We start from the raw sequence: 117,548 nt of genomic DNA, 5'->3' as shown, positions 1-117,548 counted from the left end.
CTCTAAGTACAGCTGTAATGCTATCCTTTATCAAAAAATTACTCCTCTCCCCTCTTGCCACCACACCCCCCCCCCCCCCCACCCTCACCCACCATCACCCTCCCCCCACCCCCCCCCACCCACTTTCTATCCTTCTATCGCACTTTTGTCCTGGAACATTAAGCCATCAGTCCTGTGCATCCCTGAGCCACGTTTCTGTAATTGCTATGATATCCCAGTCCCATGTTCCTAACCATGCCCTGAGTGGGTTTTGTCCAGGCGCTCCAGTTTCCTCCCACAATCCAAAAGGTGTGCAGGTTAGGTGAATTGGCCATGCTAAATTGTCCATAGTGTTCAGGGATGTATAGGTTAGGTGCATTGGTCAGGGGTAAATGTAGATTAATAGGGAAGGGGAATGGGTCTGGGAGGGTTACTCTTCAGAGGGTCAGTGTGGGCTTGTTGGGCCAAAGGGCCTGTTTCCACACTGTAGGGATTCTATGATTCATCTGCCTTCCTTGTTAGGATTCTTGCATTGAAGTAAATGCAGTTTAATCTGTTAGTCCTACCTTGTTCTCTGCTTTGTTTCTGCCTGCCCTGACTATTTGACTCCCTCCTTTTCTGAACTATACCAGTCTCAGATTGATTTTTTTTTTAGATTAGATTACTTACAGTGTGGAAACAGGCCCTTCAGCCCAACAAGTCCACACCGCCCCGCCGAAGCGCAACCCACCCATACCCCTACATCTACCCCTTACCTAACACTACGGGCAATTTAGCATGGCCAATTCACCTGACCTGCACATCTTTGGATTTCTTTCCTCACTATTTCCCTGGGTCCCATCCTCCCACCTTACCAGTTTAAACCCTCCCAAGCAGCTCTAGCAGATCTCTCTGCCAGTATATTAGTCCCCTTCCAATTCAGGTGCAATCATCCTTTTTGTACACGTCACTCCTACCCCAGAAGAGATTCCAATGATCCAAAAATGTGAACCGTTCCCCCCTGCACCAGCTCCTCAGCCACGCATTCATCTGCTCTATCCTCCTATTCCTACCCTCGGTAGCACATACTACTGGGAGTAATCCAGACACTACTACCCTCGAGGACCTCCTTTTTAAATTCCTGCCTAGCTTTCTGTATTCTCTCTTCAGAATTTCTTCCTTTTCCCTTCTTATATCATTGGTTCCAATGTGTACAATGACCTCCTGCTAGTCCTTCTCTCCTTTGAGATCATTCTGAATTCTCTATGAGATATCCTTGATGTTGACACCAGGGAGGCAACACACCATTCTGATTTCTCACTGACAGTCACCTAACACAATCAATCACTTGGAACCTGAGCCTGACTCAATACCAGAAACTTGGCTGTTCATGCTGCATTCCCCTGAGAGTCCATCACCTCCTACATTTTCCAAAACAGCATACTTGTTTGAAATGTGGATAGCCACAGAAAACTCCTAAACTACCTACCTACCTCTCCTTCTTATCCTGGAGTTAGAAGGCTATTGTCAAGCAGAATCCTCAACTTGAAAGACTCTTAGTGTGGCTCAGTCTTAAATGTTCCCTCTTAGCACAGCTCTACAACATATAACATTTCTTTTTCAAAGTGCAGAAGTGTCCAGACTTTTCAGTTGTCAGTGCAACATGCAGTTCAGTTTTATACTTGGAAAAAAGAAAATATGTGGTTTCCCATGATACACTTATTTCAATGCTAGTTGTAAAGAATTAACCAGATAGATTTCCTTGATTCTTGAACAAAATCAGATTGTCTTAAACTCATTAAATGATTGATATAGTTCCTGAAAGTCAACATTCAGAATGCATATGCATACAATTACAGATTAAAAATAGACATAAATGATTTTGGCCAAATACTGTGATACAAATACAAGACTTGGTTCACAGTTTTGTGGTTGGTAGTCTTATATGGCTATGAACTTACAGTCGTAGAGTCTTGCAGCACAGAAACAGACCCTTCAGCCGAACTCATCCATGCTGACCAGCTATCCTAACCTAATCTAGTCCCATTTGACAGCACTTGGCCCATATTCCTCTAAACCCTTCCTATTCATATATTCATCCAAATGCCTTTTAAATGCTGCAATTGCACCAGCCTCCACCACTTCCTCTGGCAGCTCATTCCATACATGTACCACTCTCTGTGTGAAAAAGTTGCCCGTTAGGTCCTTTTTATATCTTTCCCTTCTCACCTTAAACCTATGCCCTCTAGTTCTGCATTCCCCTACCCCAGGAAAATACTTTATGTATTTATCCTATCCATGCCCCTCATGATTTTATAAATCTCTATAAGGTCACCCCTCAGCCTCCAATGCTCAAGGGGTAATAGTCCCAGCCTATTTCACCTCTTCCTATAGCTCAAACCCTCCAATCCTGGCAACATCCATGTATATCTTTTCCGAACCATTCAAGTTTCACAACATCTTTCTGATAGCAAGGAGACCAGAATTGCACACAATATTCCAGAAATGATCTAACCAATGTCTTGTACAGCTGCAACATGACCTCCCAACTCCTGTACTCAATACTCTGACCAATAAAGGAAAGCATACCAAACACCTTCTTCATTATCCTATCTACTCCATGTTCGAGGAACTATGAACCTGCACTCCAAGGTCTCTTTGTTCAGCAATACTCCCCAGGGCCTTACCATTAAGTGTGTAAGTCCTGTTAAGATTTGCTTTTGCAAAATGCAGCATCTTGCTTTTATTTAAAGTAAACTCTATCTGCCACTCCTCAGCCCATTGGCCCATCTGATCAAGATCTGTTGTAATCTGAGGTACCCTTCTTTGCTGTCCATTACACCTCCAATTTTGGTATCATCTGCAAACTTACTAATTGTGCCTCTTATGTTCACACCCAAATAATGTATATACTTCACAAAAAGGAGTGGACCCAGTACAGATCTTTGTGGCACTCCACTGGTCACAGGCCTTCAGTCTGGAAAACAACCCTCCACCACCACCCTCTGTCTTCTACCTTCAAGCCAATTCTTTATCCAAATGGCTAGCTCTCCCTGTATTCCATGAGATCTAACTTTGCTAACCAGTCTCCCAGGGGGAGCCTTGTAAAATGCCTTATTGAAGTCCACATAGATCACGTCCACTGCTTTGCCCTTATCAATCCTCTTTGTCACTTCTTTAAAAAACTGAATCAAGTTTGTGAGGTATAATTTCCCATGCACAACACCATGCTGACTATCCCTAATCAGTCTTTGCCTCTCCAAATAAATGTAAATCCTGTCCCTCAGAATTCCCTGCAACACATGCCCACCACCAACATCAAGCTCACAGTCTATAGTTCCCTGGTTTTTCCGTCCCCCTTTCTTCAATTGTGGTACCATGTTTGCCAACCTCCAGTCTCCCAGCACCTCACCTGTGACTGTCGATGATACAAATAATTCAGCAAGGTGCCCAGCAATCATTTCCCTAGTTTCCCACAGAGATCTAGGGTACAACTGATCAGGTCCTGTGGATTTATCCATTTTTATTCATTTCAAGATATCCAGCACCTTCTCCTCTGTAATAGGGACATTTTTCAAGATGTCACCATACATTTTCCCACATTCTATATCTTCAATGTCCTTCAGTAAACACTGATGCAAAATACTCATTTGATATAATCCCCATCTCCTGCAGCTCCACACATAGGTACAAATCCCTCGTCACCTCTGTCCAAGGCCCCAGAGGATTATTCCAAATCTGGCCGAGACTTACTTGCATATCCTCAAATCGTATTTACTACTCTGTTGCTCTCAATGTGGTCTTCTGTACATCAAAGAGATCCAAGTGCAAACTCATGGAAAACTTCAGGGAACATTTCTGATCCGTATGCACCAATCAACCCATGGCCATCCATTCCAACTCCCCCTCCCAATCTCCCAATGATATGTCCATCCTGGACTTCCTCGACTGCCTTAAGGAGGCCACCTGCAAACTGGAAGAAGAACACCTTATCTCCTGTCTTGGGAGCCTACAACCACATGTCCTCAACGTTGAATTGACCAGTTTCCAATCACCCCACCCCCCCATCCCATTCCACATCCAACCCTCTGACTCAGCTCCACCCTCTTGACATGACTGAGCTATCCATCTTCCTTCCCACTTATCCGTTCCACTCTTCCCACCAATCTATCACAACCATCTCCTACTTGTAACCACTTATCGACATTCTGCCTACCTCTCCCCCAGCCTCAGCTCCCCCCTATTTATTTCTCAGCCCCTTTACCCCTTGCCAGTCCTTAAAAAGGGTCCTGCCCAAAATGTTGACTTTCCTGTTCCTTAAATGCTGCCTGACCTGTTGTGCTTTTTCCAGCACCACACTTTATTGATTCTGACTGTTCAGCATCTGCAGTCCCCCCAATCTTCACGGAATTGTTGAAAACCTAACACTAAAAACATCATGATGGACAGGAGCTGATTTCTTTCACTACATGGAAGGTTGAGTAACAAATCCCCATTGCCTGCTTGGCTTGGAGCAATTACTACCATTGAAATTAATTGATGAGCTTTTGTAAACAGTCACCATTAGCGCTGCTTCTGAAAGCCTTGTCAACATCATCAATGGAAAGGTAGCATAATTGTGGTCATGTCTTTTGACTAGTAATCCAAAAGCCCAAGCTAACATTCTGTGGACATGGGTTTCAATCTTACCACAGCAGACGGTGAAATTTGAATTCAATAAGGAGCTAACCTAGTGAAACCCATATGACCACTGTCAATTGTTTTAAAATGCAACTGGTTCACGAATGTCCTTTAGGAAGGAAACCTGAGAGGACTTGATAAGGTGGTTGTTGAAAGTGCATTTCCCATCGTGGATAATCTAGAACAAGGTATCATGGTTTAAAAATAAGGAGGCATCCATTTAAGACAGAAGTGTTGATACATTTTTTTCTCAGAGGAATGAGAGCATTTGGAATTCCCTGCCTCAAAGGGCAGTTGATGCAGTATCTTTAAATATTTTAAAAACAGTGATAGTAGATTATTGATTACCAAGGGGGTGCAGAATTAACAGAGGTATGCAGGAATGTAGAGTTGAGATTAAAATCAGATCAGCCATGATCTTATTGAATGGTGTAGCAGGCTTAAAGGGCTGAGTGGCCTTCTCTCGTTCATTGCACATATATGTTTACATGTCTTGAGCACATTACCTTCATCTCTGGATTAATAGTCTAGCAATAATACTATTAGGCCATCGGAGCCCCTCCCTTTTCACTTTTATCCCTCTTTCAATCATACCATCACACTTGTTGCTTTCCAATCCACCAGGACCATTCTAGAATCTTTAGAATATTGGAGGATTATAATCAATGCATTGATTGTGGGACATCTTTACAGTCCTCTTACCCGGAGCTCTATGATGTTGGCCATCCGCACCAGTGGAATTTGTCAGTTTTCAGTTTTATCTATTTCTCTAGTATTTTTTGTTTATAAATAATATTAAATATTAGAGGTTCCACACACTCTTTAGATCCTTGGTTCCCCATTAACTGTTGTATTTTTAAATGTTAACACCTCTCCCATTTTCTTTTTTCATCTTAATTTCTTCTGTCGTAGGTTTTTAAAGGACTCCTTCTCTCTGTTTCATTTTACACAATTGTAGAAGATCATACAAGTTTCCCAGATTTAATTTCCTGCAAATTCAAATGTCAATATTAGCTATTTAACTACTATAGCTGAGTTGCTGTGTTGCATAGTAACAAGATTCAGGTATGTGATGCAAATTTGTTATGTTCTACTGGACGTTAATGAATAATATAGCTGGAAACTGGAGAGCTATAAAATCCTCAGGTTAATTAGACAGGAACAGCTAGGCATGTTTGTCAGGATCATTAAACTATAACCCACAGATAGCACTTAAACTTGACTGATGTTTTATTGTAGCAGCTCAAGGCTCAACAGAGCACATTATGTATTTTCTGAACCACACTGAAGAGATGGAAAGCATTCTGCACAGCGATGACCGCAGACCAGGCTATTCACACTTCTGCTTTTACGGGGGAGTTTAAAATTAGATTGTAAGCTTTAGACCAGAAACCTCACTAATCATCCCATTATTGTTCTGGGACTAAGTGGGAGATGATGCCAGGCTGCAAAGAAACAGTTTTCAGATGGCCAACTTAGCAGCCAGCCTCTGCTTGGACCAACCTGCCAAGAGACAAGGGTCACCCCATTTCCCATGGATATTTTCTAAGACTTGAACAGACCGATACCCTCGCCAGAATCATGGTTTTACACTATATTGGGAGCAAAATGAGGGTGGGAGGGAAAAAAATGAGTTCAGGAAATGCATATGTTAGGAGAGTGGAATGGACTTTATGACATTAAGACACAATTTTTCCACTGTTAAGAATTAAGTCACTCAGGTAATATTCGCTCGTGTTCATGTAATGTCAAAATAGTTAATGGGTTGACAAACTGTGGTGTGAGTATTGGATCGAAGGAATGTCCTTCTGTTGGAAAGTTGGGAGAAGGAGGTGAATTTGTGATATCAATGGTAGAATGTATTCTACAGAGGAGAAAACTTCAAAACTGACTGTAATTATTTGGGTCTCAAATACAGAAGCAACATGCAATGGTCAGAGCTAAGCAATTATACAATCAAAGTACTAGATTTAAACTCTAGAGTTCTATCATATCCAGTTGTGAATGGTGATGGATAATTGAACAACTCATTAGAGGAGGAGACACCCCAAATATATCCTCCTCAATGATAAGACAGCCAAAACATAATTTCAACAGATAAGGCTGAAGTATTTAAATCTACCTTCAGTTGAAGAGGCAAGTGGATGATCCATTTCAGCTTCCACCTGAGTTTCACAGCAAAGTGATGATAGATTTAAAAATCTGAAGCACAAAGGGACTTGGGAATCCTAAATCATGATTTTCTTAAGGTTAACATGCCAGATCAGTTAGCAGTTAGGAAAGCAAATGCAACGTTAGCATTCATTTCAAGAGGGCTAGAACACATGAGCAGAGTTATACTGCTGAGACCACATGAAGTTCCAATCAGATTGCATTTGGAATATTGTGAGCAGTTTTGTGCCCCTGTCTAAAGAAGGATCTAGTGACATTGTTGGGGGGAGGGGATATCTGGAGGACGTCTATAAGAATGATCCAGGGAATGTGAGGCTTGTCATATGAGGAGCGTCTAAGGACTCTGGGCCTGTATGTGATAGAGTTTAGAAGGATGAGGTGGAATTTCATAAAGTATATACAAAACTGAGACCTGGAAAGAGTAAAGGTGGTAGTAGGAGACATTAGGACACAAGGGCACAGCCGTAGGGTGCAGGGATGATCCTTTAGAATTGAAATGAGGAGGAATTTCTTCAGCCAGCAGGTGGTAAATCTGTCAAACTCATTGTTACAGAAGGCTGTGGAGGCCAAGTCATTGAGTGTATTTAAGATTGCGATAGTTAGGTTCTTGATTAGTAAAAGGATTAAGGATTTTGGGGAGAAGGCAGGAAAAGGATTCAGAAATGGTCAAATGGTGGAGCAGAGTCCTTGGGCCAAATGTTTAATTCTGCTCCTATATTTTATGGTCTTATGGTCTTATAAAAGACAAAAAGAAATGTGAACAAAAGTTGTAACAGTAAATATGTAAGTTCAAAGGAGGAGTGAAGTACATGGTGGATCAGCGTCAAGAACTCTCCCCATGTAAATAAAGAGGGACTCGGTGATGCTGTTCTGGCCTTTGTGGAGTTATTTCAGTGGCAATGACAGAAAAGCATAGTCCGAAAGAAATTCACTTGCAACAGTAGTCTTTGAGTTGGGGGTAAGCTTTTCTTGCGCCATATTATTATCTGGGAAGCTTGACTGATTTGATGCTGTCAAACACTGGTCCCAGTACATGAAAGAGTGCATTTTTATTTCTGTGAGGGTGGTAAGGACAAGCCAGGGAACTATAGACCAGTGAGCCTGACGTCGGTGGTGGGCAAGTTGTTGGAGGGTATCCTGAGGGACAGGATGTACATGTATTTGGAAAGGCAAGGACTGATTAAGGATAGTCAACATGGCTTTGTGCATGGGAAATCATGTCTCACAAACTTGATTGAGTTTTTTGAGGAAGTAACAAAGAGGATTGGTGAGGGCAGAGTGGTAGATGTGATCTATGTGGATTTCAGTAAGGCATTCGACAAGATTCCCCATGGGAGATTGATTAGCAAGGTTAGGTCTCATGGAATACAGGGAGAACTAGTCATTTGGATACAGAACTGGCTCAAAGGTAGAAGACAGAGGGTATTATAGAGTCATAGAGATGTACAGGGTGGTGGTGGAGGGAGTGCCACAAGGATCGGTGCTGGGTCCACTATTTTTTGTCATTTACATAAATGATTTGGATGTGAGCATAAGAGATACAGTTACTAAGTTTGCAGATGACACCAAAATTGGAGGTGAAGTGGACAGCGAAGAACGTTACCTCAGATTACAATAGGATCTTGACCAGATGGGCCAATGGGCTGAGAAGTGGCAGATGGAGTTTAATTTAGATAAATGTGAGGTGTTGCATTTTAGGAAAGCAAATCTTAGCAGGACTTATACACTTAATGGTAAGGTCCTTGGGAGTGTTGTTGAACAAAGAGATCTTGGAGTGCAGGTTCACAGCTCCTTGAAAGTGGAGTCACAGGTAGATAGGATAGTGAAGAAGGCATTTGGTATGCTTTCCTTTATTGGTCAAAGTAAAGAGTACAGGAGTTGGGAGGTCATGTTGCGGCTGTACAGGACATTGGTTAGGCCACTGTTGGAATATTGTGTGCAATTCTGGTCTCCTTACTATCAGAGAGATGTTGTGAAACTTGATAAGATTCAGAAAAGATTTACAAGGATGTTGATACGGTTGGAGGATTTGAGCTATAGGGAGAAGCCGAACAGGCTGGGGCTGTTTTCCCTGGAATGTCGGAAGCTGAGGGGTGACCTTATAGATGTTTACAAAATTATGAGAGGCATGGAAGGGGAAATAGACAAAGTCTTTTCCCTGGGGTTGGGGAGTCCAGAACTCGAGGGCATAGGTTTAGGGTGAGAGGGGAAAGATATAAAAGAGACCTAAGGGCAACTTTTTTCACACAGAGGGTGGTACGTGTATGGAATGAGCTGCCAGAGGACATGGTGGAGGTTGGTACAATTGCAACATTTAATAGGCATTTGGATGGGTATATGAAAAGGAGGGGTTTGGAGGGATATGGGCCGAATGCTGGCAGGTAGGACTAGATTGGGTTGGGATATCTGGTCGGCATGGACGGGTTGGACCGAAGGGTCTGTTTCCATGCTGTACATCTCTATGACTCTAATTACACTGGGGCTGATGAAAAGCAGCAAGTAATTCTGACAGCTTTTTTGGTTGTTAGGAGGCTAACTTTGCCTGAGACAAGAGATAGCAAAACCTTTCAAGAGTTGAATGATTTAGTTAAAGAAAATTATGACCCCTAAGCCTCCTCTACTTCTGAGATATTATCAGGTTTACTTGGCAATCCAAGAACCAGGGGAATCCGTGTTGCAATTTTGACTAAGTTAAGATGACTGCAGAGGTGTGTTACTTTATTTTAACCCTTAATGAGATGCTGAGAGATCATTTGGTATGTGGGATATTTGATGTAATCATGCAATAGCACCTAATAGGTCAAGACCAACTGAACTTCAAACAGGCACTGCAATTGGCTTTATCATTGGAAAATGCAACAAGTGGAGCATATGATGGAAGTGGATACTCTCCTCAGTCCGACTGAGCTTGGGGAACGCCAGTTGAGTGGAGGCATTTGCATAGCCTCATTCAGGACATATCCTGAATGGAAGGACTCTAGATTGGCCCACAGCCAAGCTCCAAAATAAAGCCAAGCCTCAGACAAATTGTTAAAATTTTCTTGAGGATCTGAGCCAGCAGCATTGTAATTGTTGTTATTTAATGATCTTGAGACAGCAAACGAGTCCAACAAGACTTAAATTGAGTAACGGAACTCATAGGCATAACCAAGCGAGTGCACATCTGCGAACGTTCACCTACATCTGGTTTAGAACAGTTAAATTGCTTAGCAACATTCAAATCAGAATCAAATCAAAATAAATGTCTAGTTAAATGGTCACCACATCCTAATGGAGGTTAGTACCAGTGTGGCCTTTTCAGTGACAACAGAAGCGGTATTTAATAATCTTTAAGATTTCAGCTAGACTGAAAACTTATAGCAGGGAACCTTTACGAATTAAGGGTAAAACTTCGGTTCTGGTCTCTTATGAGAAGCAGCTGGTTCAATTACCACTGATTGTAGTAAGAAGCTTGGGCCCAAGCTTGATGTGGTAAAATTGGTTGAGAAAGATTCACCTTATATTGACTCAAAAGTGTTTGATTCAAAAATATCTGCCTGAGTGAAGTCCTAATTAAATACCTGAATGTTTTCCAGGAAGGTCTAGGGACTATCAAAGGAGCTAAGGCCACTTTGTATGTTGATCAGGAAGCAATTTCACGGTTCTGCAAGGCCCACCCAGAGTCATTTGCCTTACGAGCAAAAGTAGAGGCAGCAATCTGGAGGCTGGAATGCAGAGGAATCATCAAATCAGTCCCTTTCATGGAATGGACAATAGACAATAGACAATAGATGCAGGAGTAGGCCATTCTGCCCTTCGAGCCTGCACCGCCATTCAATATGATCATGGCTGATCATTCCTAATTAGTATCCTGTTCCAGCCTTATCTCCGTACCCCTTGACTCCACTATCTTTAAGAGCTCTATCCAATTCTTTCTTAAAAGAATCCAGAGACTGGGCCTCCACTGCCCTCTGGGGCAGAGCATTCCACACAGCCACCACTCTCTGTGTGAAGTAGTTTCTCCTCATCTCTGTCCTAAATGGTCTACCCCGTATTTTTAAGTTGTGTCCTCTGGTTCGGCACTCCCCCATCAACGGAAATATGTTCCCTCCTGCCAGAGTGTCCAATCCTTTCATAAGCCTATACGTTTCAATCAGATCCCCTCTCAGTCTTCTAAACTCAAGGGTATACAAGCCCAGTCGCTTCAGTCTTTCCGTGTAAGGCAATCCTGCCATTCCAGGAATTGACCTCGTGAACCTACGCTGCACTCCCTCAATAGCCAGAATGTCTTTCCTCAAATTTGGAGACCAGAACTGTACACAGTACTCCAGGTGTGGTCTCACCAGGGCCCTGTACAGCTGCAGAAGCACCTCTTTGCTTCTATACTCAATCCCTCTTGTTATGAAGGCCAGCATGCTATTAGCCTTCTTCACGACCTGCTGTACCTGCATGCTTGCCTTCATTGACTGGTGGACAAGAACACCCAGATCTCTCTGAACAGCCCCTTTACCTAATTTGATACCATTGAGGTAGTAATCTGCCTTCCTGTTCTTGCCACCAAAGTGGATAACCAGACATTTATCCACATTAAACTGCATCTGCCATGCATCTGCCCACTCACCTAACTTGTCCAGGTCACCCTGTAATCCCCTAACATCCTCATCACATTTTACCCTACCACCTAGCTTTGTGTCATCAGCAAATTTGCTAATGTTATTGCTGATACCATCTTCTATATCATTTACATATATTGTAAAAAGCTGCGGTCCCAGCACGGATCCCTGCGGTACCCCACTGGTCACTGCCTGCCATTTCGAAATGGAGCCGTTAATCACTACCCTTTGTTTCCTATTAGCCAACCAATTCTCTATCCAATCTAGTACTTTGCCCCCAATCCCGTGCGCCCTAATTTTACTCACTAACCTCTTGTGTGGGACTTTATCAAAAGCTTTCTGAAAGTCCAGGTACACTACATCCACTGGATCTCCCTCGTCCATCTTCCGAGTTACATCCTCAAAAAATTCAAGAAGATTAGTCAAGCATGATTTCCCCTTCATAAATCCATGCTGACTCTGTCCTATCCTGTTACTATTATCCAGATGTGCCGTAATTTCATCCTTTATAATAGACTCCAGCATCTTTCCCACCACTGAGGTCAGACTAACTGGTCTATAATTTCCTGCTTTCTCCCGCCCACCCTTCTTAAAAAGTGGCACAACATTAGCCGCCCTCCAATCCTCAGGAACCAACCCCGATTCTATTGAACTCTGGAAAATAATCACCAGCGCATCCACGATTTCCCGAGCCACCTCCTTCAGTACCCTGGGATGCAGGCCATCAGGTCCCGGAGACTTATCAACCTTCAGACCTAACAGTCTCTCCAACACCAAATCCTGGCAAATAGAAATTCCCTTAAGTTCAGGTCCTTCAGCCACTGTTACCTCAGGGAGATTGCTTGTGTCTTCCCCAGTGAACACAGATCTGAAGTACCCATTTAATTCCTCTGCCATTTCTTCGTTCCCAGTAATATATTCCCCTGCTTCTGTCTTCAAGGGCCCAATTTTTGTCCTAACCATTTTTTTGCCTTGGACATACCTAAAAAAGCTTTTACTATCCTCCTTTATATTCTTGGCCAGTTTACCTTCGTACCTCATTTTTTCTCTGCGTATTTCCTTCTTACTAATCCTCTGTTGTTCTTTAAAAGCTTCCCAGTCCTCCGTTTTCCCGCTTATCTTCGCTAAGTTATACTTTTTCTCTTTTAACCTTATATGCTTCTTTACTTCCCTTGTCAGCCACGGCCGCCCATGTCTCCTCCTGGGATCTTTCTTCCTTTTAGGAATGAACTGATCCTGCATCTTCTGCATTATACACAGAAATATCTGCCATTGTTCCTCCACGGTCTTCCCTGTTAAGGTATTATACCATTGAACTTTGGCCAGTTGCTCCCTCATAGCTCCATATTTCCCTTTATTCAACTGAAATATTGTCACTTCAGATTGTACCCACTCCCTCTCAAATTGCAGATTGAAGCTTATTGTATTATGGTCACTACTTCCCAACGGCTCCTTCACTTCGAGGTCACTGACCAATTCTGGTTCGTTACACAATACCAGATCCAGAATCGCCTTATCCCTGGTCGGCTCCAGCACCAGCTGCACTAAAAATCCATCTCTGAGGCACTCCACAAAGTCTCTTTCTTGAGGCCCGATACCATCCTGATTCTCCCAGTCTACCTGCATGTTAAAATCCCCCATAACAACTGTAGTAACATCTTTGCGACAAGCCAATTTCAGCTCCTGATTCAACTTACCTCCAACATCCAGACTACTGTTTGGGGGCCTGTAGATGACTCCCATGAGGGTCTTTTTACCCTTAGTGTTTCGAAGCTCTATCCACACTGACTCTACATCCCCTGACTCTAGGTCCGCCCGCGCAAGGGACTGAATATCCTCCCTTACCAACAAGGCCACCCCACCCCCTCTGCCCGTCAGTCTATCCTTACGATAACACATGTAGCCTTGAATATTCATTTCCCAGGCCCTGTCCCCATGAAGCCACGTCTCAGTTATCCCCACAATATCGTATCTGCCAATTTCCAAAAGAGCCTCAAGCTCATCCACCTTGTGTCTAATGCTTCGTGCATTCATATATAGAATTTTTAATTTGTTACTGCTCTCACCCTTCCCCTCAACCCTTATTTCACTCAACTTTACAGCATGATGCCTTTTCCAGTTTTCTGCCTCCTTGATACAGTTGTCTTTCTTGACTTCTCTTGTTCTAACTACCCCTTCAATTTCCTTTTTAAACATCCAGCTTGTCCCCTCCCCCCCGCTACTTAGTTTAAATGTAGCGGTGTTGCAGCAGAAAACCTGCCTGCCAGAGTGCCGATCCCTGTTCTATTAAGGTGCAAGCCATCTCTCTTGTAGAATTTATGGTTACCATAAAATATACCCCAGTGATCCAAGAACTTGAAACCTTGCTTCCTGCACCAGTTCCCCAACCACACGTTCAAGTCCATTATCTCCTGGTTTCTGGCCACACTAGCCCGAGGAACTGGAAGCAAACTGGAGATAACCACCTTGGACGTCCTGCTTTTTAGCCTTCTTCCTAGTTCTGCGAAGTCTCGCTGTAGTATGTTCCTCCTCTTCTTCCCGACATCATTTGTGCCGACGTGTACCACCACCTCGGGCTCTTCACCCTCGTCCTTGAGGATGTCCTGCACTCTGTCCGCGATGTCTTTCACTCTAGCACCAGGAAAGCAACACACCATCCTTAAATCCCGTCTGCTGCCACAAAAACCCCGGTCAGTTCCTCTCACGATGGAGTCCCCTATTACCACGGCTCTATGTGATGTCCGACTCTTCCGCTCTGCTTCTGCGGCAACTTTTGATGGACAAACATGGCCGCCTTGCGAACTGGTAGTGTCATCAGACTCTACTGTTTCCAAAAGCTTCAACTTGTTCCTGACAGGTACTTCTCCCGGCGTCTCTTGCACCTGTCTCCTCTCTGCCTTCCTCATCGTCTGCACTCTTCTGCTCTCTTCTGGCATGATTGGTGTAATAACATCACTGAAGGTCTTGTCCAGAAAGATCTCGTTCTCTCGGATGAGCCTAAGGTCTTCGAGTTCTTTCGTCAGTGCTGCAATATGCTCGGTCAATTGCTGAATGTGCGCACACTTTCCACACATATACGAGCCAGACACACCAGAGTCATTGACTTGCCACATCAAACACGTAGCGCACTGAACCAGCTGAGCAGTCATGTCTTCACCCTCTTCAACTGTGGTGTAATCTCTTTACTCAACCTCTTTATCAAGATTCCTGAGCTGAAGCCTCACTCTTCGATCTAAACTTCCTTAGACCGTCTTCCTATGGCAACTCTGTGGACTCTTAATTAAGGTTAGAGGAGGAGGGAGGGAGGGAGACCCTACTTTGTAGGGTCTGGGGTTTAGAACACACCCACTCTAATAACAATCACTTACCTACCCGACCGGCTTTGCGCTCCGTCTGAACTTCCGCCCAGCTCCCGCCGCTCTCTGCTGCGCAATTGGTACAACTGGACAGCACCAGTTGTACCAATTGCGACACCTAACAGGTTGGTATGTCTTTGTGGGGATTTTAAACAAATGGCAAACAGCTTTTCACAAATGGAAAATACTTAATTCTTTACATCAAGGACTTATATGCAAAACTGGCAGGAGGGCTAATCTTCATGAAGCTAGATATGACCCTGCCAATTGCAGTTAGATGAATTGATCCCCATAAGGGTTCATGCCAATATGCGAGATTACCATTTGGGATATCATCAGCCTGTCCAATTTTTCAGCAGATGATGGAGAACAATTTACAAGGTCTACTCCATGTCGACATTTATCTGGATGATGTGCTAATAACAAGGAAGTCCAATAAAGAGCACTAAGAGAATTTAGGCATAGTCCTTAGACAATTCTCCCAGGCAGGTGTAGGAAGGGAATGATGTGTGTTCCAGAAACCCCAAATGACTTATTGGGCTACAGAGTTGAGAAGACCGGGTTACAGGAGGATAAAGCATGGGCAGTCAAAGGTGCCCAGGCTCCCACGTCTCCACTGGAGCTTAGGTCTTTCCTTGGGATGATGAATTATTACAGAAGGTTCATACATAACCTGGCCTCAACTCTGGCACCTGTGCACCAACTCTTAAAAAAGGGTCAGCCTTGGAAATAGTCGCATAGCCAAACCAAAGTTTTCAAGAAAGTAAAGAATCCTCTAAGGTTGCCACCAGATATTGGCACACTGTGATCCTGAGTGAGATCTGGTATTGGCATGAGATGTTGCCCCATATGGCATCGGGGTAATATTAATTCATAGGTGGCCGAATGGAGAGGAACATCCAACAGTGCATGCAACCAGAGCTTTTGCTAATGCAGAGCGTAAATACTCCAAAATAGAAAAGGAAGATTTGGTAGTCATATTTGGAGTCAGGCAGTTCCATCAATAACTGTATGGACAAAAATTTATAATAATAACAGGCCATAAACCCTTGCTAAGTCTCCATAAACAGGACAAGGCAATGCTACCCATAGGATTAGAGTGGTGCTGGAAAAGCACAGCAGTTCAGGCAGCATCCAAGGAGGAGGAAAATCGACGTTTCGGGCAAAAGCCCTTCATCAGGAATAGAGCATAGCTTCAGGCCGAATTCAGTATTGGGCTTTCATACTAAATGCATGTAATTACAAGTTGAAACACCATCCAGAAGCCCAAGTAGCAAATACAGATACATTGAACCACCTCCCATTGGCAGATGTACCATTGATGATACTGCTACTGGGATATTTTAAATTTTCTGGACACTTCCCATTACAGCTCAATTTGGCTGTGGAAAGATCTGGTCCTAGCAAAACTGAAACAACTGATGGTGATGGGAGTAACTGAAAGGCCATCACAAATATAATTGAACCCTTTTGGATCTGGAGAGTGCAGATCACAGAAGAGAATGGCATATTATTATGGGAAGCAAGAGTAATTGTTCCAAGTAAAGATCACCACCGTATACTGGCTGAACTCCACAACATCATCTCGGGGTTTCTGAAATGAAGTTGATGGTTAAAAATTATGTGTGGTGGTCAGGATTGAAGGTAGACAATGCTGCATTGATGGGACAGTGCCCAGAGTGCAACATGGACAAAATTACATCCAGCACTGCCCCGATATTTGTGGGAATGGCTGAGTAAACACTGGACTTGGTTATGCATTGACTATGCAAGTCCTTTCATGAGCTCAAGTTTCTTAGTTATTGAAGATGCCCAATCAAAGTGACTGGACATGCATAGAGGTTATTCATTAAACAGAGGGACAATGCATGGAAAAACTGTGTGCATCTTTTGCAGTACATAGACTCTCAGAGGTGTTGGTCACAGATAACTGGCCATTGTATACCAGCAGGGAATTTGAGTATTTTCTGAAGTCAAATGGTATTTGTCATATAAGGACAGCTTCGTACATTCTATCGTTTAATTGTCTGGCAGAAAGAGCAGTTCAAACTTTGAAGGCAGGCTTGAAGAAACAGCCTACAATTTTACTGGATACCAAACTCTCCCAGTTCCTATTTAATGATAGGACTACCCCTTATGAAATTACAGGAACAGAGTTGTTAACGAGGAGGAGACTCTGCAAAGGTTAAATCTTATTTTTCTAGAGCTGAGGATAGTGATGAAACAGCATCAGAAACACTAATGCCAGACACAAGACTCAGTTAGCAAGAGAAACAGTTTACATCAGGGGACAAAGTTTGGTGTAGAAACCATTGGAAAGGCACTGCATGTGTGAGATGAATCGCTGATGTGATGTCAGGTCCAGTGATGTATAAAGTTCAGATAGGTAAGACGGTCCTGAACAAGTTCATGGACCACATAAAAACTGTAAACTTGCAAAGTGTGGGGGCAAAGTGTACCCGGCTCCTTGACTGACTTTCTGACTATTCCGTGATCTGTGAGTTCTTTCTTTCTATCAAGCGTTGAAGATACTTGGGAATCTGAGATGGACATAGCAGAATTGCTGCTTTGATACCTTTGCCATCTGAAGAGGAAAATGAAAGTGTTCTGAAATGCACTGCTTGCAAGAGGCAAGCTACTATGTGCTACGCACCGTCCATATCAGAGGCAGAGTTTGAGGATCGTGATGTGGTGCTAAAGTGCCCAGGAGGAGCTACAAAAAAAGAGCCAGCCTATGTCATCTGACTCAGTGTGGGGGGGGGGGGGGGGGGGAAGTAGTGATTGCAACTAGGTCAGCCAGGTGGACCTCATTGGATATGAGTTCCCTGATTCAGGCTGTGAATTTAGTCCAATAAAGGATCCCAGGCTGACAGATGTAAACAGAAGTGTTGGATGATCTGTTCACCATATGATCTGGCTCTAAGGAAGCTGGATCAGTGACAAGGAGTCTCTTCACATGTAAATAAAGGTTGACTTAGTGATTGGGATACCAGTCTCTGCGGAGTTATTTCAGAAAGTGTCTGAGGACAATCACTGAAAATGGAATGAACGCAGTCAAAGACCCCATCAGCTATGGTGGGAGATGGAGGGCAGTTGTGGATACCAAACTTTCCCAGTTCCTATTTAATGATAGGACCACCCCTTATGAAACTAGAGGAACAGAGTTGTTAATGGGAAGAAGACTCTGCAAAGGTTAAACCTTATTTTTCTGGAGTTGGGGATAGTGATGAAACAGTATCAGAAACACTAATGCCAGACACAAGACTCCGTTAGCAAGAGAAACAGTTTACATCAGGGGACAAAGTTTGGTGTAGAAACCATTGGAAAGGCACTGCATGTGTGAGATGAATCGCTGATGTGATGTCAGGTCCAGTGATCGAGGAAGAAGGAAGACATGGTGGCAGATAAAAGAAAAACACTGCAGATGCTGGAAACCTGAAATAAAATCAGTAATGTGTTGAAAATACTCAGCATCCATGGAGAGAAAAAAACAGTTAACATTTCAAGTCAAACACAAGACAAATTGGAAAAAGTTTAGAAGGTTTTATTGTCAGAGTAGATTGGAGGAGGAAGATAGTATATAGGATTTAGGTTGGGTTGGAAGACATGGATGGACATGAGATAATTAGGGTGGGTGAGGGATTGCAAGGTGTTGGAGCACTGGTTTATGTTTCCTTTGAAACCTGAACACAGTGTTGATGTACCCTCAACTCATCCCACTTGGTAACTTCCACTCTTGGTCCAGGAATGCCTGTCCTGACTTCTAATGTAGCATCTCACCCACACAGCTCAGTCCAACGATCCAAAATCCAGGAAACTAGAGATGAGTTATCAGAGGCACAAAGTTTGAAAAGTGGTTTTGGGTACAGATCAACTTCCTTGCAGTAAGAACACGTGAGTTTGCCATGCCATTCTATCCAAGCATCAAACACCTCCTAACTTCTACATTCCTTTTCCTCTGTGAACTTAACCCTGCTGCCTTCCTCTTGAGTAACTATGTAGTCCATAGACTGCCATTGTAAATTACATTGAATGCTTGTTTTAAAGTTATTAATTATCTGGTAATGGCTTTCTCTTACCTGTCGGAATGCCAGCCAGATCTGTCATAGATGTCTTTGAATTTTGTAAACCATTTAAATATGATGAAATATGGCTTGCTTATAAATTTCTGTTCTATATTTTCTTGTTATGTTATAACAAACTCACACAACTACATGTTTTTCTGTGTTCTCTACGTATAAAGAACAGCCTATGCCTTCGGCCAGTCAAATACATTCAAGTCTCAAATCTAACAATGATCTCATTCTCTGTCGAAGCTTAACATACTAGCATGTCAAAAACTAATATTGCACTGTGATTTAAGAAACAAGCAATATTTTGTGCTAATCCTGAGAGTAATTTCACTGCAAGCATGCAGCTTACAAAAAAATGATCTCTTTTAAACTTAATATCACTAAACACAGTCCTGAGAAAATCCCATAGAACTCAGCATCAAGCAACCCCCCCCACCTCACCACTCTCTCCAGATAAGCACTATTTATACCGACATCCTTTACTGAATTAAGTATGTGATACAAATACACAGACAGGATTTAATGTAATGATTGGGCCAGTGTAAGGTCTTCTCTTGGATTTTGGACCCTGGCGAGCAGCGAACCCTGGCCTGCAGCATGACCAGAATGGGTGGTGGCTGCCAGTGCTGCACCATACGCAAGGGATAATTGCTGTGCTGAGAACAGATGAGTGAGGGCAAGATGGAAGTTGCTGAAAGGGATTTGCGGGAGGGGTGAGGTCTAACAGCAATACTTTGGCTCATTTTGTGTCGTGGATTAATTTAAACATACATTCTGCATTGCAGCAAAGGGACCTGAAGTGGAAGCTTTTCATCTTGAACTCAGCAAGTCTGGCAAATACGCTACAAAAAATGCATTTGATGGCCCTGACTTTGAAAGACTCTACTGGCCTCAACTGAGTTGAAAATGCATTGAGAGATTAAACATTCAGACCTATCTCACAGGGTAGTGCATAAAAAAATGAACAAAATTAGTTGTAGAAGGATATACTCCTGGACAAAAAAAGACAATGTAGAATTGATTCAAATCAGATCCAAAATCATATTTAATTTTCTTCAGATGGGCTACATCTCCAATGTTTGCCTTACTTGCATAACATGGTTGTGTGACTCATCCACTAGCCTACTCTGCCGGAATTAAATTATTGAAGCAAGCTACTTGTTAAAATGGTCAATTCAGGTACTGTGGGAGCTTTTCAAGATTGCAGCAGTCCTTTTTGTGAGATGGTGTCTCACCAGATAATCGGCCTCACGGCCAATTATTTGCAGGCCTGACTATTGGTGCCATACGAACACAAATATACGAACAGGAACTTTGTAGGCCATAAAGCCCCCTGAGTCTGTTCTGGTATTCAAAAAGACCATGGCTGATCAATTGGTGACCTCAAAGCTACATTCCCACCTACCACTGATAACCTTTCATCGCCTTGCTTATTATAAATCTATCCCCATCTGCCTTAAAAATATTCAAGAACTCTGTTTTCACCACATTTTCAAGAAACAAATACCAAAATCTCAATTTCTGACAGAAAAAAAGTACTTGTCTAATCTCTGTTTTAAATAGGTGATGTCTCATTTTTAAACAGCGACCACTCATTCTGGATTTTCTCATAACAGGAAACATAACAGGGGCTTTAACCTCTGCTCAGTCTGTGCCTGGAACTCAGATGTGTGAATGAGTCAATGTTGGAAGAAGCTGAAATGATCTCTTGCAGTCTGTCAGGGTAAGTGCTGCTTTCTATTTAATGCCTCATGTATGACTATGAGTTGGTATTGTAAGCTTGCTGCTACACTTGCAAAATTGGCTGTCAGGCAGATACCTTATGCATAATCAATGCCTGGCACTTCATTGCACCCACTGTTTTACCCCACAGTGGTTCTATCTCTCTCTCATCTGTCAGGGGTCACACTTAAAACAGAAAAGGAGTTACAATAGTCAGCAGCTCATGCATCACTGATATTTTATCACAACACAAACGGCCTATACATTTCATAGCTTCTCACTCACATTTGCATGACTCAAGGATGCCATCATAAAAATTGACTTTGGAAGGAGTAAATCACACTAACATCAGATACATACATAATATAAAATGTTATGCCCCTCGATCATCTCCAGCTCATTCACCACATTCAGCCATCTTTCATTCAAAACTCTCTCCCTCGTACCACACTTCTCTCACAATTACCACACACAAACAATCACAAGTTCAACTTCAACATCCCAAGCACAACCTCAAACTAGTTTATCAAAAGTTGAGGCAATTCACCATGTGCCGGTGAATGTTCAACTGGCAGAATTTTCTAAGTCCATCCAGAACTGTTTCCAGGGCAGGCAAGGGACCTTAATTGAGTGGGTTGAAAAATGTCAGTTTTTCAACGACAGGTGCAAGTTTTGATACTGAGTTCTCAGGTGACTTTGTTTACCTCTTTTGGATTCATTAGCATGTCATGAATACTCACAAAAACCCTCAATGTGCTGGAATTACTCTTAAAGGAACAATTTTCTTGGCCAAAGACAGAAAACAGCTGTTGTTGCAAACCCCACTGTATCTACCAGACACACAGCTAATAGCATAAGTTGCTTTCTTCAAGCTTCAGTGAGTGTAGTTCAACATATGGCTCCTTCGGAAACCAGAGGATAATTGGTGGAAATATTCCTCAATCCCTTCCTCCAGTTACTCAGAAGCCAATCCTCTTCCAGTGAGCCCTCTTCCCAACCCACACTGCTCCACAGCGTTGCTGTTGGACCTCAGGTTTGCCAGATACTTCTATAGGCCAAAAACATGCTGAAGGCATTGACCTGCCATCCCTGCCATCGCTAAAAACAATGACTGCAGATGCTGGAAACCAGATTCTGGATTAGTGGTGCTGGAAGAGCACAGCAGTTCAGGCAGCTTTTTATTCCTGATGAAGGGCTTTTGCCCGAAAGCTCCAATCCCTGCCATCGCTCCAACCTTTTTCAGCCCTACTGGATCCAGCTAGACCCTACCAGAGACTCTGCTTCTACCACCATCACCACAACACTGCTTTCCCTTATTTACAACCATCCAGCAGGCAGAGAAGACATTGCGGTAATGATGCTAGACTAGTAATTCAGATTCCCAGATTCTGGGCACAGGGGTTCACCCACATGGCAGATAATGGAATTTAACTTCAGTTAGTAACTTTGGAACATAAAGCTGCTCTTATTGATGGTGACCAATAATCAATTATAAAAATTAATTTGGCTTATTAATGTCTTTTAGGAAGGGCAATCTGCTGTACGTACCTCTGGCCTCTGACTTCTTAACTCTTAAACACATATTCTTTAACTCTTAACTCTGAAATAGACTAGCAAGACTCTCAGTTCAAGGACAATTAGTGAGGGACAACAAATCCCAGCCATTCTAGTGATTCTCAAATCTCATGAAAGAATAAAGAAAAGAAAAGCTACCAAACCAAATAGAACATCAACGTTTACTGCACAATATCAAAAAGTAATTATGGTAAAGTATACAAGATCGATTGGCATAGGCAATAAACAAAAGAATTAACTTTGATTTATTAGTTGCAGAAACAGCTGGTCAGTTGTACTCTGCCAAGCTCTTCATGGCTGACTGGGCAGCACAGTCACAAAAAACAGTCAGGCAACAGCAAGAGGAGACTCCAGCATTCTGCCAGTCACTGGCTGAAGAAATACAGGACAAGTAGCTTCCAGGGAAGCCAATATTCAACTTGCAGGTTAAAACAGAAAAATGGCAGGACAATCTGTTAAAATAGAGTATGAATGATCAACTTTCATATTAATGCATTGTGTAATAATCCTACAGGACAAATCAAATCGCAGAATGATACTTGGCTTGCTGGACCATAAGTTTTACTTTTCCTTTGCAGTTACCATGCAATCAACAAGAGGCTGCCAATGTACTTTTAACAACAGAACATCAAAGTTTACTGCATAAAATCAAAAAGTAACTATGGTAAACTATACAAGATCTATTGGAATAGTCTTACTGCAAATATTAGAAGGAAAGATTTATCCCTTTTATTTCAACAATAAACTTACAGACATTCAAATCTCAAGAAGAAGCATCTCTATCTCCAGCTAAAACTTCTTGTTCAGTTGAAATGAATGCACCCAGTTTCCTTTCAGAGAGAGTTTCTGCATTGACAATTCTATTTTGTTCACTTAATGTCTCTCCCAAAGGCTCATAAAAATACTAACTCAGCTCACTTTTTAATCCAACGTGATTGCCTACATGGATGTCTGAAGCATCCTTGTAGGATGTCTTCCTCTCTGATGCCTCCACAGCCCTCTGTTTCTGGAGATTACTTCAACAGGCTTCTAGACCTCGGGGTTTCTCCCAAGCCCTGATTACTCCTATTAAAAACAGCACCTTTGCTGTTATTGTCCTTTTCCCTCTGAATTACTCAGCTTCTGTCTCCCACCTAATTCTCTAGAGGTCATAAGTCAAGAAGTCAGCAAACACCTTAGTAATTTCTCCTCCAGTGGCTTGCTGGCCAGTTAATTGAAATTTCATGTTCATGGTTCAAGCGGTCTTCAAGAGAAAGGTCATATTTTCACAGAAATGAAAAATTAAACATCAATTTTCCTCCTGTTGAGAACCTAAATCCTCAAGCAAGAATAACATACAATATGAACGTTCATGACAATATTATACAAATTCATTTTCCCAAAACAAAAACTGATTCATTATCTTTTGCAGCTTGTATGTCTAACAAACACTGATATGAGAAACTGGATAACCAAATGGTTAAGCACCCGCACATCGCCTTTTTGCAAAATATTGCTTATTCCTTTCAAAACAATTGTCCTTTCTTTTGTGATCATAAGAAGTGGATCACATAGGACAGAGACTTCCATTCTGTCAATGCATTATGGAAAATGAACAATCCAAGTGACTAAAATATAATTTTGTCCTTTTTAGCGCATTGCTATGAATGGAAAAAGAATGTTAATCTCTGATGTTACTCTCAGAAACGTCAAGTTCTCACAGCAAAGAGAGGAGAGAAAAAAAACAGTTTATTTCTGCAACAGAGTGTAGGATGTGTTAGCTGATTCATTAACTGTAAGATTATTATGAGTCACATTCCTTCAGCATGTTAGCTTGTTCAAACAGATGACAGTGTTGTTTTTGAAAAGCAAGCCTTTTCCAGAAAAAAGCATTTATATTTTGAAATGTACTGAGTCTGCTAACTCAATAATGAATACAGCCTGAGTTCTTCCCAGAACAGTGTTTGCCTCAATGCAATTTATACAAACTATAATGAAAATATGCCAGCCTTAGAAAGAGACTCCAGTTTCTGTTCAGTGTTCAATCCAATACAACATAGCCTGCACAATGTCTCCATTGAAATTGGTTGCAAGATGGATGTCCCCAGTCAGTGCCTCACAGTTGAGGTCAGTTGACTGCAACAAGTCAGGCAGTACATTGGCACAGTATTGCATATCTATTCCTAATAGTTCCAAGAATCAATACTAGTGATGGATGATAAAGATATTTCTTCCATCCTCTGGAAGTTCATTGGAAATACCAAGATAAATTTTATTTCTGAGTGACTAATGGGTCATCTGCCCATTCAAGCAGGACATGTGCCAGTGAACTGGAAGAAGGAATTGAGGCCTCAAGATAGTGTCAGACCAGTGATAAACAAAGGTCAACTTTGGCAAAAAGGGTGGAGGAGCAAACACAGAACATGCTGTCAGTAAACTCAGCAGTATCTGGGAGTATGTGAGAGAGAAGGGGGTTAGCATTTCAAGTACAGTTTTGTTCTGAAGAAGTCTTGAAACGTTAACTCTTTCTCTCTCCACAGATGCTACCAGACCATTCTGTGTATCTCCAGCATTCTCGGTGTTTGTTTTAGATTTCTAGAATCCATTGCATTTTGCTTTTATTAAAGGTGGGAGAAAGATTGATGGGAGGGAAAATTGTTACAATTGTGAAGGGTAGAAGCATACAGGGCAATAACAATCTAAATTACTTTTGTGAATCTGCAAAAGAAATTCCCACACTTACCTTGTCTTCATTCATTGCCATCAACTGTAGATTTGGTCCTACACAGACTCTGACTACTCCTGACAATCAGGCTCCATTTACATCAGAAATCTTGTTTCCATATTTGAAAAGAGCCTACTACCTGAAAAAGGCAATTGCCTTCAACTAAAGCTCATCAGTAAAGCCACAAAAAATTTAAACTCATGTGAGGCTATTACCATTGTGTTAGCACCAAGAGACAAAACCACTGAAAATTAATTCCTTTTTTTGCAAAGTTGAATCTTGCTGCATTGTGCTATTTCAATTGTAATGTTGAGGGTTGACACATTACTGCCTGGAGAAAGTGAGGACTGCAGATGCTGGATATCAGAGTCAAGACAGTGGTGCTGAGAAAGTAGTGCTGATGAAGGGCTTTTGCCCGAAATGTCGATTCTCCTACTCCTTGGATGCTGCCTGACCTGGTGTGCTTTTCTAGCATCACACTCTCGACCATTACTGCCTGGGATGATTAACATGAGATTTTCCTCATTTTGAAAAAAAATACAAATGCTCCCCAGGGGCGGCATGGTGGCTCAGTGGTTAGCACTGCAGCCTCACAGCCCCAGGGACCTGGGTTCGATCCCAGCCTTGGGTGACTGTGTAGAGTTTGCACATTTTCCCCGTGTCTGTGCAGGTTTACTCTGGGTGCTCCGGTTTCCTCCAACAGTCCAAAGATGTGCAGGTCAGGAGGATTGGTCATGCTGAATTGCCCGTAGTGTTAGGTGCATTAGTCAGAGGGAAATAGTTCTGGGTGGGTTACTCTTCGGAGGGTTGGTGTGGACTGGTTGGGCCGAAAGGCCAGTTTCCACACTGTAGGGGATTTAATCTTATTCATTGGAATGAATGTCTGTGTAATCTTGCTGTCAATAGCCTCCTGAACAATCGATTCTTGAAACAGAGAATGAGCTGTCCTGTGACACTGGTCACAATGGTCTTTTCACATTTTTCTCTTGTTATGTAGCATGCTGAATTAACACAAATTTCTCAAAAATATTTGGGAAATGTATAACACCTGCTGTATGTGATCCGGAAAAGTTCCTACTTTATCCAAAAAATCCGAAAGGACTGTGGATGCTGGAAATCGGAAGCAGTAAACAGAAAGTGCTGGAAAAATTCAGTAGGTCTGGTAACATCTATGGTGAGAAAGCAGAATTAATGTTTTGATTCCAGTCACCTTTCTCTCGAACTGATGTTAGCTATGGTCAGTATATAAGCTGAATATCAGGTGGGAGAAGAGTAAGCAATAGGTGGAGCTGGAGTCCAGAGGGAGAGAAATACCAATTTATCAACTAAGAGCGAAGAAATAGGAGTATTTATGCCCACAGAAGGCAAAAGGCTGATGAAAGGCAGTCAAACATAAAGGCCAACTTCAATTCCACCATCTAGGTCTCCAACCCAGAAAGGGACCAAGTGAACTGTAGAGTGTCATCCCGAAATAGCAGGCCATTTCTGATAAGTGCATCACTCCAATGTATTCTCAGCCAAATTATTCGGTTTAACACCTGAATTGTAAAATTTAATTTTGGGAGGTGATGTAAAATAAGCAATATTAAAGTGCCCCCCCCCCTCCACCCAATTATCTTCAATAGAAAGGAGAGCCAGTCATATGCAAATGGCTGGTTACTCAGTCTTTACCTGTTCATATTATTGTCATTGGCTGTCCTGTGGTTTGAGGACATCCCCTGACATACTGGGGAAAAAGAGAGCAAGATTTGCAGTTGTATGATTCCCAGCGTCTGCCAAAGTTAAAGTTCAGATCTTTAATTAAGTTACAAATCTTCTTACGTAGATTCTGGATGTTCAGCTGTAACTGTGACTACTCAACAAAAAGTTTCTCTGACACTCCTCATAATAATACAGGTACCCAACAGTGGAAAGCTCATGGAGATTCAGGAAATGCTAAACTGTTAACCACATGTACCCCCAAAATTATCAAAGCCATAACAGTAACATTCAAACACCGTGGGCAGCATGGTGGCACAGTGGTTAGCATTGCTGCCTCATAGCGCCAGAGCTAGAGACCCGGGTTCAATTCCCGCCTCAGGTGACTGACTGTGTAGAGTTTGCACATTCTCCCTGTGTCTGCGTGGGTTTCCTCCGGGTGCTCCGGTTTCCTCCCACAGTCCAAAAATGTGCAGGTTAGGTGAATTGGCCATGCTAAATTGCCCATAGTGTTAGGTGCAGGGGTAACTGTAGGGGAATGGGTCTGAGTGGGTTACGCTTCGGCGGGTTGGTGTGGACTTGTTGGGCCGAAGGACCTGTTTCCACGCTGTAAGTAATCTAAAGCCACACAAGTGCCAGGGAGTACTCATATACAACAAGAGGATCTAATCCAAGCCACTCATCACCTAGATTGAAAATTTATCACCATTCCTTCAATGTGTCAGCATCATTTTTATGTGTGTCTGATTTACTTGCTTACTTCATGACTCATTTTATGATAATAATGAGATATGGTTTACTGTGAGACATGGTTTATAATTGTTGAAACAAGTGGAATTCAATGAAACGCATGTTTCCCTCTCACTCTCCAAGTAACCTCACAGTTTTAAATTACTATGTTCTCATGCTGGTTTAAAATCTGCTTTGGAAGCGGAAGATGCTAAAGAAGTTTATACTACCCTGATTACAGCTAGCCAAAAGGAAGTTCAATTGATAAATCTGGAATCTGGCACACACTACAGGTATGTATCTCTTTATCTGAGCATCCAAAAACCGAAAAGCTCCAAAATCGGAAGGTTTTCATGGAGCATGCAATGTCAATCTTGTCTGCGTAACATCACGAGGTTTTCTTGACGGGCGAGGGCCACCCCCACTCGACCCACATGGTGGCATGGCCCAGCACTCGGAGGCGTCAGTTGTGTATTTTATTTACTGTGCTAAATTGTTTAATTTTAGAGTGAAAATGTCAAAACGAGGTGCAGGTACATCTATGGCTAACAATAATATAAAGAAAAGGAAACATCTGTCATTATCAATAATGCAGAAAGTAGAGTTATTGCAGAAGCTTAATCGTGGTGTAGCTGTGCAGCATTGGAACTACCACTGTCTATGATTTGAAGAAACAGAAAGACAAGTTCCTGAAGTTTTATGGTGACAGTGATGACCATCAACTAATGAAAAATAGGAAAATACTGCATAGGGCAAAAAATGAAGATCTTAACTTTGTGTTGATGGAGTGGATTAGACAACAAAGAAATGAACGTATGCCACTGACTGGATGGTTGGTCATGAAACAAGCTAGAAAATATCATGAAGAACATTAAAAGCGAATGTCAATATTCAGAAGGTTGGCTGCAGAAATTCAAGAAGTGTAATGGTGTGAAGTACCTGAAAATTTGTGGCGAAAAAGCTTCTGCTGACCATGAAGCAGCTGAAGATTATGTTGGTGAATTTGCCAAGCTGATATCTGATGAAAGCCTTAGTCCTGAACAAATTTACAATGCTGATGAAACAGCTCTCTACTGGCGCTATGTCCTGAGAAAAACATTAGCAACGGCTGATGAGAGAGCACCAACAGGTTTTAAGGAAACTAAGGACAGATTAACTATTCTTGGGTGTGCCAGTGCTGCAAGGTGAAATGGGCAGTGATTGGGAAAAGCAAACATCCAAGATGTTTTAAAGGTGTACGCAGTTCACCTGTGCATTATTATTCAAACACAAAAACATGGGTAACCAGAGAATTTTTTTCCAACTGGTTCAGTAAACACTTCATACCAGCAGCATGAGCTCATTGCAGACAAGCTGGACTGGAAGAAAAGTGTAAAATTTTATTGTTCCTGGACAACTGCTCTGCAAATTACCCTGCCGAACAGCTTGTGAAAGGTAATATTTTTGATATTTACTTGCCCCTGAATGTGACATCAGTGTTACAGCAAGTATAAAGACTATTTTTTAAACAGTATGTTTGCTGCAGTCAACAGAAAGGTTGACTTCCTGAAAGAGTTTAGTCTTAAGGATGCCATTTACATAGTTTCTAATGCTTGGAATGATGTTGATAAAGCAACATTAACAAATGCTTGGCCTACAACAATGTTTCTTGTAAATGAACCTGCAGATGAAGAGTTTGAAGGATTTCATGTCACTGAAGAGAAAAAGATGCTAGCAAGCCTTGTTACTTACACACAAAATTTATTGGATGCAAGTGTAAATAAATTACATGAAGCTGACATCAAAGAAGTACTGAACATTGACAATGATATGCCTAATGTGCATTCCTTAAGCGATGGGAACATTGCTGAAATGGTTTTAAATGCAGGTTCCTGTACAGATAAGTGTGAGGATAGTAGTGGTGATGATGATGATGATGATGATGATGATGATGATGAGTTGAAAAAGTCCCCATTGACGATATGGTGAAAATGTGTGATCAGTTAATTGCTGGCCTTGAATTCATTTATCAGTGAGCAAGAGATAATGGCAATTTACTCAGTTAAAGAGAGATTGCTTAGACAGAAATCTATGTCAATGAGACAGATGACACTTGAAGAAGTCTTTAAAACTGCCACCTGCCATAGTGCTGAAGCTGTTTGTGTTTGTTTTACCGAATGTTTTTATTGTAATTTTCTTTATGGAAATAAAATGTTGTTGAATATTTATAGTCAATGTATTTCATGAATTTGTATGTATTACTCTATAAATAAGCTTTGTACATTTAGTTAAAAATCACACAACACCAGGTTATAGTCCAACAGGTTTAATTGGAAGCACACTAGCTTTCGGAGCAACGCTCCTTCATCAGGTGATAATCACCTGTCTATCACCTGATGAAGGAGCGTCGCTCCGAAAGCTAGTGTGCTTCCAATTAAACCTGTTGGACTATAACCTGGTGTTGTGTGATTTTTAACTTTGTACACCCCAGTCCAACACCGGCATCTCCAAATCATTTGAACATTTAAGCTTTCCAGAATGTTTTTCTTGTAATGTTTTTGATGGAAATAAAATGTTGTTAAATATTTAAGATCGATATATTTCATTTATCAGTACACTACTCTATAAATAAAGTGTGGTAGTACTTCTAGTCTTCATTTATCCCACTTAGTGTCAGTATTCATACGTTTTTGCTGCAGTACAGTATTTATGTTTGATTGTGAGTTGCTGCCCTGCACCCTACAGGGGACACTACACTTGTTCCGAAAACTGCAAAATTCCAATTTCCGCAAAGCAGCTGGTCCTGAGCATTTTGGATAAAGGGATACATACCTGTATTATCAGTTGTTATCAATATCTAATTGGTTTCATTTTAGAGAAGGAAATCTGTTATCCTTACCCAGTGTGGCCTACATTTGACTCCAGATCTACAGTAACGTGGTTTACTTTTAACTGCCCTCTGAAATGGCCAAGCAGGTTCAGTTCAGGGAAAGTAGGGATGGGCAAAAAATTTTGGAATTGATTACGATGTTAGTATTATAGGAGTATATAAGGAAAGTTCAATAGCTTGTGTTTCTATTTAATTTTTCACCTTCTTACTTCAACTTAATCTTTTTAACCTCACCTGAAGGTCTGACCATACAGTGCTTTTGTTAAATCAGAGAAACGATTATGATTAGAGACGTCCATGTGAAAGAGTGTGAAGTCTTGTTCTGTATTAATTGCAGTGCATTTCAAACAATGTAAGGATTTATTGAATATCCAAAGGCTACTCCCCTCTATATTCTGCTCATGAGCATGTTTTGGTTTACAGAAAGGAAGTTCAACTGAAAACTTACAGGGCAGGGTAAATGAATGCAGATATTGCAAAGTATAATTTAATTCCAGCCCAACCAAGGTTGCTTCAGATGTAAACATACACAAATTTCCAGCTGCCTGTTTGTTTGAACCACAGCCACATGTAGTCAGTATTAAACACAAGGCTCCTCTTGGCAGGGAGACTGGGTTTTTGCAAGTTTCTACAAAATGTCAGCCTGTACCATCAAGGTAATTTAAAAGGTAAGAGCTGGAACGGTTTGAGGAAAAGGGTATGAGCATGAAGAAAGGTGACAAGGCAAGGAGTGGGGAACAATCTTTTCACATGTTGCTGTGGACACCTTAGTGGAAGATATAGTCAGGAAGAGAGATGTCTAATCTGCAGGAGCCAGGAAAGCATCAAGGCAAACTGTGAAAAGAGGGGAACAAAAGGCCATGCAGGAATTTGGCCCTGAGGGTGGTTCTCAAGAAATTCAATTAATAATTAAGGCTTATCATCAAGGCATCTTCAAATGCCATAATCTATAATCACATCAGCAGACTTGCACACTCTGCTCAATGTACTAAAGTTGCATTACCAACAATTGACAACCTCTACAAATTGCACCGAACATTCACCGCTTCACCTTATTTGCATACCCTGTAAGCCTTGCGCCGATATCTCACAAATGGCAAACACATTGCAGCTATTTAACCATCACTCAAACTCATTGCACCACATTCACTGGCGCAATTACCTTTATTTGAGGAAAAGGTGAAACAGGACTTGAGGCAGTAGAATAAACCAGTATGGGGCATGCATGGATGGAATGCATGCTCTGACCCTTATGGAAGATACAGTGCTTGTTATTGAGCAGTCATGACTAAGTGTGTGATCAACAGGGGTGCAAAAACATTGAAAGTGACAGTATGTTCATACCTAGTCCTACCCCATGTATTCCATTTCCTTCTCATCCAGTCATCCTGTCTGATTTCCATGCTTCAGATGATATTAGTGTGAACCTTTTCCTTTCACCTCCCTACCTGACCACAATCATACCATTGTGCCTTTCTCCCTTCAGCTGCTTAAGAACAGAAAACTGTTCAGATACCAGTGGAGGAAGAAGAACTGGAAGTGAAGAAGATACTAATAAGGTGCAAATCTTGACCTGCTCTTGGGAAATAAGGCACAGCAGGTGACTGAGGTGTCAGTGGGAGAGCACTTTTGGGCCAGTGACCATAATTCTATTAGATTTAAAATAATGATGGAAAAGGATAGACCAGATCTAAAAGTTGAAGTTCTAAATGAGAGAAAAGCCAATTTTGACAGTATTAGGCAATAACTTTTGAAAGCCGTTTGGGGGCAGATGCTCACAGGTAAAGGGACGGCTGGAAAATGGGAAGTCTTCAGAAATGAAATAACGAGAATCCAGAGAAAGTATATTCCTGTCAGGGTGAAAGGAAAGGCTGGTAGGTATAGGGAATGCTGGATGACAAAAGAAATCGAGGGTTTGGTTAAGAAAAAGAAGGAAGCATATGTAAGGTATAGACAGGATAGATCGAGTGAATCTTTCGAAGAGTATAAAGGAAGTACGAGTATGGTTAAGAGGGAAATCAGGAGAGCAAAAAGGGAACATGAGATAGCTTTGGCAAATAGAGTTAAGGAGAATCCAATGAGGTTTTACAAATACATTAAGGACAAAAGGGTAACGAGGGAGAGAATAGGGCCCCTAAAAGATCAGCAAGGCAGCCTTTGTGTGGAGCCGCAGAAAATGGGAAAGATACCAAATGAGTATTTTACATCAGTATTTACTGTGGAAAGGGATATGGAAGATAGAGACCGGAGGGAAATAGATGGTGATATCTTGCAAAATGTCCATACTACAGAGGAGGAAGTGCTGAATGTCTTGAAATGGGTAAAGGTGAATAGATCCCCAAGACCTGACCAGGTTTACCCGAGAACTCTGTGGAAAGCTAGAGAAGTGATTGCTGGGACTCTTGCTGAGATATTTGTATCATCGATAGTCACAGATGAAGTGCCGGAAGACTGCAGGTTGGCTAACATGGTGCCACTGTTTAAGAACGGTGGTAAGGACAAGCCAGGGAACTATAGACCAGTGAACCAGTGGTGAGCAAGTTGTTGGAGGGAATCCTGAAGGACAGGATGTACATGTATTTGGAAAGGCAAGGACAGATTAGGGATAGTCAACATGGCTTTGTGCATGGGAAATCATGTCTCACAAACTTGGTTGAGTTTTTTGAAGAAGTAGCAAAGACGATTGATGAGGGCAGAGTGGTAGATGTGATCTATATGAACTTCAGTAAGGCGTTCGACAAGGTTCCCCATGGGAGACTGATTAGCAAGGTTAGATCTCATGGAATACAGGGAGAACTAGCCATTTGGATACAGAACTGGCTCAAAGGTAAAAGACAGAGGGTGGTGGTGGACAGGTTATTTTTCAGACTGGAGGCTTGTGACCAGTGGAGTGCCACAAGGATCAGTGCTGGGTCCTCTACTTTTTGTCATTGACATAAGTGATTTGGATGCAAGCATAAGAGGTACAGTTAGTAAGTTTGCAGATGACACCAAAATTGGAGGTGTGGTAGACAGTGAAGAGGGTTACCTCAAATTACAACAGGATCTTGACCAGATGGGTGAATGGGCTGAGAGTGGCAGATGGGGTTTAATTCAGATAAATGCGAGGTACTGCATTTTGGGAAAGCAAATCTTAGCAGGACTTACACACTTAATGGTAAGGTCCTCGGGGGTGTTGCTGAACAGAGACCTTGGAGTGCAGGTTCATAGCTCCTTGAAAGTGGAGTCGCAGGTAGATAGGATAGTGAAGAAAGTGTTTGGTATGCTTTCCTTTATTGGTCAGAGTATTGAGTACAGGAGTTGGGAGGTCATGTTATGGCTATACAGGTCATTGGTTAGGCCACAGTTGGAATATTGCATGCAATTCTGGTCTCCTTCCTATGGGAAAGATGTTGTGAAACTTGAAAAGGTTCAGAAAAGATTTACAAGGATGTTGCCAGGGTTGGAGGATTTGAGCTATGGGGAGAGGCTGAACAGGCTGGGCCTGTTTTCCCTGGAGCGTTGGAGGCTGAGGGGTGACCTTATAGAGGTTTACAAAATTATGAGGGGCATGGATAGGATAAATAGGCAAAGTCTTTTCCCTGAGGTTGGGGAGTCCAGAACTAGAGGGCATAGGTTTAGGGTGAGAGGGGAAAGATATAAAAGAGACCTATGGGGCAACTTTTTCACACAGAGGGTGGTACGTGTATTGAATGAGCTGCCAGATGATGTGGTGGAGGTTGGTACAATTGCAACATTTAAAGGGCATTTGGATGGGTATGTGAGTAGGAAGGGTTTGGAGGGATATGGGCCGGGTGCTGGCAGGTGGGACTAGATTGGGTTGGGGTACCTGGTCGGCATGGACGGGTTGGACTGAAGGGTCTGTTTCCATGCTGTACATCTCTATGACTCTATGACTCTAATGAGGAAGAAATATAATTATCTCAGTCTCCTATTCACCAACTCAGATATTCATATTGCAGCTACTTCAGAAGTTTAAAGGTGGTATCTGCAAGTGACAAAATGCTGGGCATAAATTGTCTGTTGGTAGGAAAGCGGCAGCTGCCACATTGCTTGAGGATAAGGTTGTTCATGAGCTTGTTGTTGAAAACTTGGTTAAGGCTAGATGGAGCATCCTAGAGATAAAGAATAATCAGTTTACTCAATTAATTACTTGGTGCATTGGCAGCCTTGCCAAGAAGTCTATAATCAATGCCATAGAAACATAGAGGAGGTCCAGCAGCAAACTGGCACATATCCAGAAATCAGAACACATCTTTTCCCTTTTTTTAGTGTGGAAATGGTAAGCAACTGAGATGAAAATGTCTGACATCCTGTTGCTCACAGATTCAGATCAAGAATTCCTCTCTGAACACCTCAGATGGATAAGACCACCTGCTAAGTGTGCTTCTCTTCCTTCCTCTTTCGTTATCACCTGCTCACTATCATCTCTGCATCACTCATCCAAGGAAGCATGTAAACTATAGCACTCATATTTTACAGCAAGTGGATTGTGCAGAATTCTTAAATTCAGGACAAAGTCCTTCAGCATCTCTTGCACAGCTTCCAGAAGATCCAACCAATTTTAATCACCTCTAGAAATGCACAAATACTTCCACAATTGTAACAAGTTGGTCAAAACCAGTCACCTATTAACCTGAAATTATAGAATATAGAACATAGAACATTACAGTGCAGTACAGGTCCTTTGGTCACCTTGTGAAACCAATCTGAAGTCCATCTAACCCATACTATTCCATTCTCATCCATATGCCTATCCAATGACCATTTAAATGCCCATAAGGTTGGTGAGTCTACAATTGTTGCAGGTAGTTTGTTCCACGCCCCTCCTACTCTCTGAGTAAAGAAATTACTTCTGGCATCCATCCTATATCTACCAATTCTCAATTTGAAGCTATGCCCCTTGTGCTAGTCACCACCATCTGAGGAAAAAGGTTCTCTCTGTCCACCCTATCTAATCCTAATTAAGTCACCTCTCAACCTTCTTCTCTCTAATGAAAACAGCCTCAAGTCCTTAAAATTTTCCTCATAAGACCTTCCCTCCATACCAGGCAACATCCTAATAAGTCTCCTCTGAACCCTTTCCAAAACTTCTACACCCTTCCAAGAATGCGGTGACTAAAACTTTGTGCAGTACTCCAAGTGCGGTCACACCAGAGTTTTGTATAGCTGCAACAAGACCTTGTGGGTCTGAAACTCAATCCCCCTACTAATAAAAGCTAACATTTGTATGCCTTCTTAACAGCCCAATTAACCTGGGCAGCAACTTTCAGGGATCTATGTACATGGACACCGAGGTCTCTCTGCTCATCTAAGCTACCAAGAATCTTACCATTAGCCCAGTACTCTTTATTCCTGTTGCTCCTTCAAAAATGAATCACCTCACACTTTTCTGCATTAAACTCCATTTGCCACCTCTCAGCCCAGCTCTGCAGCTTATCTATGTCCCATTGGAACCTGCAACATCCTTCATCACTATCCACAACTCAACCGACCTTAGTGTTCTCTGCAAATTTACTAACCCTCCTTCTACGCTCTCATCCAGGTCATTTATAAAAATTATAAACAGCAATGGACCTAAAACAGATCCTTACAGTACACCACTATTAACTGAACTCCAGGATGAACATTTCCCATTAACCACCAAACTCTGTCTTCTTCCAGCTAGCCAATTTCTGATCCAAACCATTACATCGCCCTCAATCCCATACCTCCATATTTTGTGCAGTAGCCTACTACGGGGAACCTTATCAAATGCCTTACTGAAATCCATATACACCATATGAATGGCTTTACCCTCATCCACCTGTTTGGTCACCTTCTTGAAGAGCTCAGTAAGGTTTGTGAGACACGACCTACCCTTCACAAAACTGTGTTAACTATCCTGAATCAACTTATTCCTATTGAGATGATTATAAATCCTATCTCATAGCGTTTCCCAACACTTTACCCACAACAGAAGTAAGGCTCACTGGTCTATAATTATTCGGTTGTCTCTACTCCCCATCTTGAATAAGGGAACAACATTTGCTATCTTCCAGTCTTCTAGTACAATTCCTATATACAATGACTGCATAAAGATCAAAGCCAAAGTCTCAGCAATCTCCTCCCTGGCTTTCAAAAGAATTCTAGGATAAATCCCATTTGGCTCAGGGAATTTATCTATTTTCACACTTTCCAGAATTTCTAACACCTCCTCTTTGTGAACCTCAATCCCATCTAGTTTAGTAGCCTGTTTCTCAGTGTTCTCCTCAACAACATTTTCTTTTTGCAGTGTGAATACTGATGAAAAATGTACATTTAGCACTTCCCCTATCTCCTCTGACACCACGCACAACTTCCCACTACCATCCTTGATTGGCCCTAATCTTAATCTCATCATTCTTTTGTCTCTTATATACCTAGATAATGTATTAGGGTTTTCCCTGATCCTATCTGTCAACAACTTCTTATGTCCTCTCCTCACTTATCTGAGCTCTCTCTTTAGGTCTTTCCTGGCTATCTTGTAACTCTCAATCACCCTAACTGAGCCTTCTAATCTCATCCTAACATAAGCCTTCTTCCTCTTGACAAGAGATTCAACTTCCTTAGTAAATCATGGCTCCTGTACTTGATAACTTTCTCCCTGTCTAACAGGTACATACTTATCAAGGACACACAGTAGCTGTTCCTTGAATAAACTCCACATTTCTATTGTGCCCATCCCCTGCAGTTTCCTTCCCATCCTATACATCCTAAATCTGTCTAACCATATTGTAATTGCTTTTCCCCAGCTGTAGCTCTTGCCCTCTGGTGTATATCTATCCCTTTCCATTGCTGAAGTAAACATAACTGAATTGTGGTCACTATCACCAAAGTGCTCTCCTATCTCCTAATCTAACAACTGGCCGGGTTCATTACCCAGCACCAAATCTAATGTGGCCTCACCCCTTGTTGGCCTGTCTACATACTGTGTCAGAAAACCCTCCTGCACACAATGGACAAAAACTGACCCATCTAAAGTATTTGAACTATAGTATTCCTAGTCAACATTTGGGAAGTTGATGTCCCCCATAACAACTACCCTGACACTTTCGCTGCTATCGAGTATTGTCTTTGCTAACCTTTCCTCTAAATCTCTTTAACTATTCAGAGACCTATAGAAAACTCCCAACAGGGACCTCCTCTTTCCTGCTTCTAATTTCAGCCCGTGCTAACTCAGTTGATGAGACCTCAAACATCTTTTTTGCAGCTATAATACTGTCCTTGACTAACAAAGCCACACCCCTACTTCTTTTACCATTTTCTTGTTCTTACTGAAACATCTAAATCCTGGAACCTGCAAAAACCATTTCTGTCCCTGCTTTACCCATATCTCTGAAATGGCCACAGGTATCAACCAATGCTGCAAATTCACCCACCTTATTTCGAATGCTCCTAGCATTGCAATAGACATACTTCAAACCAACTTCTTGCATACCGGTGCCCCCTTGCAACACTGAAACCTTATTTTGGACCTCCCTACTCTCAATCTCCTCTGTACTCAAACTACAATTTAGGTTCCTATCCCCCTGCTGAATTAGTTTAAACCAACCCGAAGAGCATTAGCAAATTTCCTCCCCAGGATATTGGTACCTCTCTGGTTCAGGTGAAGAGCATCCTGTTTGTATAGGTCCCACCTACCCCAGAAAGAGTCCCAATTATCCAGAAATCCAAAACCCTCCCTCCTGCACCATCCCAGTAGTCATGTGTTCAACTCCTCTCTCTCCCTATTCCTCACTTCGCTCGCATGTGGCACTGGCAACAAATCAGAGGTAACAACTCTGTTTGTCCTAGCTATAAGCTTCCACCCTAGCTCCCTGAATTTCTGCCTAAAATCCCCATCTCTCTTCCTTCTTGTGTCATTGGTGTCTATGTGGACCATGACTTGGGGCTGCTCTCCCTCCCCACAAGGATCCTGAAAACACAATCAGAGACATCACAAACCCTGGTGCCTGGGAAGCAACATACCAACTGTGAGTTTCTTTTGCTCCCACAGTTGATGATTCTTTTAAATAACACAGGCAATGGAAGGGAGGGAACCATATGGTTGTTCATTCTCTCAGGCAGGAGAATACTGCAGACAACGAAGTGAAAGGCAGAGGCCCAACAGATGGGTGCCATTATCACCTTGGCAATTACTCGCTAAATGCATGATGCCAGGTATTTGACAGAGAGCCCCTTCTCTTTTCTCCTTGAGTACTATTTCACAGTGTGATAAGATATTAGGCAAAATTTTTCCATCCTTAGAGATAGTGGGGCAGGTAGCAGGAATGGCAAGTAACAGTGCAGGCTGGCACCACAAAGAAGTACACCCCCATCTCGCCACTTGAACATTGAAGTTCTCAGAGATGAGATTCCTGATCCACCACCAAATTAATGGCCTCTTAACCGCTTCCCATCAACCAATTATCTGCGATCTGGCTACCAAGATAAGTGGCTACTTTCCTGACAAAAAGACCAGTGCGGTCTACCTGATGGGCTCAGGGAATTGGAGGCAAGGTTGAGGTGCATGGATTGGCCACTGAAAATCAACCGCCTGCCTTGCTACCGACCATTCCAATCCCATTATTACCCCATGATCACCAATCTATGATCCTTCAAAAAATGCATCTTTCTCTCTGGTCTTTGTGATTGAGCAGCCTAGGCCCCTATTGACATTTCCCTCAGTCTAATGGCTACAATTCTGATTAGTCAGCAGTTTGGGAGGGGTGTGACATCAGTAACAAGGGACCTAATAAGGAAAGAAGCCTACTGGACAGCATTTAAGTGCCTGATTAGTGCTTGATTTGGTGGCATTTCTGGCAGGGGCAAGAAATTTTGTCACGTCTGAAGACCTCCTCCTCCACATTTAATGCAGAGACTCTGTGCTTTGGGGTGGAGTGACCATAATATAGTAAAATTCTTCCCTAAGATGGAGAGTGACCTCATTGATTTGAAAACTAAGATCATGGATCTCACTAAAAGAATTTATGATAGCATGAGGCATGAGCTAGCTCTGATAAATTGGAGAATGTTGCTAACAGGGAAGATGGTGGATAGATGATGGTAAGCATTTAAATAGAGCATGGAGAAATCGTAACAATTTTTCCATTCAAGTTTTGTACAAAAATTAAATGGAAAAGGAGACTCAAACGTGACTATCAAAGTAAATTAAGAATAGCATTAGATCCAAGGAAGGTGCATACAAATTGCCCAAAAAGGTAGCCAATTTGAGGACTGGGTACAGTTTAGACTTCAGCAAAGAACAATGAGATTAGTTAAGAGGAGAAAAATAGAGTATGAGAGTAAATTTGCCAAGTGCACACAAACTGGTTGTAAAAGTTTCTATAGGCATGTGAAATAAAAATAGGTTAGTGAAGGCAAATGTAGGTCCCTTATAATTAAAAACAGTGGAAGCAATAATTGGGAATAAATAAATGGCAGACTAGTTAAATATATATTAAAGGCTAACAAATTGTCAGGATCTAATAATCTACATCCCAGAGTCATTAAGGAAGTGACCCAAGAAATAATGGATACACTTGTGGTCATCTTTCAAAATTCAATATACTTTGAAACAGTTCCTATGGATTGAAGGATAATTAATGTAACTCCACTATTTAAAAAAAGAGATAGAGAGAAAGCAGGGAATTATAAACTGGTTAGCCTGACATTAGTAGAGACAAAAATGTTAAAGTCCATTACAAAAGATTTAATAGCAGAGCATTTGGAAGACAGGAACAGGATCAGATAGGGTCAGCATGGATTTATGAAAAATAAATCATGCTAGACAAATCTACTTGAATTTTCCTGGCATGCAAGTAGTACAGTTAATGAGGGGAAGCCAATGGATATGGTTTACTTGTACTTTCACAAGACTTTCAATAACATCCCACATAAGAGATTAGAGAATAAAAATCAAGAAGAAAGGACTGGGGTAGTGTACTAATATGGATGGTAAACTGCTGGCAGGCAGGAAGTAAAATGTTGGAAGAACGAGTCATTTTCTGAGTGGAAGGCAATGACTGGTGAAATATCACAGAGATCAGCATCATAGAGTCATAGAGTCATACAACAGCGTAACAAATACTTCAGTCCATCAAATCCATGCTAATCATAATCCCAAACTAAACTGGTCTCACCTGCCTGACCTTGGCCCATTTCCTTCCCATATCCATCACTTCCTCTGGAAAATCATTCCAAACATGAACTATTCAATGTAAAAACATTGCAACTTGTCCTTTTTAAATCTTTCTCCTCTCACCTTTAAAATATGCCCCCAGTATTGAAATCCCCCACCCTATGGAAAAGCCTTCTGCCATTAACCTTATCTATACCCCTCATGATTTTATAAATCTCTGTAAGGTCACCTCTTAATCTCCTAGGCTTCAGTGAAAGAAGTCTCAGCTCCTCCTTATAACTCAACACTCCATTCCTGGCAATATCCTAGTAAATCTCTTCTGAATCCTCTCTAGCTTCTTCCTATAAAAGCATGACCAGAACTGGACACAGTATTCAAAAAGAGGCCTTACCAACATAACATTCCAATGTAACAACCTCAACATAACATTCCAATTCATTTGCTCAAAGATCTATGCAATGAAGACAAGCATGCTAAACGTCTTCTTAGCCTCCCTGTCTACCTGTGTCACAAATTTCAAAGGAATAAGTACCTGAACCTCTAGGTGTCTCTGTTCTACAACACTACCCAAGGCTTGAACCCCAGCTAATTACAGTATATAGTGTCACAGTATCATAGAGTCTGACAACACAGAGACGGGCCCTTCGGCCCAGTTTGGTCTGTGCTGACCAAAATGTCCATCCACGCTAACTCCATTTCCCTGCACTTGATTCATATCCTTCTAAACCTTTCCTGCCCATTATGCCCGAAACTTCGATTCTCCTGTTCCTTGGATGCTGCCTGGCCCGCTGTGTTTTTCCAGCACCACATTTTTCAACTCTGGTCTCCAGCATCTGCAGTCCTCACTTTTCTCCTTTTACCCATGTATTTGCCCAAGTATCTTTTAATGTTGTTAATGCCACTGGAGCTCATTCCATAAGGGTACACTCTCTGTGTAAAAATGTTGCCCCTCAGGTTCCCTTTTATTCTTTCCCCTCTTAACTTAAACTGATGCCTTCTAGTCTTTGATTCCCCAACCCTGTGAAAAAGACTGAGTGCATTCACCCTATCCATGTATCTTATGATCTTATACACTTCTATAAGATACCCCTCAGTCTTCTATGCACGAAAGAAAAAAGTCCTAGCTTGTCCAATGTCTTCCTACAACTCAGACCATTGAATCCTGGCAATCTTCTTGTAAATTCCTTCTTCACTCTTTCCAGTTTAATAACATTCTTCATATAGCATGGTGACCAAAATTAAACACAATTTTCTAAGTGCAGCCTCACCAACATTCTGTACAACTTCAACATAACTTACCAATTTCTATACTCAATGCCCTGACTGATGAAGACCAGTCTGCTCTGTATATCTGTGACTCCATTTTAAGAAAACTGTGCACCTGAACTCAAAGGTCCCTCTGTTCCATTACAGTCCTTAAGGTCCTTTGAAATTCACTATGAAATCCCACCTTGTTTTGACTTTCCAAAATACAATACCTCACACTTATCTATATTAACTTCTATTTGTCATTTCTCAGCCCACTTCCCCAGCTGATCAAGGTCCTGCTGCAATTTCTGATATCTTTCCTCACTGTCAATGATACTGCTTATTTCAATGTCATCTGAAAAATTACTAATCGTGCCTTGTACATTCTCATCATTGACGCAGATAACAAACAGCAATCGGCCCATCACCAACCTCTGAGGCACACCACTAGTCACAGGCCTCCAGCCCAACAAGCATCCTTCCACTATTACCCTCTGCTTTTTAATATCAAGCCAATTTTGTATTCAATTTGTCAGTTCATCCTGGATTCCATGCAATCTAACCTTCCAGAACAGCCTACCATGTGGAACCTTATCAAAGGCCTTACTGAAATCTATATAGACTCCATTTATTGCCCTGCCCTCATCATCTTTCCTGTCCACTTCATGAAAGAGCTCTAACAAACTTGTGAGGCATGATCTCCTAAGCGCAAAGCCATGCTGACTACTCCTAATCAAATCCTGTCTTTCCAAATGCATGTATATCTTATCCCTCAGAATCTTCTCAAGTAACTTGCCCAGCACAGACATTAAGCTTACTGGTCTTTTGTTCCCAGGTTTTTCTTTGCAGTCCTTATTAAATAAGGACACAACATGCACTACCCTGCAGTCTTCTGGGACCTCACCAATGGCTAACAATGATGCAAATATATCAGCCAGAGCCCCTACAATTTCTTCCCTAGCTTCTGGTCATGGTCAGGAGATTCATCCACCGTCATACATTCTTATACATCCAATACCTCCTCTACTGTGATGCCTTGGACTAACCCCAAGACATCACCGCTAACTGCCCCAAGCTCCTCAGTCTTCCTGTCTTTCTCCATGGTAAACACAGAGGAGATATATTCATTGAGGATCTTACCTATCTCCTGCGTCCACACATACATGTCCACTTTGGTCCTTGAGGGGTCCTATACTCTCTCTATTTATTCTTTTTCCTTTAATATACTTAAAATATCTGTTTGGATTCACTCTAATCTTCTCAGTCAAAGCTATCTCGTGCCCCCTTTTGCCCTCCTCACTTCCTTTTCTGTTAACTCTGTATCCCCTATATACTTGCACTGTATCCCTTGATCCCAGCTGCCAGTACCTCTTTCATATTTCTGGTCAAAGCCTCAGTACCTCTTGTCATCCAGGGTTTCTTACTCCTGCAAACCTTGCCCTTCACCATCACTGGAACATATAGACCTTGAACGCTACCTATCACATTTTTAAAGGCCCCCACTTGCTGGAGGTCCTGTTGCCTGCAAACAAACTACTCCAATCAACCCTTGTAAGCTCCTGTCTAATACCATCAAAATTTATCTTGCCCATCCCACCCACCCCCCCCCCCCCCCCCCACCCCCAATTTAGAACCTATCAACTAGTTTTGTCTCTCTCCATGACTATTTTAACATTCATAGAACTATGTTCACTGGTCCCAAAGTATTCCCCCACTGAAACGGCAGTCATCATTAGTATATATTAATGGTTTGGATGAGGAAACTAAATGTTATATGACATCACCAACCCAAAGAAACCTAAACATATAAATAGAAAGCAGGACTTATCAGCAGTGCTTCGCCTGAGGCCCACTTTAGATGTTACCTGGTAGGGTGACAAAATGTCTGGAAATGAACCTTCCAGCTCAGTGAGCAAACGTACATCCGGAACCTCAACCTGAGCTAAAAATCTTCTCAAAACTCGCTAAATATAATATCTCCAGTTTGGCAAAAGACTCAAAACTGAGTGGGAGCGTGAACAATGAGGAAGATGCAAAGACGTTTTAGCATAATTTGGACAAGATGAGTGAGTGGGCAAAAAAATGGCAAAATGAAGTGTAATGTGAATAAATGTGAGGTTATCTGCTGTGCAAACAAGTACAGGAAGGCATATTACTGTCTAACTGGCAATAGTTTGGAAAAAAAGGGGTGCAACAAGACCTGCCTGCCTTCTACATCAGTTGCTGAAAGTAAGCAGGAAGGGAAATGATACATTGACCTTCAAACCAAGAGTATTTGATTACAGGAGCAGTGTTTTCCTTCTTCAATTGTACAGGAACAGGGAGATCTTGGTGACACCACACCAAGTATGCAGTTTTGATCTCTTTGTCAAAGGAAGGTGGTTCTGGCTGTGAAGGGACTGCAATGAAGGTTTATCAGACTGATTTCTGGGATAGCAGGACTAATGTGTGATGAGTGACTGAATTGATTAAGACTACATTTATTGGAGTTTCGCAGAATGAGGGGGGGATCTGATAGAAACTTCTAAAACTCTAACAAGCTTAGATAGGGTAAATGCAGGAAAGATGTTCTTGATGTCCAGGAGTCCAGATTCAGGGGTCCAGCATACAGAGTATGCCATTTAGGACTGAGGTGAGGAGAATTTCTTTCATCCAGAGTGTGGTGAGCCTGTAAAATTCTTTGTCACAGGAGATGATTTTGAGGCTAAAATATTTAATTTTTTCAATAAAGAGTTAGATATCATTCTTAAGGCTAAAGGGTATGGGTCAAAAGCAGAAGTAAGGTACAGAGTTGAATTGTCAACCATGATCATACTGAATGGTGGAGCAGGGTCTGAATGGCCTACTCCTGCTCCTATTTTCTACATTTCAATGTAGAGAGCACTAAATCCGGCCTGATGTTTTATTGAGCCAGCAATTTTGTCTCATGCAATATTTTAAATGTGGTCAACAAGTTTTGTTCTGTTGTTGCTCACAGGAGATTATGTTTTGTTTTCTTACCTTGTTAATAAAATACTTTCCTCTCACCATAGCTGTGGTGACACATTTTTTTAGTGTCATGCATTTATTTTAGTATTAAATGAATTTTATACACTGCAGGCACACATGCTTCATATGCATATTTGTTCAACAAACATTTATCAATATTCAGTGCAAAATTTTGCTTTTTTTTCCTGTCGACTGATAACAACTTCCAATGTTTCCATGGTGCTGATGTGTGGCATTTCACTAGTGCAATGCACCAGTCAAACAGACACACAGAAAAGGAAGGAAGTAAAGGACACAAGAAGACTCACACTTTCTGACTACTTTATGAACAAATACACTGTTCATGACTTGACAACTAAGAGTAGTGAGAATGAGAAACATGGCCACCTGGTTAGGCAATGACACACTGATTGGAGGTTTGATGTCTGGATGAGGGAGAAACAGATAGTTATCCATAGGGCCAATTAAGGAGAGATTACTGGAGTGGAAAGAGATTGTGGGGTTGGTAAGCATTGGTCAGTTGGGCTGAATCACCCTGTTTTCCTCCCCACTCACTGATGCTCAGTGATTTATCCAGTTGCTGCTCCAGTCATGTTAAAGTACAGAACTCTCTGATTGTGCCAGGGCTCTCTTCCAATCTGTGGAGGTGGTGGGGTTGGACTGGGTGGACAAAATCAGAAATCACGCAACACCAGGTTATAGTCCAACAGGTTTATTTGAAATCACAAGCTTCGGAATGTAGCCTGTTCATCAGGTGTTGTGAGAGGAAACCACACAAAACACAGCATTTACTGGCAGAGAGATCAAAAGATCATACAAATAGTGTAAGTGGAGCGTCAAATAATAAGTCTCTGCAGATGACTAAGAGTATTAGACAATGTGAGTAAAGTGTCAATAGCTGAATAACAACCAAACAGATGATCTATAATCCAATTAACTGAAGCAGAGAGATAATCACAAAAAATTAAAAATGAGGTGGTGCTGGAGACAAACTAAATGACTGGAATAACATGGAACTAAAACAAAAGCTGCTGGAAAAGCCCAACAGGTCTGGCAGCATCTGTGAAGAAAATCCAGACAATGCGTCACAGGACCCGAATCTTTCTTTTTGATTTTTCTTCACAGATGACGCCAGACCTGCTGAGTGACCCCACCCCAACAACCCCTACTCATGCCTCTGCTCCTGATTTACAGCATCCGTAGTTTTTTCGGTTTTTATTTGACTGGAATAACATGAGAGTTATAAGCATACTGAAGGACTAACCAAAGTAATAAGTAATCCAAAACTGTACAAGCTAATGAAGGTAGAGAGATCATAACAATTTATCAAGGTGATGGTGTCAAAATAGAACAGTAAAGAAGATTTTACAGATACAGAACAGGGTAGTGGGGTCACATGTAGTGAGACCTGAACCCAAGATCATAATTGAGGTTGCCTTCATGGGTATGGAATGTGGCTATCAGTTTCTGCTCGGTGAGTCTACATTGTTGTGTATCTCGAAGGCTACCTTGGAGGACACTTGGCTGCTGAAGTGTTTCCTGACTGGGAGGGAATGTTCCTGTTTGGCGATTGTTGCACCATATCCATTCATCCATTATTGTAGTATCTGTATGTCTCACCAATATGCCATGCCTTGGGGCATCATTGCCTGCAATGTTTAAGATATGATGTGGAGGAGCCAGTGTTGGACTGGGGTCAACAAAGTTAATAATCACACAACACCAGGTTATAGTCCAACAGGTTTATTTGGAAGCACAAGCTTTTGGAGCGCTGCTCCTTCATCAGGTAGCTGACAGTGGTCCGATAGCTAGTGCTTCCAAGTAAACCTGTTGGACTATAACCTGGTGTTGTGCGATTTTTAACTGTGTTTAAGATTGACAACATTGGTCAAGTTGTATGGGTGTGTGCCATGTATCTGGTGGGTGGTGTTCTCATGTGTGATGGTGGTATCCATGTCGATGATCTGACATGTCTCGCAGAGGTTGGCATGGCAGGGTTGTGTGGTGTTGTCATTAATATTGTCTGAAGGCTGGGTAGTTTGCTGTGAACAGTGGCATGTTTAAGGTTTGATGGTTGTTTAAAGATGAGAAGTGGAGGTTGAGGGATGATCTTGTTGAGATGACATTGTTCACTTGCTCCTACTCATTCAATGCCCCCAAACTAATTACCCTGTGTGGAAAAATAAAAACTGTAAGAATTGTGAATACTGGAAATCAGAAACTGAAACAGAAATTGCTGGAAAAGCTCAGCAGATCTAGCAGCTGTGAAGAAAATCCAAACAAAACGTCAACATTTCAGTTAACATTTCAGGTCCAGTGACCCTTCCTCAGAACTAGGTAATCCTTCCTCAGAACCCTGCATGGCCTCTGCACCTCTTCTTCACCCAGTTGGAGCAATTAACCACCTTTACCACAACTGTACGAGCATTAATAACTGTGCCAGACACTTTCATCTCACTTAATCCCTCCCTTTCTCACATTTCAGGAGAAAATAGTCCACAGTAGAGCAACAAGAGTAACGATGGGTGGTCGTCTGCCTTACATTGAGCTCCTCATACCCTACAAGGAGAAAAAGCTGACCAATCATCTGGTTGACAGTTCCAAGGGCTTTGGACTGATCTCAGAGGTTACCTTTGACTTAGTGTGCCTGGACCCTCTGAGTGAAGGGTGTCTCCCATGACTTGAGTAAGGACTATTTCCCTTCGACTTTGAGATATGGCTATTTGGTTGTTATGTCGTGATTGTAACAAGGTCAGCCAGGTGAACCTCATAGAATATGACTTCCCCGATTGGGGTTGTTAATCTGGCTTACAAATAAGAATAAGAGTGTCAGACACCCTATCATTCAGCGAGCTGGTGCTGATGAAACTGGATCAGTGTCAAGGACTATCCATGTGTAAATAAAGGGTGACTTGGTGATTGGATGCCAGCCTCTATAGAATTACTTTGATGGCAACAAGAGTAGGATTAATAAGGTAACCATGCAAAAGCACCTACTAGCTGAAGCTCAAATGGACTTCAAACATGCACTACAACTGGCTTTACCATTGATAAATGCAGCAAGCGAGCATATGATTTGCTGGGTAGTTGATGGAAGTGAACACCTTTGACAGTCTGACTAACCTTGGGAACCACTACCTGAATGAAAGCGATTGCATAGCAACACTCAGGATGTATCCTGAACAGAGCTACTCTAGGCTAGCCCAAAATAAAGCCAAACCCTGGCCAAATGGTTAAAATTTTCCTCAGGATACAGGTGGTTGAGCCATGTAGTTGGCTGCCAGTATGTGGACTCAGGACAGTAAAAGAGGCCAACTACACATAAATTGAGTAAGCGAACTCATAGGCCGGTATCCAGTAGTGTGTACACCCTGGACAGTCCACCAACATCTGGTTTGGAACAGTTAAATTGCTTAGCAACAATCAAATCAAAACCAAAATAAATGCCTGCTTAAGTGGTCACCTGCTTCTAATGGACGTTGATATAACTTCAGTTCCGCTCTCATATGATGTTCAGTTAGCACTGATTGTAGTAAAAGACTCAGGCCCAAGCTCAATAGAGAAAATTGGTTGAGAAAGATTCACCTAGATTGGCTCAACACTTTTTGATTAGAAAATGGCTGACTGAGTGAAGTCCTAATTACATTCCCAGATGTTTTTCAGAAATGTCTAAGAACTATCAAAGGAGCTAAGGCCATCTTGTACGTTGACCAGGTTAAATCAGATCTTCCCAGACCTGGGAGGAGGGAGGAGTAAAATGCCAATGCCAAACACAAGATTCTGCTAAGATAGAGAGAGAGAGAGAGATACTTGACTTCAGGTGTCGAAATTTAGTGTAGGAACCATGGGAATGGCCCTGTGTGGTTAGGACTCATGGTTGATGCGAGGTCAGGTGTAGTGACATATGAAGTTTGGGTCGGTGCAACAGTCCTGAACAAGCACGTGAACCATATGAAAGCTGCTAACTCACTAACTCACTAATCCTCAACAGCCTTTGCGACTTTTCTGGAACTTTTCTGGTTCTCCTACAATGTCAAGTGTTGAAGATACTTGGAATTTGAGATGGATACGGTGGATGCTACCACGTCAACCCCTTTGCCACCTTTTCAGCATTCATGCTCGTGTCCTGAGCTCGGGGCTGGTCTGCTTCTATCTGTCTTTATTGTTTCTCTCTTCTCTCCTTTTACTTCTTTCTTTTCTCTCTCTTACTATTGTTCTTTTTGTTGCCTTCTCGGTGCCATCAGTCCCTTTCCCAGGGGGACAGCAGCAATGGGAGCAGTTCCTTCCTCAGCAGCAGGCTCCTTTGCTGAAATGAAGTTTAAAAGTTTACAAATCAAGTTTACAATTTCAACAACTTTCATGACTTGGAAAAATGTTTATAAGTTTACTTTCTAATGCTTGCTGGCAGGTTATACAGTTGACAAACAGAGGAATCGGGATCATTTCTGCAAAATGTAACATTTGCACCAAATCTGGCTGGTGCACCATCAGTTGGCATGGAAGCCAATTTCTTGATTGGAATGTTTTTCTCAAGTAGAATTTCTTATAAGTATCCTGCCTCTTGTTCTCTCTTCGAGGGGCAACAGGAATGAGAAGATTGTCTTTAGTTGTTATGCTCTCAAAAACTATGTGCTCAAAAACAATCAGCTGGGCTGTGTCAATCATTTCGATGGATTCATTAATCTAGTCAGTTGGACCAGACCAAACCCTCTCAAAATATGTTAAGAAGATAGTCTAGACCCGAACTTTTTCTTATTTTAAAGCTAAGCATAAGATGCTGCAGTCTAGCTGCAATTCAGCTGGTCAAACTGCAGGTCATTCTCCTATACCACATTTTTCGTTAACGTGAATTCGCTCTAACATGATTAACAAATTGGGGACACTGTTTCTAAAGTGCGAACTTTTAAAGCATTTATTGGTTAAAATGCGATTCCGGCCCCATTAGTTTAAATAGTGCTGTTATTACATGATTTTCTTATAACATGGGAGGGCACAAGAATGGAACTATTGTGTTATAGCAGAACTGACTAACAGATTTGAAGCAAAACACACATTATTCATACAATACAGTTAAAATAACAAAAGAAAGAAGAAATTGTATTAACTTAACACTGCTGGAAAACTGAATAGAATAATGCATTATTTTTACTACTAAATATCAACTGTTCCCATATGGTAATATCCCATGGTCACGCTGCAGATCAGCATCTGGATAGACACCTTTGGAACAACCAAAATGTTACTGCTGCTTTCAAATGTGAAGGCATAGGAAGTCACTCTGTGGTCATGATTTGTTTTAATGCTTCTAGTCATCTTGCCATGCAAGATATTGGATGTGTAATTTAGCAACATTCCCCATAATTTTTCTTAATCCTATTAGGTAAGCAGCTGAAGGAGAAAAATTGCAAGTCCACAGAGAACAGGCAGAGAAGCAGGATGGGCTGAGCTGCCCTTGCAGAGAGTATGCATTGATAAGAGGGGCTGAATAGACTCCTACATTTCTAGTTTTGAACGATATTGGCTTCACACATCCTTTCCCAGTGTAGGTACAAACAAAGTACTGCAGATGCTGGAAATCTGTAACAAAAACAGAAGTGGCTGGAGAAACTCAGCAAGTCTGGCAGCATCTATGCAGAGAAAGCAGAGTCAATGTTTTGGGTGAGTGTTTTCAATGTCTGTATCATCCCTGCTGATGTCAAGATACTTGTCTATAAGGTAGTCAACCTTCTGAATCTTCTATATGGCCTCCAAAGCTTTGACTACATGTAAATGCCACCTCAAGGAGCTTGAGAAATATCATCAAAGCAGTTTGAAAAGGATTCTTCACATCAGCTGGGAAGGTATGTGTACTAATACCAGCATCCTTGAAGCAACCATTAGTACCTGTGTCAAGGCCATAATCATCTGAAACCAGATCCTCTGGGCTGGTCATATGTTTAAGATGCCTGAGTTCCAACTACAAAACCAAATCTTCTTCGCCTATTAAAGAAGGCACTCTGATGAGAGGAGGACAAAGGAAGTATTTCAAAGACTCCGTGAAGGCCGCCCTCAAGAATTGCAACAAAGGTATCAATGCATGGAAGACCCTCATTCAGAAGAAATTGGCTTGGAGGCAGCTGCTGCATGAAGGGGCAGCATTCTTTGAGAACACCTGTCAGCAAGAGGATGTACAGAAAAGGAACTGGAGAAAGAAATGTCAGCAATCTCAAGTCCAAGGCCCAGTGCCACCTCCAGGAAACATCTGACAAATGTGTGGTTAGAGATGCAGCTCTAGGATCAGGCTCATCAGCCCTACAAGGACCCACAGAACAGATGACAAGTGATACTGAACTTCCTAGGTGGACAATCAAAGTTGTTAGCGAATGATTGTCGATGACTATGAGATAAGGCACCCTACGTATCCAACCCTATTTGTTATCTTTCTGTTCATTTTTCCTTCTTCTTAAATGCATCTCCACTATCCGCCTAGTCTAGTCTTTATGGTAGTGATTTGCAAGTAATAATTCTTCTCCTGGGCAGATAACATTCTCCTGAATTCTCTGTTGATTTACGAACGACTGTCTTATAATTATGACTTATAGTTTTGGACTGCCCCATAAGTGGTACAAATTTTCTGAGTCTACCATATGGTACACCTTCATCATTTAATAATTTTAATTCGGTCACCCATATTTCAAGAAAGAAACCTTAGACAATTCCATTTGTCTCATTAGTTTGAACCATCCTGTTCTTTATTACTAACAAATTAATAAAAATTCTTCATTAAGTACAATATCTTCCCAAAAATAATAAGGAATAGGAGACCGGAAGAATGGTTACACCCAAAACATCAACTTCTCCACCTCCTGATGCTGCCTGGCTTGCTGTGTTCTTCCAGTCTCCTGCCTGTCTAGTTTGGTTTCCAGCATCTGCAGCTTTTTTGTCTGTAATTTAGACTACGCCTCCTTTCTATAAGATCATGGCTAATTTGTTTATGTTTCAAACTTCACATTCCCATTAATTCCTGATAATCTTTGATTCCCCTGCATCGCAATAATCAATCCACCTCTGTCTTAGAAAGATATAATGACCCCACCTTCACGAACCTCCTCCACATTATGTGGCACAGAGTTCAAAAGACACACAATTTTCTGAGAAAAACAATTGTCATCTCCAAACAGACAATTATTCATTTTAAAACAGTACTCCTTAGTTCTGGACTCACCCACTAAAGGAAATATCCTTTCCATATCCACTTTGTCAAGAATACTCAGCTCTTATACACTTCAATCAAATCATCTGTCACAAGATGAAGTTCCAGTGAAAACAAGTCCAATATTTCTTCATAAGGTAGCTTGCTCAATCCAATTAGCCTAGTAAAGCTCCTCTGAATCACCTCCAGGAATTTACATCCTTTCTTAAATTAGCAAGCAAAGAAAGTACAAACTTTTTGAAGTATAGTTTCACAAATGCCCATATCACAAAAGCATAACATTTATGTTTCAGCCCCCTTGTAATAAGGATAGCATCCCATTAATCTTCTTGAATACTTGCTGTACCTGCATACCAACATTTCAGATAACACTGATAACACTCAGTTGAGTCAGCAAATGAATAAAAGTTGACACAATGTGCAACATTAACACCACTACAAGATTCAACAACAAATTCACCATAGTAAAATGTTTCCAGGCATATCACAAGAGGCACAATTAAACACAATTTGACTTCAGGCCACACAAGGAGATGTTAGGAGAGTGACCGAAAGCCTTGTCATAAGGTTTTAAGGAATAGATTAAGGGTAGACAGCTTATGAAACTGAAAGGCTAATTCTGAATGTTCTCACCAATGTCAGGTACAACAATCCACTCACTGGAAGTTGTTTAATGGTGAACAGATTCCCTCCAAGGGACTGAGGAGATGCAGGTTCTCCTATTCCCTGCCAGTTCTCTTCTGCCACTGCATTTATGTTCAACTTTCTTTTGTAAGAAAGCAGGAAGAATACCGAGTTTGTTTTCTATAATTGTATAGCTTGAGGTATTTGGAAACCATGAGGGATTAGTGTCAGGCTTGCAAGATTGTGTAAAATCTAGTAAATGTGAGGCAAAACACCTGCAGGTTAGTCTTGAGTGTGGTTGTCGAGCAATGGAAGTGTGTTACATTGAGTAGCTTGACAGGCTGATGGTGTGATTAGACTTTGCTCCATGTTCCCGAAAACATAGTCCTTAGTATATTGTGTAAGACATTTAAAGATGCATTGACTACCCTGAACACTCACTACAATCACGTCTAGGAACTCACCTCCATCCATTCTCTTTACAACTGTTAAAATATGGTTAGAAATCACATAATGCTGAAAATGTGTTGCTGGAAAAGCGCAGCAGGTCAGGCGGCATCCAAGGAGCACGATAATTGACATTTCGGGCATGAGCCCTTCTTCAGGAATGAGGAATGGAATGTCTTTCCTCATTCCTGAAGAAGGGGTCATGCCTGAAACGTCGATTCTTCTGCTCCTTGGATGCTGCCTGACCTGCTGCGCTTTTCCAGCAACACATTTTCAGCTCTGATCTCCAGCATCTGCAGTCCTCACTTTCTCCTAAAAATCACACAATACCAGGTTATAGTCCAACAGATATTGTGTGATTTTTAACTTTGTACACACCAGTCCAAATCCTGCTTTTCCAAATCATGTAGAAACATGATATCTTTGTTCCTTTGGAGAAAGAACCTCCAGCTCCACATTAGTAATTCTGAGATCCCTTTTCTAACGAAATGCTCTTTTTGCAAATTTCCTCTTTCCCTCAAAGAATCTGTGAGACCATTCCAACAGTTAGTGAGCACAGTTCCCATAAGAAGGGTAAATTGCCTTTATACAATACATCATTCAATCTATGCATTCACTTGGGCCCTGGCTGAGCAGCTGTCAGCTATTCATCCATTACAAACTTATTTAACCTCACCTTGCCCTGGCATGAGTTAATCAGGCATCAACAGCCCTCTGCACACTGACGGGCTCAAATAAATATTTTTGGTGCGTGTGTTTCAGAAAATGATTTTTATTTTGAGTGAGAGACAGAGAAAGGCACTGCAAAAGAGAATCATGAAGCAGCTAAGAAAAATAGAACAATGCATCTATCTCTTTTTCTCACCGTCTCCATTGCCTATATTTGAAATGATATAACAGATTAGTTTGGAAGTTGAGAATAGGAACCTCGGAAAGTAATCATTTGCTGTTGAAAGCAACATTTTAGAAGCTTTTAGTATTTATCAACCTCATAATAATGTCAAATATTTGGTAATGAATATTTTGAATCAAAACATCTTCAGGATTCTGATCCCAAATAATGTTTTCTCAAAAAGATTCTGTAAAGGTTAAAGATTCTCAGAAAGCCTGCTCTTTCATAGACAATATTTGCTAGACATCTAATTGCTCACATTGATTTTCTAAAAGAAAGTGAAATGGAGAAGAGCATTTTGAGACTATAAATCATTATATTTTGAATCAACATATTGGGGAATGCTAATGAAGGCGGCAACTAATTGGATTCAGTGTTCAGTATTGAGATGGAGTTGGTATAATTTTGAAATTGCATGCAGATCTGAATCAGTTGTCATTGTGATATAGATATCAGTATCTGATTTAATGTAGTGAAATTTAGAGACACAAAGAATGTCTTGGAGATGGTGGATTGGGTGATGGTCACTGGCATGAGCAAAGTAATTGTTGAGGAACAAAGGAACTCTAGCAACCACAAAAGAAAGGAAAGGTTAAAAACTAAAACTGAATAAGAGAGCTTTAGAAAAGAATCACACAATGCACAAAAGCTAAGTTGAAAACAACATCAAGAAAGTGTCAAAGGCAATTAAAACAACAAAGAGAATGAAGGAAAGCAAAGGGGTGAAAACGACATGAGAGTTAAGGTATTGAAGTGCCATGGTATATAATTCATGCTGAAATGAGAGGCATTTTGCTGAAGTTTGGCATCTTACTCTCCTCAGAACAAATGCAAATTTACCAAATTTCAATGATAACAACAATTTGTATAACAGGAGAAAAGGAGTGCTGATTAGTAGCTGGAACTGACAAATATTCATAGGTAGAATCTCAGTTTTTGCAAGCAAAAAGGCTGTGCTTAGGCTTTGCACATTTTAGGAATTACCCAGGAGCTTAACAAGCCTATAGTTCCCAGCCAATCAGCACACATTCCCATATGTGGATAGGGTAGTGTTAATGCTGATCCTTAATTCACTATGAACTGAGTGCTTTGTTAGATCATTTCGAAGGGCAGCAAAGAGTTAACCAAGTTGCTGTGAGTCTGGAGTCACATATGGGCTAGATCAGATAAGGTAGACAGATACATTTTTACAACAACCATGGTCACCTTGACTAAATCTAATTCTCAATTTCAAATCTATGAATTGGATATTAAATTCCACCAGCTCCCATGGTGAGATATGAACCCACACCCTGAGCATGGCTTGGGCTTCTTGGTTATCATCCCAGTGATATTACCATTACAGCATGGTACTGAGTTTCAGGAAAAGTGAACCCAAGATTTGACTTTTTCATGTAATGTGTTTCAATGTGTGTCAAAAACTAACAGCAATGGTAGACATCACACACTCATGGTTAGTTAGCATAATCTCATTAATAATGTTTAGCCAGGAGAATACTTCTTCTGCCTTCCCCAAACTGGATTAAATTCCTTGCAACTGATTGTCCCTGCTCTAAATTGCTCTAAGTTCAGTCTTGCTAGCATCACATTACAAACTGACATTATCATTGACATTGTAGTAGCTAGTTGTTAGATTCCAGTGAAAGTTGTTTCTTGTTTTATGCCCAATACCAGTGCAAGTGAGACAAATGGAAACAAATTAGAGAAGAATTTTGCTAAATACTCACAAATCCAACAAATCATCGCACTATTTTCACATTTGATGGTCCCTGTATCCCTTGCTACAGATCTCATCTTCTCAGGATTTGGGGAAAGTCCTTTATCATTGTCAGCATCTGACCTATGCACGCAACTTCAGGCATCTTTAATAACATCTTTTTCTGGTCCATCTCCAATTCGGCAAGCTCTCTCTATAAGTTGCATTGGATTCTAATTGTGGTCTGCTCCTGTACTCCCGCAGCAGACTAGCATATCATCTATCCTGGGAAGATCACTGACTATTTTGTGCTGTCTGTGTTTACACTCTTTCAGAGTATTCTAAATGCCAAACAATATCTGTAACCATCTGTGTCTCCAAAATAACATTCAGAATGTCATTATAAAACTGCTGCTTTCATCTGGCTTCATCTTTTGCATCAATGTTATTGAAGATCTTTACCTTGATGAAACACAGAAAGGTTTCTTATGTAATTCTTGAAAACTTTCTTGAATATTGTTTTATTGAGATCCTCTGGATCTTTGCACACTCTCAGTTTTCCCATTATTTTCACCATTACCATGCTAATCCATTCTATGGGACTTTTCACTTTCATGATTACACTTTCTTTTCCACTCCTGTATCTTGTCTTTCAGATTGGATTTGAGGGCATCTGGAATTCTCCACAGTAGATAGTTAATTGATTTCACACTCTCAGTTACTTTGGAATGATACTCACCAAGAAGGCATTCAACACCGTAAGAAGTCAAATATCTTTGTAATCTTCTGTGTCCTGTTTGGCAATCAATGGCTTAGTGGACTGAAAAATACTCCAAATCTCTTATGACATAGATGGTGTTATTAGTCCAAACTTTAAACTAGCTTCAATTGAGATGAGTGGATCTTGTTAATATATGAAAAAACAATTTTTTAAAAAACCTTAAAGTTGGATTTGAACTCATCTCCAGTTCAGTCTGAACTGGATTTTCATTTTCGGGTATACAAAGAGGAGTTCAAATCAGTTCCGTCGATATTTAATTTTTTCTTCTTTCAAGAAATTTCGATTTCATGGCTGATGGCAAATAATGCCAATGAAATCAGTGTTGGAGTAGGAATGGAGGCTTTACGCAGTGCTGGCTTGACATGAAATTACTTGAATCTACTCTCATCAAATGTTGAAATAGTTTGACGACAGAGACATCCCCCCAATATTTTCATCAGTAGCGATTGTAATGAGGTCAGGTGGGTCATATAGAATATGAATTACCTGATTGGTGCTGTTAATCTGGTCCAATCAGCGAGCCCTGGCTGACAGATAAGAACAGTGGCCAAATTGAATAAAGATTCATACACCTTGTCTCTTTCACTGTGTCTCACACTTGCACACACACTATGGGTGCTGGGGAAAAAATAAGCACTACCACAGTTAGGCAGTAGTAAAAAAAATAACCAGGAGAAAAAAGTAAGCACTACCGCAGTTAGGTGGTAGTGTGGGGGTTAATATAAAAAAAAGAGCGGTGGCCACTCGGGTGTTTTCCTGTCTTCCTGGTGGTGGAAATTGAATAAAAATTCATGCACTTTGTGTCTCTCACTGTCTCTCACACCTGCACACACACACCATGGGTGCTGGGGAAAAAATAAGCACTACCGCAGTTAGGCAGTAGTGTGGTGGGGTGGGGGGGTTAAAAAAGGGGAACAAAAAAAAAGAACAGGTGTGTCAGAGGTTCTATTCACTCTGAGATCTGGCTCTGAGGGAGCTGGATCAGTGTCAAGAACTCTCTATGTGTAAATAAAATGTGACTTGGTCACTGGCTTCTGTCAAGTTATAATAGTGACAAGAGAAAAGCATGCCCCTGAAGAAATCTGCTTGAAACAATCATTGTTCGGTTGGGGTAAGCATTTCTGGTATCATGCCATTATTTAGGAAGCTTGACTCATCCATTCTTGCCATCAATGGCTTGGCTCAGTATATGGAAAGAATATGTTGTCTTTTCAGGACAAATGGCCAAGAAAAGCAATGACTAATTCTCCTGACAGCTTGTGAATCAACAGCTTTATCTGTTGTTGGGAGCCCAACTTTCTCTGAGGCATCAGATAATAAAAACTTTCAAGAGTTGACAGATTGGTTTTACTCGCAATTCGAGAATCAGGGGAATCTGCATTATTAGCTAGGTTAAGATAACTGGAAGAGGCATGAGACTTTGATTTAACCCTTAATGAGATGCTGAGAGACCATTTGGTAAGACAGAGTATTGATGTAGGAGAAAGTGAGGACTGCAGATGCTGGGGATCAGAGCTTAAAAATGCGTTGCTTGAAAAGTACAGCAGGTCAGGCAGCATCAAAGGAGCAGGAGAATCGATGTTTCGGGCATAAGTCCTTCTTCAGGAATGAGGAGGGTGTGCCAAGCAGGCTAAGATAAAAGGTAGGGAGGAGGGACTTGGGGGAGAGACGTTGGGAATGCGATAGGTGGAAGGAGGTTAAGGTGAGGGTGATAGGCCGGAGAGGGGATGGGGCAGAGAGGTGAGGAAGAAGATTGCAGGTCAAGAAGGCGGTGCTGAGTCTGAGGGTTGGGACTTAGAAAAGGTGGGGGGAGGGGAAATGAGGAAGCTGGCGAAATCTGTATTCATCCCTTGTGGTTGGAGGGATCCTAGGCGGAAAATGAGTCGCTCTTCCTCCAGGTGTCATGTTGCCATGGTCTGGCGATGGAGGAGGCCAAGGACCTGCATGTCCTTGGCGGAGTGGGAGGGGAAATTAAAGTATTCAGCCACAGGGCGGTTGGGTTGGTTGGTGCGGGTCTCCCAGAGGTGTTCTCTGAAACGTTCCGCAAGTAGGCGGCCTGTCTCCCCATGTATAGAAGGCCACATCGGGTGCAGCAGATGCAGTAAATGATGTGTGTGAATTTCTGATGGATATTGAAGTATTCCTTGGGCCCTTGGTGGGAAGTGAGGGGGGAGGTGTGGACGTAAGTTTTGCATTTTTTGCGGTTGCAGGGGAAGGTGCCGAGAGTGGAGGTTGGGTTGGTGGGGGGTGTGGATCTGACAAGGGAGTCGCAGAGGGAGTGGTCTTTCCAGAACGCTGATAGGGGTGGGGAGGGAAATATATCCTTGGTGGTGGGGTCCGTTTGGAGGTGGTGGAAATGACAAAGGATGATCCGATGTATCTGGAGGCTAGTGGGGTGGTAGGTGAGGATTAGTGGGATTCTGTCCTGGTGGCGATTGGAGGGGCAGGGATCAAGGGCGGAGGAACGAGAAGTGGAGGAGATGCGGTGGAGAGCATCGTCAACCACGTCTGAGAGGAAATTGCGGTCTTTGAAGAAGGAGGCCATCTGGGTTGTTCGGCATTGGAATTGGTCCTCCTGGGAGCAGATGTGGCGGAGGCGAAGGAATTTGGAATATGGGATGGCGTTTTTACAGGGGGCAGGGTGGGAGGAGGTGTAATCTAGGTAGCTGTGGGAGTCGGTCGGTTTATAGTAAATGGTCGCCCGAGATAGAAGTGGAGAGGTCTCGGAAGGGGAGGGAGCAGTCTGAGACGGTCCAGGTAAATTTGAGGTCGGGGTGGAAGGTGTTGAACTGTTCAACCTCCTCGTGGGAGCACGAGGTAGCGCCGATACAGTCATCCATGTAGCGGAGGAAAAGGTGGGGGGTGGTGCCAGTGTAGCTGCGGAAGATGGACTGTTCCACATATCCAACGAAGAGGCAGGCATAGCAAGGGCCCATGCGCGTGCCCATGGCTACTCCTTTGGTTTGGAGGAAGTGGGAGGATTGGAAGGAGAAGTTGTTAAGAGTGAGGACCAGTTCAGTCAGTTGAAGGAGAGTGTCAGTGGAAGGGGACTGGTTGGTTCAGCGAGAAAGGAAGAAGTGGAGGGCTTTGAGACCTTCGTGATGGGGGATGGAGGTGTATAGGGACTGGATGTCCATGGTGAAGATAAGGCGTTGGGGGCCAGGGAAGCGAAAATCATGGAGGAGGTGGAGGGCGTGGGTGGTGTCCCAAACATAGGTGGGGAGTTCTTGGACTAAGGGGGACAGGACCGTGTCGAGGTATGCAGAGATGAGTTTGGTGGGGCAGGAGCAGGCTGAAACAATGGGTCGGCCGGGGCAGTCAGGTTTGTGGATTTTGGGCGGGAGGTAGAAACGGGTGGTGCGGGGTTGTGGGACTTTGAGTTGGAGGTGGTGGATGGGAGATCCCCTGAAGTGATGAGGTTATGAATGGTCTGGGAGATGATGGTTTGGTGGTGGGAGGTGGGGTCATGGTCAAGGGGGCAGTAGGAGGAGGTGTCTGTGAGCTGACGTTTAGCCTCAGCGGTGTAAAGGTCGGTGCGCCAAACTACTACCGCGCCTCCCTTGTCTGCCGGTTTGATAGTGAGGATTGATGAAACCAACCAAAAGTGCCTAGAAGCTGAAAGCTTCTGGACTTTGAATGGGAACTACAATTGGCTTTATCATTGGGAAATGTGGCAAGTGGAGTATATGAGTTGAAGGGTATTCCAATTGAAGTGATACCCTTGCCACTCTAATTGAGCTTGGAGAACTCCACTTGAGTGAAGGCAATTGCATAGCCTTACTATGGACATATTCTGAACAGAGGGACTCTAGGTCAGCCCACAAGAAGACTCAAAAAAAAGCCAAGTCTCATCCAAAGGTTAACATTTTCCACAGGATCCAGGACTGTGAGCCATTGTAGTTGCTGCTGGTATGCGTTATGGGCAAAAGTAGAGGCAGAATGAGAAGGCTGGAAAGGAAAGAAGTCATAAAACCAGTACAGTTTGTGGAATGAGCAGCACCCAGTCATACTGATTGTGAAGCCCAACAGGTAGGCTTGTCTTTGTGGGCATTTTAAACAAATGGTAAACCACGTTTTGGAGCTGGATAAATACCCACTCCCTCAGATAGAGGACTTATATAAAAAGTTGGCAGGTGGGCTCTGTTTCACAAAGCTAAACATGAGCCATGCATACTTGCAATTGTGGTTAGGTGAGGATTCCCGGAAATATACCATAATTAATATACATAAGGATTTGTACTGAAGATACCTCAGAATTTGAGATGGACACATCAAATGCTGCTGCCGCAACACCTTTGCCATCTGAAGAAGAAAATGAATTTCTTCCAAGGTGTTCTGAGTGCAAGAGGCTAGTGTGGTAGTGAGTGTAGGAATAGGCAGATAGAACAGATCAATTCAAGACTGAAGAGTTGGAGCAGGAGGGAGGGCTATCAATTCCTAAATCACTGGTTCTATTTGTGGAGAAAGTGGGATCTGTTCAAATTTAGTTCTAGTGAGGTTGGTGAATTAATCTCCACTTAGAGAAGAAAGAATTGATCAAGAATGGTCAGCATAGCTTTGTAAAGGAGACGGTGAGGTCTGCAGATGCTGGAGATCAGAGTTGAGTGTGTTGCTGGAAAAGCACAGCAGGTCAGGCAGTATCCAAGGAGCAGGAAAATTGACGTCTCGGACTGGAGCCCTTCATTAGGAATCATTCCTGATGAAGGGCTCCGGTCCGAAACATCGATTTTCCTGCTCCTCAGATGCTGTCTGACTTGCTCTGCTTTTCCAGCAACACACTCTCAACAATAGCTTTGTAAAGGGCAGATGTTGTCTAACAAGTTTGATTAAATATGTTGAGGAGGTGAATAGGTCTGTAGGTGAAGGTAGAACAGTTGATGTAGTTTAGGGCGGCATGGTTGCTCAGCAGTTAGTACTGCTGCCTCACAGTGTCAGGGACCCAGGTGCGATTCTAGCCTCAGGCAACTGTCTGTTTGCACATCTGTGTCTGTGTGGGTTTTTTCTGGGTGCTCCGGTGCTCCACAGTCCAAAATTGTGCAGGCCAGGTGAATTGGCCATGCTAAATTGCCCATAGTGCTAGGTGCATTAGTCAAAGGGAAGTGGGTCTGGGTAGGTTACTCTTCAGAGGACTTGTTGGGCCGTAGGGCCTGTTCCCGCACTGTAGGACATCTAATCTACATGGGTTCCAGTAAGGCTTTTGACAGTGCTTTGCAAGAGCTCATGAGATCTAGGGCAATTTGGAAAATTGAATTGAAATTGGCTTTGCGGTGGGAAGCAGAGAGTGTTGATTGAAAGGTGTCTGTGTGACTGGAAATCTGTGTCCAGTGGCGTATCACATCATTCTGTGCTGGGTCCTTTGCTGCTTGTCTAGACATGAGATATAATCAGTAAGTTCACAGATGACACAGAAATCCATGATATATCAAATACTGAGGAGGCAAGGCTTTAAGCAGAAGGCGGTATGGATGGTATGGGCCAAGCACTGGCAAATGTAATTTAATCTTGAAAACTGTGAGGCAATGCATTTTAAAAGGACGAACAAGGCAAGGGAGTGCACCTTGAATGGTAGGATCTTCGGAAGATCTGGGAGACATTGGCACATCCCTAGCACATAGAAGGCAGCAGGAAAGACATAAACTGGTTGAGAAGATATATTACATACTTGCTTTTATTAAATCAAGGCATTGAAAACAACAGCAAGGAGATTATAATGGAACTGTACATAACATTAGTTAGGCCACAATTGGATTACCGCATGTTGTTTCAGGTCACCACACGGAGAAGGAAGTGATTGCACGAGATGGAGTACAGAAGGGATTCACTAGGATGTTGCCTGGGCTGGAATTGCTCAGCCATAAAGCCAGACTAAGTTGTTTACCTGAGGGCGGAGGGGGAATCATATTGAAGTGTACAAAACTCCGGGGTGCATAGACAGAGTAGTTTGTGAGAAATATTTCCCCCAGTAAAAGTTAATAATTAGGGGCGCAGTTTTAAGGTAAAGAGCAATAGTTTTAGAGATGATTTAAGTTTTTTTCACCCAGAGCGTTGTCAATATCTGGAAGTTATCATCCAACAGGTGGGGCTCTCAAAACATTTAAGAAGTGTCTAAATGAGCACTTGAAATGCGATAGGAGATAAGGATCAAGTGCTGGAAAACAGGACTAGAGTAAATGGATGTTTGATGACTGGCGAAGACACAATGAGCTGTAAAAATCTCAGAGGGTGATGGGGGCGGGGCCAGGCGGGTCGCGTTGTTCCCATTCACACAAACCCTCGGCGGCGGGAGCAGGAGGAGGAGCAACAGGTGTGTTGGCGACAACAACAACTGATCCGCGAGGGGGGGGGGGGTAACAACAACAACTGATCCGCGAGGGGGGGGGGGTAACAACAACAACTGATCCGCGGGGGGAGGGGGAGGGGGGTAACAACAACAACTGATCCGCGAGGGGGGGAGGGGGAGGGGGAGGGGGGGTAACAACAACAACTGATCCGCGGGGGGAGGGGGAGGGGGGTAACAACAACAACTGATCCGCGGGGGGAGGGGGAGGGGGGTAACAACAACAACTGATCCGCGGGGGGAGGGGGGGTAACAACAACAACTGATCCGCGGGGGGAGGGGGAGGGGGAGGGGGGTAACAACAACTGATCCGCGGGGGGAGGGGGAGGGGGTAACAACAACAACTGATCCGCGGGGGGAGGGGGGGTAACAACAACAACTGATCCGCGAGGGGGGGAGGGGGAGGGGGAGGGGGGTAACAACAACTGATCCGCGAGGGGAGGGGGTAACAACAACAACTGATCCGCGAGGGGGGGGTAACAACAACAACTGATCCGCGAGGGGAGGGGGTAACAACAACAACTGATCCGCGAGGGGAGGGGGTAACAACAACAACTGATCCGCGAGGGGAGGGGGTAACAACAACAACTGATCCGCGAGGGGGGGGTAACAACAACAACTGATCCGCGAGGGGAGGGGGTAACAACAACAACTGATCCGCGAGGGGGGGGTAACAACAACAACTGATCCGCGAGGGGGGGGTAACAACAACAACTGATCCGCGAGGGGAGGGGGAGGGGGTAACAACAACTGATCCGCGAGGGGAGGGGGTAACAACAACAACTGATCCGCGAGGGGAGGGGGTAACAACAACAACTGATCCGCGAGGGGAGGGGGTAACAACAACAACTGATCCGCGAGGGGAGGGGGTAACAACAACAACTGATCCGCGGGGGGAGGGGGAGGGGGTAACAACAACAACTGATCCGCGGGGGGAGGGGGAGGGGGTAACAACAACAACTGATCCGCGAGGGGGGGAGGGGGAGGGGGGTAACAACAACAACTGATCCGCGAGGGGAGGGGGAGGGGGTAACAACAACTGATCCGCGAGGGGAGGGGGTAACAACAACAACTGATCCGCGAGGGGAGGGGGTAACAACAACAACTGGTGAGTGGTTAGGAGGCGCCTCCTCCTAATTTTGAGGACTCTTTGGGAGGATGACGGTTCTGTGCGCAGTTTCTCCCCGGGCCTGGTCGGAGTCGCGGCTTCCTTCCCCTCCCTCCCCAAACCCGTCCTGATCCCTCTCTCCCGAGGCGGTAAGGTTTGAGCGGTACTGAGGGGTTGGTGAGGGTTGCCTGTCCAGGTTAATAATGGGGGCGGGAGCAAAGGGAGCAGCCTCCACCCCTACGCTTTCTGCCAGAGTAGTGTGAGGGGTTGGCATTGTGAATGAAGACTGAGGCATCCAGCGGAATCGTGGTGCTCTCGGGAGAGGTATTTACACGAGGAGTCTAGTGCTGTCGGGAGTGGGGAGATCGAGGTGTATTAGGTATTTACTGGAAAGGGAAATCTGGTGCTCTCGCCCTGTAATCGTTCTTATGGGGGTTGGTAAGACTCCCCTTTCCCTCTGTTTATGTAGCCATGAAAGGTTTAGGAATTGCGAAATACTTAAGCAATTCCTACTCCTGTTTGATAGATTGTTTTCTTCTCCTTTTATTAATAATTAGAATTTTTTTCATGTATGCTGGGAGAAGTTGTGAGTGAGCTTTGAAGTGTGGAGAAAAGCTGGTGGTATACACCCTTTTGCAAAGTTAACATCAAATGCATTCCTTAAGTGCAAAGGTCAGAGCACTTGCTTTAAAAGAATGCATGTGAAAAATTAAAACTGTGCGGGGGTACATTATGGAGTTCATTGAAGCTCGTCCTATTGTTAACCATCCACATGTTATCCAGCTGAATTTTTAGTGGCACTATTTTGCTTTCCCAATTTATGTACTTATTTATCTGCTAGTCAATTCTATGCATTTTGCCTTCTTTGAGCAAAGGAATTATTGGCAGTGTTTTAAATGTATCTTTTATTAATTTAAAGATTCACATTGTAGAGTTACATTCGTGGCTTGCCTTGAAATTCCATTTTGCATTCATTCCATATAGCTGCAGCTCTGCCAAAACATTTCCTTCTTCAAAGTGACTTCATGTGAACACTTGCATTTGGAAATGACATCTGCATTAACAAATAAGTGATGGTAAATTGTGCTATAGAATTAAAATTATGTACTTTCCTAACTCCATGCTTTTCTTTCAGGACTCAATATTGAATATAATTACTTGAAAAGTACTGTGTTGATGATAAACAGTTTGCACTGATCGGTACTCTTAAAACAATTTACCAGCTGAATAACAATGCGATATACAGTGAAGAGTGAATAAAGACTACTGCTGTTCTTCATACTTGGAACTGGGGATCAGAGTGTCATTACTTCTGTGATCCCCATTCTTTAATTGTGTTCCCACCATGAAAGATTCAACACAAGTCTTTGTTTGTTGGTTTGTCCTGCCACTGCTCCGTTTGGCCCAGAGTCACAGTCATTTCACCTGTGAACCTATAACAATCCACCGATGTGAAGGTCTGCCATACAACATGACTTTTTTTCCCAATAAATTGGATCACTTTGATCAGGACATGGCTGCAGTTGCAATGGAGGTATGTCTTATTTATGTTGTTTATATGTATTTCCATATCTACATATCAAAACTGAAGATAAAATAGTATGCAAAAAGAAATGACCAGTTTTTTATTCATCTGCTTTAATACTTCCTTAAGCGGAGCCGGGTATACTTTGTTTTATAATGCTCACGTGAAAGCATCCTCGGGTGTGTTTTTTGCATTAAATGTGCTATGAGTGTTAGTTGTTTTGTTTTTTGCTGCCTAAACTGTAGGTGTCCCTCAGTAGTTCTAGGGCTACCAAGTATAACCAATTATAATGTGCTGTCTTAAAGTTATCAGTTGCAGATTACAAAGTCAACTTTAATTGCAGACAGGTCAGTTCAGGAGGTGCAAATATTATGTCTTAGTGTCAAATGTGGGATGGAAATTTTCATTAGAAATCATGTGGTACAATATGTTTTGAATTTCTGTTCAACCAATGAGTACCATTATGAAAGTGTTTCCTCTGGGTATGAAAGTGTTTCCTCCTTAACAGTTTGGTGTTCTTCTGTTCCACCCAAACTAACTGCAGCTGAAAAGTATTACTTTGCTATTGGTTCTCCTCCCTGTATTCCAGATACAAAAGTCTTTGGGTGACTGTTAAAATATTCTTTCCTCCTCTTTTGTGATTCAGTTAGTAACTCCCTTCATGAGAGGCACTGTAAGATAGGATACTCAGTGTGTCAGGGCATCATGCTTGTAAACCATTAACTTTGCCCTGAGTATTAGCTATGTCATCACACAGGTCTGTCCATCTCAATACTTTGAATTCATCATCCTTTCCTTTTGTGAATTTAGGCAGGGGGTTAAAAGCTTTTAAATTTCAATGGTTTGTGAAGGTATCTAATTTTCAAACACCTATGGTGTTCTTGTTTCAGATGAGCTGTTTGCTTGATTCTATGTTGAATAAATCTGTTATGAATATTAAAACAGTGCAAGCAATTGATTAAATTCTGTGATGTTCATAACAGTGTGTATGCATGTCAGCTGTGCTAAACCTAACCAAGTGAGCTGTGTAGGAGGACTGTAAGTGATAAGCATATGTAAAATTTGCCTATTCATGTGTTAGAATTTAACTTTGAAATTTATTAAAAAATTGCCAAGTGTATCTTTTTTAAAATTAGCATGACACTGTTGGATGAAGTGTTAGAAAATGTCATTTGATTTCAGCACTTAGTATGAATTTTTAATAAATAATGCTAGTTATCACAAGCATTCAGGGCAGCACAGTGCCTTAGTGGTTAGCACTGCAGCCTCACAACAGCAGGGACTTGGGTTCAATTCCAGCCTTGGGTAACTATGTCTATGCAGAGTTTGCTCATTATTTGCATCGGTTTCTGCTGGTGCTTCGGTTTCTGTTCTCAGCGTGCAGTTTAGTTTGGCCATCCTGAATTGCCATGTATTGTCCAGGGATGTGCAGACTAGGTGGATTAGATGGGGGAGGGGTTATGGAGATAGCACAGGGATGCTGGGTCTGGGTGGGATAATCTTTGGAGGGTTGGTGCAGATTTGATGGGCCAAATGGACTGTCTCTGCACTAGAGGAATTCTGAGTCTATGACAAAAGAACATTTGATGAAAGGTCTCATAATAGACCTGTTACCTAAACTTGAGATTAAGGAGCAGTAGCAGCATGGATATGAAATTGGCTAAAAGACAGAAAGCAATTTTGAAGGGTTGTTTGACACATTGGAGGAAATCCTTCGGGAAATGGTATTCAGACATTTATAGTCTTTACACATTAATGAGCTGGACTTGATTTACAGGGCACAACAGATGCTTGGATTTGTACAGTTTCAACAACACTCTAAGTTCAGTACCATCTAGAATAAAGCAGCTCACTTGACTGGCACCACAACTACCACCTACAACATTCTCTCCCTCCACCATTGATGCAGCAGTGTCTCCAAGATACTCTGCAAGAACTCACCAAGGCTTTTTTGGCATGACCTTCTAAATCCATGACCACCTACATCCTCAAAGAGCAAGAGCAGAAAGTGCATAGGAACACTACCACCAGTAAGCTCTCCTTCAAGCCATGCACCATCCTGACTTGAAGCTATATTATTGTTAATTACTGTCATTGGGTTAAAATTCCTTGAAATACCTGCCCAATTATATTGAGGTAGCTCAACATCATCATCTCCAGGGCAAATGGGGACGGGCAGTAATTTTAAAAAAGACATTCTTTAGAAGTTAAAGCTTGCTGATAAATGAAACTCAGAAAACCGTAATAATCAGTGAGGAACGCAGTCTTCACGGTGATATATACTGATAAATTGGGCAGAAGCACAAGAGGTATGTGTGCAGCTATTCACTTTGGTAGAAAGAATGTGGAGAGGCCATTGAGAGTGAATTGTACCATTTACTGTAAATTGCTGCAGGAACAGATACCCGGTAGTGTATATACATAAATCTTTGTAAGTAGTCTAGCAAATTGATATGACTTTGAAAAAAGCATATAGAATCTTTGGCTTTGCAAACTGGCAAGGAAGATGTACTTTAATCAAAGACTGGTTAGGCCTCAGTTGGAATGTTTGATCTAAATCTGGTCATCACACTTTGGGGAGTATGTTATGGCCTGAGACTGATTAAAAGAGGTGCTGTTTTGGAATAGTATCAGGAATATCAGACTGCACTGTGAGTTCTAGAAAGCTGAGGTTGTTCTCCAGCGGGACAGACAAGGTTAAATCAGAATTTTATAGAGGTGTACAATATCGTGACATGTCTTGACAGTATAAATTGTCTCCATTAAGAACAAGAGTACATATTTGAAGTAATTGGCTGGATAAGCAGATAGGAGGTGAAGGGGATTTTTTAGCTGTGAGTCAAGATACACAATGGACTTGCTGAAAGTGTGTTGGAAGGAAATATGATAATTTTCAAAATAAATAATTGCTAAGAAATATTTGCATGAGAAATTGTATCCATCCAGTTTGTGACTGCAGTTTAAGATTCACTTCCTTGGAAAGCTGACAGAAGCACAGTGAGCTGAATGGAATCCTTTCTCTGCTATGTCATTCTCTATGTGACACCTGATTGGAACTCCGATGTATCAAAGATGAAAAAGCAGCTGAACATGTCAGGAACCCACTAACAAACAAAACCAGGTAGAATGTAAATTCTCAATTAAGAAGCAGAGAAGAAAAAGGGAACACAACAAATTCATTTGCAAAGACTTTTTAAATAAGTTTTCTCAATTCCCTCAGTTTCAAGTGTTTAACATAGAAACATAGAAAATAAGGGCAGGATTAGGCCATTTGGCCCTCCAAGCCTGCTCCATTTTTCAACATGATCATGACTGATCATCAAACTCAATCCCTGTTCTTACTTTCACCCCAACACATTTGATCCTTTTGGCCTTCAGAATAAACTCCTTCTGGAGAAGATTCATTGTTTTGACCTCAACGGCTTTCTGTGACAGAATTCTAGAAGCTCACCACTGTTTAGGTGAAGACGTGTCTCCTCATCTCAGTCCTGAAAGGCCTCCCCCATCTACTTAGTTTGTGACGCCTGGCTGTGGACTCTCCAGACATCGGCAAAATCCTTTCTGTATTTAAACCTGTCTGGTTCTGTTAGAACTTTGTTAGGGTCCTTTTGAGATCCTGCCTCAGTCTTCTGAACTCCCATGAATATAATCCAGTTTCTCTCCATATGTCAGTCGTACTGGCAATAAGTATGATGAAAGGCTGTGCTGAGCTCCCTCCATAGTCATAACATCCTTCCTCTGACATTCCCTGTACCCAATTACTGTTCCTATGAAGGCCAACATACCATTTGCTGCTTTCACCATCTGCTGCACCTGTATGCTTGCTTTCACCAACTGGACACACAGGTCTTATTGAATTCTTCCTTTTCCAATCAATCGGCATTCAGATAATAAGCAGTTCAGAAACTATTCTGTAAATGCACAAAAAACTTGAGTAATTCATAAAATAATCTTTCTGAAAATCAATCTAGTCAGTTTTGTTACTGTAGGGCCTACTATCTCTTTCTCTCTCAGCCTAGAAATTGAATTCTGTTCCTTTTATGGTGTTTGCTTTGTTCAGTCTACCTTCCTGCCATACCTCTGAACATGTGGCACATGAATATATATCCATAACCTACTATAAACTTTTAGAATGGCTGCATTTGTTTCATATTTGGCAGACAGCACAAACAATAGAAATGTAAAATTAAAGTGGAAAATTCTGAAAGGATTGTACCATTATTCCATTATTTAAAATTCTTAAGTAAAACCATTAGCTAAGCCTGAATCGTGCAGAGGTATTTGGTTGTGAATTATGCAGTTTAAGTATTTTCTTCAATTTTCTAATTATTGTGCTTCCAATTTGTGAACTTTTTTTATGACACTCTGCTTAATTTAGAGGTGCCAGTGTTGGACTCGGGTGTACAAAGTTTAAAAATCACACCACACCAGGTTATAGTCCAAGAGGTTTATTTGGAAGCACTAGCTTTTGGAGCACTGCTCCTTCATCAGGCGGTTTGGAAACTTAGTGCTTCCAAATAAACCTGTTGGACTATAAACTAGCGTTGTGTGATTTTTAACTGTGCTTAAAATGTGAGTAAGGAGCTCCAAAGACTAATCTCCCTTTGTGAAATTCAGAATAGAAAAGCATTGTAATATTGAAAAGTTTTATTTTATCTGCTAACCAAGAAATCTTTGAAAAGAAAGCTATAATTTTACTTATCCAGCTGACTCATTTGTTATGGTGACATACCAAGGCAATGCACTTGTGGAAGGTTAGGCCAGGCTGTTGTCAGAGGAAATCAAAGATGTCTTATCTTCCTTTTAGCAAATAAACTTTGTTTTAAGTTTGCTGTGTGATCTCAGTGACCAGTAAGTGCTAGATTTCCAGCTGCTTGTTTCACTCCATGTGACTTTTCTTGAGGATAGAGCACAAATCCTCACTATATAGGAATCTCTTGTGTCTATATATTTAAATATATTAGAAAGCATGTATATGAATATTGGAGTGGATCATTTACTGCCTTCTAGTACACTTGCAATTTCTATTTTGTGCCATACACCCCCAAACGTACATGTGGAATCTGGGAATGATAGAATCTCCTTTGGGCAAAATGATTCTTGTCATGGTTTCTAATTTGAATGTGGAAAAATAAATGAAAGACATGTTTAAACAATGAAAACTTGGACCATTCTCAACATTAATCACAACCTTTTCATTTGTATCCAACTTTCAAATCACACAAAAATTGAGGAAACTGCATCTCCATTTAATGAATAAGAGTCTGGTTTGTGAAGATGAAGCACAAGCATCACCACAGCAACCATAGTATAGTTGCCAAGCCACTGTGACAAATTTCAGCTAGATTGTGAAGTTGAGCCTGTATAATGTGTGCTATTCTATACATTTGTGGTGATTTTTAATATCCACCAAGGTAAGGGCAAGGACCCAAATAATACAGAGGAACCTTGATTTTCTGGCATTCGATTATCCGAAATTTTGGAATATCTGGCAAGATCACAAGGTTTTGATGCTTGGCTAAACAGTGTTATCTGGCATTCGATTATCCGAACATTCGATTATCTGACAAAATACTCCGCGCTTGTGTCATTTGGATAATCAAGATTTCTCTGAAAAGTAAGAATGTTATAACTGTTATAACAATTGACACCTCTCTTTTGAACAATTTGCTACTGCAATCAGATTTGTTCAAGCCTGTGAGCATTTCAACACAAGAGTTCTTGTACTGTCAGAATATTTGACCATCTATCTTAAGGATTTCCAGAATTATGATCCAGATAGCTGTTTGGCATTCCTGAAACCTTCAAGAATGTAGTTTTTATCAGGTAAATATCCTGTGTTCCTAAAACATTTTGAAGGCATTGGGCAAATGATGATCATGAAACTTTGTTGGCAAAGATCAACCAGTTTGCTACCAGTCCTTTTTTAAGGAGGAAAATTGTTGACCTTGCCTGGTCTGGCCTAGCCTAGATCTAACGTGGTTGATACTTAACTGCCCTCTGGGCAATTAGGGATGGGTGATAATTGTTGGCCTAGCTTGCAATACATATATCCTGTGAAAAAATATTAAAGGAGTTACACTCACTGGAACAGGAGGCTCTATAGATACGCTCATTCTCAATAAAGGGGGGAATATTGAGGACTGAGGATGCTGGAGAGTCTGTCGATAAAGTGTGGCACTGGAAAAAGCACAACAGGTCAGGCAGCATCCAAGAAACAGGAGAGTCGAAGTTTCGGGTAGGATCTTTATCAGGACTGGTGAGGGGGAAGGGGGCTGAGAAATAAATAAGGAGAAAGGGGATGGGGCTGAGGGAAAGCTAGATCGGATAGCGATTGTTGGATGCAAGTAGGAGGCGATTGTGATAGGTCGGTGGGAAGGAAGATGGACAGGTTGGTCAGGTCAAGAGGGTGGTGTTGAGTCAGCAGCCCACTTCCCCCCGCCCCCCCTCCCCCCCCCCCCCCCCCCCCAGTCCTGATGAAAGGCCTGCCAGAAATGTGAACTCTCCTGCTCTTCCTCTCTTCCACCCGCCACCTCACCTCCGTCCAACGCCCCAAATGATCCTTCCACATCTGGCAGAGATTTGTCTGCACCTCCAAATGTCTCATCTACTGTGTCTGTTGTTCTTGATGTGGTGTCCTCTACATTGGGAAGACAGGATGACAATTAGTGGAATGTTTCATAGGATATCTTTGGGACACCTGCACCAACCAAGCTCACTGCCCCATGGCTGAACACATCAACTCCCCCTCCCACTTTGCCAAGGACATGCAAGTACTGGGCCACTTCCACCACTAAATCCTAGCCACCTGATAACTAGAGGAAGAACACATTCATCTTCTGCCTTGGGACCCTCCAACCACACAGGATCAATGTCGATTTCATCAGTATCTTCATCTCCCCTCCCACCACCTTCTCCTAGATCCAGCCTCCAACTCAGCACCGCACTCTTGAACTGTCCTACCTGTCCAACTTCCTTCCCACCTATCCGCTCCACCCTTCACTCCAGCCTAATACCATCACCCCCCCCCACCCAGCTTCATCCACATTGCATTCCCAGAAACCTTGCCCTGCCCCTCCCCAGCCCCACCTCCCTCCCAATTATCTCTCAGCCCCCTTAGTCCCCCCACACCCCTACATTCCTGATGAAGAGCTTGTGCTCGCAACATCGATTCTCCTTGGTTGCTGCTGACCAGCTGTGCTTTTTCCAGCGCCACACTTTATCAATGCAATGAAGGGGGAGCCCAGCCCTTCAGTGCAAAATATAAGGCTGAAACAATTGCGCATTTTTAGCCAGAAGTGACAAGTGGATGATATAACTCCTTCAAAGTTCTGTAGCATCATAAATGCCAGTCATCTGCCAAATTTGATTGAATCGATGTGATATCAAGAAATGGTTGGAGGCACTGGATGCTACAACAGTTATAGGTCTTGACAACATTACAACAATAATACTGAAGATTAGTGCTGCAGAAATTACAGAAATAAACAAGCTGTTCCAGCTGGCGTTTGTCTAATAGAATGGAAAATTGCCCAAATGTTTCCTGTACACAAAAAGCAGGACAAATCCAATCTGGCCAATGTTTGCTCTGTCAGTTTACTCAGTAAAATGATGGAAGGTGTCTTCAACAGTATACTGAACAGCACTTGCTTAGCAATAGCCTACTCACTGGTACCCAGGACCGCTCATCTCTTGACCTCTTTATAGTCTTAGGTGAAACATGAGCAAATGAGCTGAATTCAAGAAATAAAGTGAGAGTGATAGCCATTAACATCAAGGTTGCATTTGACTGAGTTTATCATCAAGGATTCCTAATAAAATTGAAGTTAATGGAAGCAATGAAAACTAATTTGGTTTGGTTTGAGTCATACCTGGCACATAAGAAATGATGTGGCTATTAAGAGGTCACTAATCTTGGCTCCAGGACAACAGGACCCCACACCATCAACATCCTGGGTGATGCCTCAATGATGGTGAGGAGGTGCTCTTGGATTAAGATTTAAAAGTTGCATAGTTATTAAAAAAAACTCTTGAAGGTAAACTTGCAAGTAATATCAAGATGGATAGCAAGAGCTTCCTTAAATGTATAAAACATATTGAATGTATGATTCTTGAATGAAGAGTTATGGGAGAAACACAGGAAAGTAGAAATGAGGAATTAGATCAGCCACAATCCTTTTGAATAGTGGAGTAAGCTTGAGGAGCCGAACAGCCTACTCCAATTCCTATTCCTATTGGAAGAGAGAGGTCAAAGTGAGCATAGTTCCCTTGAACAATGAGGCTAGGAAAATAATAATGGGGAATGAGGAAATAGCAGAGAAGATCAATAAATGCTTTTTAGCAGTCTTCACAAATATACTTAAAAATACAAAAGCTATTCAAAAATACTTAAAATACAAAAAATGAGGAGGGAAATAAATACAAAAGCTATTTCCTAACAAAAAGTACTAGGGGGACTAAACGTCCCCAAGACCTGATGGAATGCATCCTGTATTTGAAAAGGGAAGAGATGAAAATAGTTAACTTTAGGTCAATTAACTTATCTGTTATTGTGAAAATGTTAGACTTTATTATAGGTGTTATAATAGCACAACATTTAGAAATCTGATATAAATCAAGGAAAGTCAATATGGCTTCATAAAAGGGAAATTTATTAAAATTCCTTGAGATAACAAAGAGGATAGATAAAGGGGAAGCAGTGGATGTAATGAATTTGGGTTTCCTGAAGCCATTTGATAAGGTACCATGTGTTATAAATTAAGAGCTCATGACGTTGGAGGTAGGATATTAGCATGGATAGAGATTGGCTAACTAATAGAAGATAAAGTTGGATAAAGGGGTATTTTCAGATTTAACTTGAGCAGTATGAGTTGTTTGAGGAAACTGAATGCACTACAGCCATATTTGCAGATGACACAAATAGAGGAAGGAAGGCAAGTGGTGAGGACGACAGAATCTGCAGAAAGCTATAGGCAGGTTAGGAGAGTGGGCAAATAGGTGGAAAATGAAATATAATGTAGGAAATGTGAAGTTATGCACTTTGGGGAAGAACAAAAGAATTTTATTTAAATGAGAAAAAAACTACAGAAAGCTACATGTCAGAGGGACTTGGGAGTCCTCGTGCATAAATTGCAAACAAAAATTTAGAATTCCTGCAGTGTGGAAGCAAATCATCAGGCCCATTAAGTCCACACTGACCCTCTGAAGAGCATCCCACCCAGACCCACCTCCAAACTATATCCCTATAACCCTGCATTTCCCATGAATAATCCAATTAGCCTGCACATCCCTGGAAGCTATTGGCAATTTAGCATTGCCCATCCACCTAACCTGCACATCTTTGGACTGTGGGAGGAAATCTGAGCACCCGGAAGAAACCGACACAGGTGATTGCCCAAGGGCGAATTGAACCTAGGTATCTATTTCTGTGAGGCAGCAGTGCTAATCACTGAGCCACTGTGCTGCCCTACACTTACCTCTGCTCCTTGACTCTCTTGAAGTTCTGGTAAACTGCTGGTGTCACCCACTGTGAAGACTAATGCAAACTACCTATTTAATTTTGCTGCTATTTCTTTGTTCCCCATTTCTTCATGGCCAGCCTCATTTTCCACCAATCCAATGTCTCCTCTTGCCTCTCTTTTACCTTTTTCTTTATCTAAAAAGCCCCTTGCAATCTTCTTTTATATTACCAGCTAGTTCACACACGTTATTTCATCTTCTCCCTACTTATTGCTTTTTTTAGTTGTCCTCTGCTGGTTTTTAAAAGGCTTTCCAATCCTCTGGCTTCCCACAAATCTTCATCACATTATCTGCTTTTTTTTTGCTTTTATTCTATCCCTTTGTCTTCCTCCCTTTAGTATGATTCTTCTTCCTCAGGATGAATTTCTTCTGTGCCTCCCAAATTGCCCATAGAAACCCCTGCCATTGCTGCTCCGCTTTCTTTCTTGCTAAGCTCAATTTTCAACCAACTCTCGCTAGCTCCTGCCTCGTGACTTTAGTCATCAATTAGTCAATTATAATACCGTTACATCTGATTCCAGCTCCTCCCTCTTAAACTGCAGTGTGAAGTTTATCATATCACTTCCCTCTATGGGCTCCTTCACCTTAAGGTCTGTAACCAAGTCTGCACATCACCAAATCCAGAATTGCATGTTCCCTAGTATGCTGTACCACAAGCTGCTCCAAAATAACCATCTCATAGATGTTCCACAGATTCCTTTTTCTGGGATCCAGTATCAATCTGATTTTCCCAGACCACCTGAATCCCATGTGATTATTGTAATAATAGCTTTTCTTACATGCTTTTTCTATTTCCTGATTTATTTACTGCCCCACTGCTGCTAGGAAGCCTGGCCATAATTCCCATCAGGGTCTTTTTTCCCTTTGCAGTTCCTCAACTCTACCTACATAAATTTTATACCTTCTGACTACTTCTTGCTATCAATTTAATTTTTTTTTACTAACAAGGAAACCCCATCCCATCTGCCCTATTGCCTATCCTTTAGATAGGATGTGTATACTTGGATATTTAGTTCCGAGCCCTAATCTCCTTTCAGCTGCTGCCCTCTGAGATACCCACAACATTGTACCCACTAATTTAAACCTGCATTTGAAGCTCATTTACCTTGTTGCGTATACTGCATGTGTTTAAGTATAGCACCCTCAAGTCCTGTGTTGACCACCCCCTTCTCATGGTTTTCCTCTTATCTGCTGTACTTAAAGATTCCTGATCCTGTCAGTACACCTGTTCTGTTACTTGTTGTAGAAACTTTAATCGCCTCTCCTGACCTCTCCCCACTTTAAACTGGTTAAAGTCCTTATGTTCACCCTATTTAGAATTTTCACTAGAATCCTGGTCCCAGATTGATTCGGGTAGAATGTGTCGTAATGGTCCAGCTCCTTCCTGTCTCAATATTGATGCAAAAACCCCACAAAATGCAACCCTGCTTTCCCACACCACTCCTTTAGCCATGTGTTTACTTTCCTTCTTATTTGTTTGTCAATTTGCACATGGTTCAGGTAATAATCCAGAGATTGCAGTCTTTAACATCCACTTTAACAAACTTTGTTCCTATTTCAGGATGGTCGAGTGGTATTATCACTGGATAGTTAATCCTCACGCCCAGGTAATGTTCTGGGAACCCTGGTTCAAATCCTTCGATGGCAGATTGTGGAATTTGAATTCTATATTAAAAAATTTGGAATAAAGAGTAGAATGATGACCAAGAATCCATTATTGATTGTTGGAAAAACCCATTTAGTTCACTAATATCCTTTAAGGAAGGAAATTGCCGTCCTTATGTGGTCTAGCCTAAATATGACTTCAGACCGACACTTATCTGCCAGCTGGGAACTAAGGATGGGTAATAAATGCTGGCCTAGCCAGCAACACCCACATCCCATGAATGAATATATTTAAAAAATTCTCCAAAGGGGACCTTTTGCCTATATTGTTGGTGCCAATATGGACTACAAAAATTGGATCCTGCTCCTCACTCTCCAGTATCCTTTCAAGCCAACTTGAAATATCCTTTACCTTGGTACCAGGTAGGCAACACACCATGTGGGACTCTCAATCCTGCGCTTGAAAGGATGCTACCTGTCCCTGTAATTACAAAATCCCCTACTACTTCCACTTTTCTTTGTGCTCCTCCCCAGCTTGAATGGCTTTCTGGACCATGGCGAAGTGATCAGTTTGACCATCCTCCAGGCAGATTCTTTCCTCATCCACATAGGGAACAAGCTCAGGATCTAAGGCTCCTGCAATGCTATGTTCAGTATCTTTATACCTCATTTGTTGTTATACCATCCTGTTCCTGACCAGTGTCCAAATTTGAAATATTTAAGCTATGAGGTGTGACTGTCAGTAACACAGTATCAAGATAATTCTCTCCCTCCCAGATGTGCCAGTATCTAAAGCTCAGATTCCAGCTCATCAGCTCAGAGCTGAAGTTCCTCAAGCTGCAGACACTGCTGATGTCATGATGGCTTGCAATGGAATCCACCAGCTCCCATGTCATGCAAGAGCAGCATTTCGCCAGTACTGCCATTTCTAATGTAGTTAATTAAGGTTTATTCTATTTGTTTAAAAAATTCTCAGTCCTTAAATTAATGTATTCCTTTCTGAATCTACTAATATTCACTACTATGAAGAGGCCTAAAGAAGGGTCACTGGTTTGGTCTCTACAGATGCTGCCAGACTTGAGTTTTTCCAACAAATTCTGTTTTTGTTTCTGATTTCTAGCATACGCAGTTGTTTTGTATTTTTTTCTCTATCTACTGTTTAAGGTGAGTCTCTACTGTAACTCCTGTATCAGCTACAGCTTCTGTGATGTCTGCCCTTCCCCTACTCATGCAAGTCTGGACATATTCAATGCTCCTTCTCAAAATGCATCATGGTGACAACAACTATGAGGACCTCTGCAAGTAATGGGGAATGGAAATTGAATGTTGGCAATTATTGCAAATGCGATGGAGTATAAAACAGGAATCTCTTACTGAGGCACTAGATCACAAGTGGAATACTATGGGTCCCCTTATCTGTTGTTATTTGAAGGGGATTAAGTAATGAAATCAGACATCATTTAGATCTGAGTAAACTTGTATCATTAAAAATATTCCCTTTATTCCAATTTGGCAGGAGAATTGATACTCTAGATCAAGATTGACCCCTTTCAATCATGATTTGTTCCTGGCTGAGAAAATCAGTTGAAATAGACAGCCATACTGTAGCACAGAGCGTCTTCCAGCATATGATCAAGTTTCGGAAACTATGCTGCCCAGGTTTTCTTCAGTTAATTCCTGCCCTAACTTGGTACGGGTTAAAATCTGAGCAGTAGTATTAAAATGTACCAACATTGTCACTATATTGTGGGCAGAAATGTAATCTACACATAATTACTCCTTGGACATTCCCCTACTTCTGTTGCTTCGGTTAATGTGATGCATATAACTCCTCAGATTCTGTGCCCTGGGAATACACAGAGGGGATATTTGAGAGATTTAGAGAGAATGAGAGACCTTGGAGTAGTTCTTGAAGATAGCAGGACAAATTGATAAGATGCTTAAGAAAGATTCGGAATGCTTTCCTTTCTTGAATGAAGTCATAGAGTCATAGAGATGTACAGCATGGAAACAGACCCTTCGGTCCAACCTGTCCACGCCGACCAAATATCCCAGCCCAACCGAGTCCCACCTGCCAGCACCCGGCCCATATCCCTCCAAGCCCTTCCTATTCATTTACCCATCCAAATGCCTCTTAAATGTTGCAGTTGTACCAGCCTCCACCACTTCATCTGGCAACTCATTCCATACATGTACCACCCTGTGCATGAAAAAGTTGCCCCTTGGGTCTCTTTTATATCTTTCCCCTCTCACGCTAAACCTATGCCCTCTAGTTCTGGACTCCCCAATCCCAGGGAAAAGACTTTGTCTATTTATCCTATCCATGCCCCTCATAATTTTGTAAACCTCTATAAGGTCACCCGTCAGCCTCCGCTCCAGGGAAAACAGCCCCAGCCTGTTCAGCCTCTCCCGACAGCTCAAATCCTCCAACCCTGGCAACATCCTTGTAAATCTTTTCTGAACCCTTTCAAGTTTCACAACATCTTTCCCATAGGAAGGAGACCAGAATTGCATGCAATATTCCAACAGTGGCCTAACCAATGTCCTGTACAGCCGCAACATGACCTCCCAACACCTGTACTCAGTACTCTGACCAGTAAAGGAAAGCATACCAAATGCCTTCTTCACTATCCTATCTACCTGCAACTCCACCTTCAAGGAGCTATGAACCTGTACTCCAAGGTCTCTTTGTTCAGCAACACTCCCGAGGACCTTACCATTAAGTGTATAAGTCCTGCTAAGATTTGCTTTCCCAAAATGCAGCACCTCGCATTTATCTGAATTAAACTCCATCTGCCACTTCTCAGCCCATTGGCCCATCTCGTCCAGATTCTGTTGTAATCTGAGGTAACCCTCTTCGCTGTCCACTACACCTCCAATTTTGGTGTCATTTGCAAACTTACTAACTGTACCTCTTAAGCTCACATCCAAATCATTTATGTAAATGACAAAAAGTAGAGGACCCAGCACCGATCCTTGTGGCACTCCACTGGTCACAGGCCTCCAGTCTGAAAAACAACCCTCCACCACCACCCTCTGTCTTCTACCTTTGAGCCAGTTCTGTATCCAAATGGCTAGTTCTCCCTTTTTTCCACAAGATCTAACCGTGCTAATCAATCTCCCATGGGGAACCTTGTCAAATGCCTTACTGAAGTCCATATAGATTACATCTACTGCTCTGCCCTCATCAATCTTCTTTGTTACTTCTTCAAAAAACTCAATCAAGTTTATGAGACATGATTTCCCACGCACAAAGCCATGTTGACTATCCCTAATCAGTCCTTGCCTTTCCAAATACATGTACATCCTGTCCCTTAGGATTCCCTCCAACAACTTGCCCACCACTGAAGTCAGGCTCACCGGTCTATTGTTCCCTGGCTTGTCCTTACCACCCTTCTTAAACAGTGGCACAACGTTTGCCAACCTCCAGTCTTCCGGCACCTCACCTGTGACTATCGATGATACACATATCTCAGCAAGAGGCCCAGCAATCACTTCTCTAGCTTCCCACAGAGTTCTCCGGTACACCTGATCAGGTCCTGGGGATTTATCCACCTTTACCTGTTTCGAGACATCCTGCACTTTCCCCTCTGAAATCTGAAAATTTTGCAAGATGTCACCATCTATTTCCCTACAGTCTATATCTTCCATATCCTTTTCCACAATAAATACTGATGCAAAATATTCATTTAGTATCTCCCCTATTTTCTGTGGCTCGACACAAAGGCCGCCTTGCTGATCTTTGAGGGACCCTATTCTCTCCCTAGTTACCCTTTTGTCCTTAATAAGTATAAAATACAAAAGTGGGGATGTAATTCTGGAATTGTATAAAACGCTGGCAAGGCTCAGCTGGCATTTTGCAAATTGTTCTGGTCACCATGTTACTGAAGGACACAGTTGCTCTGGAGAGAGTGCAGAGGAGATTTATAGTATGTGGTCAAAGACTGAAAATTGTATCTTGAAGAAAAGTTGGATAATCTAGGGTTTCTTTAGAGCAGAAGAGACTGAGAAATGACTTAATTGAGATATACAAAATAATAAAGACCCTAAATAATAAGTAAAGACCTGTTTTTTTTTCCCCTAGCAGAGAGGTCATTTACCAGGGCCATAGATATAAAATGATTGCCAGTTAGATTAGAGTGGATATGAGCACGCTTTTTTGCGCCTTGAAATGTCTAAAATTCACTACCTAGTTTCATAGTGAAGATAGAAACCCTCTCTTATTTCAGAGGAACCTGGAATGCTGTAATCTGCAAGGCTTTCATCCAGGTGCTGATATGTGTGATTAAAGCTGGTGGCCGGTTTATTTATCCTGCACAAACACGATAGGCTAAATGGGCTCTTTCTGTGCTGTGACTCTTCTGTAGTTCCAAGGAATCCTTAAGTTTTGGTAGTAAACAAATGTATGGAAATCAATCAAACACAATTATCACCTCACTATTTGAACAGTCCAACTCTGAAGATATTCTATACCCATCTGCCAGCACAAAATCAAAGGTCAGAGTCAGGATCTCTGACTTCCCATGCTCAAAATTCCATCAGCTGGTAAATATTCCCAGTACCAAACAAGAAGAACATATTGACCTTGGCACCAGATATGTTGCCTAGGATTTGATGCACTATTGTTTTCTTTCTTCTGTCTGTAGCTTTTTCATTTTGCCAGAATTTTTAAAATTACATTCCCTTCAGTATGGAAACAGGCCCTTCAGCCCAACAAGTCCACCCCAACCCTCTGAAGAGCAACTCACCCACAGACCCCTTCCCCATATTTACCCCCTGACTAATGCACCTAATACTACGGGCAGTTTATCATGGCCAGTTCACCTGACCTGCACATCTTTGATTGTGGGAGGAAACCCACACAGACACAGGGAGAGCTTGCAAACTCCACACAGTCACCTGAGGCAGGAACCGGACCAAGGTCGCTGGTGCTGTAAGACAGCAGTGCTAACCACTGAAGCACTGTGTCACCCGATTTCTTTGTTGGTTTTTGCTACTGCAACTGAGGTAGAACAGGTTGGGGTGCAGTGGGAAGGATCTCTTATTTTTCACTCAGGAGCCTTCATGTGTTCATACTTGGCTGAATTAATGCAGTAGTTTACTTTTCCTTTAAATCTTTTTGTTCCTTTCAAAATCTTGGGGAATTCAAAGCATTTGGTCAGTGAAGGCCCATCCAGTTACATATATTTGAATTTTCAGAAGACATTTGGTAAGTTAATGCACATTTAGGTTATTTAATAATGAGTCCATGGTGTTGAAGGTGGTACGTTAGCATAGTTAGAGGATTGGATAACTAAGAGAAGAAACAAAGTCAGATAAATGCGGCCATTTTCAGGATTGCATCCTGTAACTGCATCCAAGTTCTGCCTCAGATTAGTGATGGGAGTTAGGGGGAAGGGAAAGTGAAAGCGACAGGGAGTATGGCGTTAAATGGAAAGATAAGCAACAGGATAGCATGTGTCCAGGCGGATTTCAAATTGAGGCAGACTGGGAATGCAGAAAAAAGCAAGGATAACTTAGGACATCATATAACTTCCAATATCTCTAATGATAAGAAAGTTAGCATTAAGGCACTTTACCTGAATGTTCGTAGCATTCATAACAAAGCAGATGAACACAGATCATACACAGATCATAGTGAATGATTATGATGTGGTAGGCATCACAGAGACTTGGTTACAGGGGGGTCAGGACTGGCAGTTAAACCTCCAAGGATTTTCAACTTATCGAAAAGACAGGGAGGTCAGCAGAGGGGGTGGGGTTGCCTTGTTAGTTAAGAACAAAATTAAATCTATGGCACTGAATGACATAGTGTTCAGATGATGTGGAGTCTGTGTGGGTGGAATTGAGGAACCACAAAGGCAAAAAAAACATAATTGGAGTTGTGTGCAGACCTCCTAACAGTGGTCAGGACCAGGGACGCAACATGTACCAGGAAATAGAGAAGGCATGTCAGAAAGGCAAGGTCACAGTGATCGTGGGAGACTTCAATATGCAGGTGGACTGGGTAAATAATGTTGTCAGTGGATCCAAAGAAAGGGAATTCATGGAATGCTTACAGGATGGCTTTTTGGAACAGCTTGTCATGGAGCCCACAAGGGAGCAGGCTATTCTGGACCTAGTGCTTTGCAATGAACCAGACTTTATAAAAGATCTTAAAGTAAGGGAACCCTTAGGAAGCAGCGATCATAATGTGGTAGAGTTCAGTCTGCAGTTTGAAAGAGAGAAGACAAAATCGGATGTAATGGTGTTACAGTTAAATAAAGGTAATTATGAGGGCATGAGAGAGGAACTGACAAAAGTAGACTGGAAGCAGAGGCTCACGGGGAAGACAGTAGAGCAAAAATGGCAGGAGTTTGTGGGTATGATTAAGGACACTGTACAGAGGTTCATCCCCAAGAAAAGAAAGATTATCCAGGGAGGGATTAGACAGCCATGGCTGACAAAGGAAGTCAGGAAATGTATTAAAGAAAAAGAGAGATCCTATAAAGTGGCCAAGAGCAGTGGGAAATCAGAAGATTGGGAAGGCTACAAAAACAAACAGAGGATAACAAAGAGAGTAATAAGAAAGGAGAGGATCAAATATGAAGGTAGTCTAGCCAGTAATATTAGAAATGATAGTAAAAGTTTCTTTCAATACATAAGAAACAAACGACAGGCAAAAGTAGACATTGGGTCACTTCAAACTGATGCTGGAAGCCTAGTGATGGGAGATAAGGAAATAGCAGAACTTAACAAGTACTTTGTGTCACAGTGGAAATCATGAGTAATATCCCAACAATTAAAGGGATTCAGGGGACTGAGTTGAGTATGGTTGCCATTACAAAAGAGATAGTGCTAGAAAAGCTAAAAAGTCTTAAAATTGATAAATCTCCTGGCCCCGATGGGATACATCCTAGAGTTCTGAGGGAGGTGGCTGAGGAAATAGCGGAGTCATTGGTTGAGATCTTTCAAGGGTCACTGGAGTCAGGGAAAGTCCCAGATGATTGGAAAATCGCTGTTGTAACCCCATTGTTCAAGAAAGGATCAAGACAAAAGATGGAAAATTATAGGCCAATTAGCCTAACCTCGGTTGTTGGTAATATTCTAGAATCCATCATTAAGGATGAGGTTTCTAAATTCTTAGAAGAGCAGAGTCTGATTAGAACAAGTCAACATGGATTTAGTAAGGGGAGGTCATGCCTGACAAACCTGTTGGTATTCTTTGAAAAGGTGACACGTAGGTTAGACCAGGGAAACCCAGTGGATGTGGTCTATCTAGACTTCCAAAAGGCCTTTGATAAGGTGCCACATGGGAGGCTGCTGAACAAGGTGAGGGCCCATGTGTTTGAGGTGAGCTACTGGGATGGATTGAGGATTGGCTGTCTGACAGAAGGCAGAGAGTTGGGATAAAAGGTTCTTTTTCAGAATGGCAGCCGATGACGAGCGGTGTCCCGCAGGGTTCAATGTTGGAGCCACAGCTGTTCGCATTATATATTAATGATCTGGATGAAGGGACTGGGGGCATTCTAGCGAAGTTTGCAGATGATACAAAGTTAGGTGGACAGGCAGGTAGTACTGAGGAAGTGGGGAGGCTGCAGAAGGATCTAGACAGTTTGGGAGAGTGGTCCAGGAAATGGCTGATGGAATTCAACGTGAACAAATGCGAGGTCTTGCACTTTGGCAAAAAGAATAAAAGCACAGACTACTTTCTAAACGGTGAGAAAATTCATAAAGCCAAAGTACAAAGGGATCTGGGAGTGCTAGTCGAGGATTCTCTAAAGGTCAACATGCGTGATTAAGAAAGCGAATGCAATGTTGTCACTTATCTCAAGAGGGTTGGAATATAAAAGCACCGTTGTGCTACTGAGACTTTATAAAGCTCTGGTTAGGCCCCATTTGGAGTACTGTGTCCAGTTTTGGTCCCCACACCTCAGGACATACTGGCACTGGAACGTGTCCAGCGGAGATTCACATGGATGATCCTGGAATGGTAGGTCTAACATATGAGAAACGGCTGAGGATCCTGGGATTGTATTCATTGGAGTTTAGAAGATTAAGGGGAGATTTAATAGAAACGTACAAGATAATACATTATAAAAATACAAGATAATACATAACGGAAATTGTTTCCGTTCGGCGAGGAGACTAGGACCCGTGGACACAGCCTTAGAATTAGAGGGGGTTAATTCAGAACAGAAATGCGGAGACATTTCTTCAGCCAGAGAGTGGTGGGCCTGTGGAATTCATTACCGCAGAGTGCAGTGGAGGCCGGGGCGCTAAATGTCTTCAAGGCAGAGATTGATAGATTCTTGTTGTCTCGAGGAATTAAGGGCTATGGGGAGAATGCGGTAAGTGGAGTTGAAATGCCCATCAGCCATGATTGAATGGCGGAGTGGACACGATGGGCCAAATAGCCTTACTTCCACTCCTATGTCTTATGGTCTTGTGGCCACAATTATTTACAATATATATTAATAATTTGGCTGAAGAAAGTGAATACTAAAGCCATGTTTATAGATGACACAAAAATAAGTGGGAAGGCAAATGATGAGAATAACAGTCTGCAGAGGGATATAGTTAGGTTAAATGAGTGGGCAATATCTTGGCAGATGGGGTATAATGTGGTGAAATGTGAGGTTATGTATTTTGGCAAGAAGGATACAGAAACTGAATATTGTTGAAATGGAGAAAGACTGCACAAAGCTACAGAACATGGGGAATCACTAACGGATCAGTGCAGGATCAGTGGGGCTTAATCTCAGAATAAAAGGTGTGCAGATGAGAGGAATTTCTTCACTTGAACAGTTTGAAATCTGGAATTCTATACCACAGAGGGCTGTTGAGGCTAGATTGTTAAATATGCTCAAAGCTGTAATCAATAAGAGGATCGAGGTTTTTTGGGAAAAGGTAAGAAAGTGTAGGGTTATCAAATCAATGAATGGCGAAGTATACTCCGTGGCTGAATGACCTCCTTGCATTCCTATGTCTTATGGCCAAACCATAATTCCCCATGAAATGCCGTTCTTTTGGTATTTCTGACTGTTCAGCAGCATTTGCTTTATAATCTTAAAAGTTAGAAAGTAGTCATGCTAAGTTGTGTTGGTAAAGAATGGTGGAGTCAAAGGCATTCAGCTGCTTTTACATTCGCAGATTGTAGATGCTGGCAGTCTGAAGTAAAAACAGAAAATGCTAACAAACACAGCTGTGGCAATATTCTGGAGAATCATATTAGGCTCAAAACATTAACTGTTTCTTTCCCCATAAATGCTGTAAGATCTGCTGAGTTTATCCAGCCTTTTCTGTCTGTTATTTCTCTGCTGCAGAAAGTGGTGTAATTAGCAGGATCAGGTTACCTCACCATCCTCATGGCTGAGGAATAACACCTCTGAGGAAGTGCAGGAGAAAGAGAGAAGAGCAATCTAGAAATTATACAAAATGTTATCTGCACTCCCTGCTCTTCTTTTGAGTATTCATGATGGTTGTGATCTTCCTTGAGTCATCCCAACAATTGTATTTAATGTTTAAAGAAGAGAGTCTCATCTTTTAAAAAAGGGTAAAGCTGATCAATGCAATGATGCTGTTCATTTTGAAGTATATTATTCTGTCACAAAATCATTGCAGAGAATGATGCGTGGGCGTTCAAACAGTTTTTTCTCTGGGGTGATGACAGCAAAAGCAAAGAATACCAATCACTGCACTCTTTTCAGAAAAGAAATTGGTACAGAGTTACAGTCAACCTTTTTAGTTATGTATGTTACCTTGAATTTTGAATAAAGTTTTACTTTAAAAGAATATTCTGCAATAGTATTTGTTATTAGCGTTATTATAATGTCTTCCATAGAAGAACATGGCTTTATAAATTTTGTCTTAAACAAATATGTCTGTTTTAGTATACCTCTTCAAATTTCAACCCTCTCTGTGAAGATATTTCTGCTCATGTCAATCTGAGGTGGATTGGAATACCCTTTATCCCCAGACTATGACCTTAGTTAAGACTTATAACCAGGCAAGAAGTCCTCACTGCGCCCATCCTGCCAAGCCCTCTTCAGAATATTATACTTTACAAACAGATCACATCACATTCTCCTAAACCTTGGATGTTATTGCCCCTTTGTTTTGGTGGTGGAAGGAGTGGATGTGGCACCAACAAAATTGACTGTTCTACCGTAGGTGGGATTAGATGTTTTGACTGTTGTAGGGTTGCTCTCAAGGCAGTGGAGTGTTTCCTCATGCTCTCAGGATATGAGTTCCTCATTTTAAATTTCCTAGGCTGTGACTGGCCTTGTGGCCACTGTATTTTTATGGTTGGTCCAGTTCAGTTTCAGTTAAATGGCTAAATTGCTACCCCGCCTCCCAAAACTTCCAAGATGTTGATAGTGGGGGATTTAGTGGTGGCAGTGCCTTTGAATGCCACAGAAGATGTGTAGATTGTCTCTTGCTAAAGAATGTTATTCTCTGTTACTTGGGTAGCACAGCTATTACTTGCAACTTAGCACCCAAGCCTAATTTGTTAAAATCTTGCTTCATATGGACATGAGTACTTCATATCTGAGTAATGTCAAATGGTTCTGTTCATCATGCAATCATCAGCAAATATCTTCACTTTTGATCTTTTTGTGGTGGAAGGCTTGAATGGAAGAATGGGTTGAAGTAGCTGAAGATTGTTGAGCCTAGGACACTGTTCTGAGAAGCTCCTGCAGTGATGTCCTGGGACTGAGATCATGGTCCTCCAATAACCACAACCATTTCTCTTTTGTGCTAGGTATGGCTCCAAGCAGTGGAGGGTATTCCCCACTAACCTGAATTTCCAAGTGCCCATGCTCATAATAATCATTGATTTTTCCCATTGCTTCAACTGATGAATGTTCAGCAAGCAGATAATTGTTGCAATATCTGCATTAGTGTTGTCCCTTGTGGAATGTTAAACCAAATCTTGATTTGCAGATCCAGTTGCATATTACATCACTGTTGGAGGATGGGTGAAGGCACAGCTTTGCAGCATGTTTGCTTGTCTTGTCATGACTCGGGTTTTCTCCTTCAAATGTTGAGATGGCTTGATGACTGAGACTTAAATACTGAGATATGTCCTGAGCAATTCTTACTGTGTAGTGTAGTTGGACTTGCAGGCTGTGAAATTAGCGTGCCAAATATCTTTGTATCTGAGTTTGAAGCATCTTATATTGCAGGCTACCATGTGCAATGGCTGCAGAATACGGCTTTTGCAATGCAAGGATCCTCATGAACTCCCATTAGCTAGCCAACTCAGTAAATCTGAGCTCTCATGAGCTTTCAATACCAGGTATGCTACACTTTGTAGGAAGTTGGTGTTAAAGACTTTTGAAAATTAGTTGTCCTTTGAGTTTGAGATGACTTAATGTTCCATTTGCAGAGATTTATAACCAGCTAGCACTGATAGTCTGACAGATGCTGGAAGAGTTGTGTTAAGTGTCCTTTTTTCTCTGTCCCTGGATTATAGAGACTAGCAGTATACCTAAAGTGTCTTTCACCTTTTAAGAGGCTATGAATTCCATATTTACCTCTTTCTGCGGAGATCAACATTAATCATAAGACTGCTTGTGTGCACAATTGTGAAGAAGACTGCTGGCAGCATCATTTACTGGCCCCTGTTGTCATTTCCATTTTGCCATGAGGTTTGGACATCAGTTAGTGTCCTAAATACCCTGCGCATTGAGTGTATTTAAGTGGGTGAGGATTGTCTCCCTTTTACACCCCCAATTTCCCTTTCTCCTCATGCGCTTTTTTTGCCCCCCTCTTCCACTCACCCTCTCTTCTTCCCCCCGTGCTTTATTCCACCCACACTCTCTCTCCCTCTCTCTCCCTCTCTCTTCCCCCCCCACGCTGTCCCCCTGCTCTCTCTATCACTCTCTCTCCCCTCCCCACTCTCTCTCCCCACTCCCCCTCTCCCCATGCACTTTGTACCCCCTGTTTTCTCTCCCCCCGCTCTCTGTCTTCCCCACCCTGCTCGTTCTCTTCCCTCCCACTCACTCTTGCCTGCTCTCTCCCTGCAGCTGTCTCTCACCCTCTCCCCTGCTGTCTCTCTGTCTTTCCCCCCCCCCCCCCGCTATCCCCCTACTCTCTCTTTCCCTCCCGCTCGTTGTCTTCCCTGTCCGCACTCTCTCCCTCCTGCCGTCTCTCAAACCCCCGCTCTCTCTCTCTTCCCCCCTCCACCGCGCTCTCTCCCCCACCACCACAATCTCTCTCTCTCTCCCCCCCCGACCGCACTTTCCCCTCCCCCCCACCGCTCTCTCTTCCCCCCCCCCCGCATCGTTCTGTCTCTCTCCCTCCCACTCTCTCTGTCCTCTGCTCTTCCCCCTCTGCTCTCTTTCCCCTTGCTCTCTCTCTCCCCTCCGCTCCTACTCCCTTGCTCTTTGCCAACCCCCCCACACCCCGCTCTCCCCCTTCCCCTCCTTCCCCCACTCTCTCTCTCTCTCTCTCTCCTCCTCACCCCCACTCCCCCGACCATGCACTCTGTCTCTCCTTCCATCCCCACCACATGCTTTGTCTCCTCTTCCCTTTCCCGCGAGTGCTCTTTCCCACCCAATCACCCTACACTATTTGTCTGACATATGGGATGCTTTAATTAAGAGCCTCTCTGCTTTTTTCACATCCCAACCCTTCCTAACTCTTCAATCATCATTGGTATGTGTTATGTGGGGACAGTGTCCCTTCAAGAGCTGAGTCGTGATACTGGTGAATGTTCAGCCAGTGTTCACTTATTTGTTTGAGCTTTTACAGAGTGTACAGCTTCAGAATAAAAACTGCCCTGTTGGATTGCAGCAAACACTGATTTTGCATGTTCTTAGTTCTGACTAGAACCAGTGATTACCAATCCAGATTACTCTTTTAATAATAGATTTTACCATTTTCTCTACTACTGATGTCAACTGATCTATAGTTCTATTTTCTCTCTTCCTTCCTTGAACACGAAGGTCGCATTTTCTAACTTCTCATCAACAGAATTTAGGGAATTGTGAATGATCACACACAATGCATTCGCAATAACTGTAGCCATTTCTTTGAAAAGCTAAAGGTGTACACTTTCAGATCAAGATGATTTGTCAGCCCTTTGTAGAACTATAGGATCCCCACAGTGTGGAAGCAAGCAATTTGGACTATTGAGTCCACACTGACGCTCTGAAGAGCATCTTACCTGGACCCACCCTATCCCTATAATCTTGCATTTCCAATGGCTAATCCATCTATCCTGCATACTGTGGGCAATTTAGCATGACCAGTCCACCTAACCTGCATATCGTTAGACCGAGAGAAAAACCTGGAGCACTCAGAGGTAATCCATGCAGACACAGAGAGAACGTGCAAACTCCTTACGGAGATTCACTCGAGGGTGGAATCGAACCGAGGTCCCTGGTACTGTGATACAGCAGTGCTAATCATTGAGCCACCATGCTGTCCCAAACATTTGTGCAGTGCTGTTTCTTTACTAATAATAATTCAAGTTAATCACACTCAATTCTCCTGAATTTCTAGTAGGTATACTTTCTATTGTAATGAACATACAAGCAATGCTGCAACTTAAAATGTAATTGAAAAATGATCACTTACTGCAATTTTATAGTTGGTGTATAACATATTCAAGATTCAATCTGTGAATCAATGGGAATTTTAACATCTGTAAGAAATGTCAACAACAAGAGTGGTTATCTTGGGCCTTATATAGAACATAACCTCTGCAGCAAATGATTTCCTCAGAACCTGTGGGCGGCACGGTGGCACAGTGGTTAGCACTGCTGCCTCACAGCACCAGAGACCCGGGTTCAATTCCCGCCTCAGGCGACTGACTGTGTGGAGTTTGCACGTTCTCCCCGTGTCTGCGTGGGTTTCCTCCGGGTGCTCCGGTTTCCTCCCACAGTCACAAAGATGTGCAGGTCAGGTGAATTAGCGATGCTAAATTACCCGTAGTTTTAGGTAGGGGTATGGGTGGGTTGCGCTTCGGCGGGGCGGTGTGGACTTGTTGGGCCGAAGGGCCTGTTTCCACACTGTAAGTAATCTAATCTAATCTAATCACCATCTTTGAGACTGGTTGTTGCTTACTGATCGCTTAAGAATCATATAGAGTGCCTTTTTTCAGTAGTTCAAGGTGATGTGTACACTTTCTTATATTTCCACCATATGCAGCCTTTTATGTTTCTTGCGAGGTCACTGTTATTTTTATTCTCCCTATTAATTGCTTCTTTATTGCTGAGTTTTTTTTCAAAACATCTCCAATCCTCAGGTTTAGTACCCTTTTTGACATTGTTATAAGATCCTTATTTCATTTTAAATTATCCTTCACTTATCTGAGTAGCCTAGATTTTTTTTTTCAGTGGAGTTTTTATTCTTTAAAGGAATTGGTAAAGAATTATGAATTATTTCTTCAAGTATGTACTATTTGTTGACTACAGTCATTTCTTTGGATCAAATTCCCAATCTAAGACAGCCACCCTGACTTAGTAAACGATCACTGATCCTTGATCATAGCTAATAGTAACAATGCAAATGCTGCTGTGGCTCAAGAAGGATGCGCAATAAATATTGGCCTTTCCATGCATTCACATCGCATGAGCAAGATTTTTTTTTAAAATGTACCACTTCCCTTTTGCCTCATTGATTGACTTTGTTTATTTTAAGATCCTAATTCCATTTTTAGCCACATTACTTTCAAACTTATTATGGAAATCATATTATGATCATTCTTCACAAGAATGCTTAGTTGTAATATAAATTCTGCCTACTTAATTGCACAATATTAGATATAAAGTCGGCTGTTCCCAGGTTGGTCCTCAGCTTATTAGATTTCATTAGAAATAGAATTCCAGAAAGCCCTTTTTAAAATAGTTGTTACTTTACAACAGTTTCCCTGTTCCAGGTTTGAATAAATTTGAGTATTCCTGGCTAAATTGGACTAATTCAGGCATGAATCTGCTTCTTTTCAAGTTGAGGCTAATCCTTTATATCATCTATGAAATTAAGAAAAAAAAATGCTCTGAGGGCTGTGTCAGTGTAGCAATAATAACATTTCTTGGGAGAAGCAGTTTGTTATAACATGTAGACATACAAATGTTTCTTACAACCCCAATCCTCTTCAAAAGTACCTGAGCTGCACTCTGCACCAATGTTCAACATATAGGACAATCAATTATTTTGCTGCTGATGTACAATTTTTAGTTCTATCCTGGTTTTTAACATTCTCTTGTTAAGGCTTTTATCACATCACATCTCTCAAATGCTCATTTATTTTCAATCAGCATTTATAGATGAGTGAATTATAGATTCATTCGAAGAAGTTTTTGAATTGTTCACATTGTTTACAATTTTGAATAATGCTAGTAACAATTAAGTTTAATCATAGGCTTTTGAATTATGAATATCCCTTTTTTAAGCTATATTTGTGGCCTTCTGGAAATTATCATTGGAAACCATCATCCTAAAGCACAAACAAAATTCCATCGGTTTTATTAATGCACAAGTATGAATCCATTTAATTTCCAGAAATTTTTCTTGTCTTGTTTTTTCCAAAGATAAGTTGACTTTTGAGACTGTTACCAGTGTTTACATATTCAGTGTTCTCCCTGAGTAAGATGAAAGTATGACTTCAGACATATTCACAAGTCACAGCAGGCACACTGAGTTTTGCAAGGGCGTGTATCTGTAATAAGACACCTTGTCACAACTTTTAATGTGTTAGTTGAAATGTATATGATTAAGAAATATGTTCTTTGGTACATTTACTGTATTTAAATAGGACATGCAGAGGTTTCACTGAAGTTAACTGTAAAATATTTGAAATTAAAAATCAAATGTGTTTATTTTTAAAACAGTGCTATTCTTTGAATCGTAATCTGGGAGTGTCAAGCTGCTGCTTGTGAACAATACATGTTTTCCTCTTAGCCATGCAGGAAGGATGTACGGAATGCCTGTTCTGCCCCTGGTGGCAAAGTGATGGTTATCAAATCTCTCAATGTTTCATGCATTAGTTAATGTTTCACTTCTGATAAGAGTAGAAGAACATTGGGCCCACATTTCACAGAATAGTGGTTTAAGTGTTTGGGTAAATAATAGCAGTAATAATTTGAACTTTTGGAGCTTCTACTTTGTATCTTGCATGACAATTTCAGCTGTAATTGATATCTATTAGCATTCTTTAAAGTAACATTTCTATTAACAATCTCATGTAATTATGCATCTCATGTGGACTGCTGAGATTAAATTGAAACTGGAATTTAATTTTTACCAGGACCTATACAGTTTCAGGACATGATAGTGGTGTGTGTTGGTTTTCATTTCATGCAGCTGAACTGCATATTTACAGTTTTCAGACAGAAATGGCTAAAATATAATGTCCAAACACTGGTAAAATTCTGCTGATCACTTGTTGCCCCACATTTTATCGACTAAAACCAGAATTTGCCTTGAAATGGTCTTTAAGACCGATGGCTCTCAATGCAGTAATATCAACTTCTCAAGCACCCTGGGACATCTTGCTATGAGAATTCAAGCTGTGTCTGCAAAACTAAACTCTTAGCCTGTTACGCTTTTGTTACAATTTTATGGTAACTTTTCTATTAGAAATTCCTATATTTGCCTTATGATGGAGCATGTAATAACAAACTTGTCATTGTGTAATTGTACCTTCCTGTTTGTGGCTGTGTCTTCTCACCCTTCTGCTTATCTTACAGAGGAATTCCTGTGCCTGAGCCAACTTTAGCTCTGACCTGATTTTTAACTCTATAAGTGAATGGGTTTTGGTCAAGTTAAAATTGAGCCTATTATGTCATTGCTTTCCAAATTGCTTTAAGACTGCCTATTATAAATAATACCAAAATGCATAAAAGCAAAGGGAAAATGAGTGCAGAAAAAAGGCTCTTCGGCTTATCACATCTGCACTGATTTAACAAAAAACACCTAATTATTTGAATTCAATTTTATGGCACTTGGCCTATAGCCTAGTATGCCTTGGCATCACAAGTGCACAATTTATAGGCAATGATTTCCAGATTCCTTGTAAGGGTTCAGAAAAGATTTACAAGGATGTTGCCAGGGTTGGAGGATTTGGACTATAGTGAGAGGTTAAATAGGCTGGGGCTGTTCACCAATCTTTGGGTGAAAAAGGTTTTGCTCATATCTCAGTCAGAGAGAAGTACAGCATGGAAACACCCTTCGGTCCAACTCATCCATATCCCTCGAAAGCCTTCCTATTCATATACCCATTCAGATGCCTTTTAAATGTTGCCTCTACCAGTTCCTCTGGCAGCTCATTCCATACACCTACCACCCTCTGTGTGAAAAAGTTGCCCCTTAGGTCTCGTATCTTTCCCCTCTCACCCTAAACCTATGCCCTCTAGTTCTGGACTCCCCCCACCCCAGGGAAAAGATCTTGCCTATTCATCCTATCCATGCCCCTCATGATTTTATAAACCTCTATATGGTCACCCCTCAGCCTCCACACTCCAGGGAAACAGCCCTAGCCTATTCAACCTCTCCCTATAGTTCAAGTCCTCCAACTCTGGCAACATCCTTGTAAATCTTTTCTGAACCCTTTCAAGTTTCACAACATCCTTCTGATTAGATGGAGACCAGAATTGCATGCAATATTCCAAAAGGGGTCTAACCAATATCCTGCACAGCTGCAACATGACCTCCTAACTCCTGTATTCAATACTCTGACCAATAAAGGAAAGCATACCAAACGCCTCCTTCACTATCCTACCCAACTGTGACTCTACTTTCAAGTAGCTATGAACCTGCACTCCAAGGTCTCATTGTTCAGCAACACTCCTGAGGAACTTACCATTAAGTGTATAAGTCCTGCTAAGGTTTGCTTTCCCAAAATGTAGAACCTTAACATTTATCTAAATTAAACTCCATTTGCCACTTCTCAGCCCATTGGTCCATCTGATCAAGATCACATTGTAATCTGTGGTAATCTTCTTTGCTGTCCGCTGCACCTCCAATTTTAGTGTCAATTGTAAACTTACTAACTATACTTCTCAAGCTCACATCCAAATCATTTCCATAAATGACGAAAAGTAGTGGACCCAGCACTGATCCTTGTGGCACTCCACTGGTCACAGGCCTCCAGTCTGAAAAACAACCCTCCACCACCACCCTCTGTCTTCTACCTTTGAACCAGTTCTGTATCCAAATGGCTAGTTATCCCTGTATTCCATGCGATCTAACCTTGGTAACCAGTCTCCCAAATCCATGACCCCTGATTATTGTTCCCTCCATCAAGGAGAAAAGCTTCTTCCTATCTGTCCAATCTATGCCCTTCATAATTTTATACATCTTAATTGTGTCTCTGCCTGCGTTCACCCCCCCCCCCCCCCCCCCCCCCCCCCCCCACCCCAATCTCCTCTCGGTAAGGCAAACAACCCTGATTTGTCCAATATCTCTTCAGTAAAAGCCAGTGGAGTGATGTTATTTATAAAGTGACAACAGACATTTGGAGTAAAACTGTTCAACAAATAGTATTTAGTGACTGCCATCAATCTCCATCTCAAAGTTCCTTATTACATCAATATTGTACACCCTGCATAATTGATCATTTTGCACTTCTACTGCTGTTTTAAATTTATTCAGAGAAGAGTAGACTGTTTCCTATGATTCCTGGATTAGAAGTTGGATCTGGAGATTTTTTTTGATATTAAGTATTAACATGCATAGCTATGAATTTGGCAAGGTACAAATTCAGGAAAAGTGAACTAGTAGGATTGAGAAGTGTGTGACATAATTCAAATTGCTTAGTTGCCACCAACTTGCAGAGCAGGAGTTTTATGTAGTTTTTCAGAGTTTACTTTTTATTTCACAGTCATTAACATGAAAACCTGCCCTTCAGCCCAACTTGTCCATGTCGACCAGATTTCCTCAAACTGAACTAGTCCCATTTGCCTGCATTTAGTTCATATTCCTCTAAACCTTTTCTATCCATGTACCTATCCAAATGGCTTTTAAATGTTCTAATTGTTGTAATTGTACCTGCATCTACAACTTTCCCAGTAGCTTGTTCCATAGGTGCACCACCCTCTGAGTGAAAAAGGTGTCCCTCGGGTCACTTTTAAATCTTTCCCCTCTCATTTTAAATTTATGGCCTCTAGTTTTGGACACCCCTACCCTGGGGGAAAAGACCTTGGCAAGTCACTTTATCTACGCCTGTCATGATTTTGTAAACCTCTATAAAGTCACACTCTGCTGCCTCCATGGAAAAATCTCCCAGCCTCCCCTTAAAAATCAAGCTTTCCAGTCTCTGTAACATGCTTGTTAATCATTTTTGCACTCCTTCCAGTTTTAATAACATCCTTCCTATTGCAGGGCGACCAGAATTATATGCAGTCCTCCAAATGTGGTCTTATCTATGTCTTGTACAGCTGTAATATGACGTCCCAACTCTTGTACTGAATGCTCTGACTGATGAAGGTTAAGCTCCTTGGATGCTGCCTGATCTGCTGTGCTTTCTCCAGTGCCATACTTTATTGACTCTGAGGACGGCAAGCTTACTATGTAAGCCCTGTCCTAGTTTGTCATGCCAAAATGAAACACCTCGCATTCATTTGACTTAAGCTTCGTCTGCCACTCCTTGGCCCATTAGCACATTTGATCAAGATCCCATTGTACTCTTAGATAACCTTCTTCACTGTCTACTATGCCACCAATTTTGGTGTCACCTGCATACCTATTAACCATGCCTCCTAAGTTCTCATGCAGATTGTTTATATAAATGATGAACAACAGTGGACCCAGAAACAATCTTTGCAGCACACCGCTGGTTACAGGTCTCCTGTCTGAACAGTAAGCCTCTATCACAACTCTATGTCGCCCACTGTCAAGCCAATTTTGTATCCAATTGGCTCACTGTCCCTGGATCCCATGTGATCTAACCTTCTTAACCAGGCTACCATGTTAAACTTAGCTAAAGTCCATGTAGACAATGTCTTTCACTCTACCTTCATCTGTCTTCTTGGTCACCTCTTCAAATAACTTAACCAAATTTTGAGAGACACAATTTGCCATGTACAAAACCATGCTGACTATCCCTAATCAGCTCTTACCTTACCAAATGCATATAGATCCTACCTCTCAGAATCCCTTCCAACCTGTCACTGACATTAGGCTCACCAGTCTATAATTCCTTGACTTTTCCTTGCAGCCTTTCATAAATAATGGCATATCATTAGACACCCTCCAGTCTTCTGGCACCTTTCTGTGACTGTCGTTGATGCAGATATATCTACTAGGGCCCCCACAATTTCTTTCCTACCTTCCCACAATGTCCTAGGAAACACTTGATCAGGTTGTGGGGATTTATCTACCTTTTTAGCATGTTAAGACCTCCAACACTTCCCTTTCTGTAATGTAAATTGTTTTCAAGATATTGCTGTTCATTTCCCAAAACTCCCTAGCTTCCATGTCTTTCTCCACTAAGTACTGATGAGAAGTATTCATTTAGAATCTCACCCACCTCCCATGGCTCCACACATAGATGACCTCATTGATCTTTAGGACATTATAGCTCAGTACAGGCCCTTCAGACCTTAATGAAAGACCCCATTCTCTTCCTAGTTGTTCTGTTGCCCTTAATATACTTGTAGAATCGCTTTGGATTCTCATCTACCTTATCTTCTAACACTATCTCATTACCCTCTTTTGCCCTGCTGATTTCCCTTTTAAGTGTACTCCTATACTCTCTCTACTCCTCAAAGGATTCACTTGACCCCAGCTGCCTTTATCTGATATATGCTTCCTTCTTTTTCTTGACCAAATCCTCAATGTCTCTAGTCATTGGTTCCCTACTCTTGCCAGCCTTGCCCTTCTCACTAACAGAAACATGTTGGCCTGTTATCTCACTTTTGAAAGCCTCCCTTTACCAGTAAACAGCCTCTCCAATTAACGTTTGCAAGTTCCTGTCCAATAGCATCAAAATTATCCTTGCTGCAATTTAAGATGGGTGGACCAGAGCTATCCTTTTCCATAACTATTTTAAAACTGATAAAATTATGGTCATTATTCCCAAAGTGCTCCCCCATTAACACTTCAGTCACTTGCACTGTCTTATTTCCCAAGAGGAGGTTGAGTTTTGTTCCTTTTCTAGTAGGACCATTTTGGAGAGTTCTTCTGAAGACACTTAACAAATTCATTCCCATCCAAACCCATAACACTATGGCAGTCCTAGTCTATGTTTGAAAAGTTTTAAAACTCCTAATATTGCAACACTACTATTCTTAGTGCTATCTGTGATATCCTGATATATTTCCTCTACAAATTGCCACTGACTACTGCAGGGGTGGGGGGGAGGTGTTATAGAACAATCCCGTCAAAATGATTACCCCCTTCTTATTTCTCAGTTCCACCCATATAGTCTCACTGGAAGACCCTCAAAAATATCCTTTCTAAGTACTGCCATGATATTTTCCCTTATTAAAGTTGCCACATCCACCTGTTTTCTTGCCACCCCTCCTATCCTTTCTATAGCATCTGTACCCCAGAACATTGAGCTGCCAGTCCTGTTTCTTTTTGCTTCCAGCATTTGAAGGAGGCCAAGGTGCCAAGTGTAGGTATGTTTCCTATTACCCATACAAAGAGATTTATTTTTCTTTCTAAGCCTGTAGTCTAATACCTGTGTATTAGAGCCTTTAATAAATTAAACACTGAAACACTTTTCAAGAGAGAGAATGAGGCTTCCACTCGCACACACTTCATATCAAGCAAATGGCTGGGGGAAAGCATTCTGTTCCATGTTGGTCAGAAGACTGATATCTGGTATGCAAGGGTCTGAAGTAGAATCTAAAGTTAGAGTTGTTTTGAGTCCCCACTAAACTAGTACTGAAGGGCAGAAATTATTATTTTGTGTTTTGTCTGATCGTTTTTACTGTTTCAATTGACATTGTTGTGATGCGATCCAGGAGGAAATGAGTTGAAATTGGGTCACATATCATTGACCATAATAGAGTAATTTTTCTTTTCTCCTCTGCAGCCTTTTCTTCCACTTATGAATCTGCGATGCTCCCCAAATGTGAAAACGTTCCTGTGCAGTGCATTTGTGCCAGCTTGTATGGAAGATCTGCAGATCATCCCTCCTTGTAGAAAGCTTTGTGAGGAAGTTCTTCAGGACTGTGAAAAACTCATTGAGACATTTGGGATTGCATGGCCAGATGGGTTGCAGTGTGATCAGTAAGAGAATTAACTTTAGTATCAATCTAGATTGTGTGGTGGATCTTTCTGATGGAGAGGGAATAAGATGCAAATCTTTACAATGGAAGCTGTTTCATTGTGAACTGTATTGAATGACACCAAAAATGTAAAATTTAGTAGTTTAAATGAAAATGAATACTGGAAATACAAAATAATGAAAGCTGAAAACAAATTGGAAGACTGCGACAAGCATGTTGATCTTGTCTTTTTAAATCATGTTTGATCCTCTTCTTTATGCTTTCTGCATTTGGATTTGCATGTTTTTTTTAATTTCAGTTTAAACCTGATTCCCTGCTTGGTCCTCAGAGTTGTAGTTCATCACCAAGCCATCTGTATCTACCTCTGAAATATCACCTGCCCGTATCTGCAGCACCATTGCAGCAGATACAATCATCCAAACTTTGTCACCTCCAGTGCATCTTTATATTCTCCTTGAACTTGCTTCCTGCATTCAGTTCCCTCAAGCCTTGCCTACTGAACCTCATTTAATGCTCATTTCTCCTTGACTCTCACTGTTTCCTTACCAGGGTCTGTCATTGTTTATTTACCAGCTAATGGCAAATGACACATCATTTGGCTGAGTATGGTATCAAAAATAGATAGCCAAACTGATTTCAAAGGGAATTAGGGTGGAAACTCTCCCTTGTTTGGATTTATATCTAGCACAAAGGAAGATGATTGTGTTTCTTAGAAAAAAATCATCTCAGTTCCAGGGCATTGCTACAGAAGTTCCTCATCCAAATAAAGCAATCTGCTTAATTCATCTAACACCCAATGCACTAAGCTTCAAAATTCACTCCATTAACCATTTGGTCGCATTAGTCCTGTATATAAGATGCAGCAGCAATATGCCAAGCCAACAACAAAACCCCTTCCTAAACATGTGACTCTTAGGCTGCCCTTGTCCTTATAAATGCCATGTATAGGAACACTATTGATTGCAAGTTCACCTTAAACCATTCTGACTTAGAATTTTATCACAATTCCTGCAGTGTTGCTACGTTCCTAATTCTCTCTCTAATGGTACTGTGGTTCTCTCTGTACCAAATGGTTTGCAGCAGTTTAAGATTGATCAACTATCACCTTCGAACTGGCAATCAAAATTGGGCAGCCAATGCTGTTCTTACCACACACACTGATTCCAAAAAAAGAATAATAAGAATCTGTCACAGCATTGCACTCTGATATACCCATTCGCAATCCATCACACCTCCAATTTTGTGACTTTTTTTTGTCACCTTGAAATGCGTTTATTTTTTATTAGGAGGTCTAAGTAACTGGGCTAGGCCAGTACTTGTTGCCCATTCCTAGTCATAGAGTCATAGAGATGTACAGCATGGAAATAGACCCTTCGGTCCAACCCGTCCATGCCGACCAGATATCCCAACCCAATCTAGTCCCATCTGCCAGCACCCAGCCCATATCCCTCCAAACCCTTGCTATTCATATACACATCCAGATGCCTTTTAAATGTTGCAATTGTACCAGCCTCCACCACATCCTCTGGCAGCTCATTCCACACACGCACCTAACCAATGTCCTGTAGAACCACAACATGACCTCCCAACTCCTGTACTCAATACTCTGACCAATAAAGGAAAGCATACCAAACGCCTTCTTCACTATCCTATCTACCTGCGATTCCACTTTCAAGGAGCTATGAACCTGCACTCCAAGGTTTCTTTGTTCAGCAACACTCCCGAGGACCTTACCATTAAGTGTATAAGTCCTGCTAAGATTTGCTTTCCCAAAATGCAGCACCTCGCATTTATCTGAATTAAACTCCATCTGCCACTTCTCAGCCCATTGGCTCATCTGGTCCAGATCCTGTTGTAATCTGAGGTAACCCTCTTCGCTATCCACTACACCTCCAATCTTGGTGTCATTTGCAAACTTACTAACTGTACCTCTTATGCTCGCATCCAAATCATTTATGTAAATGACAAAAAGTAGAGAACCCAGCAACGATCCTTGTGGCACTCCATTGGTCACAGGCCTCCAGTCTGAAAAACAACCCTCCACCACCACCCTCTGTCTTCTACCTTTGAGCCAGTTCTGTATCCAAATGGCTAGTTCTCCCTGTATTCCATGAGATCTAACCTTGCTAAACAGTCTCCCATGGGGAACCTTGTTGAACGCCTTACTGAAGTCCATATAGATCACATCTATTTCTAGAAACTCTTACAGTCCATCTTGATATTACTTGAATGTCTACCCTCAAAGCTTATTTTCTCCCTCATCAATCCTCTTTGTTACTTCTTCAAAAAACTCAATCAAGTTTGTGAGACATGATTTCCCACACACAAAGCCATGTTGACTATCCCGAATCAGTCCTTGCCTTTCCAATACATGCACATCCTGTCCCTCAGGATTCCCTCCAACAACTTGCCCACCACTGACGTCAAGCTCACCGGTCTATAGTTCCCTGGCTTGTCTTTACTGCCCTACTTAAACAGTGGCACCACGTTTGCCAACCTCCAGTCTTCCGGCACCTCACCTGTGACTATCACCCTTGGAAAAAGTGGTAATGAACTATCACTTTGATCCTTTGCAATCCTTTTGGTTTAGACCTTAAAATGTGTTGCTGGAAAAACGCAGCAGGTCAGGCAGCATCCAAGGAGCAGGAGAATCGACGTTTCGGGCATGAGCCCTTGGTCCGGAATCCTTTTGGTTTAGGTAAACTCAATGCTGTTGGAGAAGGAGTTCCAGGACTTTGACCCAGCAACACTGAAGGAACAGTGGATATAAGACCAGAAGTAATAGACCATAAGACATAGCAGCAGAAGTAGGCATTTCAGCCCATAGAATCTGCTCTGGTATTCCGTGAGATCATGGCAGATCTAATAATCCTCAACTCCATTTAATTTGCCTTTTTCCCATAACCCTTCATTGCTTACTGACTAAAAATCTGAATATCTCTGTCTTGAATATGCTTAATGACCCAACTTCAACAGTCCAAACATGTGCAAGTTAGGTTAATTGGCCAGGCTAAATTGCTGATTGTGTTTAGGAATGTGTAGGTTAGGTGCATTAGCCACAGGAAATGCAGGGTTGCATGGATAGGGTCGGAGGATGGGTCTGGGTGGAGCGCTTTTGGGAGAGTTGATGTGGACTTGTTGGACCGAATGGCCTGTTTCCACACTGGGGATTCTATAATTCTATGAACAGCCTTCTGTTGTTAAAGGTTCTATAGAATCACAACCCTGAAAGAAGAAATTCTTCCTCATTTCTTTTTTTCTCTCTCTCTCTCTCTCGTGCTCTCTCTCTCTCGCAAATGTGTGACCCCTTATTCTGAGGTTATGCCCTTTTGTCCTAGACTGTCCCACAAGGGGAAACAACCTTTCCACATCTACCCTGACAAGTCCCTAAGAATATTGTATGCTTCAATAAAGTTGCGTTTCATCATACGAAGCTTCAAAGAGTACAGGCCAAATCTACTCAAACTTTCCTCGTAAGACCGTTTCACCCATACCTGGTATCAGCTTCAAGAACCTTCTTTCTTGCTGGACTACCTTCAATGCCAGTGTATCTTGCCTTCGATAAGGGGCCCAAAAGTATTTGCAGTATTCAAGCTGTGGTCTGAACTTTGCCTTGTATGGATTTTCGCAAAACTCAATAATTTTATGTTGCATTCCCTTTGAAATAAAAGCTGACATTCTATTTGTCATCCCCATTACTCACTGAATTTAGACGTTGGCTTTTTCTGATTCATGGAGGAGGACTTCCAAATCTCTCTCTCTTCTATAGCTTTCTACAATTGTTTTCTATTTAAATAACATTTGACTCTTTTTCTGAAAAAATGCATAACATTATATTCCATCCGTCAAGTTTTTGCCCATTCCCTTAACCTATCAACATACCTCTGCAGGCTTTGTATCATTTTCACTGTTTGCCTTCCCGCCTATTTTGTATCATCCACAAACTCAGCTTTAGGAAAGTCACTTTTCATATCCAAGTCATTAATGTATATGTAAACAGTTATGGCCCCAGCACTTATCCTTGTGGCATTCCTAGATACAAGCTGCCAGCCTGAAAATGCACCCCTTATCCCAACTCTGTCTTCTATCAGCCAATCCTCGATCCATGGACACCAAAACTCATAATCTTTCAACTACTTCCAACATCACCGGCTCTTATCAAGAACCTGACACGTTGTACCTTATCAAAACCTTTCTGAAAATCCAAATATATTACATCCATTGCTTTTCATTTATATATCCTGCTTGTTACCACCTCAAAGAATTCTAGTAAAGTTATCAGGCATAATATTCCCCTTCATGAAGGCACGGTCACATATTATGCATTTCTAAATGTTCTGCTGTTACTTTCTTCATAATATACTCTAGCATTTTCATAATAACAGACATTAAGTGAACTTTTGGCTCCTTTTCCCTTTTTAAATAAATGTGTTGCACTGGCAGTTGCCCAGTCCTCTGGGACTGTTACAGAATCTCAGGTTTCCTAGAAGATTATTACCAGTGCATCCACTCTCTCTGCAGCTACTTAATTTAAAATCCTGGGATGCATCCCATCCAGATCGCAGCAACTTTTCAGTCTTTAATCTCAATAGTTTCCCTAGTCAATTTTCTTTTGGTGATTATTGTGTTTTATTTCCTGTCCATTTGTTTCTTCAATATTTCATAATTTTGGAATCCTGTAAGCGTCTTCTACTGTGAAGATTGATAAAAAGTATTTTTGTAACTGCTGTGCCGTTTTTGCTTCCCCATTATTATTTCTCCTTCTCTAAGGAGCTGATGTTCACTTTGGCTTCTCTCTTCCTTATATTTCTAGAAACTCTTACAGTCCATCTTGATATTATTTGAATGTCTACCCATAAAGCTTATTTTCTCCCTTTTTATTAATGTTTTGGTTGCCTTTTATTGGTTTTTTAAATTTGCCCAATCCTCTGGTTTATTACTAAACTTTACCACATTGTATGTTTTTTCTTTCAATCGTTAACTTCCCTGGTTAACCATGGTTGGCTTATCCCATTTGTAGAATTCTGTGGGCAGCACGGTGGCACAGTGGTTAGCACTGCTGCCTCACAGCGCCAGAGACCCGGGTTCAATTCCCGCCTCAGGCGACTGACTGACTGTGTGGAGTTTGCACGTTCTCCCCGTGTCTGCGTGGGTTTCCTCCGGGTGCTCCGGTTTCCTCCCAGAGTCGAAAGATGTGCAGGTCAGGTGAATTGGCCATGCTAAATTGCCGGTAGATGTAGGGGTATGGGTGGGTTGCGCTTCAGTGGGGTGGTGTGGACTTGTTGGGCCGAAGGGCCTGTTTCCACACTGTAAGTAATCTAATCTTCACTGGAATATGTCTTTTGCTGTGAGCCATGAACTGTTTTCTTAAGCATCTGACATTGGTCCTCAACCTTTTTGCTGAAAAGCTCCTTCCCCAGTCCACTTGAGCCAATTCTGCTCTCATTCCTTTGTAATTATGATTATTTAGGTTTAGCACAGTGTTTCTGGTCCAAGTTCCTCCTTTTCAAACTGAATGCTAGATTCTAACATGTTGTGATCACTGTTTCCAAAGGGATCTTTTATTCTGCTATCGTTTATTGAACGTGCCTGATTACACCTCACCAGATCCAAAGTAGCCTGATCCTTGGTTGGATCCATAACATATTATACTAGGAAACTCTAGATTACATTCTACAAATTCTTCCTTACTGCCTCCTAACCAATCTGACTATCCCATCCATGTGAAGATTAAAGTCACTCTTGATTAATATACTGCCTTTGTTACATGCCCTCCATCCCACTGTACACCTACTCTTAAGGCATTTCCAAGTCAGGGAGATGAGTTGTCTGGAGAAGAACCTGCAGGTGATAGTGTTCCTATATATCTGTTGTCCTTGTCTTTCTAGGGTATAGCAGTCTTGAATTTGGAAAGTGTTGTTAAGCCTCCAAGCTTTATTAAGGTCAAATACTGTTCTGAATGTCACTTTGTAAAAATAAAAGGAGACAAATAATGATATACTACATTAAATATATTCAATTTGGATTATATTGCAATAGGATTGAGTTGGCCTTGCATTTGCTATAGACTTGAAACAGAAGTACAGTATATAAACTGCTGGATTGTTGATAATCAGAGTTGCAGCTTGCTCCATGAAGGAATCATATTATCTGACTTCAGTCTGGTCAGTTTTTATTGTCAGCTTTTCTGACTGGTGAGACCTCGGGTAAAGGAAAGTTAAATTGCACTACAAATTTAAAATTTGTCAGTTTGGGGTAATGACTATATAGAATTAAAAATATAAATTCGATAACAAGGTGGTTTCTCATAATCTCAACAGGAATAGTCAGTTTGAGGAGTAACTAAAATAGGTGCAAAATAGAAAAGTGTAGAATATTTCTGCTGATACATTAGAAAATGAGCATAATTTGAGTTTTAACTTGATCTTTCAGAGGAGGTTGATATGAATTTTTATTTTAAGGTTAGAAGATTGTGTTGATGGCCAGCAGTCTTCTGCAGTAACTCCAACCTCAAGATCGATAACAGAGAAGACTTCGCAAACAATTGTGAAAGATTATGGGTTTTGGTGTCCACGGCCCCTGAAGACCCCTACTGGACATGGCAGTTCATTTCTTGGTGTAGATGACTGTTTGCCACCATGCCCCAACATGTACTTCAAAGAAGATGAACTAAGCTTTGCTAAATGTTTCATTGGAGTTGTTTCCATCTTTTGTCTATGTGCAACTCTCTTTACATTCCTGACTTTCCTTATCGATGTTCGAAGATTTCGGTATCCTGAGCGGCCAATCATTTTCTACGCAGTATGTTACAGCATAGTATCTCTCATGTATTTTGTAGGTTTTGTTGCTGGTAATAATATAGTATGCAACAAGGCAGATGAGAAACTGGGAGCCATGGAAACAGTTGTCATAGGAGCACAGAGCAAAGGGTGTACCATCCTTTTCATGTTATTATATTTCTTTACTATGGCAGGTACTGTTTGGTGGGTAATCCTAACCATAACATGGTTCCTAGCAGCAGGACTGAAGTGGAGTTGTGAAGCTATTGAACAGAAAGCGTTGTGGTACCATTCTGTTGCCTGGGGAATACCTGGGATATTCACAATAATGCTGCTTGCCTTGAACAAAGTGGAAGGCGACAATATCAGTGGTGTGTGCTTTGTTGGGTTGTACGACTTGAATGCTTTGCGTTATTTTATCTTGACACCATTGTGCCTCTGTGTGGTGGTGGGGTTGTCCCTTCTGTTGGCAGGGATTATTTCCTTGAATCACGTGCGACAGGTGATCCAACATGATGGACGAAATCAAGAGAAGCTGAAGAAATTCATGATTCGAATTGGAGTTTTTAGCGGCCTGTACTTGGTGCCTCTAGTTGGGCTTCTGGGATGCTATATTTATGAGCAAACCCTTCGGACAACTTGGGAAACAACATGGGTTCATGATTACTGTCAAGATTATCCTATCCCATGCCCCAATCAGGTACATTCAGAAAGTGCATATTTTGACATGTTTTCTATACTTTTGAATTCTTGTTGTAATTCATTGCACATTATTGTTTTCAGTAAATTTATATTTCTGTATTCAGTGAACAGCTAGTAATTGAGATTTTTAGTTCTGACATGGATGCGTATTAAGATGGCAGCTAGGTGGCCAGTTACCAATGGCATAATCACAAGTTCCACAGGCTAAATTTAATCTATAAGCATGTTCATGGTACATTTTCTTCAGGACCTGTCTGCCATTGCTCATTTGGTAGTATCTTCAACTCCGAATCATAACATTGTCCTAATCCAACAATCTAGGCTGTGCTTCAGTGCAGTACAGAGGGAGTGTTATGCTGTCAGAATTGCCATCTTTCAAATGGGACATTAAACTGACCTCCATGCTGCCCTTTCAGTTGGATCCCATTACATTGTTTAGTATTTGATCAGGAAATGTATTCCTAGTGTCTCTGCCACATCTTATCCCTCAATCAACATTTTAAAAACCTGGATCATCTGGTATGTAGCACTTTGCTGTTTGTGACACTGTGTTTCCTACATTACACAAGTGAGTAACTTTCAAAAGCACTTTACTGAATGTGAAATACTTTTGAGACATCATGCAGTGATAAGGCACTATGTAAATGCAATTCTTCTTTCAAAATGTACATACAGAGGCAAGCATTGGGGAAATGCAGGGTAGGCACCACTGTGTTGCAGTATTCTAATTATAGTTTGTTGGTAGTTGAAGTAAGTGACCGTTTTGGATTACTTGACATGCCTTGATCATTTGATTCAGCCATATTTATTCTTTTACCAACTTCTCTTGTTCTTTTGGTTTTGAGCAAGAGTCAAGACGTTAGCATACATTGAGTAGAGGGGTAGGTATTCTGGCACACTTAACATTCATCTTTGGGAGTTAGTTTTGTTATTACAAAGAACTTTGAATTGTTTTAGTCCCAGTGTACTATGGCATAATATGGTACCTGAACAGCAATTTCGAATTCTTAATTAAATCCTGATTATCAAATGGAACCTCATCAGGATTTTACCACCTTTTGTGCAAACCATCTTGGATATGGAAATAATCTCTGTCCTATTTCTTCAGGAATGTAGGAATGGTTGTGGTGGCCGCGCACATTTACGGTTTTATATGCTTGTATGTTATGGGGATGGATGCAAATCAAATTTTAAACTATGCAATTTATATTTGCAATCAGATTTTTAAACTGACAAGTGTCAGTTATGTTTGGAATATAGTTTGTTAAATATTTATTTAAATTAATATGGACTTGTGCATTTGAATTTTCAGTGGTAAGTGTTATGCCATGTTTAATTGCAAGTCATATTTCACAAACTGAACTTCTATATAAGAAAATATTTATTTTTATATTATGTAATGCATAGATTATTTTGTTAGAAACTATATTTCTAACATTTTAATTACACAGAATTCTGCTTTCTTTCACTATATTTCCGAGGTTGCTGAGGCAATTAAAAGCTAATTTTCAGTTACAGCTCTTTAAACAAGTGTTAGTGCCAATATAATTTTATTTTATACTTGGGAATTATTTTGGAATGTTTGGACTCAGTTAAACTTTATATATTTAAAAATGACATAAATATTCAAATAACTATTTGGCAGAGGTATGTAAGGTATGACAGTATTCTAGAGGTGTAAAAAGTCCTTGTTTTTATCCAGGGTTTACCTGCATTACTTTCTGAGATAGGCTTAGATTGTGACATTACTATTGGGCCTTAGCATACCTGGAGCTAAGAGTAAAAATGATCGCCACCTAGTTAGTTTATGCTGAAAGTGCTCCAGTGTCATTTTTGTGATCCACAACTATATGGCCTGCCAGCAACTTGCTATACAGTAATTTTCCACAGAAGAAAAGGTCATTGTAATTCTAGAGGCGAGAATGCTGCTGACTCCATGGGGTAGGAAAGGGGTTGGTGGTCACCTTCAGCACTTTTCAGTTCTTGCCATTTGACATTGTGCTTTTTGTGCAACAAATTTACCATATTTAAAAAGGTGTCAAATTACTTTGCCATAACTACCGTGTGTACTCATGTAAAAGTCAAATTTTATTAGATCATTTTTAACGTTAAATTTATTGGGTCAACTATTACATGGATACTACTTTTGAGGGGCTAAAATTCATGCTACAGTCCAAAATACCATATCAGTAGCAGAAGCCCAACTGATCTCTAAACAAATAAAAGTAAAAGACAGGAAAGTATGCTAATCACCAGATAAAGACAATAGAAATAAAAATGAATTAGCAATTAGATTAGATTAATCTTTTATTTATACATATAAAAATTTAACTAGAAATATAATGTGGCTTTAAATTACAATTACAAGCTACATTAGGTGCATTAGTTAGAGGGAAATGGGGCTAGCTGGGTGGGTTACTCCTTGGAGGGTCAGTGTGGACTGATTGGGCCAAAGGACCTGTTTCCACACAGTAGGGAATCTAATCTTAAATTAAACATGTCATAAATAAAAGTTTGTTAAAATCCTGCAAAATCACACTGTTCAGCTAGGTATATGACAGTATTCCATGAGTGCTACAGGGAAACTGAACCCAGCTGTGCTGCACACAGAGGGAGGTTGTTACCTGTCTCTGACCTAATGTGTCTTAAACTTTTGCGTCAAATTGATGTGAATTGTACGTCGAAACACAACAGTACAAAAAAAATTAATTTCCTTATCGTAACATTTATGTGCAGGATAATACCTTGACTCATAAATGTTGATCTGTTATCTGTGAAGAACTAGGGTCAACCTTTTGCATGAGATATATGAAAAATTCCAGATTTTTGGCCAAAAATAGGGGATCAACTTTTACATGAGATCGACTTTTATGTACAGTATATGAACGTCAAAGGATTAGAAGAGAAAAACAAAACCTAAGAGATTAAGCTTGCTATTTTAGAATGCTAATTTCATTACTGTAACTAACATATTCTAGTCTGTCTACTGATTGTGTGTTCAGGTTTGTGAGAATTGTCAACCATTTTCTTTGGAGCTGCCACAGAGACCTGGGGCTAGAATTTCCCAAAAGGGGTGAGGTGATTTCTATCTATCTGCCATTATCTCTTTGACAGCAACAGCAACTTTAGTTTATGAAGCACTAATAAAGTAATAATTTTCCATCTCAAGGAAGTCCTGGAGAAATGTACAAACAGCTAGTTGTGCCATATCTCAAAATTACTTTAAAGCTTTCGGAAGAAAATAGGAAGAACCTGTACAGAAACTCCAGTGTCTGATATTCACAGTACATTGTATGTAGCTTACTTGTACAATGAACAATGAGAGGATATTTTCTACAGATAAATAATAAATTACACTTTGTAAACTTGATTAAGACTTGTTCCATTAGCATTATGGTACATAGTTTTACTTACATTGCTTACATTGCCTACTGGGCAGTAATTTAATGCATTAATTTGTTCCGCTTGTTTATTTTTATATAGGTGGAAACCTTGATCAGGCCGGACCTGTCACTCTTTATGATGAAATACTTGATGACTCTAATTGTTGGTATACCAGCAGTTTTCTGGGTTGGCAGTAGAAAAACATGTTCTGAATGGGCCAATTTTTTTCACAGTGCCCACAAGCGAGAGTAAGACTGACTTTCAATTTCTTCTTTAAGAATACTCCCATTAAATGAGGAAGGTTCTGTGTGGGTAGTATCAGAAGGGAAGGAGATATTTTGCAGATGCTGGGGGACTTAAAGAGCAAAATGCAGGGTTGGTGTTCAGCCATGGGAAGTATCTGGGAGAAACTAGACATTTCCCCTGTGTGAGAGAGAAGGCTGTTTTTGAGCATAAATCAGTTTCAAAATGGCATTAACATAGAGTCATACAGCAGGGAGACAGGCCTTTCCGTTCAACTGGTCCATACCATACTTAATCCCAAGCGAAACTAGTCCCACCTACCTACTCCTAGTCCATATCCCTGCAAACCTTTCCTATTCATATATTTATCCAAATGTCTTTTAAAAGTTGCAATTATGCTCACATCCACCACTTCGTCAGAAGATTATTCCACATGCAAACCACCCTCTGTGTAAAAAAAAAAGCCCCATTGTCTTTTTCAATATCTCTCTCGTCTCTCCTTAAAATGTGTCTTGAAATCCCACATCCTAGGGAAAAGACACCCACTACTAACCCTATCGACACCCCTCATGAATTTATAAATTTATATAAGGCCACCTCTCAACCTTCTATGTTCCAGTGAAAGAAGTCCAAGCCTATCCAGCCTTTCTTTATAACTCAAACCTTCCATACCTGCAACATCATGGTAAATCTCTTCTGAACCCTCTCCAGCTTAATATCCTGCCAATAACTGGGCAACCAGAGCTGGGCACAGTACTCCAGAAGACGCCTCACCAATGTCCTGTACAACTTCAACATGACTTTCCACTCCTAATTGCGAAGGACTGAGCAATGAAAACAAGCATGCTAAATGCCATATGTTATGTTATGTACCACATTTATTCTTAGGGATAGTTTATTACTGTTAAAGGAGTTGAAGAATGCTATTAAATTGTCTTTGTTAAATCAATCCAGATTTTTCATAGTCACTATTTCTGTGATTAGACCACAAATTTATTGAATTCCCTTTTATCGATACAGGGTATATGTTGGCATTTGAATCTTGACCTCAGCATTCCTAGTCCAGAACCATACTATCCTGTCCACAGCAAATATTAAAAGTGAAAATTTCAGCGATTAGTCGGATCTTTTTCTGAATATTCTTTTTCTCCCATCTTCTTAGCCCTATTACCGAAAGTCGGAGAGTGCTGCAGGAGTCCTGTGAATTTTTCCTGAAGCACAATTCTAAAGTTCAGCACAAGAAGAAGCACAAATCAAGTTCCCATAAACTCAGGGTAATCTCTAAATCCATGGGAACATCTACTACCGGCATGGCAAATCATGGGACATCAACTTTGCCTGCAACCAATCACGAATCATTTGGTGAAGCAACATTTTCTGAGGCTAAACCTTTCCTTGAAATCAGTGAGCATGATGCTTTCCTCCCTGCTATCGCGACTGCATTGAACGCATCCACCGGGGAACAAGTTTCTCTCAGTTTATCTGGACACGGGGTGACTACTGACCTTCCAGAGAAAAGGAGTAAAGGAGGAAGCGTATCTGGCAGAGTAAGCAACCAGTCTGAAGGCTTGCAGAGGGTTCCAGATGGACGGTAAGAAACTAGTGGTTTACTATGTAGTTTAATGATTATGATGAGGGTTGTAAAATGCAGTGGAACTTGCTTTAAGTTATTAGCAAGGTGGGAATTCAACCTTATGGGGAAAAATCTTATTCCAAAATGACTTCTCATTTTGTAAGGGTTTGCACTCACTTGTGTTGATCAGTAGACAATCCGCTCTAAGAATCAGTTTTGAAATTATTTGCTTTTCTCAGACAGAAAACACTCCTGCGGCTTACGAGCTATCTATTAAAGACACTTCAAAATAGACTTATCTGTCTCTGCTTCTTATGTTGCCTGCTGCTTGGCAAATAAAAATCATAAGGTCAGTTTTATCCCTCAGCTGTATTGTGTAAGGAAATGCAAGGATTTATTTGTGTAGTTAGGAGGCATAGCCCACATCAATCATCTTGTCTGTGTTAGTTTGAAGCAATCTTTTTGCTTTAAATAAATTTAAAATTAGTCAGTAATTTGAATTAAGCCACAGTACAAAGTATACTGTATTGCTTAAAGATAAATGAATGAAGAATTCATTTAATCATGGTATCTTGGAGTACAAGTACTATGTAGCACTGTGTGTGTGTGTGTGTGTGTGTGTGTGTGCGCGCATGTGTAGCCATACAGCACGGAAACAGACACTCTGGTACAACCAGTCCATGCCAAACATAATTCCAAAGTAAACTGGCCTACATCTGGCCTGTATCTCTCCAAATCTTTCCTATTTATGTATCTATCCAAATGTCTTTTAAACATTGTAAATGCATTATTACTCTCATGTATAACATGAAATTGGCCTAAAGACATTAGTATCCTTTTTGATTTTGTTCCTGAATTTGAGTGTCAGTTGCGAGGCCCTTATTTATTGCCCATGGATAGGTGCTGTTAAGCCATCTTCTTGAACTGTTGCAGTCCATGTGTAACACAGTTTGATTGGAAGGAGCTTCCAGGCTTTTGACACAATGACAGTGAAGAAATGGCATCATTAGTTTAAGTCAGGATAGTGTGTAGCTTTGAGGGGATGTGTCTCCTGCCCTTTTCTAAATGGTAGAAGTCGGAGTTTGGAAGATGCTGTTAGAAGGAGTTGTTCTCTGCTTTCCTGTCAGTACATAAAGTTTGCACCAGCACAAGTGATGAAATAAGCGACGTTAACATGTTCAGACATATTCTGGCCAACAAGTGGAATGTTCGAAATGCGCCTTGGAGGTAATGTGATTTAATTTTGTAAGAAGGATCTCGCCTCAGGCGACTCTCTGTGTGGAGTTTGCACATTGTCCCAGTGTCTGCGTGGGTTTCCTCCCACAGTCCAAAAATGTGCAGGTTAGGTGAATTGGCCAAGTTAAATTGCCTGTAGTGTTAGGTGAAGGGGTAAATGTAGGGGAATGGGTCTGGGTGGGTTGCGCTTCGGCGGGTCGGTGTGGACTTGTTGGGCCGAAGGGCCTGTTTCCACACTGTAAGCAACCTAATCTAATCTAGTAATCTAATCTAATCTCTTGAACCTGAAAATAGACCTTGTTAAATACTATGTTACTATTTTATATGAAGAAATCCTTGGGTTTCTGGCAGTGTTGCCCACAGACTTCAGGTTGAGGCACAAAATGTTTCTAAATTCTTTTGCACCCACAATTTTGATAGTTTTTTTTAGTTCAGGGAGAACGTGGTCTTCATTGGCTAGGCCAGCATTTATTGCCCATCTTTACTTGTCCTTGAGATAGAAGTGGTGAGCTGCAAACTTGAATATCTGCAGTCCATCAGGTGCAGATACTGGTAAGGGAGTTCCAGGATTTTGACTCCTTGACAGTGAAGGAGCAGTAATATGTTTCCAAGTCTGGACGGTGAGTTTCTTCAAGGGGAATTTGCACCTAGTAGTTCCAAGCAAATGCTGTCCTTATCCTCCTCAGTGGTAGAGGTTTGCAAGATGCTGTCTAAAGAGCCTTAGAGATTTGCTGCAGTGCAGCTTGTAGATGGTACACACTATCATGTTGAGGAGAGTGAGTGTTGAAGGTTTCTGATCAAGAAGTTTCCTTGTCCTAGACGGTAATGAGTGTTGACACTGCATTCCTCTATCAAACTGCTGACTTTGCCTTGTTGATGACAAACAGGTTAGGAGAGTCAGGAAGTGAGTTACTTGCTTCAGAACTCCTAGCTTCTGAACAGCTGTTGTAAGCACAGTATTTGGATGGTTTTCAGTTCAGTTTCTGGTCAATTATAATCTGTAGAATGTTGATAGTTAGGGATTCAGCAATAGTAATGTTATTAAACATCAAAAAGATCAAAATACATCATGTCACCTTTCGATTAGTCACTGTCCAGCCTTGTGGGCTCAATTTCAGCCCATAATCTCTGTCCTCATTTTGTTTTCCTATTTCACTGCATTTGGTTTTACTTCTGTCAGAAACTTGTTTTTAGTTTCAAAAATAATTGGTTCATCTTTCTGCTGTCCACACCTCATGAAGACATATTTTTGGTTTCTTTATTTGTTCTATTTTGGACTTAATTGTCCCTTAGTCAAGAATCACCAACTCTCCTATTTTCCATCCTGTCACTTCTGTTTTTCTCCCATCCTTCTCCCATCCTTCTCCAGCCTACACACACAAGCGGGTACACAGGTGACTTGTTACATTTCTGATTTCTGAATGGCAAGTCATTATCCTGAAAACAGCTCAGTTTCTCACTTCACACATGTTGCTTGACCTGAGCTATTCCAACATTTTCTGTTCTTATTCCCGCTATTTTCTTCTGTTCTGCATTACAATCTGGAATGCCTCAAATTCACACTGTTTAAAGGTAATGTTGGTTCCAGAGAACTCTCTTTCTCTGTTCAGCAACTCAGTATCTTTGTTTTAATGTAACAGCATATGTAATTTTATAACGGCTTTCCAATTACACTCAGCTCTCCTTAATTTGCTTCACCTTAAGACTGCATTTTGATTCTTCATGTAACTCCACGGGAGATCGTTTACTCTGTAATTAATGACTGTTTGTTTGTTTGTTTGTTTGTTTATTTTTGAAAGCAGATTAACACCAAGAGACGACTATGCTGAAGAACAGACAGTACAATCTAGTTTTGTCCTCGTGCCCCACAATCCACGGGCCAGTAGCAGCAAGAGCCCTGCTTCTCTTCTCGTGCATGCATTGCCAGATATCACCAAGTTTGAAGACTCTGAGAATGGTGACTAAATGTCTGACCATGTTAGATTGATATATTTGGTGGCTTTTCATGTCTTGGCATTTGGACTATAGCCTATGCTTTGTGAAGACGGCATCTGTAGCACGTCATTTTGTGAGCTAGTTACTTTTTTTTTCTTTAGTTTTAGGGAGAAAGTTTAAATGCACTACAGATAAGTCTTAAATAGTTTGAACTTGAGAACTAATCTGAAAGTCCAACTTACTACAAATATCAGAGGAACCTTTTTTATACTTCCCAGGCAAATTTTTTTCTGATACTGTAAAATATCATGTGGTAACCCTCCATTTGTAGATAGTTTTGTATTAGTGTTTATGGGGATGGGAGGGGTAGAAATTGAGTTCAGTCAATATTGTGTCTTTATGCCTTGTAAAGTAGGCAGTGACAGCAGTGTTTCTTTGTGGTATCTTCTTTCTGTTCAATTATATGCTCCTTCATAATGTTATTTTACCTTGCATAGTAGTGTGTATGTATGAAATTGCTTGTTCACCTTGAAATAATGATAAATAGGGTGTAACACTCCCTTAGTAGCTACTGTTACCGCTGTTGTTTATTTGTTCCAATAATTTGCACAATTGTGGTAGTTGACTCAGCAGGATTGTGGATACTTTATACAGATTGAAGGAAGAAGCAGAGAGACCTGGGAGTGTATTTACATCTTTTGAATGTGTAATATAGCGAGTTTAGAAGTCTGTTATAAGGGCAGGTGGATACTTAGCTTTATCAATAGAGACGGAGGACAAAAGCAAGGAGATTATCCTAACCACGTTACTTAGGCCTCATCTGGAGTATTGTAGGCACTGCATTACTATACGTTAGGAAGATTGACGAGGCTTAGGAGTTGATGCAGAAGGAATTAATTTGCGTAATACCAATTACAGTGTATAAAGGATTTCACTCGCGTCAATACTAGAATTTGGGATCGTTCTCCTTCACTCTGAGATGGTTATGGGAAGATTGGATAAAGGCATTCAGAATCCTTTAATAGAATAAATAAGGAAAAACTGTTTTCGATGCGATAACAATTGGTAATCAGTGCACAGAATAAAGGAATTGACAGATGAACCTGAGGTGATATGAGGGGAAAATGAATCTGGAATGCAGTGCCTGAAAGAGTGGTGGAAGTAGGTTCAATAATCATTTCCAAAAAGGAATTGGATAAGTACTTTATGCAGAAACCCCACTGGAACTATTAGGTAAGAGCAGGGAATTGAAGTAAATTCAGTGGTTATTTGAATGTTCTGGTCCACATGTTCGAAAGGAAATCCCCTAGTCGGAGATTACACAACATCTCTAACTCTCTACAGTTTAACTCTGGTTTATCAGTTCAGCTCCACTCAGTCTCCAGTTCTGTCAAGTTTTAAATCTTGGCACAATTATGGGCAGGTGAGAATTAACATATGTATGAACATATGGGGAACAGAGTGGTCTACTCCACCCTTTGAGCCTGCTCCACCATTCATTAAGATCATAGCTGATCTGCTTTTAACCTCAACTCTACATTCCTGCATATCCCTAATAACTTTAATCAAGAATCTATCTACCTCTGCCTTAAAATGTTTAAGATTCTGCATACATTGCTTTTTGGGGAAGAGAAGTCCAAAGACTCTGAACTGTCTGAGGGGAAAAGAAAGTTTCCTCATCTGTCTTAAATGAGCGACCCTTCATTTTTAAACCACGGCACCTAATTCTAGATTCTCCCACAAGCAGAAACACCTGGTCAAGTCCCCTCAGGCTCTTAAAAGTTTCAATTAAGTCACTTCTGACTCTTCTAAATTCCAGAGGATACAGCCTCACCTCATGAGGCAATCTGCTCATTCCAGGTATTGATCTAATCCTTTCCTCCTCTCTTCCCCTCTCTCCCTTTCTTCCTCTCTTCCTTTCTTCCTCTCTCTCTTTCTGTCTCTGTCTGTCGGTCTGTCTCTCTCTCACTCTCTTAAATTTACACTATTTTCAGTTGTTTTATGTCAGATATCCAGCATCTGCAGTATTTTTGCTTTTGTGGGTGATCTGATGAATTCCCTATGCAGCAAGTCTTCATTGCTGCCACTATGTGGCCAAGCAGGAAAGATGTATTTTTCTTACCATTTGCATATTTGAAGCATTTTAAAATTGCCAAAAATGTAGGTTTATAAGAAGTTTTGATCTGCGTTGAACCAAATTAAACATTTACTGAAGGAAAATATAACTTCCTATTATCTTTATACCTCCAAAGCAACAAGATAAGCAAAATGCAGTGTACGACTGCAATCGGTGTAATTCTTGTACAGTGAGAACTAGAAACATGACTGAATATCTCTGATCTAAAGTGGATACTGGACATTGGATCTGGTTTTAAAGGGATGTTTATAAGCCAAAAGTATTGATTACAGTGTTAAAGGGCACAAGAACTGTTGGCAACTGTGTGTATATTGAATGAGCCAAACAACCAATTCTTCAAGTTAAGCTATTTTAAAGAAATGCCTGTGTTTTTAAAAAATAAAGCACACATTTAGTAAATTGTATGAAAGTTGAAACTTTAAGGATGTATGCCCTGAAAATGAGTTTTACTTTGGTATTTATTAGTGTGACATAGCCAAAATCACTGGAGACAATTTCACCATGCAATCATACTTATTTACTCTAAGTATAAATAAGACTGCTTGATTAATGGAAAGTCACTGGAATGCATATTTTAGTTACTGGATGTTTAAATGGATACACTGGAAAACAATAAACACCAAGATTCATTCTTGCAAATGCGGCTCAGACAAGTGCAGCTGAATAGTACAAACTGTCACTAGACAATGGAATGTTTTTAATTTCTTATTTATAGTTTTTCTTTTCCAAATGCAGTTGATGTTTGCTGCTATTTTATATATTTAAAGTGTTTTCTTGATGGTGGTGGCTGGTGATTCATATGTTTTTGCACAAGTTTGCATTTTTTGTTCACCACTTTGTAATCTGATTACTAATTATGTTCTTTTGAAAATAAAGTACTTGCTGTGTAAAATGATTTTATTAAAGTTACTGCTAATTTAAAAAAAAGCAGGTTTGTGCACCTGTCTAATAATTAAAACATTTATTACTGCTTTGAGTTATTTTTATGTGGAGCTAACCTGTGCTAGCAACTCTATTGTGAAAAGACTGAGAAATCTTCAAACCACAGTGGCTATTACCAGTCTTTCAATTAGTGTTAAACCTGTAGCTTGGTCGATATAGAGATCAAGGATATTAACATTTCAGTGTAACCCTTCATTAGACCTGAATTAATTAAACAAAT

The 117,548-nt window shown here is 41.4% G+C and overlaps 1 protein-coding gene across 7 annotated transcripts; it reads left to right on the top strand.

Annotated features, from left to right (window-relative positions):
- Positions 1–62,378: 62,378 nt before the first annotated feature.
- LOC140477184 (frizzled-6-like) lies at positions 62,379–117,278 on the top strand. Of its 7 annotated transcripts, XM_072570632.1 has the most exons (8): positions 63,612–63,731; positions 64,718–65,116; positions 98,202–98,398; positions 104,859–105,876; positions 109,362–109,510; positions 110,668–111,096; positions 111,318–111,427; positions 114,117–114,203. In XM_072570632.1, exons 2-7 carry the CDS (start codon positions 64,928–64,930, stop codon positions 111,415–111,417), a joined length of 2,082 nt encoding a protein of 693 aa, XP_072426733.1. In that variant the 5' UTR covers positions 63,612–63,731; positions 64,718–64,927; the 3' UTR covers positions 111,418–111,427; positions 114,117–114,203. The 7 variants fall into 7 exon arrangements, with proteins under 7 accessions (XP_072426730.1, XP_072426733.1, XP_072426728.1 ...); XM_072570629.1 differs by lacking the exons at positions 63,612–63,731; positions 111,318–111,427 and adding an exon at positions 62,379–62,441 and having other exon boundaries at positions 114,117–117,278; XM_072570627.1 differs by lacking the exon at positions 111,318–111,427 and having other exon boundaries at positions 114,117–117,278.
- Positions 117,279–117,548: the final 270 nt, after the last annotated feature.

This window comes from Chiloscyllium punctatum, chromosome 5 (genome assembly GCF_047496795.1).
Source record: "Chiloscyllium punctatum isolate Juve2018m chromosome 5, sChiPun1.3, whole genome shotgun sequence".
Classification (NCBI taxonomy): domain Eukaryota; kingdom Metazoa; phylum Chordata; class Chondrichthyes; order Orectolobiformes; family Hemiscylliidae; genus Chiloscyllium; species Chiloscyllium punctatum.
The sequence above is the reverse complement of the archived record's forward strand: the minus strand, read 5'-3'. Positions and strand labels throughout refer to the sequence as shown.

Coding starts and splice junctions, on each gene's coding strand:
- LOC140477184 (XM_072570629.1), top strand. CDS start 64,928: ATGAAAGATTCAACACAAGTCTTTGTTTGTTGGTTTGTCCTGCCACTG. Junction 98,399..104,858: donor GATGGGTTGCAGTGTGATCA/GTAAGAGAATTA, acceptor TTTTATTTTAAG/GTTAGAAGATTGTGTTGATG. Junction 109,511..110,667: donor CACAGTGCCCACAAGCGAGA/GTAAGACTGACT, acceptor CCATCTTCTTAG/CCCTATTACCGAAAGTCGGA.